Source organism: Calypte anna, chromosome 1, assembly GCF_003957555.1.
Source record: "Calypte anna isolate BGI_N300 chromosome 1, bCalAnn1_v1.p, whole genome shotgun sequence".
Taxonomy (NCBI): Eukaryota; Metazoa; Chordata; class Aves; order Apodiformes; family Trochilidae; genus Calypte; species Calypte anna.
The window spans coordinates 105,992,054-106,136,232 of NC_044244.1; the positions used below are offsets into that span (position 1 = coordinate 105,992,054).

General features: G+C 39.4%; 4 protein-coding genes across 14 annotated transcripts; all 4 read right to left on the reverse strand.

Moving 5' to 3' along the window:
- Positions 1 to 9,348: 9,348 nt before the first annotated feature.
- CFAP298 (cilia and flagella associated protein 298) lies at positions 9,349 to 19,862 on the reverse strand. Of its 4 annotated transcripts, none has more exons than XM_030469501.1 (8): positions 19,818 to 19,862; positions 19,447 to 19,611; positions 17,457 to 17,624; positions 15,650 to 15,717; positions 13,379 to 13,537; positions 12,519 to 12,650; positions 10,305 to 10,400; positions 9,349 to 10,220 (listed from the first exon to the last, which is right to left on the reverse strand). In XM_030469501.1, exons 2-8 carry the CDS (start codon positions 19,583 to 19,585, stop codon positions 10,110 to 10,112), a joined length of 873 nt encoding a protein of 290 aa, XP_030325361.1. In that variant the 5' UTR covers positions 19,586 to 19,611; positions 19,818 to 19,862; the 3' UTR covers positions 9,349 to 10,109. The 4 variants fall into 4 exon arrangements, with proteins under 4 accessions (XP_030325361.1, XP_030325360.1, XP_030325359.1 ...); XM_030469500.1 differs by having other exon boundaries at positions 19,447 to 19,612; positions 19,805 to 19,849; XM_030469499.1 differs by having other exon boundaries at positions 19,792 to 19,847.
- Positions 19,863 to 22,045: 2,183 nt separating this feature from the next.
- Positions 22,046 to 83,408, reverse strand: SYNJ1 (synaptojanin 1). Of its 3 annotated transcripts, XM_030469495.1 has the most exons (30): positions 83,362 to 83,408; positions 81,882 to 82,027; positions 71,263 to 71,349; positions 70,599 to 70,866; positions 67,457 to 67,682; positions 66,198 to 66,281; positions 65,342 to 65,403; positions 64,727 to 64,823; positions 63,273 to 63,442; positions 62,561 to 62,642; positions 59,771 to 59,923; positions 56,538 to 56,703; positions 50,669 to 50,860; positions 50,449 to 50,533; positions 49,078 to 49,218; positions 48,528 to 48,720; positions 47,066 to 47,224; positions 44,929 to 45,085; positions 44,378 to 44,495; positions 44,048 to 44,263; positions 43,152 to 43,230; positions 42,080 to 42,242; positions 39,398 to 39,604; positions 38,265 to 38,393; positions 37,630 to 37,668; positions 33,145 to 33,192; positions 31,634 to 31,704; positions 29,076 to 29,184; positions 27,544 to 27,767; positions 22,046 to 23,818 (listed from the first exon to the last, which is right to left on the reverse strand). In XM_030469495.1, the coding sequence occupies exons 2-30, from the start codon at positions 82,003 to 82,005 to the stop codon at positions 22,964 to 22,966; spliced, it is 4,704 nt and encodes a 1,567-aa protein (XP_030325355.1). In that variant the 5' UTR covers positions 82,006 to 82,027; positions 83,362 to 83,408; the 3' UTR covers positions 22,046 to 22,963. The 3 variants fall into 3 exon arrangements, with proteins under 3 accessions (XP_030325355.1, XP_030325356.1, XP_030325358.1); XM_030469496.1 differs by lacking the exon at positions 37,630 to 37,668; XM_030469498.1 differs by lacking the exons at positions 33,145 to 33,192; positions 37,630 to 37,668.
- A 7,866-nt stretch (positions 83,409 to 91,274) lies between these two features.
- Positions 91,275 to 116,191, reverse strand: PAXBP1 (PAX3 and PAX7 binding protein 1). Of its 3 annotated transcripts, none has more exons than XM_030448399.1 (18): positions 115,663 to 116,191; positions 113,415 to 113,543; positions 112,148 to 112,324; positions 110,789 to 110,884; positions 109,965 to 110,068; positions 108,952 to 109,172; positions 107,863 to 108,052; positions 103,179 to 103,302; positions 100,937 to 101,036; positions 100,357 to 100,472; positions 97,978 to 98,177; positions 95,884 to 96,028; positions 95,615 to 95,736; positions 94,792 to 94,868; positions 94,460 to 94,526; positions 92,803 to 92,949; positions 92,266 to 92,420; positions 91,275 to 92,019 (listed from the first exon to the last, which is right to left on the reverse strand). In XM_030448399.1, the coding sequence occupies exons 1-18, from the start codon at positions 116,123 to 116,125 to the stop codon at positions 91,902 to 91,904; spliced, it is 2,751 nt and encodes a 916-aa protein (XP_030304259.1). In that variant the 5' UTR covers positions 116,126 to 116,191; the 3' UTR covers positions 91,275 to 91,901. The 3 variants fall into 3 exon arrangements, 2 of the variants coding, with proteins under 2 accessions (XP_030304259.1, XP_030304249.1); XM_030448389.1 differs by having other exon boundaries at positions 110,663 to 110,884; XR_003987420.1 differs by lacking the exon at positions 94,792 to 94,868 and having other exon boundaries at positions 110,663 to 110,884.
- Positions 116,192 to 120,408: 4,217 nt separating this feature from the next.
- Positions 120,409 to 133,647, reverse strand: C1H21orf62 (chromosome 1 C21orf62 homolog). 4 transcript variants are annotated; one of them, XM_030469278.1, is made up of 3 exons: positions 133,478 to 133,647; positions 128,770 to 128,938; positions 120,409 to 122,527 (listed from the first exon to the last, which is right to left on the reverse strand). In XM_030469278.1, the coding sequence occupies exon 3, from the start codon at positions 122,458 to 122,460 to the stop codon at positions 121,786 to 121,788; it is 675 nt and encodes a 224-aa protein (XP_030325138.1). In that variant the 5' UTR covers positions 122,461 to 122,527; positions 128,770 to 128,938; positions 133,478 to 133,647; the 3' UTR covers positions 120,409 to 121,785. The 4 variants fall into 4 exon arrangements, with proteins under 4 accessions (XP_030325138.1, XP_030325137.1, XP_030325139.1 ...); XM_030469277.1 differs by having other exon boundaries at positions 120,409 to 122,530; XM_030469279.1 differs by lacking the exon at positions 128,770 to 128,938.
- Between the last annotated feature and the right edge of the window lie 10,532 nt (positions 133,648 to 144,179).

Genomic DNA, 144,179 nt, shown 5'->3' on the forward strand with positions numbered 1-144,179 from the left:
TGCTTTGTATTAAAGTGAAGATTACAAATTATTTTTCTGTCATCCTCACATATTTGCCTGTAAATGACTTAACAGACCTGATTGTCTCATGATTTTCCTCCCTGCCTGATGCCACAGGCTGCAGGCAGGCAGTAAAAGATGTCTTCAGTGCCAGAGGACAGCCTGCTTTTCAAGATAGAGCATTTAGAATCATAGAATCATAGAACTGGCTGGGTTGGAAAGGACCTCAGAGATCATTGAGTCCAACCCTTGAACCACCGTTGCGGTTGCTAGACCATGGCACTGAGTGCCACATCCAGTCTCTTTTTAAATATCTCCAGGGACGGAGAATCCACTACTTCCCTGGGCAGCCCATTCCAATGCCGGATCACTCTCTCCGTAAAGAAATTCTTTCTAATGTCCAACCTAAACCTCCCCTGGCACAACTTAGAACCATGCCCTCTTGTCTAATTGAAAGTCGTCTGGGAGAAGAGACCAACCCCCCCCCCCTGGCTACCCCCTCCTTTCAGGGGGTTGTAGAGTGTAGAGAGACATTGTCAACCAGGTGCCTTGAGTTGCCAGTGAGTGGGTGTGAGTCCACCTGTGCCTGGTTAGGACAGGCCCCTATTGGGCATGAGCAAGACCAGGGGGCCAATAAAGGTGGGACACACACCCACAGAGGGAAGCTCAGTTCACTCTGGTGCGAGGCATGGAAAGGCCAGCAGCTCGTTGAGCCTCTGGAGCAAGAAAGGCTCTTCCCACTACACTTCTACCCTGGAAGTGCTGTGTGGTGGCTGGAGTCCTGGAAGAGACCAGCAGCTCGTTGAGCTTCAGGGGCAAGAATGGCTCCTCCCGCTACAGTAGAGAGCGATGAGGTCTCCCCTGAGCCACTTCTTCTTTAGGCTGAACAGCCCCAGCTCCCTCAGCCTTCTTTCACAGCCTCTGGGAAGGTGCTTTGAAAAAAAAAACCAACAACAAAAGTGCTTAATAATGTATGGCTGTTTCAGTGTATCCCCAAGTGTGGTGGGAAAGCCCTACCAGGAGCACCAGCACCAGGAGTAACTTGGCAGGGCAGGGAAAGCAGATTTTGCTCCAGACCGGGAGGTTGGGCTTTGCTCAGAAGCTGTTCCCTTGGCTGAATTGTTTATAGTCTGGGTTGCTATTTTATTCTTTTTGCATAAACTTTCCAAGTCTAGCTGAGGAAAGCTATCTATTAGTGGTCCACCTTGTTCCCAAATGTTCACAGCAGTCTGAAATTTAGAATGAAAACAAACAAGGAAAAACAGACACTGAATTATTTCAGTCTTTCAGAAATTACACCCTCTGAAGAAAAAGCATCCAGCATAGAAGCCAGAAAATTAATGCGGAATATTTTTACCTGGCCCAAGCCCACACAAACTGTAATTTTTTTGAGAAACACAGTATATGCCCATATCAGAGAAGTGGTGGGTACAGCAAGCTGGGCTCATTTTAATAGCAAGTCTGCCTTACTGGAACAGAAGCAAAGGAATTGGATTTGGCTTATTATTAATGGGATGGGTAGGTTGAAGAAAGAAGAAGCAGAAATGCTGTACCAAGTATCTACTTCACTTCTAGGCTAAGGGCAGAAAGCAGGGTGCCCTAGGGCAGCAGCAATTCTATAGGGTGAGCATTTGGGGACAGCAGCAGGAAGAAATTTCAGCAGCAAAATCCCAGCAGCCACCCAGGAAAGCATCCTAAAAATAAAATACTGCGTAGGAGAGTTTGCAGGTTGTTTGGCCGTAACTATTAGGTTCACACTAGAGGCACAGCTGGAGAAATGTCCTTTGGATTTGTAAATTAGATGAATCAGCAGCAACACCCTGGCTTGCTGGAGGTGCAGTGCTGCTGTGACTGCTGCAACTCCCCACTCCTGCCTTCGAAATAACCCAGAGCTTCCCACCAGGAATCCCTGGGTGAGGTTGCAGGAAGCAGTAAATAATCCCTTCCAAAAGGATCACCTTCTGTCAGCAGCCACTCAGGTGCAGCGTGCCCCATGCTTGTGTGACAGGGCAGCCAAAAATCTCCAGTGTCACCCCAGCAATCTGCTTGTCATGGGGCTGGCTGGGTGCTGGTACCTGGGGCAGCAGGGGAGGAGGTGAGGGTGGGACTGGGGGCAAGCTGGGGAGAGGGCAGAGCCTGGAGGAACCTGGGGAACCAAACCCTGGGAAAGCAAACCCTGGGAAAGCAAAGCCACACATTTGTGAACAAGGAGCAGGGAGTCTTGGAGCCAGCCCAGTAAAACACCACTGAGGAGGCAGTGCTGTTACCCTCAGAGGAGGTGTGGGTTCAAGCACCAGGGAGCTGAATTCCAGCTTGGAAGCACAGAATTGACACAAAGACCTTGCCAAGTTCACAGCATGCAGAGCCCTGTGCCAGCACACTGTACTGCCTGAGCCTGTGCCCAAAATCCCCTGCCTGGTGGTGTGCCTCACCCCATGATTTCAGTAGTGCTGAAGGTGTTCCCTCTCTGCTGCCAAACGTCACTTTTAAAGAGGTGGAGAGAAAGTGGGGCTCCTGCCAGCCCCTCAGCATTGCTGCCCCAACAGACCCCTGGGTGGCTGCCCCACAGGGCTCAGCCTTGGTCCATGTGCTCTAAGACAGCAGCCAAGTCATCCAGGGATCTCCTGCAGCATTAGAGGACTGATATGTTTTATCACATTCTCATTTCTGTAAGAAAAAAAACCAACAACAAAAAAACCCCAAGAACAGCTGCAATATGTAGTTGGTCCAGTACTGTAGTAAAAACCTCCTTTTCCAGAAGTGTAGAAAATAGCAGGACTTGTGGCTTCCTGTGGAGAAAGAAACAAATCCCAGCTTGATGTTACTGTCAGCTCTGGTGACATCCTTGTTATGGGCTAGACAGGCAACAGACACTGAGGAATGTGTCTTCAAACTCACAGGGCACTTGAGAAATACACACCTGCATCAGTGACCATCCATTAACAATCCCTGTTGCAGAGTAATTATGGCTGCAGAGAATCCCTGGCATGCCTGGCAGTGGGGTAAGCACTGACCCAGCCCTATACAGCTCCTCAGAATCTTCCTAAAGACCATTGTGTTTTTAAGATCGTGCATTTCTAAGATCTGAACCCATGACTGTAATGCCAAGTGAAGCATTGTGCATCAGCTAAAGATCACAGCAATGGGAAGAGGGTAGATTTAGGTTAGACTTTAGAAGAATTCTTCACTATGAGGATGGTGAGACACTGGCACAGGTTACCCAAAGAAGTTGTGGCTGCCCCTTCCCTGGCAGTGTTCAGGGCCAGGATGGATGGGGCTGTGAACAATCTGGTGTAGTGGGAGGTGTCCCTGCCCATGCAGGGGGGCTGGAACCAAATGATCTTTAAGGCCTCTTGCAGCCCAAATCATTCTCTGGTTCTTCATGCAGTTGAGTCAATCAGACAGGGGGAAAAGATCCTTTGAAAACTTTGATAGGTCCAGTCACAATGGAGCTGTTTGTTGTTTGTTTCTCTTCTGAAAAATCAAGACTCTGAGTAACCTGATCTAGTTTTGAAGCTGGATCTAGTTCAGAATTTATCCCTACTCTGAGTGCATGGTAGGAGCAGATACCCTAAGATGTCCTCCCTAGCTAAATTATTTTATGAGCCTGTGAGCAGCTCTAACCACAGCTAGAAGCCAGCCTTTAGAGCTAGGACCACACAACTCTCCAACCTTTCAGTGCAAGTCCAGCACCCTGCTGATCCATCTGCAGCAAAAATTGAAAACAGGGTTTCCAAAGATATGCCTCATAAGGGAAGAGGTGAAATGTCCTTTGCTGAGTGAGGCAGCAGGGTGTTGCTGAGGGAGGGAGAGGCAGGAAGAAAAACTGCTGCGAACTGAGGACTGTGACCACTGGGGACAGCTATGGGTCGAATCCTTGAGCTGCAGGAGCTGTGGGTGAGACACAAAGCAGAGGTGGTGTGAAATCCCACACTGCTTACATGGTGGTGACCCCAGACCCTTACATGCTGACAGGAGTGGCAACTGTCTGCTGATTATCGGGGCAAAAAAATCCCCACACAACACTTCTAAGCTGCGACACTGTTAGTATTGTCTGTATTACTCAGCTGCTCTCACAAACACAACCCTTGGAACAAAACAATAATTACTTTTTAAAATTTTTTTTAATTCCTTGAGGAAGTGCCAGATTTCCTCTTTTTGCTATAAATTCCTCATTCTCAGCATGACCCCAGCTGTAGCTGCTGTACAGCCCATACTCACCAGATCAGGGGATGTGGGGACACACACAACAGGCGGGTGTGGGTGAGGGACAGTTGTGCCCCCAGCACATGCAGGCACTCAGGGCTTGGTGGCAAGGAAAAGACAGCCCATGGGTGCCCAGGGCCACCGCCACCCTGCTACCCAGTGCCCTGAGGTGGTGGGTGAGGATGGGAACAAGTGGAGGAAAGGCACAAGCTCATGCTCTTGGTCACTCTCAGCTCACTGGCAGCAAGAAGGAAGGCGGATGGAAAGTGACTCAGAAAGTCTCTGGCAGCTGTGAAATCCTCCTGTCTGCTGGCAGAGAGGCTTTGCTGCCCATGCTGATGGGTGTCCTCCACTTTCTGCCCCCACAACTCCAGACTTTTCTTTGCATGCTCCTAAGGCTGTCAGTGCTGAGCAGGAAAATGAGCTGCCAAAAGATGTGGGTCCAGCTCCCAGCAGGCACTGGGCCCCCACCACTGGCACAAAATCAGGAACCGGGTGGTCACTGCCCCACTGGGGTCACCTCTCCAGCAAGGGCCCCTCAGTTCAAGAAGGATATTGAGGTCCTCAAACAGGTCCAAAGGAGGGCAACCAAGCTGGTGAAGGGACTCGAACACAGACCCTATGAGGAGAGGCTGAGGGAGCTGGGGCTGTTCAGCCTGAAGAAGAGGAGGCTCAGGGGAGACCTCATTGCTCTCTACAACTCCCTGAAAGGAGGATGGAGCCAGGCGGGGGTTGGTCTCTTTTCCCAGGCAACTCTCAGTAAGACAAGAGGACATGGTCTTAAATTGTGCCGGGGGAAGTTCAGATTGGATATTAGAAAGAATTTTTTCATGGAAAGGGTGATCAGACATTGGAACGGGCTGCCTGGGGAGGTGGTGGACTCTTCGTCCCTGGAGACATTTAAAAAGCGACTCGATATGGCACTCAGTGCCATGGTCTAGTGACTGTGGCGGTAGTTGATCAAGGGTTGGACTCGATGATCTCTGAGGTCCCTTCCAACCCAGCCTATTCTATGATTCTATGATTCTATGAAGGGCAGTGCCCCACAGACACACACCCCATCCCACAGCCATGCAGACAGCCTTCCACTCCTGGCAGCTGCAAAACCCACAACTGACCACGAGGGCTTGTGGGGTGGAGGAGAGGGAAGATAATCAGGAAACGTCACAAGGGTATTTTTAAACACACTGCATGTATTAGGCTCACCCTGCTCTGAGACCCTCCAGTACAACACCCAAACTCCAGCTCCCTGGTGGCTTTTGCCTGTGACTCTCACACAGTAAAACTAAACTGGAGGAAACATTTACAGAGCCAGGAGAACTCACAGTTGCTGGCATGGGGCAGGCCTGGAGAAGTGGTGGCATCCCAGGGCAGAGCAGCACCCATGAACACAGCCAATATCCAGGGAGGATAAAGTAGTGAAGAAGTCGTGTCCACACAGGCCCAAGTGCCTTGCTTCCTCTCATGCTCCTGTTCAAGGAAAACTCAGTAATATGTTAAGGACTTCAATGGCATTAGCAGCTCTCACAGCACATAATACAAATTTCCATTAATCAGGCTGATGGTATGGCCACAAAATAAACATTTTAGTCATGTTCTGCTGTGTGTGCCCTTTGATAGAGAACTGGGCACATCTGCTATCAAACTTCCAGAAATAAACAGATTAGAAAAAAAGATGAAACACTCTCACACATTTGTAAACCTTCACGTGGCATATCCAATCTCATAATTCTCAAATTCTTTAGAGTATACATATAAATATCAGTAAACTTTGCTTTGTTCCTGTACTCTTTCATCTTTCTCCAGCAAGTTCATACACTTTCAGCCAGGACAAATGAAACCAAACCAGCAGATCCACAGATGCTCTTATGAGAACTCAGAAGAGCATTGATCCAGTGGATTTTTTTTCTCAGCTAAAGAAAACGGGCAGTTACAGCAGAGGACAGCAGTCAAAGGTATGTAGAATAAAATGGAGTTTCTTCTGTGTTAATTACTTCCTATGGCTGATTTTTCCTCATTTTTTTAGGGCGGAAATAACAGTATTAAAAGCTCCAGAATCAAAGGTCCTGTTCAAACACGCCCCTTGGAGTTCTCCATATAATGGTAGTTTAAAAGTCTCCTTTTTCACCAAAACAATAACTCTTGACAAGTCTTGGAAATACAATAAAGCTTCTTGAGCTCCTTTGACTCACCTGCCAGCTGCAGAGAGCACTCTGCTGGAAGGAAGCAGTCAGCAACGTGTGACAGTTTCCTCATGGAAAACTCATGGAAAAAGTTTTGGTAGTGGATGTGCAGCGGGGTTGAATGAGCAGTGTTCAGGGAGCAGAGGTATTTTGCTGCTTACGTTCTTTTCGTTTTGCCTCCTCTGCTCTGGAATACTTTCCTGGTATCAAGGACATTAAACCAAATGGCCAAAAGCCAACAATGACTTCAGTTATTTGCAGGACTGGGAGCTCACAGAACAAACTCCTCAAACTCCTCGGAATAATACTAATCTAAGATGAAAGGGCTGTTTGTAAGAGGGATTGAGTTGGATATTTTCAAGCATTCATTATAACTGATGCAAAACATCTGGGAAGCTTCCTGCCAAGGCCACTAATCTCAATGCAGTCATGACTAAACTAAAGTAACTAAGAAAAGCTACTTTTAAAAGATGAGGAGCAGGCAAATAAGTCCTGAGGTGCATAAATGCCAATAAGCAGATGCTGCAAGGTAAGGTTACATTGCAACTCTGGATCCTAGAGGGGATCCCCCCTGGGGTGCCCTACAGTCAGTCTGTCTTTCAGGAACCTCCTTCCCAGGTTGGCAGGAAAAAACCAAACCCCACGGCACAGCTGGTTGTCCTCAGCCAGCTTCTTACACAGAAAAGACAAGATTTGTGGGAGTGGGAAGTGTTGTCACAAGCAGCAGAGGAATCAAAATGATCCCTGGAGGAATTTAGTTTGGGAGCTGCCAGGTTATTACTCCCTCCTAGATACAAAATGTGCCAAGGCTGCCAAGCAACTCACTTCAGAAGCTTATAAACAGGACTTCATTTTTTTTCCTGGCTGCCTAAAGGATGTTAATATTTTAAAACAGTGCTGAAAAAGAGAGAGAAAAAAAATGTGCAACATCCCTGTCATTGATCTATAAACAGTAATTTAATTTTTTTAAAGGATATATATATATGTACATATATATATATATATATATTTGCTTAAACAAAATAGCTACTTTTCTGAAGCTGTTGTGAAATCTGGGCCCTGAGACAGCACTTGCACACATCCCTGTGAAACCCACTAAGAAGAACATCACAAGAGAGAGGGGAGAGGAGTGAGAAGTCCCCTTAAAAGCCACAGTAAAACCTCCAGCAACCAGGGCCTTTTAGAACCAGTAGGACTGGTCAGGAGCTGGAGCTAGGTGACCAACAGCCTTTATAATAAACAAATTAATTTAATGATTTTACAATGATTTCACTAAGTGCTGCCAACCCCAGCTATGCAATGATTGCAATGATGCCAGTGATGTTAAGAAATTAGTTATTTCCAGATTTTCTTCACCCTTTGATGACATTGAAGGAACATACTAGAAAAAAAGCCTTCACCCCTGGGGAATGGTGAAAACTCCAGAGGTGTACAAGACACTGATTTTCATCTGACAAAGTGTTCTTTTAAAACATACTCTATTTTTTTGCCACATGGAAATAATTTCAATTAGTTTTTAAATATAAAAAATATGGAATTTTTGTAACTTAAAAAGTTCCAACATACTGACTTTTTAATTAAAAACAATCAAAAAAAAACCCCCAAAATTTAAAGCAAAATTGATATTTAAGAAAAATCACCAGACACCAATCTTCCCTAGAAGTCAATGAATCAGTGACTTAGTAAAACCACCATTAATGGTGAATGGCATCAGCTCTTTTTTCTGTATTCAATCTTCCAGCTGCAACTTCAACAAACACTTCAGTTTAACTTGATCAGCTTCTCTTCAACTATCTCAACACTTTAAAAAAATCCTGATTTTTTTCATTGCACTGGAAAAAAACAGATGACACAAAGAAATAGATTTAAGCCAGCACTGTTAAGATCTGTGGACCTGGACAACCACGGGCAGGTATTTTTAGCAGATGGTCAATGACCAGAGAATTTCCTTCCATCTTGTTGCACTGGCAGGTCTGGCAAGGCAGGAAGCTTCTGGTTAATCATATCTCAGACGTTTGTGTTTTCAAGTGTCTCTGCCACTAAGCCCTCCTGGCACGAGAATTAGGGCATGAATAAGGCAAAAAAATCTATCAGTGAAAAACGTCAAATGCAGATTTAACTTCAGACAGCAAACACAACCCCATATGACTTCCAGAGCTACTGAGCAGCCCTACCCCCACAGTACCAGAAAGTGACCCCTTGAAAAAAATTTTTACATTAAAATCTGACCTGAGCTATGTGCTGATCAGCAAGTGCCTTTCTCAAGACCAATGGGGTTTGTGAATGTGTATAGTTTGGCTCAGGTGGAAAGGAAGCAGATGTGCAGAGGGACAATTTTCGTATCCTGAAGAAACTGCAAACTAGAAATCCAGTGTCCTTAGCTGGCTTGCTAGTTCTACACTGCACTGAAGAGTTGGGTTTCCTCAGCTCCCCGCAGCCCCAGGCACAACTGCTTGGGGTGTGAATGAAGACAATTTAGGTGCTGTCTGTGAGAGCCCACACCAGGTCACCTTTTTTCTAACACCCAGTTGCTCCTCACAGAAAATTTTCAAGCCCCCAGGCTTTCCACTGCTCAGTGACCTGACAAGGATGCACATCTGCCTCCAGAGAAAAGCAATTCGTTTAAGGACACAGAAATCTAAACATGGAAAACTTGAGCAACTTGTTGCTAAACATTAATTATCTATCCAGATAATTATAGAGATCTGATTATGCATCAGCCAGCCAACATCCCAAACCAGAATCCTCATTAAAATCAGACACATTTGCTTCAAATCTACCAGCACTTTCTTTGTTTCTAAGTCTTGAACCCAAAACTGACTGATGATAAGTTTTAGAAATGTTAACAGGATCCTAAACATAAAGCATAAGGTGAAAACACTGCCTGATAAATTTCCTGATTTATGATTATAAAATCATGATCTGTTAGAAACTAAGCACTTTCAGTCCAGCAGAAATATTTCCATGTTAAAGATCTTGCTTTATTAAATTTGGTGTTACTGCAACCAATCTACTTACAAGAGATACTTGCTTTTGTAAACAGATTTGTGCTAATCTCTTTATAAAAGCATCAAGGCTAACAGATTGTTAAACTGACCAAGAATGGTTTTCAGTGTCAAAGAACACTAAACAAAAAGAATTAAAATTAAGCTTTTTAGAGTTATTTTTTTTTATACAAAAATACTTTCTTTAAACAGTTGTTAAGAGGTTGATTAATTTGAAAGTGATATTTCAAAACAAGCTATGTTGAAATGCAAACAAGCACATAAAAAACACTTTCACTGCATTAGCCTAGAAAAAATGGTTTCTTATTTTGTAAGTTACCTTCTACACAATGTACCCTCTAAAAGAAATAAAAGAATCAGGAAGAAAGTATAAAGACCACTCAAAACGATACCAAACATTCTAGTGCATATTTACTGGCTATATTATCTACAAAATAGCTCAACGTTTCAATATTTAAATTAATGTTTCTAATATTCAAGTTACAAGTTTCTAATATAATGACAGACTTCAACAGGATTGACTCTGCTCCTTGCAGAGATGAATGCTGCTACAGCCACACAGAAGTGTAAATTTTTTATTGAAAAACTAAGGCTGAAAGGGGCATCTGCTACGGAAGTGGAAACTTCAGCTTTTGTCAGCAGAATCTACAGCACACAACTCTTCATTGCAAATAAATGTATCAACCAAACAGCTTCAAGAGGTGTTTGCAGAGCTTCACCTTGGCCCCCACTTGATGTCTTTTACACCATGAAATTGCCTTTTCAAAGCCTGGTTGTCTGCCCACTCAGCATTTAGAAATGAGTCGTCATCATCCTCTTCTAGTTTCTGTAAAAAGAAGAGACAGCTTAAGGTGGCAGCAAAGAGTGTCACTTGTGGTCAGCTCACGTACAGTAAAAAGGACACTGTTACCTTAAGTTCCTCCTGCTTTCTGTAGTAATGCAGCATCATCTGTTTTTGTTCTTCATGACTAATCAGAGGTTCACGTCCTGGAGCTCCTTCTCCTTTCTGAAAGGGAAATAATAAATTTTATTTATGATGGCATTTGCGTTACAAAAGAGAAGCTGCTATGCAAAGACAGCAAAATCTTTCTTCAGACAAAAGAATTTTTCAAATTTCATAAAGCCCCTAAGGACAGGAAAATACATGTTGAGGAGCTTCCGCTGCATTCAAGTGAGAATTAGTTTTTTGTCTCAGTTATCTGAACCATGCTGTCAATTTTGTGGATGTCAATGGAAGCTACAAACAGAACTGAAACTATTTTACCCAAACTTCTGCTCTGAAAGACATAATAAATCTCTGCTTTAAGGCTGTTCTAGACCTCTCAGGATAGGCCCATCCATCTCTAGCTCTCTTGCTAATGCCAATTCAAGAGGACACACGACTTTTTAAAGCAGGGAAGGAAGGCAGTTACAAAACATTATAAATAAATTTTATTTGTTACATTTTTTTTCCCTAGGCAATTGTCCTCATGGAATAAATGATGCTCACAGCAGAAAACAGATGATGACAGCTACTATCAACAATAATAAAGAGAAGAGTTTGAATGGAAATGGTTCCTCTCTGGAACAAAAAGGGTCTGAAGTGGTTTAATTGAGCTCTCCAACCAAAGAATGCAGGTGTCCTTTGTCAGATAGAAAACCACTGTACTTCTTCGCATCCTATGAAGAAGTCCATCAGCTAATTAAATACTAAGACTTTCCTAGAAACCTGCCCTTCAATTCCTGTTGTCACAATTTTTCATTCACCCTGACAGAAAAGAGAAAGCAATTACAGTCTTCTAAATAACAAACACATAGATCATTTGACTTATCTTTTGAGTCTATTACAGACACCTGCAGATAATAATATCTGCCATAACCATTAACACTTTGTGTGGCACAGAAGTTATCACTGATATGGAAATGAAATACAGATCAAGAATAACTCTGAGCTATGCTAAGCACTCTGATAAATATGACATTCAGAAAAACACCCTTTGAATCTGATTATATATATGTATGTATATATATATATACACACAGATACACAAACACATGAACAGCGTGAGCATCTTCTGACAAAGCTCTGAAAATGAACTGGAACACCCTTGAGTGTGGCATTCTCACACAAGATGAGCACAACTGTGCTGTTGGTACAAAATAATTTTGTCCAAAAACCAATGATCAGTCCCAGGAGCTTGGTGCTAATTCTGATATTGCAAGAACATGACCATTGTCTCAGACACCAACATACATTTAATGATGGGCTTTTGCCAGTCTATAAGCTGCAGAGATCTTTCCCTCATTTTAGATCATTACTTCAGAGAATGACTCAGACTTTTGTTCAGAAGGCCTCATCTGCTTCAAACACATCTGATGACTGTAAAGTCTCATTTCTGTAAAAAAAGTTCAGCTGGGAACTTTAGGTGAGCTGACGCTGACAGCACAACTGGGTGGTGCAGATCCAGCAGCTTGTAGTACTCAGCAAATTCTCACTGAACACTTTGGGACAGTGTAAGTTCAGGCTCTTCCACCAGCTGTGTCCACTCAAAAAGGAGGCATGTGCACATTTTCAAGGCAACTGAGAGAGTCTGAGGACCTGCCATCAAGAAACTGGGGACATCAGAGACTTGAAACTACTGAGTTACAGACAGCATCTTCAGATGCAGAACAGAATGAAACAGGGATGGGATGAGAGGTATCCATACCACATGTGCACAAAACTTGAAAACTGCTTTTTAAAGGAGAGAATATGGTGAGAAAAACACCCACAAGTATAATTAGAAAAAACAGGCAGATTGAAAGTCTGGGTCTGTTCAGTGCTCTGCACTGAGCTGCAATCAAAAGCCAAGTTGAGGTTTTGTAAACTTTTCAGTTTATATTTAATCTATTTTTAAATACCTCTCTGCTGTACTTTAGAGAAGTGCAATAGATCAAGTAACAGCAACTACAGCATTTAACTGTCAGGCAGAAGAATTACTAAAGAAAAACTTAGAATATAATAACTTAAAATCTTAAAATAGGGCAGGTTTAAGACACGCAAGCTGGAACAAGGCTAATCCATAAAGTTTATGGATTTTCTTCCACAGAGAATTAGACAGACAAAGGTGAATAACTTTTAAAAAAACCTCCCAGTGATACTTACTTTTTGTATCTTGACAATGATGGTTGTTTTCTCATTTTTGCCTACATAGTCAGAGAGCAACTTTGTTTCTTTCAATTCCTTTCCTGCCCACCATAATTGTGCTTGTGATTCTTTTATAACTGCATGTCCAGCCTGCGAAGAAAAAAGAAAAAAAGTGAAGTGTTGGGAGGTGTTGTTTTCTGCTTTTTTTCAAAACCAGAAAAAAATTCTGGAATTCTTACCAAAAAGGCCAGCATAATTCACCTGATATTACACTGCTGCTTCATTTTTCTCCTCATAACAATCTACAGCACTTTCATGCATATTACATTCAATTTCGATTTAATATAAACACTCTGGGCAGTAATTCCTCACCACTAGCATCAGAGAGAAGTGACAAACTATTTAGAAATGGGTCCAAAACTGAACGTAAACTCAACTTTGTATGTAACACTAGAAATAACCTTGAAATAAACTTCTTTCATCTTATTTCTAGTTAAACTGTCAGTGTGCTTCTGGCACCAAGTCAAGTTCTTTAAGGTAATCCAGATACATTGTGAGCACATTAATTAATTACTTCTAAGTTGGTATAAACTTCTCTGCATAGCTTAAGACCACTACTACACCCACCAACCACTGAATTGTCATCAGTGCCAGTGACAGTGTCACAGAAGATCCTTACTGTCAAAAACCTTGTTATTGTTTTACATGCCTTTTGGAGGCTGGTGAGTTCTGTTAAAAATATAAATAATCAAGACATCAGATAAAAATATTAAACAAAATTCGTCATGCAAATGAAAACAATCTTCACTGATAAAATGGAGAACAGTATACACGTTTAACCCAGGAACTACATATAATCCAAATACATTACTGCATACATGTGTTCCTGACAAGTCTTCTTTATCTTCAAACTCCATCCTAACTGGATCATGTGGAGGCAATCCCATTGGATACACAATCATCACAGCCCCCCGGAGCTGGTCCAATGCATCTTTCACCGTCTCCATATTAACACACACATTGGCCTGAACTTGTTTCTGAAACACAGGTAGGGATCATTGGCAATTAAAAACAAGCATGCAGAAAGGGTCTGCTTTGTGGTCAGTTCAAAGGTTCAACAGGGGGATATCTGAACAAAGCTAACTGGCTGCACAAAGATACAAGGAATGCAGGGAATGCAGATTTTCTCAGTTGAATATTGACTTCTGATATATGACTACAGTCCTTCCTCCCTCCACTTAGTTTGCTTCTACTTGGGGAGGGAGGCAAGGGAGAAGAGAGATCTTCACTAAGCTGTGCAGGAGGCATTTAGCCACAGATGGCTGTGGGATACAGGGATTCAAACCAGTATGTGTGACCACAGAAACTGGATGGGGAGTTGTTTTGGTTTTTTTTTTTCCAAGTACTTGTGATTCATGAACAAGATTCAAAACAGTAGAATTCAAGTGAGAGCTAGTGCAAGGGCCTAAAAGTTGAGGAAAAATATACAGCACATTTGAGCAGAAGAGTCAAACTTTGGCATATTGCACAGCTAATGCAGAGATCTTCAAGATTAAATACATGAGATCATTCCAAATCCTACTGCAACAAATAGAGGAAAAACAAGACACATCTGAAGAGAAGAAAATTTTGCTTATGGATTTAACTGTTCCAATATTTTAAGTAACAAGGCTTATAAAAAAGTGAGTAAGTGAATGTTGCCTCCTTGTGGACATTCTTAATCTAGTTAAGTTTCTTTAACTAGGCTAGTACAATCAGTGTCTCAACTGCAGATGATCAACTTTTTTTTTTTTTTTAAGTATTTCTTTATTTTCATCATTGTAAGTGACGAACCTAACAAATCACTAACTATCCTTAATTTCACTTACAAGTGAATGGCAGTCATTTTTGAAGTAAGCCACTATTCACTGTGACAATTTTGCAACTTTTAATTGCAAATGACAACATGATATTTAGTTGGAAGCTTCACCCAGGAAGACATGCAAAGTAGAGACCAGATCTGCAGATATTTTTTAATGGAGAGGTAAAACTACATATTATTAATATGCTCCCTTTTTATAAAAAGTCTATGAGATGCAATCCAATAATAAAAAAAAAAAAGCCCACCTGGAAAAAGTCTTTATAGTCCAGAAGATTAAATCCGAAACATCTCTCATTTTGAGTAGATTTTGCTATGACTCAGAAAAAGTTTGGCTGAAATCCTGACTCAGTTCAGGAAAGGTTTGATGCAACACAGTGCACTGGAAGCACTGCCAGGTGACAGGGCAGCTTCTGTGCTTGCCTCTACAAGGCCTTTGGAAACACTGACCTGCTCATCTAAATCACTGGTATGACACTGTTATCAGCAAGGAAACAGTCAAGAAGGCTGATTTAAGTGCACAGGCTTCACAAAAAAAATCAGTAACATTATCTATTTGCTTAACTGGTTTAAAGCTATTTTAAAGTTCCACACAACTCTAGGAGCGGAGAGAAGAAAAGTGCTTGCAGATGTTCATGAAAAAAGCAATCTGATAATAAGTATTACTGAATTTGTGTTTCAAAGTCATGTGAGAGCTGAGACACAATAAAGAGCATCTACAGATTTGGTGAAGCAAAGTTGAATAGTTGAGACCACAGTCCCATCAATACATAGCCTTGTGCTTGTCTTTAAACACAGACTCATTGGGACTGACCATGAGTCTGAGTGCTTGCAAAGCCCAGGCCTAATTTAAGAGATTAGAACAAAATTTTCCAATTAATTATACATAAAACTAGGAATACTATATTAATGAGCAAAAGGTATTTTATTCCAGGAACACCACAGAATGCAGTTAATTTTTCACCAGAAAAGACAACAAGCATTTGCCTAAGGAACGCAGCAACAGCAAATTAAGAGTGTGTGGATAAAATTAAATGCTATTTAATCATTCAATGTGGTCTCGGTTGCCAGCATTCACTTGGAGTTTAATATCTCATTCCTTAACTTGTTGAACCAGCTTGCCAAAAGCCATTAAGAAAATCATTAACAGAAATGTCAGTTTTTATTAGACTATTCACATCACTTCATGGTATCACTCAAAAATTGTTAGCCAAGATTTTTCTTAAACTGCCCGTTACCCAGAAGCTACTAACAAAGTTCCACATTCCACATGCTACTCCAGAAAACTTACCCTAGAGATTAATGCCTTGGCTTCCTCTATTGTCTTCTTTATAACTTGCTGCATTTTTTCATTTGGAGCTAAAAATAGAAGACACATATTTAACAGTCTACACCTCCTATAAAAATACCCAGCAAACAAACTGTGCAGGTTATTCTCTACCCTAATCAAATTAAACACTGTTAAACCACAAAGCAAGAGTTGCAATTTATTTACCATTTTGACAGTTCATTGCCATATTTCCTACCTATTTAAGAAACAAAACAGGATTTCTCCTGGGAGAGACAAAATGACTGGTATCTGGACCTTCATTTGGGACAAAAGTACCGAGTAGAAAGCAACAGCTATAATTTCATACTCACCACAACCAAAACCAGGGATCTCTTTCCCATGCCATACCTGGGACTATTGTGGGCTGTGCTGACAGATGTGCATACAAGAGACAAGAACTTGTTTTTTCCAATCCAAATTTCAGCCTAACATCAAAAATAGCTTTGCAAATACAGTGTGCATTTTATATTATAGTTACATATTTTAATTGTTATAAAAAGATTCCCCTTAAAAGCAAAAATACAGTTAAATCATACTCATTTGCAGCTGAACATTGAAATACATTTGATGGTATTTAGTTTGGCACATATTTGCATGTTGGTCCATATTACAACTTTGTTAATATTACAAAGCTATCCTCCCACTAACAAATAAATGCCAGAGGACAAACACAAGTGGTGTTGTCCTCATCCTAAAGCTGCTTGCAAATTTTTACTGAAAGGCCTGACAATGCTTATAACCATGCCAAAAAGACAGGCTTTGTCTGCCCACATACAAGACACCCGGCTAATTCTGAAAACACAGTTGGAAGGGGAAGCATTTAGCTGTAACATAAACTGTTCATCAAGGTCAGCAAGGACTTAAATTTGATTGGGCAATGTGTTGTGTCAGAAGAATTACCTTTCCCAAAATCAGACACTTGGAGTAAGCAAGCTGTTTGTGTATGACAAGACAACCCTATTCAAAGATTTCTCCTTAACTGAGCTGCCCTGAAACCAACATCTAAAGGCCTGCTGCCCTGACAGACAAGGGCTGTTGTGGTGTCAGGAGTACAGGGACAGACAACATGACAACAATCTTCATCTCTTCCTTGCAATCAGTCCTCCTGCGTTTGTAAAGTGGATCTTGACACACGTACCAAGTGCCAAGGTAAAACAACTTGGCAGGGGTAGCAGAAAGAAAAACTAACAGGAGTGAGTTCAGTTAAGTCTCAGTTACAGTGAATGACAAAAAAGGAGAAATATTAGAAAAACAATTTGTGAACGTACCTTGGAGCCTCAGAAGAAATACAGTACACAAGGATACAGTTACAAATGAGATTAAATTAAAGTGAAACAGTCAAGGTTGCTTCTGATAATTCTTTACTTATCATTGGAGTTTACTTCCTAGTGCCATAGCTACGAAGTTAAACAGTATATGTGCTGAACAAATATATTACCATTTAGGCTTTTAAATCACCATTACACTAGGTCTTAATCCAAACCAAGTGACTTTTGTATGTAACCGATAACTTAGCTGATCTTCTGTGAAAAGAGGCTCTTAAAACAGTTACTACTTAACAAATCTATGACTGCCTTTAATATAGTTTATTTACAGAACATTTGGCCTGAAATATGTATACTAAGTAACTACTTGTTTTTTTTTTTTTTATTTCTTCCAGGCCAGTGAGGTAAAAGTGAAAGGTCAAGAATTATAGTTCACATTTGTCATTACATTATAGATTAACCAGGCCCGCAGGGAAAGAAACAAACATTTACACTTGATTTACCATGTCCATTTCTTCGCCCCATTACATCCTTCTTGAAGACACTTCCACCACTGGGTACACACTTTTCTGCCCACTCATCCTTTAACTTCAGTTCTTCAATTTGCTCATCTGTCAGTCCTTGCATGTTATAAGGCAAAGAAGTGCCATGCTCTGCCAGCTCCTCCATCTCTTCACATTTTTTAGGAAATGAGATGAAAAATATGCATTATTGACCACATACATTCACAAAGCCTTTCACATTATGTACATGCAGGCAAATCTTACTCCTAGCCTTTAGTTTTTAAAGAGCTTGGTATATGGAATAAATAATCAGGTATGTGTATACATACACACACACATATATATATATATCCTGTAATTACAGTTCATACATTTCATACATACATCAAACAATGCAACAAATTACACCTCCAGGGACACAAACCTAGATGATATTTGCTCGTGAAGATCTTTTTCTTTTTGGTAGTACCTTGGTCCGCATTAGCTGACTATATATTAATTTTTCTAAGTAGTTTTGGAAAAGCAAGTTTTTGTTGTTTTGGTTTGGGTTTTTTTTCCAAAATGGAAAAACATTTTCTTGTTATGAAGTAATTAATTTCTTTGCAGTTGAGAAAATACATAATTAAACCATAGTTTTGTCCATACTGCATCTGATCCAAAGGATCAGATTCATACCCAGTATGAAATAAAAATCTCTACAGCAATTTATGTCTCATCAAAAAGCAACAATTCAGCATAATTCTAGCTGAGTCAAGAGAGAGGTTTAAGTGCTGGTTACAATGCAGTCTGACAGTGAGAACAGTGCGTGGATGCAGTTTCCTAACCGTGTTATCTAGCTACAGCATCTGATCCACAGCCTGCAAGCTACACGCACTAATCTCCCCCAGAACAACTTATCCAGCTGTCAGCCCACTTCATAGCATCCTTTCCTTGAAGGACCTCCAGCCTCTTTACCATCACCATATTAATTAAAGCATCTCCATCTCACAACAGACACAGTTCCCCAGTGGCCAGAAATGGCAGCTGGGTTCCTGTGGCAGGGTATATAGACACATATAAAACAACCATAAAGGCTAAGACTAAATTAGCAAGGACTGTGTAGCAACAGCAGCAGATTCATAAAAAGAGTGAGGGCTGAAATATTGTAACCATGGTGTTGGTTTCATTTCAAATTAGCCTCATACACTACACATACTTGGGGCTGGAGCACATCAGGCATAGATGGGTGTCACCCTTCAGGTCAGTCTCATGTGAAGGGAATTTCATGCCCTTCCCGAGTGATAAGTAATGCAAACCAAAACGTCCTCAGCAGAGGACAAACAGTAAATATTTTTCAAAAGCAGACTCTTGAACTGAGTTAAAGCACATCCAGTGCCACTCCATCACATGGCAAGTGCATGCCTCACACCATACATGCATTAGGTAGCACAAGCTGCTGGTCACAAAACATTATTTAGCCATTATGGGCCAGGACATGCTGCAGTTAGGTCATGCAGCAGATGAGTTAATTTACAACCTTGTACATCAGAAAGCTCAGAGCTGTATGGTCACAAAAAAAAATAAGGACTACTAAAATAACAGAAAGTAGCAATTGACACATGCTTCAGCAACTTGGGTGGGAATTCACTGCTCTTTTAAACTCAGGGGAGGATATGAGGCCTTGGTATTAACTTCTATCAGCGTAGAACTGCTACAGGGTGGTGACTGCCAAACCACCTCCTAGTGCCGCCCCTCATCTCCCAGCCTATGAGCCCGCAGGGCATAAACCCTCAGGCAGAAGGCTGAGCAGAGCTCCCGCCCAGGGCTGCCGGGCTCTGGAAGCAGCCCGTCCCCCCGCCTCAGAGTTCCACACCCGCAGGAGGCGCGGCCAGGCCCGGGCAGGAGTCCCAGCCCGCTCCAGTACACGGGGAGAAGCCGGGGCCCGTGGCTGCCGGGGCGAGAGGCTGGCTGGCGGGGAGGCCGGCTGGGGGGGAGCCCGGCGGGACGGTACCTGAGCAGAGGCGCTGCACTTTCAGCCTCCCATTGTAGATGCGGGCGACCAGAGGAGCCAGGTCGGCGAGGCGATGGCTGACAGACACCTCCAGCAGGAACTGGCTCTCGTCACCGCGCTTCACGTGCAGCCGCACCATGGCGGGGCCAGAACCGGGGCCGGGCTCTGTGAGGTGAGGGGGGGCCGTTAGGGCCGTTAGGGCCGCTTCCCGTCCCCTCTTCCCCCCGCAGCAACCGCTCCGCGTCCCTGGATACCGGCGGCGAGAAGGGTAAAGCTGCGCCCGGTGCTTGCTGTCCCACCCCTGAGGGCGCGGCGCGACACCGCCCGCCCTCCCCACGCACCCACCCCAGAGCCCAGCGGAGCAACCGTGCCTCCCACCCGGCGCCGGTCCTGCCCTCCGGACCCACAGCGCTTCCGCTTCCGGCTCTCCCGCTGCCGACACGGGAGAAGCTTAAAGGGCCCGAAGCGCTTCCAGTAAAGGAGGGACCCGAGAAGGTAGCTGAGGTACAAAGAGAGAAGAAGCTGAAATGTCTTAAGGGAAGGTACGTTTATTTCATGAATACACCACCGCCTTCCACAGGGTAGGTGAGGAATGCCGTACGCCCCCGGGCTTCACTGCCGCAGCGCTGGGGAGGGAACAGCCGTCGAACAGTGGCGGGCGGGCCCCAGGCGAGTGGGTCGGCACAAGAAGCAGAGCCATTTACCACAGGGAACACAGAACTCGTGAAAACGTGTTGAGCGGTTCTAATTTTAATTCTTAGTATTCTCAGAACTTCTGCGAGTAGTTACGTCCGTTAATACACGATACAGCGGTAAGCTATGTATATACACACACACACACGCACACACACTATTTTTTCGGAGCATTTCTTGTGATCTTTGCGGTACTTTGCTGTCAGTCTCCGTAATCCTATAAAGTGTAGAGGTGCTCTATACCACGTACATTTTAGACAGTAGTTTCTGATCACTGTATTTAAATATTGAACAAAGAACTATCACGTAACTCCCACTAGCAAAAAGTGTCCCCCCAAATTGTTTTGCTAATGTAGGAATATACCAAAACACCAATCACACAGATGTTTATAGCAACAGTTTAAAACAAGGTAATTCACATACTGAAGCACAAAGAGTATAGTACCACTGCTGTTTAAAATGTACAAGTACTGTTTAATGACCTGAATGGAAAAAAAGCACAATATAAAACTCACTACTGTCACTCCTCTAACTGCAGCTCATGGGTAACCATACACTGTTTAAAGGAAGAGTGGATTACTTTATAAATAATGTCTTGATAGCATTTGAATATTTAAAAAAGTACTGTCATCGTGTATTTTGCTACTATAAATATAATGCTAGTATGTTGTGTTTCAGTCCCTGGCTTTGCAGAACCAGTACAGTTTGTTTGCAAGTAAGCCAATGCATGTAGGCATGGATTTGCAGTCCCCCAAAGGATGACAACACTGTGACATGTTCAGCTTTGGATGAAAGTATGCAGCTGCCTATATGAGTCACATCCTAAGACACTGCAAATTGTGAGAATTGCAGGGTTTTATAGCATATATAAGTGGAGCTAAGGATATCAGTTATTTTAAATTGCCTCAGGATAAACAAAGTACTGTATTTTATGTAATGTCATGTGAACTTTAGAAAATTATAAAAGCACAGAGTTGCGTTTTTATAGCATAATACATCTAATAGCAACTTAGCCTTCGCTAGCCTCAAAGCAGCACTGCACAGAGGAAATCAGTGTTAGGGGTTGGAAGGGACCTCTTGAGAGATCATCAAGTCCAATCCTCCTGCCAGGACAGGACCACCTAGCGTAGGTCACATAGGAACACACCCAGGAGGGTTTTGAATGTTTCCAGAGAAAGAGACTCCACAACCTCTCTGGGCAGCCTGTTCTGTCCAGGCTTTTTTTTATGTTTACATGGAACATCCTGTGCTCCAGCTTGCATCCATTACCCTTTGTCCTGGCATTGGTCATCAATGAGAAGAGCCTGGCTCTATCCTCTTGACACTTTTCCTTTGCATATTTGTGAATATTAATGAGGTCACCCCTCAGTTTCCTCTTCTCCAAGCTAAAGAGATCCAGCTCCCTCAGCCTTTCCTCAGAAGAGAGATGTTCTACTCTCTTAATATTTTTTGTGGCTCTGTGCTGGACTCTCTTAAGCAGTTGCCTGACCTCCTGGAGCTGGGGGGTCCAGAACTGGACTCACTATTCCAGATGTGGCCTTGCCAGGCCAGAGTAGAGGGGGAGGAGAACCTCTCTCGACCACCACCCCAGGATGCCATTGGCCTTCTTGGCCATGAGAGCACATTGTGGGCTCATGGTCATCCATCCCTATGTCTACTAGAACTCCCAGGTCCCTTTCCTCTGTGCTGCTCTCTACAGCATGGATGGTCAGTGTCTCTGGACAAGGAAGACTCAATCCTTCTTTTTAAATGCCAGAGTGACAGAATGATATTATTCAGCTTAGAGAATTGATGTTCTCCCCTTTGCTTTGAAAGTCAGATTTTACAAATGCAACAATATGTCTAGTAGATGGGGAGGATGCTGAATGGACAACTCAGTCATGCAAGAAGCCTTTCTTCTTCTCTGATGTTGGAACATGGCTGCTGATTCCCTCACTCAGGTCTTTCTAAAGGACAAGAAAGCTCTCCTAACGTGCAAAAGAGGAGAGTGGGACAATCAAACTCCAATATGTTGTCTGCAACTGGTGAAGACTGCTTTGTGTATCAAAACACAAGGGGAATTTAGTTCCAGAGGTTGGGGGGTAACTTCTTTCTATCAGTTCTTTACAATTTGTGGAAAAAAAAGTATCTTTAAACGAGTGATGAATGAATGGATGATATGGAAGAATTATACTGAAGTGATGCTAGTGAGTGTATGTCACAGTAAGATTTGATAACTGAAATGTACTGACGCAGTCAAGTATCGAATATATTAATATGCAGAGTTTTGTTTGCATTTTGAAATTAAACTATTTTTTTGTGCCTCAGATTCAAATATAAGCCTTACAAATATCCATAGCCTCTGTTATAAATTAAACAACTTCTAAACTTGTCAACATTCAAATCTCAATAAACTTTGGCAGCTCTTTGGTAAATACTTATAAATATCAATTAACAAAACAGTAAAAAGGGAGAGGTGAGTCTACCAGCAGGGAGCCTCTTTTTTTTGAAATTCCACAAAGGGGAATAGAAACCAAAGAGCTCCCTGTGCAAAAAATATTTCCAAGATTGGTATATTTTAATGAGATTAGTAGCTCATCCTTCTTTTCTCTGTCTATTCAAACACTATTACATTTGGATTCTAATACATTTCAGACAATTTTTTTGTGCTCTACCATATATACATATTCAAAATTTATACACAGACAATAGTGGCTGCTTACGAGTAGAATTACATTTCAGTGCTTTAGACAGTTACATTATTGCACACAGAATAATCTCAAATGCCCAATTACTCTACTGGATAAATGTAGCAACAAATATAAATTCTTATATTTTTGAACATCTATCTTTCTGTAACATCTTGTGTTGGTGACACCTTAGGTGCCAAAGAAGTGAAAGGATCTGCAGGGGATCTGTTGCTGGTTATTCTTGATGGGATAGGAGGTGCAGGTGCTCTTTGTGCTGGCATTGTATAGAAGCAATCAGTAGAACTTCTGTTCCAGTCATTGTCAAAATTAAAATCTGAACTCAGAAAAGTATTTTGTTCAGTGCCCAGCAAATCTGGAGATCCAGCTGAGTTCCTGGAACTGATTCGCTTAAAATCTGGAACACTTTTAGATGGCTTTAGCTTTACACTGAAATTATCCTCATCGTCATCAAACGTTACCCATCCTTTTGGCTGTACATTTTTTACCATGAGAGAATTACTTCGTGAGCAAAAAGTGTTTTCAGATGCATCAACAGGAAATACAGGCTTGCTTGTATTACAGCTGGGGGTATTTAGAGGAGGGAAAGGACTGCAAGCAGCACGTCCTTCTAGGAAGTGTGAAGTTATTTCAGACTGTTGTGTTTCCACTCTAAATGGGTTTCCAGCATTAGGAGTTCTTTCGGTGAATGGATTTGTGCAATTCAATCTAGAAATAAATGGATTTGGAGAGCTGCGCTTATGTTCCTGGGATGAGTTAAAGGTTGGAATGGGAGGCATTGATGGCATGCAATTTACAGTGTTCAAAGGATCAGCATTTTGTTGTGTTGCTAAAGGCAACTGTATGAACTCCTTTTGGTTTGAAGTCGGAACAGGTGATGTTCGAGCAGACGTCTGCATCTTTGACACAAGCAGCTTAAATGACAAATCTTCAAAAGGGTCACTGTTAAACTGTGTTTCAAGTTTAGTGCCATATATTCCATTTGTTTTAATCTGGAAAGAAAACAAGGTGCTTAGTAATCATGTGGCTATCTGTTTCAAGATTATTACTAACTCCCCCTTTCTCACTCTTCTATGAGAAGAAAAGAAGCTGCTGGGCTTAAACTTCTTCAATACAATTTGGTTGTAACTTGTACAATGCACTTGTAGTAGAATGATTGCCCCTTTTTCGGAAAACAATAACCCTTAGCCTCTCATCTGAAGAAAAGCCTACTAGTTCTTAAAACACAGTTTCCCCCCTCATTGGTTGATGCAACTTGAATCCATTTCATGCAGGTCAGTAACCTAGCCAAAAGCACTAGTGGGCACTGTAGCAGAAAATCCCCAAGAAACTTGGGGAATTATGCTGTATTCTAAACAGCTGATAACCCAGCACAGATAGGAAAAAAAAAACCCTCTAGATTTCCTTGTTTGAGAGTTTATGACACTAATGATACAAGCATTATTTAAGCATCACAATGAAAGGAAAAATTAGTGTGATTAGTATATGCACTTTAAACATTTCTATGTAGGCATATGCATCTGTAGGCATCTTCAGAGCTTCTTGACAAGTGAAGCTACAATCCTCTGTTTTTAATATTTTGAAATGGCAAGTTATCATTGTTTAGAATAATGCCAAATGGGGAAGACAGGGGTTTATCTGCAGAACTTCCTAATCTTTTAAAAACAAGATATACCTGTTTTTATTAACTTCTTCAAACAGCAATGCAATTTTTACATGTTATAGCAACTGTCCAAAGAGGTAGAATATCTACAATTTGTTCAAGTCATCACACGGACAGAACATAGTTTGGAGCCTCTCCATATTAAACTAAAGCAAAGAACTAAGCTTAAGTTAAAATAGCTTCTGAAAATGCAAATTTCAAAAACATATTTGTCATTTTAACACATCTCTCTAATATACCCCCAATAGTTTGGATATCTAGCATGAAAATTGTTTGTTTTTTGAAACTAGGGTGCTAGCTAAAGCTGTCCACTGAAATGTGATAGCATTCTAGCATAACTGCATTTTTTAAACATCTTGGGTTTTCTGCATTTATTGAGAATAGTTTGAAGCATGTCTTAGGATATATCCCAGGCAGCTATGAAAAATTAGCCCACACGCTTTAGAGACTCTCAGGAATAATAAGAATATTGTAAGTTTTTTGCAATGTATTCATCATAGCAGTTTCTTTAAAACAAGCAGTTGTAGCTGGTACTGGTTGGTAGGAGAAAAGAAGTATGCTGGCAACAATGGATTTACTCTGATGATTTTTTTTACAATAAGTGTCTGCTATGTGCATCCCTGGCATTACTACATGAGAGACATTCTAAAAGAGATGAGTAGTTCAGTATTGGTATTTTTGGAATTAGATGATCTTTAAGGCCCCTTCCAACTGAAATAATTCTATGATTTTATGATTTCTGTATGTATATAGCAAGGGTTTTGGAAAATAATATTAAACCAAAGGCATCAAGTAACTGAGGGAGAAATGTAAAAAGATGAACTGTAGAAAGCATGTAAATAAAAGGCAGCTTGGCATGAACTGGTTAGGTCCTGTATTCATTAAGCAAATAATTAAAGAGTACAAGATCCCAAAGAAACTATGAATCCCAATTTTTCTCTATGGCAAGTAAAATTTTGGTCTGAGTAATTAAGGAACCAAATGCTTCTAAGCTGTAACAAACAGCATATTTTACCCTTAGGTAACAGTAAGTTTTCTGTTCTTGAGAAACATGAACTATGGGTTTTATTTTGAAAAAACTTTGGGAGTGAAATTGCATCAGAATTTACTTGTGTTCAACTTGTGTTCAACTCCCATAACTATTTTTTCCAAATAGACCAAGACCAGGAGATTCAGCAGTGACTAAGCAACATATGTGAGGTTCCAATCGTTTCATAAAAGATGATGAGGTAAACTATTTGCTGTGGTGCCAATAAATACAGTTAACACTATCAATTGTAATTGCATTATGAAAGGAAAAAGGAAACTATGGTATAACAGTCAATTCATTAATGTGGACAGGTGATCTTTAACGTGGATGAGACTGCAGATGTATGAAAACAAGATTCATACATCTTTTCTGCTTGAATAGATGGAGACCACATACAAGATTGGTAAATAGTCAGATACCTGTTACCCTGATGGTTGCTCCTGCTTGTGAAAGAGAAACAGACACCAAAGGAAAGAAAATTAGGAAGAAATTCAAGTAACAAAGCAACCTCATGTTAATACTTTCAGTTTTCACAAAGCTGTTTTTGGAAACATGAATACAAACCAAACTATTACACATTATACTAAAATTTCAAGTTTCTGTTGTATTCTTTGGTAAGGCTTACAAGCTCTACCATTAAGAATCAAGTAAATTCTAATATCATTTCCATATAGACATTCATTGTGCAGCTCATTGGGTTATTTTTTGAAGACTGACCATAAGAATTTGACTACTGATGGTCTAATTATATTAATCTCTAAATATGAAAAGCACTGTAACTCTCACTTTGGGAACTGTGTTGTTGTAATCATTCATCTACAGTAATAGTGTTTCAAACTGAAAAAAAAATACTAATTTAGTAAAAAAATAAAAACTCTTTTAATTTACAATAAATACTTCTCTTTTTTAAAGTATTGCTTGTCAATCTAGAGTCCCAAGCATATACAGTATACCAGTAACTTAACAGTCAGAGAAAGGTTCAACAGATAGAAAGAAAGAGCATTTAGTGATTTTTCAATTAGAATTCAAAATCACCTCACTGAGGACTAAATTTGGCCACATCACAATATAGGTATTAACTAACTGCTTAGTGAAAATGGGCTTCACATGCAGAGATAAAGTAAAATCTAAAATACTGATGAAAACCTAGGTAGTCGTAAATATCCACAGCTGAGCTTATATTTAAAAAAAAACACCAGAAAACAAAACCAGAAACTTACTGTCTATAAGAAGTGGACATAAACCAATCTTTAATAAGCCTTAATAAACCAGACTTTAATAAATATTTGCTTTGCAGTGTATTATCTGCCTTAGCACCTGATACTGTAAAACTAACTGCACTGACATTTAGTCAAGAAGTTTAGCTGTATGTATATATGTGACACGGAAAACTTACTGCATTTTTAAAGCAGTTTAAAGCTTTTCCTAGACAAAGGATTTTTTTTTAAATAATAGCACTCTAAATGGTACCGTAGAACACAGTATGTATGTTACTGTATTAGTTTTCCAGATTATTTTATTTTTCTATATTTTTATTGGCACTGGTGAATGGGGAGAAATGTGTCTTTTTTGTCCAGCGGTATTGTCAACCTTCAATGAATTATCATCCACTTAAAGCACCACATCATGTGACCTATAAAGCTTACTTTATGATCAAAACCTGTGTTAACTAGTTACTTATACAGTGTAAGTCATATGTATGTCATTATAAAACTAAATTTTACTATTTTTCCATACAAAGTTGTCAACATAATTTTGAGAAAGACCTGGCTGTAAATTTTAAGTCTGTCATACAAAATTTTAAGTTAAATCTTTAGTATTTGAGATGTTAATTATTCACAGACAACACATAAGCAATTAACTATTATTCTACTAGAGCCTGATGATCTTGGAAGTCAACCTTTTGACCTTATTTTTTTGGTTGCTTGCTGGCTTGCTTTAAAAGTTCTCACAAATCTACAGCATTCAGTACAAGCAGTGTTAATAATGAAGAAAACATATATACAGAATCTTTTTTTACATACTTGCTGCTGTGGAGGAGGGGATTCAGAAGGCAAACTGTGAGATGATCGGCTACGAGGAGGCGGTTGTGGAGGCTCCAGACTTTGTGGGGGGGCACTTGTCTGAGATGGTTGTGATGATGTAGGTATCAGAGGCTCCTGCATCTTTAGCACAGGTTGTGGCTGAGTGGTGGGCTGAGCAGATCCAGCAGCCTGAGGCTTTAGTGGTTCAGGAAGCAATGGTGAGCCTGTAAGTATATTTGCAGTGTTTTTCATTGTAAAGAATTGTAATAGAAATCCTAAGAATGGCATGAATGAGTACATGTGGCTGTGGAAGGACCAGAGAGAACTGCAGACAAAAGGGTTGAAAGAAGAGCAGGTGTTCACAGCAACTAGGTTAGAAGTCATCAAAAGCTCAGCATATCTCCATTAAAAATTATCATTATAATTATGAATAGAGAATCAGAAACCATTTCATTCATAAATGTACTTCAGTTGTATTTAAAAGTATTTTTAAGTCATTATTATAAAATGTGTATTTTGATGTTGTGCTGGTTTTGGCTGGATAGAGGTAATTGTCTTTGTTGTAGCTAATATGGGGCTGTGGGATATGTGCTGAAAGCAGTGTTGGTAACACAGGGATGTTTTTGTGATGGCTGAGCAGTGAAGGCCTCTCCTTCCCCTGACACCACCCCAGCAGTGAGTAGGCTGGGGATGAACAAGGAGCTGGGAAGGGACACAGCCAGAACAGCTGACCCTAATTGACCAGAGGAATATTCTATACCATATCATGTCATGCTTAGCATATAAAGCTGGGGAAAGAAGGAGGAGGAAGGAGTGGATGGTTCAGAGTTATTAGGTTTGTCATCCCAAGTAACTGATAGGCATGACAGAGCCCATCATTCCGGGAGATGACTGAACACCTGCCTGCTGATGGGAAGTAGCAAACAAATTCCTTGTTCTGCTTTGCTTGTGCACAGTTTTTTCTTTACCTGTTACTGGATTACCTATGTAAGACCCTGGGTCTTATCTCAAGCCTTAAGTTTTCTCACTTTTACTCTTGCTCATCCCACAGGGGGACAGTGAACGAGTGGCTGTGTGGGACTTAGTTGCCAGCTGGGGTTAAACCATGACAGGTATTAATACAATTTAAAAGCCCTGTAACTTTCAGTTTGGGAAGTGGCTTTGAAAGTCAAACATAAACACTATTCCCAATATTATAACTAAAGTGCAGAGAATGTTTCAGAACACATGATAGGACACACCAGTGTGCTCAGACCAAAACAGATATCTGATCAGAGTTTTCCTTCAAAGCATAAAATACATGGGACTAGTTCTTATGAGACTGATCCTGTTAACTGGTAAAATTTACAATTAAATTTACATTTTACAGTGCTTGTGGCTGATTAACAGAAACTGACAAATGTTACTGCATTTGAGAATCTTATTTTCTAGTGAAAAATGAAGACCTCTATTGAAAACAAAGCATTCAATCCAGAGACAGTACTTCTTAACTGAATAGTGACATTTATATTTAACTTCTAAAGTAAACTTACCTCTTGGAGGTTCAGCTGGCTTGGTCTGGGTTTCAGGTGCTGGTCTTCCTCCAGAGGGACGGACATGGCTTTGTGGTGCACTAATAACTCCAGCTCGAGGTGGAATAGTCTGGCATAATAATTGGTTTAAAAAAAGAAGTAAGGTATTTTAGTTCTACTTTGGATCTGTAGTAATCTACTGCTAAATGATTCAGAATAATTAGGACTCTGATAAATAAATTCTTTTATAACAGTTGCTGAACTAACTTTTTAAGCACATGTAAAAGTAAAGAATATATTCTCAAAGCATGAGGGATCAATTCAAATAAAAGGATTTTTGTAAGCATTTTCAGCTTCACATAATTACTAATAGAACAATGTTAGAAACACTTATTATTTTGTTAGTATAAATAATAAAGTTAATTTTAACTATGTCTGTGAATTGTTGTAAACAACAAAACCACCAACAACAACTACTTTATTTGGACATCTAGTAAAGAAACACTGATAAACCACCACCAGTGCAGATTGTAGCCATCATCAGTCTCTTTAGACTGTAATTATAGCCTGGCATTTGCAAACAGAACCTACAGTCAGTTTTATATAGTGAAAGTCCTAGATTTGCATAAAAGACCGTAGTTAATTCTTTCCTCTGAAACTTAATTTACTAACTGTAAGGCAGTTACTCCTGTTCCTCAACAAACAATATTAATGAAACACATTCTGACTCATGTGAAGGCTGGAGTCATCCCAATTTGGAATAGGACTGACCATGCTGGGGACAAAATTGCTCTCATCAAATAATTTTAAAAGTCTACATCAGTATTTAAGAGAAATAGGAAACTATTCCACATTACAACTGACGCCAAGTGTATTACAAACACCACAACTGAAAGCTGAATTTAAAACATAAAACATTAGAATAAAAATGCAAAAGTTCAGGGAAAAAAAGATCATGTGGTAAGATAGTTTGTAAGATTTTTTTCTTTAAATTTTTCATACTGTGTATATTCTGACAAAGTCTTTGTAACAGTGGACACTCTAGAAATGGTTTGGGGGAAGGAAAGGGGGAAGGCAAAGGGGGAAGGCAAAGGGGGAAGGCAAAGGGGGAAGGCAAAGGGGGAAGGCAAAGGGGGAAGGCAAAGGGGGAAGGCAAAGGGGGAAGGCAAAGGGGGAAGGCAAAGGGGGAAGGCAAAGGGGGAAGGCAAAGGGGGAAGGCAAAGGGGGAAGGCAAAGGGGGAAGGCAAAGGGGGAAGGCAAAGGGGGAAGGCAAAGGGGGAAGGCAAAGGGGGAAGGCAAAGGGGGAAGGCAAAGGATGAGGACTAAGCAGGAGTAGGGCAGCTGCTGTGGCCACTGTCCCTGGTCCTGAAAATGAATCATTGCCCAAAAACAACTGAAGGGAAAAAAAAGCATCAGCATCAGTTACAAGAATCAAGTGCTGAGCTAAGGCTTGAAAAGCCAAGCAATCTCAGGGAGATGTTTTTTTCATACCTTCTAATAATTTTTATTTTGGTTGGTTTGTTGTGTTTGGGTTTTGGTTATGTTTGCTTGTTAGTTTGCTGAGGTGTTTTAAGAAGAAAATCTCAAGGTCTGCAAAAGAAGAGCTGCAGTCAGCTCTGTCTGGTCAGAGTATTCTGGCAACTGCAGTGTTGGGGTCCTTGGACAAGTAGTTGTAACTGTGTAGAATGGGGGGCAAGAAGTTCTAATTGTAATCCCTCCTGGGTGTTGAGAAACACAGCCTTATTCACATGAACAAAAATTCTTGCACTCATGGCAAGTCCAAGATACTGGTGGACTCTCTCTTGTGCACACCCCATTAAAAAAATTTAATTACTTTAATCCAGAAATGGCATTCCTGTTGTGGCTCTGGATTACAAAAGTAGTGAGGCATATGGTGATAAATTAATACATTACTTCCCATGTATACAGGAAGTATACGGTTCTCTTTATCTGAGTTTTTAAAGAGGGCACTTTACATTTCTGGGAAAATAACAAAAAAGTGCAAAGATCAAGAGCTGTTCATTGTTATTTCAGTAGTACCTTTCAACAGTAGTTTTCACTGCTTTCAATATTGCATGAGAGTACAATAGAAATGGCAATATCAGTAAGGTACAATGCCTTTGAGCTCTACGAGAACTCAAATAACCCTGCACAGCTGGCAGAGTTCTCTGGTTTCTTTCTCATGTGAAAGGCAGAAAAGGACTCTGAAACCTTTCATAAAACATTTATATGGATTTAACTAAAACTTTTTGAGTTTACTGCGTCTTAACAGCTTCTTCACACTCTCTCATTAGCAACAGCTGGCTTTCACTTTACCTCAAAGAAAGATACAGCATTAAAGAAAAGCCTATGAAGTGACTATGTATAGAGTGCAAAACAATGAAGTCATGTCCAGCACATGTATTCTGGTGTTTTTAGTCAACAGAGAAGAATTGCTGAGGGATTTAACTCATATAAACTATAAAATGACCAGTCAATTTTGCAGATTTCTTACAGCTGTTATGACTTACAAAAATCCACAATCAGTGTAATGAACTGTAGAAATTTGGAGGAAAATTGTTTTAAGATGGAATACCTACCGGTCTGGTTGTACCATATCCAGCAGTTCCTGTGCTTGAAATTCCTGTGGAAGGTGGAGGCTGATTACGAACTAGAACAGATATTAGAGATGAGTGACTTAGAACATATTTAAATTCAACTTTTTTCTGTATCATAATTAGTACAAAGCATGTATCTGTATTACCTAGGTTATCTTTTCTTTGTGTTCCAGGACTTTTTTGTGCTTTGAAGCATGGAAAAAAATTTAATTATCTATGTTAGGTAAGGTATGAACAGGTATTACACAGCAATGGTACGTTATCACTAATTAAAGTGGAAGCAGAAAGACATTAGTGATTTTTTTACAAGTTGTTACATACTAAAGCCTACCCATCAGCTAAGCTGTTACTCTAGCACACTCATATCCCGTGACACAGGTAAAGTAATTTGGCCCATCTAATTACAAATTAAGTCAAATCATCTCTTACTTGTTGCAAGCTAAAGATGCCCACTTGCACAGGTACCCTGTGTTCTCAATTGTGCTAGAAGTTGTTTTCTTTTGCAGTATAGTCTGCAAATGTTCCAACAGCAGTCTTCAGAACAAAAAGAACTTACGTAACATGCTGATTCAAAAAATCATATGATCAGAAGAGTACTTCTGTAACTAGACATGGTTACAGCAATCTACAGGGTCTACAAAGTTCCTGAACCTACTCTGTTTATCGGGTAAATTTATTACAGCACCAACCTCAACATTTACATGCTGATGCTAATTACAACCCTGTATGAAACATTCAAGTTGTGAAGTGCAAGATAGAAAAAATTACCTTTACCTCAGACAAGGGCACAATTTCTAACAGGCAAAGAGGTTTAGGACTCTGGCTTGTGTTTCTGTTGCCTATTTCCCAGGAAGGTAAAATCACCATGTCAGTTACAGTAACTGGAAGGAATACTCTGTGGTACATAAGACACTTAAGTTTATCAAATTGGCTTCCAGTTGTCAGGCAACCCTACTTTCTTAGAACTGGTTAGAATTGGTTTCTGGGTACAGTTCTAAGTAATGCAATTCATACCCTGAACAACCTGGTGCCAGTTTACCCTATTCTGAGCAGAAGGCTAGGCTAGATAACCACCAGAGGTCCCCTCTAACCTGAATTATTCTGTACCTAGAGTGATTTTGCCAATTTATAAAAATGAACCAATGCAGTTCTTTATGAAAAACAAGGCTTCCTAGTTTCCTAGTTTAGTTACAGGTACAGTATTTACTCTAGCAATCAATCAGCCACAGCTTCCTCTAAGAGTCAGTCTTGAAAGCATTCTTCTTGATTAGTGCAGTCGTAAGTTTTCACTTCATTTTTCATTTCTTGAACAGTTCACACTATCCTTGAAAAACAGGATGCAACTTGGCTGTCTGAAAGCTATGTTATAGAAAAGAAAGATCCTACACAGTAAATACCTTAATGAAACCACCTTTAAGTATCACAAGGGCAATAACATGACTCAGGTATTAAATTAGAAATCCATTTCTAGAATACAAAAATTGTTATGTTACCTTCTACTTCTCTCCTAGCTACCCCAGGACTGGGAGGAGCTCCAAGACCTTTTCAGAGAAAGAAGAGAAGCTGTACATTGCATAAGAAAAGCAGTAGATTGAGAAAGTAAAACCAGCAAGAACACTGCCACAAGACAGCTTTACATAACTTCAAAACAGCCTAGGTAGATTGTAGTCACTTGTAGGAGTTAACTGTAGCAGCATAGGGAAATGGGATTGGTACAAATAAGAGATCAGCAAGTACAATCACATTTAAAAACATGCTATTACTTCAATTTTACATGACAGTTGAAGGAGAATTTCATTTCTTCAGATTCACTCTCCACAAACTTTTGTAAATTCAGAGTGATATTACATGTCAGTCTTGAAACTCTTCTAAAGCAGAGCACATACCTATACTCAAACAGTTGAAAATAAACAGGTACATCAGTTATACCTTGCAACATTGTTTGCTTCCTGTAATTTAGAAAAAAACCATGTAGTATATTTCTGCCAAGATTACAATAAGAAATTTTATGGAAGAAATAAGTTTTCCACTTTATATAATGCATCCTACAGAACTGTATCATCAAGTTATCTCCAAGCAGCACACTATTTGAGAAAGGTTTTTTAAGTGCTGCCCAGAAGAAGATGCCAATGATTTTCAATCATGCAGAACCATGCTGAATTATTTTATTTCTGCAATTTGATCAAGCATCTACTGGGTCCATAAAATTCTATGGTAAAGACATGGCAGGACATAGAGAGTATGCAAGGAGAAATCCTTAAGGCATGCGCATAGGAAAAAAGTAACTAATGTCTGGCAACTCTGGAATGGCTCAAGTACAGAGGAAGGAAAGGGGGCCAGTGTTCAAGAAGCCTACCTTAAAAGCAACTTTTGCCTTAGCGATGACACAGCCTCATGCTTTCTCATCATGTGCCAATGTGTGGTATCTGCTCAGGAGCTCTCTATGATCTGGAAAGAGTGCTGTGAATTTTGTCAGATATGGGTGGAGGTGTCACTCAGAGTAGGAAGAGTGAAGGTTGCAGATGAGGCTGCTATGTGATTATCTCCAGAGATGTAAGATCTCTGGTTTTGCTGAACATCTGGTTAAGTTGTGGTGAACACTATCATATGTTGCATATTTTGGGTGAGATCCAGGCCCTGGCAATTAACATTAGGTTTCCACCATAAGTTTCAAACAGTGAGCTTCTCTGCAAGAGAAGCAACACCAAGGAGGGATGAACTGAGTGTTTGTCAGGGGTGAAAACAGGAAGAGATCACTGCCTGAGAACATTTGGTTGCTTTCAGGTACTAGCTCTGCCCTTCTCCCATGTTACTCAGAGGAACCCTGCAGGAGAAAATAAAGTGGTAACCCACAGGCTATGAGAAGCCTACCTGTTAACAGGAGGAAAAGGGAGGTGGAGAGCAGCCCAACAGAGTAGAAGGACACTTCTTTGAACCCTCTGTTGTGACAGAGATGTAGGGCTAATATCTGGGAGTATTAATGGAAATGGACACAATAAAACCTCTCCAAGAGCAGGGAACTAGCCTGTTCATTTCACAGATCATATGCACTTTTCTCTCCCAAAGCTCTCATCAGTCCGATGAGAATAAGTACTTTGAATAAGTATTTTCAGGGTGCTCTTGTTAAACAAATCTTGTTTTATCCAAGATGATTCATCTTTATGGAGAAGGAAGGCATAGAACCTCTTTGACCATAGCACATTGGCATTTTCCTATGTCAGTGCACCATACAAGGGAAGACTTCTGTGTATGGGAATTTTGAAAGGTTTTGCAAATGTGAAAATATTTACTAAATGGGAGAGAAAGGGCATAAAGGTCAAATACCCCAAATTTCACATACTATTAATACTTTTCAACAGTGATAAAGCAAAATTATGGTGCTTTGATGTTATCACACTTGGCATCATAGGAAGATTTTAGTGTCAAGGATAGTGCAAAAAGGAACATCTGAACCTGAAACACATTTTAAAATATATTTTAAATCTATTACTTTCATCTGTATGTAGCCTGAAAACTCTATTACAGTTTAAAATAGTATTTTGCAAGTAATAAGATATCACATATTTGCTTTCAATAGTATTTAAGGAAGGAGGTTGGCTTTATACAGAAACAATCTGTGACATATGCCCTGACATCTTTTAGACAGAACTGTATGTTTTGGGAAGACTACATTTACACATTAGCTTAATGGAAAATAAAGCAGCCTCAACTTCTCATTAAGTAAAATGTGAATATGCACACATGTGCATATGTGTCTGTGTGTGTGTGTATATATTTACATATAAAATATAGGCCATTAGCATACATTTGAACAATGCATTTACTGTTTTAGCATTAAGGCTTATTTCCTCAATTACTAAACATTCCTTCTTCATCAAGAAAGGGAAAGTGCTCTTCCTCATGTTCAAAAAAACAAAGAGCTTTTTCAAAATGTAAACAGTGCAACACATTGATTTAAACTGTAAACAAGTGAGCTTATAAAATCCTCAGTGGAAATGTTCATAGCAGGCAAAAATTCTACACTTTGCAAAAAGCCTGCAATGAGTACATAGCCTTGTTGTCTTGAATTCCAAGTTGTAAAATGATGTGAACTATGACCAAACTCTATAAAAACTTAGATGCCCAAATCGTGATCCCATTTTCAAAGCATTCTGTGAGAGGCATGAGACAAAATGCTATGGGCAATCAGAAAAAAAGCTTAAAACACATAAGCCAAAAAAAGAGAAAAAAGTAACACTTAAAATACACAACATTTTAAAGACAAGATCACTACCAATTTGCATGTACTACACAGATATAAAAACAAAGTTTTAAACACTGATACAGTACAAAGGGATATTTTCACAGTGCTTTAGGAACCTTAATTCTAGGTAAGAGAAACAGATGCCATAGTAGCATAGTAACACCCCATGACATTTTTAGTGCTTCCAGTCCTGTGCTAGCTTGCTCAGAGCTAAGCTCAGGTGCTGCTGAAAAGCAAAGCATTATGGCTTATAAATGTATGCCTTGAGTGGAAAATTAAGAGAACAGAAAAAGTGAGATGAGCTTTGAGTCAGAATAATATATGAAAATATATAATATATGAAAAAATACACTACAGTTTCTTTTAAAAGACTGCATAAAAAGCAAGTTTTATGCAGTTATAATAGGGAAAAAAGGGCTAATCTTTTCATAATTGAGACAAATTAGGATAACAGGACTGTGTCAGTGTATATTAAACTGTATAGGACTGAAGTAGTACCATGAATTGAATTTCATATGTGGTGTGTTATGTATAAACTGGCTGTTTTCTAAAACTTAAGTATTTTAACTAATTCAAAATATTATTCCTTTGGTATAATAACTTCATCCCACTGTATCTAAGAGTCACGCACAACTTTGCTTGGCATCAGAATAAGCTAGCTGATACTTATATACTGTTTCAATTAGTTAACCTTTTTTTTTGAGATTGTTCAATACTTTAGAATTATTTTCTAAAAAAACCCCTCTTTCCTACTGAGAGGCAGTGTCTGAAAAGCCATGAAGAAATCTTTCAGAGGAGCTAACACTATTGTCACTCTATCCCATGTATCAGTGAACTGATTTAAGTCCAAGCAGAGCAGCTCAATTATGAAACGTGTGACAAAGAAGGGCAAAGATTAGTTTAAACACGAAACACTTCTGAGAATATGTAAGTCATTATTACATGCAAAACCAGATCAAACTGGAAAAAACCTTCAACTATCCTGAAAGGTTGCTAAGACCCTGAGCATTATCAAAAGGGAAAGAATAAGGGGAGAAATATTTCAGGATTTTTTTACTTTGCAAAGACCTATAAGCTCTTGAGTTTCTTCAAAGTAACTGAACAAATACCTTTGGTAAGTTTATGTTTCTGAATGTTATTTCCAAGAACTATGGAGGATGTTTCATATCCCTAAGGGCTTAGGAGCATATTTGAGACTTGGAAATGAAAAATAACCACCCTTATGTCAATGTTTGGCTTAAAGATGAATATAGCTCAGTGATTTGGAGCTCTCTGTTACCTAGTGATCATCCAGAGAAAACTAGGCCAGACCAGCAGTAGTTTTAACTTACAACTAATTAATGGATAATTACTGCAAGTGTCTACAATCATAACCCATTTTACAACAATCCTTGTAATGGACTGTGAGGAAAAAGCTAACTAACCTTTTCACAGCTAAAGATGAGTTTCAGCTTTCACAGAAAAGTTTGCTGGGTATATTTTGACTGGGACAAAGTAATAAAAACCTGGAACAATTCTAACCTCTGTGACTCGATCACCTTCTGTGGAAATATTTTTTCACTAAGAAGTCAAATTTAATTCAGAGGGGGATTCAAACCTTGAGAAAGAAATTGCATTGATATTTAAGAATTACCCATTTTATGCCTGCGGATATCATCATATTAAGCATTGTCACAACAGATCACCACAGTAGCTTTGCTATGTATTCATATTTGAAAACAATTAAAATCATTACCTCCAAATTCTTTTCTAGCAGGTGCAGGACTCCTACCGCCTTACAGTATTTAAGAAATGAATGCAGCAATAATGAAAAATATCAGTACAGTAAGAGGGAAGAAAAAGAATGAGAAAGTTAAAAATGACAAGGATCAGTTTGTTACTATGTTGCCTCTATGCTTCTGAACATCCAGTTTCTCTTAGCACTCAATTGTTTACATTTTCAGATGATCCAGATGAACTCAACATTAAAAACCTAGACATGATAAAATGCATACATACTGATGCCAAAATTAAAGGGATATAAATCAATGGATGCACAAGATTATTTATCTTCTATTTTTAAAATGAAGATGCTATAAAAATGTTGAATAAACACTGCTGTAAGGAAGCTCACATTTTTAGACAGTGAAAATAAATCTATAAAATTTTAAAACTTAATCTATAAGCAAAGGCAGTAATACTTTAATGGTACTGAAAAATGCTGCCTTTTCCCATCCTGTTGTTGCTATTACATTTTAGTGAAAAGTTTCTGTGTTTCATTCATTCCCAAACCAAGGGTATAGTATCTAGTTTGGGTGTGGACTTTCTAAGTTCCTCTCACAGACTTGAAACAAAATATTCTTGACAACCTGATCTATGTCATCACATTACCTGATGGTGGGGGTGGCCTCTGTGGTGGAGCAGGGCGTGCAGGAGGAGCAACGGGGCGAGGTGGTGGAGGACGCTTAGGCTCCAAGCTCTGGGAAGGCTCTTTCTGCTGGGTACCAAGTTGAAATTCAGCTGAAGAACATGACAGAAAACAGTGCAAAAATTAATCACTTGTACATTCTAATAACAATAAAGCTTTTCTCGTGGCAAGTTATTTTCACAGAGTGAACAGTTAGTCCCCAGCCCTGGAAACAAATGACACAGACATTTTTGAGAGAGGGAAAACATTTTTTGTGAGAGGAATAACCAATTATGGAAAGAAGCAGATTTCCTAAACCAAGATTTTTGTCTCATGCTTTATGCTCTTCATGGCATCCTGAACATTGTTACAAACTGCAGAGCTCCAAATTTTTATTTTGATCCTGTCATTTTTATTTTGATCCAGAGTACGAAGTGCTCTGGAAAAAAAAGCTACACAGGGAATTCTGAAGGCATTTTAGGAATCTTTATAAAGTTACTCCGAATTGCACTGAAATAAACTGTTCTAGAAGCCATTGCAAACACTGATTATAAATGTCCACTTTGTCACTAAAACAAAGTTGTGTTTAAACAGAAGATTTCATATTATACATCCAAGTTAGAAGTCAACTAATTACAATTTACATAGTATAGCTGATCCAGCATTAATTGAAATGGTTTGTATTTGAAAAGTGTGACTAAAGTGAACTGGAATTACAGTAACAAACTGCAGCAGCATTTCTGAAGAGAGGTTTTAAACCAATCAACTTAGAAAGCCTATTAATCATGTAGCTTTTTGAGAGGTCTCTTTCATGATGAAATGCTGAAGAATTAGAGCAAGTTCTGTAGTTTGCAGCAGTGTAGATCACCATACAGTGTACTAAATAAGATTCAGGAAACAAAGCTCTTCCACTGCTCAGTAGGAAGATTGAGATACAAAGATAAGGTGATTTCCCAAGGTAAATTATCTATAAAGCATTAGACATTAAGAAGAAAAGCGTTTAATATTAATCTCTATTAAAAAAAAAAAAAAAAAAGCTCTATTAAAAATAATCTAATAAGACAGTATTCTGCCAGCTGGTACAGTATCAGAGGCAGTCAGGTAAAGCAGTACTCACTGTGTGTGGAAACAGGTGGTCCAGGAGTTTTTGTTGGTGCTCGGCTTGGTCTCACTGGGAGTGCAGGCCCATCCGACAGTGTAGGGGATTGGCAGGGACTGGAACGTGGTGAAGAGCTTGGGGAGGTTCCAACACCAGAACCTGAAGTTGGCTGTAGGTGCTGAGGAAGGATTTCTTCTACTTCAGCACTGTAGTCATCAATGTCTCCTAAATAACAAATCCCGTTGCAAAGGGGGAAAAGGAAAAGGAAAAAAAGAGAAAGAGAAAGAGAAAAAGAGAAAGAGAGAAAAAGAGAAAGAGAAAAGAGAGAAAGAGAAAAGAGAGAAAGAGAAAAGAGAGAAAGAGAAAAGAGAAAAGAGAAAAAGAGAAAAGAGAGAAAGAGAGAAAGAGAAAAAGAAAGAAACAGAAAGAAGAAAGAGAAAGAGAAAGAGAAAGAGAAGAAAGAGAGAGAAGAGAAAGAGAAGAGGAAGAGAAAAAAGAGAAAGAGGGAAAAAAGAGAGAAAGGAGAAAGAGAAAGGAGAAAGAGAAAGGAGAAAGAGAAAGAAAGAGAAAGGAGAAAGAGAAAAGAGAAAAAAAAAAGAAAGCAAAAAAAAATTTAAAAAGAAAAGAGAAAACAAAAAAAATTTAAAAAGAAAGGAAAAAAGAAAAGGAAAGAAGAGGGGAAAAAAATGAAAAAAGGCATGTATATTATTTTATTTAAAGTATTGTATTTTTAAAAAGTTATTTTTAAAAGTATAGACATTTTAAATTGGTTCTGGCCACAGGATTTTCTGCAAAAAGCCCTCATGCTCCAAGGAATTAATTCAACAACCAAAGTATGATTTTTGCATCATAAAATCACACATGAAAAATATATATGTATTCAAACCAGCAGAAAATGCTCCAAATTTACATTATAGGTATATATTACAGGTAATTATACTAGTGTGGCAACTGCTTAATCTAAGAAACAATTAGCTTTACAAAGAAGATCTTTGCAAAAATTATTTCTCTAGTTTGCCAAAGGTGACCAGCTTCACTTAGCATCCTTCAGAAGGCTGGGCAGAAAATTTCAGTATATATGCTATTTGTAATACCTTCTGTTTGAAAATATGGAATGATGTTTAATAAAAAAAGTTCAATATGGATGTGATCTTGAAAAGTAAGCTGTCAATTTAGAATATTTTATGTTGATATTCAGAATATCTAAAGTAGGCAATTAGTCATCACACTCCAATAAGACAGTAGTAAGCTTTTCTTCCATAATTTCTAGGATACTCTCTCTTCCTGACTGACACACTATGCTCTACAGAAGTTACAGCTTCAGCTCTCTACTGCTCAGCAGTAACAGAGTAACCAGGCTGCTAATTAGATATTAGCTCTTGATTTAGAAGTCTTGTGGGATTTGAGATGTCATATTTTAATAGAATCATACCTTGTCATGTAGGACTTAACAAAAGGTCTTGTGTCTTATCTGTATTAGAAAATAGCTGAACTATCTTATGACACTAAGATTAACACCAATTGAAGCTTTTCATACTTGTTTCCCATATCTGCACCTTTACCAAAACACTTCTTTCCTTTATGAAATACCTGCACAAACAATCTTTAGTATATTCCTTCCAGGATATATAGCTGCCATCACTTTTCTTGAAACTTTTGCAACATGATGTCACTAAGGAGCTTTGATAGAAATTCAAAGCAAATGAGCTACTCAAAAGTAGATCAATACAGACACAATTACTACACCTAGAAAGTATATCTGTTTGAGAAATTACAAAAACTTGATCATGGAAAATACATAAGAAAATGCAAGGTACACAGAAAGTGTCAGCAGGTAAGGTGTGTGTTGTTTTGCTTTTGTGTTTTGTTTTTTTGGGTTTTTTTGTTTGGTTGTTTTTTGCTGTTGTTCAAAAAACTGCTTTTACTTATGAAGGATATAATATATTTTAATATCGAGAAGACAGTGAAGTAGATCTTTTTTAGAAACTAATAGATTAAAAAAACCAATCAGCTGTGACAAAGTACATAGATGAGAAATATGCAGAAAGGTAAAGAAAACCTAATATGTACAATTGCTGCAAAAAGTGATATTCAGCAGCTTCAGGATTCCACTAGGAAAGTAGGAAACAAAAAGATAAAAAATCCTTCTGGGAAAAAACAAACTACAAAAACCAGGGAACCAGAAAACAATCAGTGCTGAAGATCAGCCTGTTTCAGTGAGCATTCTAAAGGTTTCCTTACCCAACTTATATTTGCCTGCCTTTCAAAGGCTCCCCAGGTGTCTTCTTGGGGGTGTACCAATGCTTAGCATGGGAGCTCATTAGTCCTGTTCATCTACTGTATTAATCTGCATAATGTATTGGCAAAAAAATGCCTCTGAAGATGTCTATATCCTGCTTACTGGGTTTCTCCATGAGCAGTAAAAGTTGCCAGAAGGAAGTGACCCTGAGTGGGTAAGTCACAGCATAAAGTGAGAAAAATAAAGAGAAGGTCAGCAAATGATTAAAGCCTAGAGATACAGTGCAAACTGACACTGCTCAACGAGTCATCAAGATACTGTTGGAAATAATGGAGCTCTTGATTAACCGGTTGAGATGGGCATAAGCATGTTAATTTAACATATTTATATATACATTAGATTATCCCTGTTATTTAGGACTGTAACTGTTTCAAAACTAGGAGTACTTCTTTGTAACAAACCTTCCATATCATAGTCTGCAGTAACCTCAGCATCTTCACAAAGCAAAGTGGAGCTTGTTGATGAAGGCAGCCCAATATTAATCTTCTCTAGATTCATTTCATCTTCCAAACTTCTGATCCAATCTGGATTTTTCAAGCTTATGTTTATAGTCCTCCCTAGCAGCTGAATTGCCAAGCAGGTATGCACAAAAGAGAAATTGGTAAGACTACGAACATTACAATTCAGCATAAAAAAAAAATAATTAGAAAAAATCACTAAAAACAGCACAAAGAAGTCTCTAATAATTTCTTGGACTAAACAATGACAGTGACACATGAAAAAATAATTATGCTTTTCATTTCATTTAGGCAATCAAGTGGATTTACGTAGTTTAAATGGTTATTGCAACTTTTTAACATCTTCTAAAGATAAAAATAACAACTTGTCTCATAAGGTTTTCCTTTTCAGTTAATAAGAAAGTTTCTGGTTTCTTTATTCTGACAGAAACACTACTCTTTGTAAACAAAACCAAACTTACTCATAAACTACCTTAGTAAAGTCATTTTAAGACACTGAAAATATCAGGCCTTTGATCTGCATGACACTGAACCCTGGTTCTGCATGAACTGTCAGTGGAACTCTCAGCTGATGCAAGGATCTGTGCAAACATCACATTATAGAATCTAAGTCATAACAGGAACAGATCAGTAAAAATTTTAACATGAAACTTAAAATTTTTACAAAGATTAAATACTACAGAAATCAATGAGAGCTGAAATGGACATTTTAAAGACACTTCAGGACAGGAGTTAATTTTAAATAACTGCCAGCTATAGTCATGATCAGCTGGTTCATACGACAAGCTCAAGTAAAAACTCTGCTTTTAAACCATTAGAAAACCCCAAGAATTAAAAATCCCTCAAGTAATGAAGGTGTCCCTCAATCTGAGATCTTCATCTCTCTAACAGTCCTTTTCTCCTAAAAATAAAAAGTTCAGTGCTTCTCTCAGCTGGCTTTTGAAACTCAAAGTAATGCTTTTTCAAAAGTTGTATTTTTTCTTGCTATACAGAAATTCAGTAGTTTTTACCTTACCTCAGTACCATTCAAATTTATAACATTCAAAGCTGAGCTTCCTTCCAAAAATGTTACCCACATCTTGTCTTCCACAAACCTGCAAAATTCATTAGAAACAATAACTAAAATATTTTTTCCTACCTACTAACTTTTGAAGCCTCTTATCCTAAAGTTTTTTCAATGTTTCACTTGATGGAGAAGAGTTATTTTTTAAAGTTCATTAAAATATACATAATTATGTATGTAAAGCTAATAAGCTTTAACTGAATGCATCCTTGCAACAAAACCAAAAACAAACAAACAAAAAAAGGCAAAAGAGAACAGGGTCAATATCAATGACCAAAAGCACTGTCGTCTTAACATGTGCTACTGTGATTTCAGCTACACATTCAATAGTAATAATGTGGCTGCAGGTTAGGTATTTCTATTAGGTGTTCCACATGATATTAAGATATGGACTTGGGACTGCATTCCTAGTCTTCTGAAAAAAAGCCAAAACAAAACAAAGCAACCCCCCCAAATAAACCCAAACAAAGTATCACAACACTTATGGTTTAATTAGAAAAACGCAGCACTCCAGCATTCTTTTACAACTATGAACCTAATTTTAGAATACCAAAGTTAAATTACATACTTAAAATTACATAAATTTTAACTCTGACTGATTTCTGACAAAGTCAGTATGATACTCTTACCTCAAAAATAAAGACTATCTGAAAAATTAAGTCTGAAAACAGAGACACATACAGGTGTATAAAACTAATTCTCAACTGTAAAGACATTAAAGTTAAAATCTAAATGTTAAAAATTAAGGAGATCATAACTGAAATGCCCACTAAGAAAGCAACTTTATTCAGGAAATAGGAGGGAACAGTGAAGAGGAACAGTGATTGAAAGTAAAAAGTCTTTTTAACCTTATAAGTGTAACTTCACCATAGCTTGCAAATTTCTGGAGAAGATCATCAATCAAGTTATCATCAAAATAGTTTTCTTCTGCTGAAGAACCCCTGATGGAGACCATTACAGTACCATCAGGTGGTCCTTGCGTTGCAATCACTTCCTTATAAACCTTCTGTCTCTCTTCTGCTTCAATTTCAAATATGTCTATGTCAATCAGTGCAACCACAGGCCTTGGAAAAACATACACAAGAAACACCTGTAAGCAGAGTATCTGAGCAACAAAATATACAACATGGATATCAAATCTTCAATTATTAGGAGTTAATGCATAAAATAAACCAGACCTATGATCAGATGTTTTCAGTTCAGCTCTTCCGTAGTGCAACAAAGTACCAGGAGTCCATGTATAAGGGACATCTCTGTCATTGTGAAAACTAGCATTCAGAAGATCCAGGTCTTCAGCTACATTGAGTATTCATGAAAACAGAAACGGGGAAAAACACAGTGACTGCAAGAATATGCTTTTTAAATAAACTAGTTCATAGAATCTTTCAGGTTGGCAAAGACCCTTGGGATCGAGTCCAACCATCATCCCTGTTCTGCAAAATTCTCCCCTAAACCAGTTGTAAACTAGTTGTAAAAAGCGAAAAAAGTAAACCAAACCCAAGTGTATTACTGAAAAAAAACAGAAGTTCCTTTTGAAGCACTAAAATATCAGTAACTGGTATCTGATTCTTGATTCTCCTGTTCAGCATCACTGTACTCATTGCAGACACTGTGTCTGATACAAAGTCAGGGACAGAACCTCAGAATCCCTGGCACTGTGAATGTCACCAAATGGATGCTATAAACCAGTTAAAAGAATATTTTAAATGATACAAAGAAGCACACAAACCTGATCGGTCAAAAGGCCATTTTCTTCTTCTCCAAAGAATACGATCTGTCCATGCTGGTGTGCGACATTTTTCACTGGTATCATAGTCATCAGAAAACAGATCGTATTTGTATGTAGGAGCAAAATTTATTTTCCCTTCCAAAAATCCCCTAAAAATCTGTAAGAAACAAAGCAGTTATGTGTCATGCCAGAAGTCAGAAACAGATGGGAAACAGCTTGAAACTAATCAGAATTCTCTTTTCTAACACTGAAAACCTGTATATATATATCTCAAGAAACCCCCAGTAATTTGATAATATGTATCCTTCTCCAAATGCTATCTGCTAAAAACATTCCACATTTGCCACTAACTAGTGACCCAGACAGGTCATTATTAAACATGTCAACACTTATATCTTTAAGCCCAGGCTCACAAGCAACCTCCTGTTACTCCAGTGTCATTCAGAACTTAAGGTCATCAGAACATAGATACTGTCCACTGCACTTTAATTAGTTGGTTCGTTGTTCGTGTGTCAGCAGAAGTTGGAAATTAAGGTTAATATTTTATGTGCCTATGTGAGCAGGCAAAGCATTCCCCCAAATTGACACATGATGCCCCAATAATAAGGGGGAAAAAAGAAAAAAGATAAGACCTGCAAGTCTAGAGAGAATATTACCCTTCTTCTCCAGTGAATAGGAAAAGAAAATAAAAGAAAAAGAGATACTATGAGAAATCATTTGTTGAGAGTACATGTAGCATTTAGAGATACAGAAAGGAATAAAACATCCATTAGGTACATTGCAACACGAACAGATACAGCCAGCTGATACAAGGCAGTAGATTAGTCTAGTTTGAACTAGATACAAGCTACAACACTTTAGATTACTAGCTCCAGTCTTGAGTTCAGTCTTGGATGGGCAGTTTTATTTCACATTGATCTGCAAAATATAAATTTAACTTAGATCTTATAGGCAAGTCTGCATCAAATGACAGATAAGCCTTCTTTTTTTGCTGGAAATATAAAATGAAACCCAGCCAATTTAAAAATCAGTCAGAAGGCCAATGTCAGAATGTCAGAAGATCTGCAACTTTTGAGACAATTTATTGATTTCTTTGCCTTTAGTAATTATTTCTTAACCTACTTATATGAAGAAATTTGCTATGTAAATGCCATTCCCAAACAGCATATACAGCAGTTAACAACTGTGGAGCTGTCCCTGCTGCCCACTCAGGTGCTTCCAAATAATGGAATATTATACCAGCAGTGCAATACTACCCTTTCTTCCCAGGAAGGAACACTATTCTGAGTCTTTTTCATATTCTGGTATTTTCCATAGATCTTTAATATCACTTTCCAGCTTTACAACTGCTTTAATGTCCCCAAGACCTCTATTTCTCTCTCTCTCTCTCTTTTTTTTTTTTTTTCTCCAAATTCCCAGTTTCTTGTCACATTGCTTGTGATCACAGTGCTGGCAAGCAGACAAAACTAACAACAGAGGATTGTCTCTTATTTTACCATCTAGAGCATAAAGCTGAAAAGAAAGAAAATACACACTTTCACACAAAATTTGATTCATTGCGAATAGTCTTTAATTACTATGTGCTTCCTCCCAAGAAATCCTAAAAATCTAACATCTGAAGCTTTCTTCAGACTTCATTGTTCTATGCTTTTTCTTTGTAAGTAAAAAAGGCTACCATTCAGATTATTTTTTCCCACAGAATGGCAGTAACAGCATAAGACCTATTACTGCAGCAATTTAAAGTAAAAAAGAACATTAAAATCTATAAATACATTTTTTAATAATTGCACCTGATAAAAAAAAATATTTTAAGAAGTAAACTCCAACACAAAGTTCTAAAAAGATGACAGAGTTTCTTTTCTTTCTCAGGAAAGAAAGAAAAACCTTACTGCTATCACTAGTCACTGTATTTGCATCACTGCCTCCTCTGTGAGTGACTGAATCAGTCACTACAACTAGGTTACTAAATGTCCCACCCTTCTAAATGTCCCACTATATGTCCCACCCTTCCATACCAGTAACTGGACAAAAGTGGTAAGTGAAACATGCTGAGGATATGGTTTTATAGAAGTGCCACAGAAAATTGCTAAAGCCAAAATGAAGAATATTTGAAAGTGTGGTAACATTTTTAAGATACCTGTCCAGAATTTTTCTGATTGATAAGTTGGTCTCCTGCTATAAGGGCATCCCAGTTCTGTTGTCGTATTAGCTCCTTAACCTCCTCATTTGGAATATCTATTCGATAATTAAAGTCACCACACCAAAAGATATAGTCATGGGAAAAGAGCATCCTTCCCTGTAAAACAGAAGCATGTTGTGAAATTAAAAACAACCAAGTGACAAATTTATTAGTATCAGGTGCAGTTCAGTTTTTAACTGTAAAATATGCATCTTTGCTAGCTGATGAAGACAACTGAAGTACATGCTGATACTTGGTGTTCATATGGTGTTCGTCATTAGAACAACAAAGCCAGCTGTATGGTATTCACACATATAAAGGATCAAAGTAGTAACATTTCTTACATAGTTTGCATTTCTAAAGAAACGTGAATCATCTGAATTGGAATCTCAAATTCTGCATGTTTCTACTTCTGTTTTAGAAGTCTGCTCTATGATGGCTGCTGCCTGTGTCATGAAGAGGTTGCAAGGAGAACAAAACACATTACCCTGGAATCTTGTGGCACAATATCTTGACACACTGCAAATTGAGGGCTCTGTTGTTCAGATTTAATTGTAGACTTTTTAGTTACATAGAATTTTCATGAGGGTGAGAGCAACAGAAGGGCTCTTAGTTTAAACAAAGCCTAGGTTTTAAAGTGAAAATGTTTAGTTCCCTCTTTGATTTGATTTTACCATTGCTCTTTAGTAAATCAAATCAGATACACTGGCAGATCAAAACAACAGCATTTAGGAAACTGCTTCTGGGGACCATAATAATACAGTACTTTCTAGAAAAAATTAAACATGACCAAGGGGCAAAACTTCTAAATTAGAAACCCCTGTAAAATAACACAGACTCCTGCATAGTACTGCAGAATTTAACAAAGGACAGTTTGACAACAAAATAGAAGGCAGTTTGAAGCATTTTGTTTCATTAATAAAATTATCATATATTTGCTTGGTGTTTGTGATCCTTCATGAGAATATGGTACAGAACTGTACAATTCACTTGACAAAAATGAGTAAACAAGAAGTTAAAATGACTTAGTAAAAATCATTCTTGTGTACTGAACAATTGTTGTTTCCCACTTATTTTTTCTCATAGCTGATTAACTCCAGTGCCTACAGAAGTTCTACTCCATGACAGGAATCTATAAAGGTCTCTTCCTTGTGCTAAATCCTTGATGCCTAATGCAAGTGAATTCATGCTTAATGAGCTCCATCAGTTATTGCACATGAAAGGTCTATTCTTTCCTCAGTCATCTATTTTAATAAAAATTGTGGCAACTTAATTATCTCTGAGACCTCTAGCCCAAGGAAATTTGATTTCCACAAGAATCTGAGGAGGGGGAAAAATACTGATAACAGCTTTTGGATGACAGTGTTGAAACTCAGAGTTTTAACTGCTTACTCATTATGGAATTGGAACAGTTACTTACCATTGGAAAACTGAGCTTTCGAGCTATTTCCACGAAGTCTTCATTTCTCTCTTTAACTTGTGACTGCCCTGCAGCAAAATGACTGCAGACAAAGCAAAGGCTGGAGGTATGAAACAACATCCGAATTGCTACAGCACCTTTATTGCCAGTGGCTCCTCCCATGCCGGTCTTTACAGTATCAACAGCAACATCCCTGAAAGAGTTACACAACTATTAAGCCTTCAAATATAATGGCACAGAAGTTAAAAGCTTTAAATACATCTGAGTATGACTGTCTAATGGTAAGAGAACGATTACACAGTGTTCTTTCAGCAGTAAGGCCACTTTTTTTTTTTTTTTAAAATGCCCAAAACTATTGAGCAGGTAACAATGTCACATTCCTGCTTTTCAAGCTTTCTGGGCAATTGATCGGGCATTTAAGAGCAAAGAGGGAAGAATTTAACCATCTAGTTCCCCAGAAGATGAAGAGCCACATACACTAGTATGTGAGCTTGCAATACAAAGCAAACTGAAAGTGACCCAAGTTGGGCACAGCTGGGTGTTCACTGACCTGATAAAAGGAGCGTGCTGGGGCCTGATGAACACAAAAAGGCAGACACCCACCAACTGCTCAGAAGCCAGCAGCACGTACTTGTTGTCTCTTGATATAGTCTTCTGCAGTTCAGCAGCCCAGAGCTTCTGGTTGGTTGTGCTAGCAGGTAGATTAAAAAATGTCAGTTTTAAAATTAATCAAATTAAGCTGGCACCTAAACTGTTGATCTAATTGAATAAACTTCGTACAATAACTTGAAATAAAATCTTGGGGTAGTAAGCCAAAGCCATGTTGTGAATAGTGCTTAGATGCCTCCTGGCAGACACATAGGACATTATCATTTCAAATTCAGATTCATAAAATGCTGCCTCACTTTTCTCAACACCACAACATTAGGAGCCAGGATTACCTTTCCTGTATTTCAGAGGCTAGGCTAGAGCAGCAAAACCTAAGAATTTTTTTAAGGAGTTACCTCCTATCCTATAGCTCAATCAGCACCAGGAAAGAGATGTCCATGGTCAGAGATAAAGAAGAATGTTCCTTGGAGACCTAATAGACTATGGTTTTCAGAGCTAGTGTTCAATATAAATGAAAAATAACAGACCTAGAAACAGCATTAACTAGACACTGTTAAATCAGGATGTGAGAAACTGCCACTTTGTTCTCAAGACAAAATCCTCTGTGGCTAGAAGTGTCATAGGCTTTACATGCTTCTCCCAATGAGTTAAAGCTTTCTAAATGCCAGAAAATATGCAAAACAATCAGACAAAACAATGGAAAAAGTGAATATGATCCTAGTACTACACATAAAGACTTCAACACTTGTATTAGCCACCATGAACAAAAATGTATGTTCATAACCCCCTATGATAGGAGTGAAAAATCCAGACTCCAACGGAGTATATAAGTGTAATATATGGAATGACAGTATGGAAGGAATGCTTGCTTTATACAGATCAAAATTTCACTATATACAGGAATACCAACAATACATGCTTTTGGAAAGAATTCCACAGGACTTGCTGTTCCCAGCAGCAGGAAAGTGCAGAGACTGTAGAACACCAGTAGCATTGGGAGGTAAATTCCTTCAATGTGTTAAATGAAGGAAAATGTTGAGGGGCTGGTGAAGATGCAATCAAAAATATGGTCAAATACTGACAGTTTGGATCCTTGAACTGACATTATACATGATCTAAGTGATCACAGCTTTCCTAGGGAACGCTGAGATGAAGTCTGTAATCCTGGCACAGAAACTGGCAGGGAGAACTGGAATACAGTCAAAAATTAATCCAGGCTAGTCCCAAGCATTACAAAAGAGGAGAAAAAAAATAGACGCAACATTTTACTCAAAAAAAGTGATTATTAACTAAACCATTCACAATGATTTACCTGGCATTCACAATGTTTCCTGCATTTAATTCCACCATTTCTTCAAATCCAATGGCAAATATGTCAACAGGCTTGCTTTTGCGATCTGCATTTAAATATTAAAAAAGCTATTTGTTGTTTGTAATTTAGGATAAGAACCAAGACATCAGATATCTATGTTTATGATCTAATTATGAAAATCGGAGGTTGTGAGCAAAGATTGACAGAATACAAATTTTACCTTGGAATTCATGAATACCAGCTAACTTTGGTGCATCCAGAAGCCAGTCAGTCAGAGTCTGATTTCTAAAGGCAATACTTCGAAATTGCTTCCCCCCGTTGACATTCCATGTCCCAACACAGACTCTAATTTTTTTCGGTTTTGCATACTTATAGAAGTTTTCACACATACTCTTTAGCACTTTTACAGATGCTGGAAAAAAAATTGAAAAGACATTATTTTTACTTAGAAAGTTTCTTCAGGAAACTTGGTGATAAGATTTTTCCTTTTAAAAAAGAGCAACAAGTCCATGCTCAGGCATACAGAAAGCTTTTCACAAGGGAAAGCACATCTGCAGATGTACTACTTGTCTGAATAGGCTGCTGGCTGAATGAAATACAGTAGTAATTTGTTCAAAGTAACATATGAATACATAAAAAAAATATATGAAAGAAACATAATTTCTATGTTTTACAAATACATGTCATTCTTTCCTTGTATAATTATCTATGGAAACCACTGTATTTCATACATGCCAACACAGATATTTACCTCATTTTCACAGATTATGTATATGAAAATCAGTCTCCATTACAAAACCAACTTCCAGATATGTTAATTTCAAGTAGTGTAAAATGACCAATATACTACATTTACTAAATAGCTTAGGTATATTATTTCACTGTATTAAAGTATATCCATTTAAGCCACAAATCTGAATTATTTTTTATGTCAGTTGAATTCCTAAAATTCGGCTTCAGTGAGGAAAGTAGGCTTGAGTTCAAAACAGTTAAGCTCATTTCTTTATTCCACCAGCCTTTCTCTGTGCTTTGTTTCTACCTGCCAGATGGGAAAGCAATGACCCATCTGTAAAGGGCATTGCAAGAAACAAACAAACAAGATTATTCAGTGGTCAGACACCAGAGTTACAGAGATTTTACAAGTCCCTTCATGAATCAGCTGCATAATATGCTCATATGGATACAGTTCCTAATGGAAATTAACAGATCTGAAAACTTTTAAGAAATAAGCTTTTTTTCTTTCAACTCAGTGGAGTAAAGATTGCAGAAGGCATATACAGTATTGTTTGCATTGCACTTTACCTAAGTGATATTAATATAGCTATTTTGAATATTCGCATGGTTATGAGACTGTGAGAATCATATAAACAATATTAGATGGAATTCTTGCCTTCACCGTGTGCTGCCTTGCAACATGGTCAGCAACTGGGCACAATATTTTCATTCAGTTCCCCAAAACAGGATGGTTAGTGAGCTGCTATTGTATTTTTAATTATTCTTTTTAAGTTTACCACCTTTAAATTTGCTACAGAATCTTAGCTACCCAATTAAAAGAAAACTCAGGAATTTTCTATCCCTCATGATTTTGAAACAAACAGAAAACATTAGAAGAAAGTATTTGCTCTCTGCAAAGACTTTCACTCCTGAATAAATTATATATCCATACGTGGTATAATCTCACATACAAAACAGTGAGCTAACCAGTATCTCCTTGGGGTAAGGAGTATATTTGCTTGTATCTCCACAAGCAAATAATGCTTGAGATAATGCTTTCCTTATAATCCAGGTAAACAAAAGTCAAGAAAAGAGCAGGGAGACAACAGAATACTTTACACCTTCAGGTGAGGGCCAAACACTGAGTCTACTTCTAAATCTATCCACACACTAACAATCAAGTCAAGAAGTCCACCAAATGCCAGAAAAGCCTCTGAGGGTCAAGGACAGAAGCTACCCAAGCACCTGACCACTGAAGAGAAACCCATCCAAAAAACGTAGCCACGATACACAGATCACCTGAAGAATTACCTCAACCTGAGGTAACCCAAATAGCATCACAACAGCTTTGAAGATCTGTACAGATCAGCCTTCTGAGCAAGTTTAAAAGTAGAGATTGGACTCCTATTTTCTCCACTTCAGATTTTTTATTTTGCAAATTTAGCAATTTTGAGCTTGATTTTAAATAGTTACCCCGAGTAACTAGTATTTGCTTTCAAGAAAGCAATTGTCTGGTTTTGCCTATTTATCTCCTGACATTGTCACGAGCCCCTGATGTGAAAAATCTTACCAGGACAGAACTTTAGAAGTGAACTGCAATATCCTTATTACAAACGGAAATTCATACCTTTAAACTAGCAAGATTTCTAAATTGTAGAATGATCCTCTTTATAAATTTGAATTAATAAAAAAATATATATTAATTTTTCATGGTTTTCAAACTGAGTAATTCAAGTGTTTTTCAGAGCTCCTGAGTCTCCTACACACATGATTTTCCTACACATTTCTAGATTTTTTCAACAAAACCGTGTCTCACTCTACAACGTTAAAAATCTCATCAAATACGTTATCAGTTATCTTACAGCAGAAATATCTTAAATGCTGTATTAGGCAGGTAGATATTTGGAAATCAGTTCTACAAATATTAATTTCAAATTCATAGTGAGATATTCTGTGCAGCAGAACTTTACTGAAATATTTGGCTACAACAGCCAAACTACTGTAGATACATTTCTGTATATGCAGTAAGTATCCAAATGAATACCAGACAAATGAAACCCACTGGGAAATGTTACCTTAGGAAGTAAAAAGTAGTTGATATGTATGGCTGTTAATGAGTAATATGCAAGGCTAATATTCCCTAGATGGTAACACCATAAATGAGAATGTGGTTCTTTATTCCAATAAACAGTTTTTAACGCTGACAAAATGCCAATAAATCTGGTAATTTCAGGTGTGTATTATCTGTGACTCAGATTTCATTAATACTTGGTAAAAAAAAAAGTAGATAAAGAAAATCTCTAATAGAAAAAAAGCAAAGCTAAGATAAATGTAAGGGGAGAAAACATTTTAAGCTCAAAAATACAGATCACAGTTCAAGTGGTTTTCCAAGGGAGGGGGGAGAAAAAAAGCAGCTTTAAAAACTTCAGATATATTTGAACAATAATCTAGCCAACAAGGCATCCTCAAGCCTTTCTTCTGAAAATCCTTCCCTGACAATCTTCTGCATCCAGGACTGGTAGCTACCACCTGCACAATTTTAGTATTCTCTTAAAATGGGAAACCTGACTGAACAATTATTAGGAGCTTCCTGGTTTCTTTCCCTCCTCTCTCCCTTCATCTTCCCAGGTACTAAGAACACACTTTTCTCCTCTCATTCAGAAAATAAGCATCTTCTCTGTTTTCAAATAATCTACTTTCAAGAGTTAGCACAATGAACCCCATTAAGGCAATAGCTCAGAATTTGATGTTCAAATTTTTTTCAACAAATAGTAAAATCTGAGCATATGAGCATTAGGAATACTTTATTTTAAATAAGTTTCTGGGAACAAGGAGATCATGAAGCATTGTCCAGCTCACATGTATTCACAGCTCTGCCTTGAGAATCTATAATTAGATCTCCCCTAATGGATCAGCTTCGTGCATATAGCTTAAGTTACAACAAAGAGTGAAATCTCCAAAAAGAGCTAGAAATGTTTTAAAATGTAGTTCAAAGGCATTATGTATTGTTTGTTGCTAACTTACAATTAGAGAAACTAGGAGTATTCAAAAGCTTCTTGCATCTCAGAGATCTTTCATGTCCTTTTCCACTGTCTAGCTTATCTCTACTCATTCTTACTATGTGTTGCTTTGTCTTCACAGTACTCAATCCTCCAAAGCCAACCTTTTGTATTTTAATACCAACATCAGAAGATACTACCACAATTCCTCAAAGTACAAGACTATGAATTAATTCTGAAGTTCCCTTCCCAGGGCCTCTCTTCATCAAGGGTTTTACAAAATAGATGCTCTAACATTTTTGTTTTGCATCACATGCAGACGTAACTATCTCATTGGTTTTGATTTTACTTCTTACTGTTCTGTAAAACATGGGTGTCAGCACATTGTTTCAGGCTATTTCAGTACAACGCTGACCTTTGCTGGGAGACAGGTACAAGATCAGTCCATCTCATGCAAGAACACCAGAAATGGCAAATAAGATGAAGCTACAAATTACACTGAAGACTTTTTACCTCTTATCCCAAACAAAACATTTCGACAAAACAAAAATACAAAGGCTCCCTGAATTAATATTTAAAAAACAAAACTCAAATTCCTCTACAAGAATTGGCAAAAATAAAACCCAAAGAATTTCTTGCCCCTCTTCATGACTCACATCAAGCACAAAGGCAACATTTTTCACCCCTTATATTTTCCCTTTTTTGGACTGAAGAGCTTTTCTTGGATTAAAGAATTTTGGAGCACAGGAATGCCAGATCCAAACATTACCAGGAAAATGTGAGCCCACAACCAGATATGCAAACAGACACAAGAAAAAAGCCAGAGAAGGTACTCGGATATTTACAACTTAATTTACTATACTATACCTGATTGTAATGATTGCTCTGAAACTACGGATGCAATAAGAAGGAAACAAGAAAAAAATTAGTTAAATAAGTAACTGGCTTTTTAAATTTTCCAGCACTGTGTGAAAGAGCATGCTGTAATAAGGCAATTTATTACACAAAACCTTTTGTGTCGTTTAAAGCACATCTTTTGTGTTGCAAAATCTACAAATTTCCTCAACAGTATTAAAAAGTATCTTTTCTTGCTATATTAACAATATTTTTACATATGATGAAGTATCTCTCTATTTAGCTCATCTAGCAGCAAATGCAAAGATATTATGAGCACTGAAGAGGCAGTCATTTCTCAGCTGATGGGAGCTGCAAATATTGAAAGGATAGCTTGCATCCACAGAGAAAGTGAGAGAAAAAAAATTAACAGCAACTTTCAGCTAATTCTGAGGCGAGACAGATTTAGCAGGTTTCAGATACAGGAAATGTTACAATACCATGAAACCACTTGGTAAAGAAATGAGAAGAAAACTGTCTCTCAAGTTTCACAGAGGAAATACATAAATACACACAAGACGAAGACAACAACTGGGCAAGTTGCTTTTTTTTTCTTGTGCCACAGATTTGCACTGGAGCTTTGGCACTCCCAGCACTACATGTGGCTGACTTACTATTTCCCTGCCCATCAAACCTGCAGAAAGATGGGACATGACTGCAGCCCTAGGAACCATGCAGGCTACACCTCTGTCAGAGGATGCAGGATGCTGTGGTTCCACTCTGTTCCAGTTAGGTGAACGCAAGTCCCACATGGCTAATTCTGCATAAGCAGATTTTCTTATTGAAATCTCTCTTATTTCGATGTATTAACTGATTTTGTGATTCACCCAAAGCCTGACAAGCTTTTGTGGTGAACAAGTTCCTGGGAAAGATGACTTCTCACAAAAAAAAACCCAAAACATTTTGCGATGGAAAATAATTAATCAGAATTTTTTTGATAGCTCCTTTTATCTCAAATTACCAAATCCCCTCATTTTTTTTTCACAGAAACCAAACTAAAGATAAATAGCAAAATTCTTATGGCTAAGAATAAATTATTTCTATCAAGTTTTAACACCATGGTGGGAATTTCTTCACTAACAAGACAGATTGAAGAAGACATTTAGAAAGGAATAAAAACCTAGAGAGTTTTAATAAATTAGGATCTCCCCCCCAGTTCAGCATGCAACTGTCATGATTAACACTTGCTTTAAATGGATCTGAAGCACTGAACAGAACATATCTAACATGCACCTAGTGTAAAGTTCTGACAAACACGCTCCATAAATATTTAACTATTACACTGCCAGACATCAACACAGTATTAACAGTAAAGAAATTACTGCAGCACGTTAGTTTGGTAATATTAGTAAAGCAGAAGTAACTTTCATTTTTTAATAAGCCAACAGAATATAAAATAGCATTTATACTTTCCAATATTACTTTGAAAACAGATTACACCAAATAGTTAACAGACAGATTAAAATCCTGAAAGACACATACCGCGTAAACTGCTGGTGGTTAAGAGAGCCCGTGCTTTATCTGCTAAATCACTATTTAGGGTATTTCCCAATAATAAAACATCAATGGCCTCCTGCTTGGAGCTATCAAAAAAGTTATTTTGAATCGTTCTGGTCACAGAACGAGCACCATCCTTCAGCTTTCCAGCCTGTTAGGGAGGAATACGTATAAAATATTTTATGTTGGACATTGCTGACAAAAACATTGCTAATATTCAGAAACATATTTGTACACTGCATTAATGAGTTCAAAATCTAAGGCAATTTCCTTCCTTAAGTGCTAAATAAAGTCTTCTGAGCCTACTGTTGTACTATGTGTGCTTTTTTTCCAAATGTTAAACAAAACAGTAATACCTTCAAAGCATATCTAACATTCAGGTTATTCCAGCTGAAATTATTTAAATTAAAACAAAATACTGCAGTAAAGGGAATATTTTTTCCCCTAAATCTTCAAAAATTAAACTGAAACAGTGCCATCGTTAGACCATGATATGGAATTTTGGGCTTTTCCCCAAATAGTGAGAGACAACCAAGCACTTGAGTACAAATGTCACGACACAGGAATATGTATGTATATGCACATGTGAGCATATTAGTTCAGAATTCACATTCTGAAATACCCATGTTAAAAAAAAGAGATAGATTCAACTTATTAAAACCTTTTAAACTTTTTAAAATAACATGCAAGTCTCATGCAGTATCCCAGAAGGAACATACACGCTCATTTATAGCTACATAGACATGAAGATGCTCCATTGCACACACTGCATAGAAGTGGCAGGATTGAACAGTGCTCCAAAAGAACAGTGTCCAACTGCCTAAACTAAACAAGAACATCCAAGAGATGTACTGCTACTGCAGATATTCTCTGTAGGTCAGCAGACACCTAGAGGATAATGTAATTAACATGTCATGCAGTCTCATACTTGATTCAAACCCCTCAGTGTTCATCTGTGCACACAGCACTGACACTGATTTCACAGGCACAAAGACATTTTATTGATTACAGGGTTTATTGTGTCTTAGACATTTATGTGTATTTTGCCTGTGAGGATAAAAATGCCATATTACATCTATATGAAATAAAGACTGTAATCCATCAAGGATGCTGCACAATATTGTTTCATTGTAAAAAAGACTCAAAGTTTACAGCTTGCATTGTTCATTAAGGTCTTTGAAATGCACAGAAAGAAAAGGCAAAAGTTTAAAAAAATCTGAAAAACAACCCATCACTCATGTCTATCAATTGTACAGGACAACAAGAATGAAAGTACTCTTGTGTCAAGGGCAAGTAGTAGTAAATTCACACCATGATTTTTGGAACACAATGTGGATGAGGTGTTGGGGAGCATACTATTACATCAGCTGCTCCTTTTCTGTCAGACAATGTGTAACTTATTACATCATAAAAAATTCCACACTCACCATTCACATACCAGGCAATTAATTGAAAGGAACCCAGAGAAAGCAAAAGGAAAAGCAGGTAAGGAGTTAGATGTAACAAGTATTATAATACTTTAAAAAGGACTGGTTTTCAGTATAGAAATATACTTTAATATGTTTAAGGCTAAAATATATCTTTTCTTCTATCCTAGATTTCCATATTTTTACTTCTAAGTTCTCAAACTCTAAAGAATCAAACTGATGGTGAAGAAATGGAAGCATTTCAAACATCAAAGTTTTCATTTGAGAAATGAGAATAAGAATTGCAACTTCTGAAAGTTTTAAAAAGTAAATTAAAAAAATATGATCAGAGTACTGAAGAAGATATTGAGTAGTGACCTGGCCAAGTTTCCCTGATAGAATGGCAAGTATTGTATGGCTTCAAAAGTATCAAAGATCCTCTTTGAACACACAGACTTCTGTAAGGGACACTGTGTTTGACTTATGAGATGTGGTACTCATTAACAGTTACACTCATTAACAGTTACCAGTGCCAAGATGTCTGGGACAACAATTGTCTATTCTGTATTTGTACAAATACATCAGAGTAAATGTATTCTGTATTTTACAGATTAAAAATGGAAGTAAATGAATTTTACATAGTAAAAAAAAAAAATCTAAGTAGCCTAATTAATTTATTAATTTAGGAACAGAAACAAGTAAAGTTGAATGAGAAAGTCAGGAGAAGGGCAGACACCCCATAAAATACTTACTGTAGTTTTCCTGATGGTTTGGGTGACACTTTTCTAAGAAAATAAAACTGAACATCTTTCACCAAATTCTACTCTATACTAAAACACAAGCAATTCCCAAAAGAAAAAATCTCCTTTGCAACGGTTAAGGGTAGAATAAGCAAGAAGTCTGTTTTACTAACAATGCCTGAGGGCAGAGAAGGACCTTGGTATGGTTTGAATGGTAAAGTAAAACAGTTGACAATGGGTATATTTATGGTATATAATATCAGCTGCGAAGCAGTGCATTCTTGAATAGAAAGAACAATATGGAAAGAAATACTTGATGGAACTAAAGGCAAAAAATGCTATGGTTCAACATTTGTTTGTCTTGACTGGTATCACTTTACAAGAGAGAGAATTATAGGAACAGGAAAAGCAACACTGTGAGAAGAAAACTAAAAGGACAGCATTAGAAAATCTGAACAACTCAGGCATCAGAAACAAAACAAGTCAAAGAGAAACGAAGCATTACACTGTCATGTAGTATGGGATTGTCAGCACTACATTAGAAAGCAAGGTAGAAACAGATCTGGTTGGTTATTTTTTTTCCATAAGTGCAGAACTAAAAAGAAATAGCTGGAGGAGCATGCAAACAAAAATGCCTGTTTTAACACTGTTAATAAACATTAAAACCAAACAACAACATCCAGAAAAAAACATTTTAAAAAGGAAAGAGATAATGTGAATGAAACTGAAAAAAACAGGAGGCAGGGGTACATTGAGAAAATGTAAGTATTTGAGAAAAAAGAAAGCTGATTTGAAAATACATTTTTCTGAAGTATGATCTAAAGACATAAAACTTCTGAGCCCACTTTCCTACAGAATGGTGTTATCTGGGAGGCATGGCTGAGAAAGGATATACTGAAACAATATCTGCTCATAACCAACCCTTTTTTGTTAGTTTTTTTGGTTGGCTGGGGTTCTTTTGATTACAACAGAAACATATTTTAAAAAGGAAATTCTCATAGCTGTTATACCGACACAATTTTTTAAAACCTACCATGAATACTGCTAAATTTTTAAATAAAATATACTTTACCTTAGCTTTTCCTTCAAGGGCTCCTGTTCCAGCATAAATTTTACTGACAGAATCACCATTCACAGACCACATGGATCGGAAAACTTCCTGAAAGCGAGTAACCAGCTGAGGCTTCTCAGCTAATCCTAACACCTCCAGTTGTTTTGTTAGCATCTGCAACAGATGGAGACAGCATTTGCAAAAGAAAAATCTTTACATGTATATATTAAAAGGCACGTCATTTTTTTCCAGTAAATATGCATAAAAAAAAATCTTTGGCTTATATGTATCTTTCTGAACAAACTGGCACCTGTTTGAAAGGCTGCATCATACATGGAATTTTAGCATCAACATTTTTTCTTTTAAAGATAGGTAGTAATGCAGGAAAATAATTACATGTATGATTTGTAAGTATTTTTCTCCAAAAACTCACCAGTTACAAAGTAAGCTATTTTTGGCTCTCCAGTCTTTCTACTTACATAGTTTAGAATTAGAACAGCTCATGTTCTTCCCAAAAAAAGTGTAATACCAAACATACTGACATCTGTTATCAAATGCAGCAGCAACAGAGCTCTGTGATCAGTGAAACAGCAACGGTTCTGCCATTCACCCATTTTACATGCAATACACTGCAATCTTTACCCTTATAATCAATATACAATTAATTAATTTTCCATGATGCACTGACTGCATTAAATGCATTTAAACTGTATACATATAATACGTATAAAGGCATTATTTCACATTTAAACACATTACTTAAATGTGGTATTATGCTCATGGATGTAAAATGGAACATTATATCTGATTTATGTAATCATGATTATTTTTAACAAGTCAAGTTAGCTTCTAGTGTTGGAGGCTACTGACATAATAATTAAAATAAATATAAAAATTGAAAACTAAACAAAAAAGATATTTTCATGAGCTTTTAAATATCTTTTGATGTGGCCAATGGCAGTAATCTAAATGGCAGGGATCTAAAATAAGGAAGATAAAATTACATAAAGAATGGGCAGGTATAAACAGAAGTTTAAGAAGGAAAACTTGCACACAAAATTAAGTCAAAATAAACAAGAAAAGAAGCTTCAGGAATTGAATGCTTCATCATGTAATTTTAGGTGGTCATCCAGAGCTCAGTACTTGTTACATGAAGTATCTATCATGTTGAAAAGTAAGAATTTAAATACCTCATTTAAATAGAATGCTAAAATTAAGTAAGCAGCTCATGAGGATTTACCATTTCCCTTCTTTTTAATTGGTATTATACTTTTAGCTCTCATGTAGCTGAAATCATAATTCATATCTCACCTAGGAAAAATTTGGTCTAAATGGTCTAAAATTGGTCTAAAAAAATTATAATATTTAGTTAAGTTCATAGAAGAATAAGAAAGAAAAAAATAGAGCTGCAATCCTAAGTTTGCCATGTAAGTACTACACCCATTTAGAATGTATTAAGCTTTGTTCTTATGCCATAGAAAATTACTGCATTATCAGTAAAAAAAAAAAAAAAGGCAATATTTCTCATGTCTCATTTAAGATAACTAAATTTCTTACTTCAAGTTTGCATTTCTACTTAGAGTAGAACCATGAAACTCCCACAAACAGAGTTAGGACCAGGGAAGACTTCATGTGTCTCCCATGACAAAGTCAAACAATAATACAACACTGAGACTTTCAAAGCGTGCTGCTACCCTCTCCACACAGTAAGAGTAAGAATTATTTTTCTTAATTTTAACACCTAAAAGTTATGACCCCCTATGGCACGTGCAGAGCTGAAACAATGGAGTAAAAAGATCTCTCAAACTGTGTTGTATCTGCTACTGTATGTTCTCATGCTGTATTGTTAAGAGAAACTTTTCAGTGTTTGCATGAGATCATATAGTTCAGAATTCCATTTGACTAAAACACCCATAGCAACAGTGTTCACTTGGTAAACGCAGCAAGGCACTACATATTCCAGTCAGAGACATTTTCTCTACAGCAAATGGATTTTACAGTTTTCACAGAAATTCCTCCTATAGACACTAAACCAAAGGTATTTTAATTAAATAAAATTCAGAAAACAAATAAATAATCTGTGTAGTTAGTCTGATGTTACAGCACCCATATTTGTTTTAAATATTCTAAGGACTTTATCTTTAGGAATTGAACTTAATTTTATTAAGATGAGACAAAAGTCAAAAGTTTTTAAGCGCTTCTCTTTCAGCCCTATCAATATTATTTTACCTCATCGATTCCTATCAGGTTAATGCGTTCAAGATCTACTGTGAAAGCCTGCAGGCTAGAATCTTGCTTCAATAGAAAGCCAGGATGCTGAAGCACAGCCCTGCAGGAGGCAAGCCCACAGCTGATTTCCAGCTAATCAGTTTGAGTCTGGCCAAAGCCATAACCATGATACTGTCCCATGAAGAATTCACAGCACATGCTGTGAAAATATGAACATGAAGCACTGGCAGAAGCTCCAGTGGATGCTGAGGAAATAAATCTAATAGAGTACCTGTGAATGCAAGAGTTTTTGTCAAGGACCAAACACTACTATCTCTTCAGAATTGCAAGCCTGAACCTTAACAGTCGTAAGAAACTGATGCCTAAAAAAGAATTCATGTTTTTCACAATGCTGCATGAGTATTGTTTAATTACAACTACCACACAACTATTTCTGTTACTACTACGATCTGGTTATAAATCAAACTGCCATCTATGAAACATTTTAATTCATCTCTCTCAGCAAAAGTGATGATACTTTTACAGGCTAATTCCTACAGAAGCATCAGAAGCAGCTGAATAACTGGACACTGTTTTTCCTACCTCCAAGCCAAAGAAAGCCTGCACACTGTTTGTTCTATCCAGACAGTCCAAGCAGTTTGTTCTGACAGTACCACTTTGAGATCTGTGCCAAGAACAATGAGAGACAGAGAGAAAACAACTGAAATAACTCATTTAACACACATATCATCAATAAAGACAGGGACATCCAGATCTGAACCAGAATAGTAAATCAGGGGATTGTCAGTGCACTGTTACTTTCATCGCAAGTATGTTTATAAATATATCAGCAATAGAGGGTTAGCTACAATAATAATAGCAATGAATTTTGCAGAAGTGTTCCTTACAGAAGGCTACTTAATTTTCTGCATATAACATGAGTCTTTTTTCTTTAGTTTTTCTCAATTCTCAGCAGCTTGCTCTGTTATTAATTAAAAGGAGGAATGGTGTGTAAGGGGCAAGAGCAGGAATGTTGCCTATTTCTAGCCCTGCTCCACTTTTTCTGCTAAGTCATGCCCCAGCAATGTTTCAGGGACATGTTTCATTAAGATTTTTAAGGGATATTCAGAACACAATAAAAATTCAGTTGAGTAAAAGAAGTGACATATTTCAGTTGCTAAGCATCACCCCCAGATAAAACAAAACCACAGTCATGATAGTTAACAAGGTTTTTTTATATTCTAGCTAAGGGGTGAAAAACAAACCTCAACCATAATTTAATTTGAAGAAATTTACAGAAATTATATACACAAACCTTTTAACTTCCTTTCCATCAAAATAAAAAAATCCACACTCTAGGAATTTCTGGACTTGAGGTTTAAGCACACTGTGTAGTTTTTCTGCCTTTCCACCTTTAACCATTTGGTGATAGTCAAAGTTCACCATTTTGATATCAGCTGAGTGCTCAGATGCTTTCAAATGGCTCTGACATTGTAAAAAGAGAAGAAATAAGTACAAATATACCAATACATAAACATACAGCAGTATAAGGTAAATAAATGGCTACAAATATTTTAAAGCTGTTTCATTAATTATCTGGCTTGTTACATGCTTTCTCTTAGGTAAAATGAAACCATTTTTATCACTATTGTTCAACAAATTACTGAGAACTGTTTTTTTTTTTTTTTCAGAAAGTCAATTTTCTCCTTGCTATTCTAGGGGTTACCAAGACAGTTTACAGCCCCTTCTACTGCTAAAATGCTTATGTTTGCAAAGAGATGTTTTAGTGGAAACCCCTTTCACTAACAGTCATCATTTTAGGTATACCTCCCAGCAGCAACAGGGACTGAGTAAACACTCCATAAACTACTACTGGAAAAAACAGACAAATTATGTAGGTTGCTCTGGAGGGTGGTTTGAGCAAAACTTCCCATGAAAAGTTCCATAAAAAATCTTGGAAGTGCTCACACAATCTTCGTTGGCAAAGCTATTATCTGCATTGAGCACTGATGTGCATCTGGGAGGCTCTATTGTCTCCTACCAGGATAGCTGGATACAGAAAAGATAATAGAGAATGGCCTAAGATAGTCAACCATTAAAATAGAGAGGGAAAAGGGAAAGGGAAATAACAGATGGCTATTGACATGTTCTCTGGCTTCAGACAGAATTTCTCAAATTGTCAGTATTTATGGACCACAATGTGACACTTATTTTTAACCTATGTAGAGGGAATTCATTAAAATAGTCACTTATGGTTGACATCTGAACAAACATTTCTATTTAATTGTGAAGCAGTTTTTATGTTTAAACTCATAAATTAACTTGTGATTTAAAAAAATATTAAGAAATATATCCAGGAACATCAAGACAAAGATTTTTAAAAGTAACATCAGAGTTACGATTTACCACAAATTATCATTTATTTTTTCACCAATTTCATTGTGCAAAAAAGAAATTTTCTTTTAAATAACCACTAATAAGCATGAAATATGAAAATAACTGAAAATCTCTTAACATTATGTTGCTGTTATAATTTTTCAGTAAAGTAACCAATCTGAACATAATCAAACACTAACTGTATATAAAGCTCTTAAAAAAATTCAATTCACATTACATATTAAGCAGTACTTTTATGATAAAAAAATCTTTAACCACAAGTGGTAGTTGCTCCAGAGCATATCTGTTAAATATTTCCAAGGGTATTTATAAACTTCACTCCAAGCTGGTAAATTCCAAGGATACACACTGTGTGAGAACTTGCATACTTACCTGGAAAGCTTTGCTGAGCATGTGCTCCCCTTCTTTTGCCCCAAGTAAATTTACAATAATTTGCTTGCCATATAAATTTTTAAGAGTTTGGAAATGCCTGTTAACAGAAGCAAAATTCCACACTCATCTTTTGGCATGCAGAAAATTAACATGAACACCTACAACACTGACTGAGCTACCGTAAAAATGCACTGGGTGCCCTAAGAACTGCCACAAGCATTTTACTATGCCATGCCCAAACAAATCAATATAACTCAATAGAAGCATGCAGCCACTGATTGCTATTTAATTAGGATAACAGCATCCATTTAACAGCATACATTTAGTTAAAACCACAAAGCTATGAAGCTGAAGTGTCATGGCAGGAATAAAATCAAAATATAAATTTCAACATAAACATGCTCTAATTTTTCTTCAGGCTTTGCAAGACAGAACTCCAAGGCACAAGCAATCCTGTAGAAGTTTGAAAAAGATGCCTAGGCAGCTCAGTGCTTTGCTGAATCACACATTCACATAGAGAAAGTCTCCTATTTGGAATAATGTATCCCATTCTCCTATTGCACCACTAATCAGAGGTTTGTAGTGTATTAACAAAAATTGAAAACATTTCTTCACCTGTCAAAAGCTGGTGCATTGGCCTCAAAACCCCTGGACATTCTGACACGATGGGATCCCACCTATGACATGAAGATTATGATAAATTATTTGTCTTTACACACATGACTAACCATTCTTCAAAGACCTCTTTTGATCTTAAATATGGCATAAAAAATAATTTTCCTTTCTAAATGAAATCTCCAGAATGTATTCTGCTTGCTGTGGTGTGCATTCTTTTTATAGAGTTTTCTTAAATTCCTCTTCTCTAAAAACACTTTAAAACATTAATACAGTCATAATTAGTCATATAATCTAATTCTTGATTTGAGTAGGAGTGTAAAAGTTTCAGCAGTTTTATTACTAAATGTAATGTATATGTTCATTATGTCTATGTCTTATATGTCTAGTGTAAAGAACCTTGAGTCACTCTGAGGCATCAGCTTTTTCCACTTTTCCTTGCAAAAACTATCAGAGGATTAGCTGCTGTCACAATTCCTCTTTAAAGAAAATTGGGATGAAATCATATTACAGTAACCCTTGATCCATATTGACTCTTAAAAAGACTTATCCTCAAGAACAATTCAGAAGAAAACTGTCTCTTTGGGTGCACTGTTTTAAAACAGCAAGTTAAATTAAAACAGGAAAATGCAAAGCTTAAAAGAGAAAACATCTAAGAAGGCATTCAAATCTTGTGCAAAATAGGATTCAGAGACCTGAGAGAAACAGGCTTGGGTAATTAAACAACTGCAGCAACTTCCAAAGGATAACATCATCCTGACAGGTACATACACAGAAAAACCTACATGCTGCTGTAAGATGTTTAAAAAGACATAAGTATGAAATATCTGTATAAATAAATCTGTCTCCTACGTACCTGCAGGCCTGGCTGTTCCCAAAATAATGGAACAGATCCTCGAATCTGTATGAAAGATGACACAGAGTCATCTAAATATATCACCTGTCAAGAAAAGAAAAACATAGGTTAATGTAGGTTGATAGGTACTACAGAGCGTGAGGTTTTAGGTTTCTTAACCTTAGCTAAACTTAGAGTAAATAAAATGTATTTACATATAACATATTCCACACAAGAAGCTAAAATACTGTGTGCCCTAGACTTCTCTGTCTGTCTTCAAACAATCTGTAAAAGAAGTTCTAACCCTCTCATGCTTCCTTGCAGAATCACAGTTAAGAAAACACAGCAGGCTTTTATTATTTCAGCCTGAGTGACTTTTGTGCTAAAAGTATCTTCTTGTAAAAAACTTGCTAAGACCTTCCTGTAGGAACAATTTTAATGTACACCGATGCAGCCTATTCAGGGCACTTGAACCCAAAATACAATGGTCTGTTAAGTATACAGAAAAGGAAACTTCAAGTGGAATGATATTTCACAGTCATTTAGTGACATTGGCCTGCAAAGAAACTTGGACAGAGAAACTATAGCAACAGTCTGACTAAATTTCTGAAACTGGATGTGTACAAACAGAACCCTTCCTGGAAAAAATCCTACTGAATACCTAGGCTTTTTAGTGTGAGTCAAACAAGAATACCTGCTCACATCAATACAGTTACAGAAACATCTTGGTTACTAGGTTATCATCATTAAGTGAGCAAAGAAAGATTTAATAATTTCTTGCATTTCTGTACAGTAAGGGCAATGATGCAATCAAATTCAGTGGAATTACACTGACTCTAAAAACCACCTTTCAGAGGAGCTGTGTTAAGAAACCATAGGAATGCTTTTCTTTTTTCTGAACCACCAGTACCATGTATTTGCAAAAAAATTTCTTGTCCTTATTTCTAAGGTTCTGACTTTACCATTAGCTTAGGCCAAAAGAAGCACATGCTCACCTACAGCTGAGGAGGATAAAAGTAAGTACAGCCACCTACAACAGTTCAGCTGGTGGATAACAGCTTCTTAAGCTATTGAAACTCAGACCCATGCGTGCTCTTACGCTAAGCTACGCTAAAAACCAAGATCATCAAATTATGTAACCTGCTTAGAATCCATATTTAGCAGCAAAGGAACTATTCCAATATCTCTTGTGATCTGTTGATTTAGAGCAAAAAACCTATACACACGCAGGTTTATCTTGAGTTTATCAGCCAAACAATGTGCACTGTATCATGGCATACCTGTTCTGTTTCAACAAAATTAGCAACGTGACCATCATCGTTTGTTCCCCGGACGTTAAATCTGGTGCCAGCCCGTTCACAGCTTAGTCGTGAAATGAGACAAGCCTTTGCCTGCTTGTGAGCTGCATAAATTGTCCTTATCTCCACTCCCCCACACATGAGACGTAACAACCAGTCATCACAGTTCACACCATAGTGCTTCAGATGTAAATGCAGTGACTGGTTCCTATCAGGAGAAAAAAATTAAAAAAAATAACTAAGATTAAATAAAACACAGCTAAAAAAGAACTTGTGACAACTACTAAACCAGCTACTAACTTCTTATACTTTATGCCCGCTACTACAAATAACAAAATGAAAATATGCCTGTCATAGTTTTATGACACAACTCAAACATACTTGAAATAACAAAGTTACAACAGCTTACACATTTGCACAATAAGAATATGGGGTGAAGCCATGAATCTTAATGACTTCTAAAAAATCACCCTTATAGCCTCTGCTCTTCACCCAGCAAAAAAACAACTCTGAGCTTGTTTATATTTCTTTTGAGAAGCCAAAGATTACAGACTCTGGGAAACACAAGCTAGAGTTCCAATTATGGGCTTACTTTTTGTGATGGATAAAGCACTACTCAATTTCACAACACCACAAGTTAAAAAAAATTCTAGTCAACATACATTGATTATTTGTATTATACAATACCACTATTCATCCCTTGCCTACACAAGCCTCCAGGAATACACATGAATTTCAGGAATAAATGTTGGTACATTATATACTGAATATACTGTTTTCATACCAACTACTGCTCAAAGGAAAGACTGAGCCACAGTTTGGATGTACCTTTGTATTAAGTAGTACCAATCAACACTGCAGGAAGTAAGTAAAGAATAAAGTCTGGCTTTTGAGAGGTTTTTGTTTGTTTGTTTTACCTCACTTTAGTGGGGCTTGGCTTTTGGTCTTATTTGGAAACATTCCCTTGTATAAACAAGACGTGAATTTTTCTGCATAGCAAAGAAAAGCAAACCATAGTAAGATGGGTGGTTTTGCCACTGTCCAGAAAATTCTATCAGCATTGCAAATAGCATACTTGGTATAAAGGTTGAAGCTATTAATTTTCATTTCAGCCTTTTCATTTCAAATTTCCAATGAAATAAGTAAATAAATGAATAATCTGCAACTTATCAAACACCTCAGATGAATCATCAATGAAGATCTAATTACTGTATTCAAATATGCATTCACTTTACAGAAAAGTATGCATATGTATTAAAATAGGAGATGAAGAAAGCAACTTTCTTCCTCTGGGAAATCTGAGACTTAAACTTTTTAATAGAAGAAGCCCAAGAAAGCTTAATAAAGTGCATGAGCAGAATACTTTCTTTCTATATTTACTTTCAGTGTTTACATTTCTAGATTTTGAAATCTGCAGCATTCCACCTACCTCCTGCAAGGATTGAATCTTACTGAAAAAAAAAAGCCAGGTAACTTAGGAAGTTTTATAACAGGGGTCAAAATCAGACAAGCTTATTTGGACAGGGTTGACTGGCATCATCATTTTTCCTTGAAATACTGACTTCTTAACAAAGAGCCCAGTCATCATCCAGATGTAGAAGCAAACAGCTATATTCCTATAACTTCTGTCAACCTACATCAAGGTAGGTGTGTTTCTGAAGATTAGATCTTATTTTCTGTCTTAATACCCAGATTTTGGGTTTTATAGCAACCTGATCATATTCTTCTGTCTGACCAAAACAGCAGCAGAGTCGAGTAGCACTGGCACAAATGCCAAAGTTATTTTGGTGTCACATATGCTGGAGGGAAGAGGAGTGATGATGTAGCTTTTCACCTCTTTGAACAGAATACTGCCAAGTTTTTGGGACCCTTCTAAGTTTCATGGCCACATACACCATTTTCAACAAAGGCTGAAAATATGTCAGGAGAATTTCTTACATTACAGTATGCATTACTTGAGCTGCTTGTTGACAGAAATAACAGTATCCTTTCATGAAGAATTATCTGTATGAAAACCTATACTTTATTAAAAAATATTATTAGAAAGGATGAGTTCAGCAGCCAAGCAGTGTGCACTGTAGCATAGCCTACATATCTGTTTCAATAAAATAAACAGCATGACAATTATCTGTGTAATAAAACCTATAAAGCCCTTTCCTATGTTGGAACCTTCTTGGAAATAATATATAAGCACCACTTATAAAAGCACCACAACATTTCAATATCCAGAATGTTCATCCAGATTAACATTTTCTTTAAAGCTCCATTACTACACTCATTTTAAAAAGCAGACTCACTTGATGAAGAATTAAGAGGCACCAAAGCTGAAACACAACATCACAACTATTCAGATCAAAGTATATCATAAGCAGTGAAAACCTGTATCTTCCAGTTAAGAAACTACAAGTAGCCATAGAAGAATTGTAATCATTGTATCATTAATAACATGCTTATGTTCTTAAGAGTTCATATAATGCTATTCTATCTCAAACATTTGCTGGACAAAGGTGTACATTTACTGTGTCCAGTTCTGGGCCCCTCAGTTCAGGAAGGAGATTGAGGTGCTGGAGCAGGTCCAGAGAAGAGCAAGGAGGCTGTGAAGGGATCCAGCACAAGTCCTGTGAGGAAGGGCTGAGGGAGCTGGGGCTGTTCAGCCTGGAGAAGAGGATGCTCAGGGAGACCTCATCACTCTCTACAACTCCCTGAAAGGAGGGGGTAGCCAGGGGGGGTCGGTCTCTTTTCCCAGGCAGCCATCAGTAAGACAAGAGGGCAATGGACTTAAGCTCTGCCGGGGGAGGTTTAGGTTGGATATTAGGGAGAAATTCTTCACAGAGAGGGTGATCAGGCATCGGAATGGGCTGCCCAGGGAGGTGGTGGATTCTTCATCCCTGGAGATATTTAAAAAGAGACTGGATGTGGCACTCAGTGCCATGGTCTGGTAACTGCAGCGGCAGTGGATCAAGGGTTGGACTTGATGATCTCTGAGGTCCCTTCCAACCCAGCCGATTCTATGATTCTATGATTTAGGAGCTGATAAAAACAAGGGTAAAAACTTGCCACAGATTAGTTTATACAGGCACGCATTATCCTGTAAGATGCCTCATAAAAGACTTCACAAACTCACCAGAAAAACCTATTGTCAGTGGTGTGCTCCTGCATGCTGCGGTGTGCATTGAGACTGAGATCTAAACTGACACCAGTGGCAGACCACGCAAAATAAAAGTTTCCCGAGTTCAAAACTTTGCGCACTTCTGAAATCCGATCCTCGTCTGTTGAGTCGATTCGTAACGATACAAATTCAGTGGAAGTGACCCGAAAAACCTCAGAGTCTTGGATTTTTCCCACAGACATGCATCCTGTTACTAGAACCAGATAATGTAGCAACGTGTCTCCTGTAAAACAAGAGGAGGCACGGGTAAGGGAATCAATCTTAGTGATGTTGATGTATTTACACACTTAAATGCACACAATCTGATCTCAGTTTCTCTGGAAAAAGTACAAAAACAACCAACATTAAGAACTGGTTCTCAAGTTCTACAGAAGAAAAGGAAATGCAAGCAGGAGAAACTAAGCTCCAAATAACAGGAATTGTGAAATCGGAAGTTATTTTTGTCCACTCCCTCATTTCTGGGAGTACTCCAAACTTGCAAGTTACTCTACAAAGACAGAAAATACAAAGCAAAAAGAGCCTAGTTTCTGTTGCAAAGATCCTGTGCTGTGGTGTTCTACAAAAGGAGCACATTTTTCTTTCCCAAATGAAAAACTGAGTTTTTGCATATTTTACTCACCAAGGTTTAATCTTAATACACCCAAGAGGCCATATGCATCCATTACTTTAGAGTAGGTATTCTTGATTGTGTCTTTTTCTGCAGAAGCTACAGAAAGAAAACAAAATTTTATTATGTAAAAAACTATATACTATGGCAGGGAGAATGAGTCCACTCCAAATGGAAAATCCAAGAGATTATGAAAGTAGCATTTATATGAAAGTTCTGGAAAGAAATACAAATGTACAAATATATGGCATTTTGTAAAGGAAAACGAGGATTTGATTTTATGACAAAGCCTGACCACAGTATGTTTTTAGGCAACAAAAAAAAGGACTTGCAAAAGCTTCAAGTGATTTTAAAGAATGTTGGCATTTTTAACATCATCATCTCCTAATATAAGAAGCATCTAAAACACAGTCAGAAAATGAGTTCCATGTAGAATGCTCTCTCTCATGTAGCATGCCATGCTTTTTTCCAGGAAAAAAATATCCTCTTTCTCCAAGAACACAACAGTGATGCAGCAGTATTCTTTCAAGATAAGTAAACAAGATTATCTTAAGTCTATTTTAGATATATTCCAAGGAAATCAAAACTCTTGTAGGTTCACAAGATAAGAGTATTTAAAAGCCACGTCCTAGATTAGGAAAACACAATTTCCATAGAAATTTCTGAAAAATAAATTTGTAGTACTTTAGAATAAATTAAAGTATATCTACCATTATTCACCTGGCAGTTAATGCTCCCAGTGTAAATTATTTTAAAACTTCAATCAGCACTTTAAAAACAGGCTCACAAGCTTGACTGCAGAGTCAGGTGACAGGGACGCTGCAGAGCAAAAACTGGATTCCACCTCTCCTACATTTTTGCTCATGACTGGGACTGCATCTGAAGTACAAAACCCAACAATACCAACAGTGCCACTGGATCCACAGGGACTGACGTTTCTGGATCACCAAAGATCAGCACCTTGTCCCTCCTCAGAAATTATCTGCTAATTAATTTTTACTTTGACACTTAAAAATTAGATTTTGACATAAAGAAAAGCATAAATCAAAATGCCTACTGACCTAGGAAACTACTGTGCTCTCTCTTACATAAGCTATACTTTCTCTACAATTGATGTTGTTAATCTTTCTAATGAGTATTCCCTAAGCTTAGCATAGCCCTGCCTAGACACAAGCCTATATCTTCTGTTCAAATATCTTCCATTTGAGCTCTATTATTAAATTGGATCAGAAACTCCAATAGAGATTAAACAATTATTTAACCTCAACCTGAAATCTAAGTTCATTTAGTGTTTTATTAAGTGTATCCTAAAAATTCTTATTTAATTTGTTGCAATTATACACTGTATTCCTGCAATCTATATGCTGAAGGTAGGAGGGTTATAGCAGCATGATTATTTTCAAAGCCCTCATCCATAACAAGTGCTAAGGCTTGCAGGTGGCCTAAACACATTTTTTACAGGCAGTGATTTTATCAATACCACCAAAATATGCTTTTCTTGACCACGTCACCATCAGCAGGAAAGCACAACTTCTAAACTTCAAGATCTCTTTCTTTCAAGAATCTTTCATCAATCTGTTTCTATCTCAGCAAGAATTTAATGATGTCAAAGTACTCTTCTAAACGCAGCTTTTGGTAACCAGAGAACTGCCACATTCTTCCACATTTCAAATTATTAACAAAAGATGAGGTTTTATTCCAAACTTTTTGCAGGATTAAAGGTGCCTCTCAGCATTTAATGACATTTCAGAACAATGGCTTCTCAGGCTTCTATGGATTTATTCTCCTTTTCTGTTGCATAGAACACCCATTATCCTTGCTAAGCCTTAATAAATAAATAAATGCCTGATGTAAATTAAAGTCCCAAGGATTTGGCAAACTCGGATCAACAAAAAAGGCTGCTGCTAAAAAAGCAGCAAAAGGTTGCAAAAAACAGAACAGGAATAGAAAATTTTATATGGCTAGTCAATTATTATTTTGTTAACAAAGCACCAACACCAACCAAAATCATTTAATGCCATGCTTTTCTGTTACATTAGATCTCACACAGCATGAACTCTGAGCAAAACTTTCTAATAGTGAGTATTTTTATCAAACACAGCCATCACCTCTCTTATCATGTTCTTGGTTTGGTTTTAAGACATTCATATGGGAAAATGACAAACACTGCATACCTCAGAAGGTTTACTTCATCTATACTGGCACATCTTCACCTACCCAGGTTTCAGGCACTGCCTCCACTGAACCCAAGTCTAGGCACATGGTGCATTTAACAGGTCCTGCAACAGGCAGCCACGATGCAGCAGAGCTACCAGCAACACACTCCTACCTCCCTCCCACAAGGCACATCATGCCTACTATGAGTTACAACTTCATAATGTAAATTCACATGGCAGATTCCCTTTCATCAAGAGAGCCCATCTGAACCTCTAGCAGGCACTGCTTGCAAAATCTGAAAGAACTCTTGAGATTTGGTGATGCCTGATATTAGCCAATACAGATGGATGAAAAATTAATATCACATAAACCCTTTCCTTAATAAACTAATCTAAAAAGAAAGCAGCCACGAGGTAGCACCAACAGCTGAACAGGGAGCACCTCCACAGCACTGCACTGCTACCTCTTCCTTACCACACTACACAGGGATGTTTTGGATGTTTTTGATGGTTGACTGCAGCAGTGCTCAGGTTGCTCCCAGGGTAATGCACAAGAAGGGACTTCCCACCATCACCAGTGCTACACTATTAAGGAAAAGCACTTGAGTTTTCTCAAGAAACCAAGATGAAATCAGGAACAAGACACAGACACACCGAAGTCCTTTCCATTTTCTTCAGTTTGAACTATTGGAACATCGTGGGGCCCAACATGTCCCTGGAAGCCAGGACACTGGTAGTAACATGGGCTTCCCCAGGGAGGCAGAGCAGCCTGGGGGCAGCCCCAGCCCAGGACACCAGGCATCTCCATGGGGATGGGCTGAAGCCAGGCCAGGATGTCAACCTGTGGGCAAGGGTCAGGCCTGGTAACCAGGCAACCAGGGCCAGATACTGTCTCAGGATGACCAGGCAGGCCATGGAGACAGGGAGAGGCCAAGGCTGGGTGAGCACATCAGCCCAGCTCAGCAGGGCCCACGTCCAGGCTGGGCAGGGCTGTGGAGAGCTTTAGACCAGAACTTTGCTGTAGCATTGCTGGGGCAGGGACTGGTAGCCCTGAGGGGACTGAAATGGGGTCCTGGGCTGTGGGCAGGATAAGGGAAGTCTCACAGCTCTGGGCAGGGACAAGCAGTAACACTATGAAATCATGCAAATGGTTATAGAGCTGCTTTAGCCCAAAAGTTCTTTTAGCTCTCAAACATTTAAAAGAATTTCCTAAACCATCATACCCCCTCCGGTGCTAGCCACAGATGCCTTTCATTTATGGGTGCTAAAAAAAAACAACAAAACCCCAAACACTCAGACCAGAGTTCAATCTTTGCACAGGCATTTCCCATTTCTGAAAAAAACAAAATTAAACTTGTAGGTTTTCACATCGCTCTGTACCAAACAGTGTGAATAACAATGTAGTGCTCTGGAACCATCCAGATTCTCCCCATAAGTTTCATACTTAACTCTTCCTTCTTCACCAAAGCTGCAACTTCATGAAGACCTATGCTTTCTCACTTAGTTCAACATGCAAAGTCATTAGATACAGCTGGATATAAAAGAGCCACTGAAGCTAAAAAAATACACTGCTAAGATTCCATGACTGTACTGTCTTATATTTAGCATATGAAAAGCCAACTTTCAGTTTCCTCTATGAACAGCTGAAATTACCAGCTGGGTGAACTGCAGTTTAGAGGTTAAACCACAGGAAGGCTAAGGTAATCCTGATAGAAGGAGAGACCATTTCCAAGAGCATTTCCTCATTTCCTCTGTAACATTCTCAATGAATGAGAACATCTCTTCCCAGAATGGCAGGTTGGCCTATAGCCATGAGAGCCCTTTTGACTTTGATTTATGACCTCCATATCTTAAAAAAATGCAGCTAATATAAATATGCACTCGTAAAAATGTAGAGACCAACAAATTGAATCAATTTTTAGGGAGAAGTAGGTTTTCCATTTATTAATCTTGAAATGCATAGAAGTAAGCAAACAAAGTTAAGGCTGTCTGAAAAAAATTTAAAACACAAAGAAACACATTTAAAACACTTAGAAACACAAAGATAAGCAACTTTGAAAGACAGAAATTACCTGCTGGAATGACAACTTTCACCCCTACTACTGGACTTAAGAGACTTCAAAGTACACATAAAGAAGGATTACAAACAGGAGACAATGCAAGCATACATGTCTGTGTATAAAGGTGGACACAAAACATTATGAAACAGTATTTCTATTATTATTTTGTGTCAATACAGTTATTAAGGAGAAAGGAAATTAAAAGTAGCTTCTGCTTGACCCATTTCATTAACTAGATTGAACTTGATTAATTACTGAAACAGAAACGAAGGTTTGCTATTTAGCAGTAAAAAACAAAACCCAAACAAAAATCAACAACAAAAAGTACCCATAAAAAGCACACACTTAAAAAGGTTTTCATGTTTTTCAGGTCAAGTTGAAAACATCCTTGCAGAAAGCCATTAAGCTTCATTTGCAGTACCAAGAGAAAAATAATAAGAACAAAAGAAAAATAAACCAATCTTTATTGATAATTATTGGGTATTGGTATTTTTACATGTTAACATCTCATTTGTTCCATTATGAACTTCATAAAGACACTTACATGTTACCGTAGCCAACACATATATTAAGACTATGGGGAGGAACCCTCAGTAAATTTGCAACAATGAAAAAACAAGAAAACAAACCCAAACATCTCTAGATTTAAGCAATGATATTTGAATTCTACAAGCCAGAAAAAAACCCAAACCCTACACTCTTTAGAACAACAACAAAATAACTGTAACAGATGAGCAAGTAAAATTGCCTTGGTTGCTTTAGCATTATTTATCAATATTATGCAAAGTTACTTCAGAAAATGTATCATTTCAACTAACACCACTGATGAGGGGAAAAAAACCTAAGAAATAAAAGTGTGATAACAAAGATGACCTATGTAACAAGATACAAGCACTTCCCTTCCATCACATCTAGACTTTCTGACCCAGTCACATGTTCTAATTGAAAACAAAACTTTATAGCTCAAATAATCTGCAGTTTTTCTTCCAATAGTGAATACTTTGGTTAAATATAGTTATTTTACATGAAATCCAACTGTTGCAATTTTTCTTGTGCATGTTGATTCACAAAATTACAAAATTTTCAGTTTAAATTTGCACTAGCAAGTGAAAGAGCTACCAAATTATCTGGACTGTAAACATACTAATTAGATTTTCTAAGTTATGTCTGAGTAACTCCAGAAATATGCAAACTAGGCTTGTTACAGACATTTAATTATCAAGAGCTATCATTCGCTGGATGTCCAGTAGGATACAACTATGACTTTTACTAGCAAGTGTTCTACCATGGAAATTAAAACTTCCTGAATTGAAAAGGGAACATTATAATGAAGAGAATTATTTTTTACCAGTGAAATCCCTCACTAAAATCATCAAATGTGAAAAACACATAGGGTAGTTTGGACTATTGCTGTGAAGCAAGTCTACCTTACAAAGCAAAAGGCCTCTAGAATCTGTTTTAACTAACATTTTTAATGTTTCCAGTACTGTGGACCAAATTCTTGCCGATCCACTATGCCATTCAAAGAGGTCACAATCCTCCCAGAAGAGGGTTACTGCCTCTACTGACCTTCTGGGAAAACTCCTACTGTACCTTCTTGTACTTTTCAAAGTGTGCTCAGCTAGCATATGTGGTCTTTGTTAAACCATGTGATTTTGTTGGAAATGCCTGGAAAGCAACAAGCAGAACATCTTCCCAGAATGTTTTAAAGCAAATTGAATTCAATAGAATCTAAAGAAAGATACCTGATGACATGAGGACAGGTTACAGCTTCTTCTACTAGCATAGCTGCCCTTGGTGTCCACTACAGCTGTCACTTCCTTCTAGCTTCTTAAGTGTTTTAAGATACTGTTTAATGAGAAGGTGTAGTCTGGAAGATGACACTTAGTCAAAACAGTAATAAGGACAGGAAGGTTAAATTGTTGCTTGCCTTTGAATGCTAGCCCCTTCACATTGGCCTCATATAAATATAATACTGCATTAGAAAAACATTCAAAAATTGTTCCTACCACAGCCTGTATTGGACCTTTCCCCTCTGACATACTGTTTCCAGATAACACATTACTGCCTGAAGAATTTTGATTCTTATTATTAAACCTTTATATATGTATATAAAAAAGGAAACTATTTATTTCAAGGTTCCTTTATGGGATCCTGTCATGACCAATGGAATGTAGTTGTTTATTTTTAAACATTCTCCTTTCCTAATTAATGTGATGTGGTTCCACTCCAAACTCCATGTAATAAACAAAACCAGGGGAGAGGGAGGAGGATAGAGAATCACACGATGGCAGTTTATTACTGGTGGCAGCAAATGCCAAAGTAAAAAAGAAAAACTGTGATCATATATAATGCTACACTTCTTAATAACTGCATACATACAACAGATACTCATCAAATGTATCCAACAGCATATTTCTTTCCTGGGTGTCTAAGTTTCCTCAAGCACCATATAAACTTAAAATCTCATGCAAAATTATTATTTCCCATCTGCTACTGTGAGTAGAGAGTAGCATATCTGCCTTTTCCCCCAGCCCCCAAAAATGCAGTGTGGAAGAATTTTCTTTTTAAAAAGAACTGGAATGTGACTGGGTGACAAAGCAGCATTGCTAAACATGACTATGAACACCAGGATGCCTGCTGCACACAGGTTATTGCAGTTCTTACTTTATCTAGCTCTACAGAAAGCTCGGGATGTGCAGAGTGCCTCCTCTTTACACCTGCTGTAACCATAAGACTGAAGAAGACCATAACCAGCTTTACCATAAAACTGAAGTCAAAATGCATGAAGCTCTTGCTCTTTCCGCTCAGGGCCCAGCATTTTCCCAGACGATAGAACATTCTCCTTTACTCATCACAAGCAACATGAGTAAAGACAGCTTCCCACTTGCTTCTTTATGACTCACCAGAGAGGAACAGAGAGAGAAAAACCTCCAGCTCAGTCATTGAAATATTTACAGGTAAGGTACCTCATTAAATAGTCCTATTTCAAAGAATAAATCTACTGTCTATTTTATATGTAAAAAAAAAAAAAAAAAAAAAAAAAAAATCAATCTACAACATCCTCCCACTAAGTTCTAAACAAAGCAGTTTCACTGCTGACATTTAAATCAAGTGTTCTTACATGGCCTTGAGAAGAAAGATGGTAGGATCCCCTCAACATCTTGGGCTAATCCAATACTAGGACTGAGTCAATAAAAGAGGTATTAAACATATAGAGGCAGCCAAAGCATTTCTTAGATGTTTTGGTCACAGAACATGTCACTAGCGGTACACAGAATACTTCCAGCAGAAGAGTGGCTTGGGCTGCTTTCCACATTACGACAGAACGGTTACACAACTGTCATATCTGTACTTTCCCTTTGACCCTCTTCCCTTCTTCCACCTTACTTTGTCAACTTGAATAAAGGATTCAGTGTGCATACAGTACACACTGAAAAAAAACCACACAACATATAAGCTATACAGCATTTCATGTAGAGGCCTAACTAAACCCTCGGAATCATCTTGCAGTGCTTCATTGAATATAAAGGGGATGAGGGGCTATACCATAACCCTTCCCTCAGCAAAGTAACAGCTGCACATCCTTTAAGGTCACATTTAAAGGATCAGCAACCTTTCATGCCCTTCTCCTAGCCCATTTCAAATCCAAATTTCTATATATGGATACCCTAGAAGATGCAGTTCAGTAAGGCTCTCAAAACTGAACCACGTGAATCACTTTCCATGTAACATGTATTTTACCATGTCATGCCTGCATTATACATTCAACATACATGTAAGAACTATGATCAGCTATAAGGCTGAACAACTTGTTTTGTCATCAGTATTTATTAAAATCTTTTGAGTAACACCTAACTGTTCGAGATCAGTACTGTCAATTTTTGTAGCACCATCAGCTAAAAATGTGAATTTTTCATACTTTAAAGTGATGTTGTTCTGAATTTAAATTGATATATACTCGATCCAATTTTTTTCTGTCTATTCACATGGACTTTTACAAACATCTGGGAAATCTTCTCCAAGGGCCAGGCTTTCATTATCTTTGGCCTTTAGATTTGTACTGATATCTAGAAGTTTGTAAGGTTACAGACTAAAATCTTCTGACTGGTTTCTGGCATGACTAGAGAGATGGAGAAGTAGTACTTTATGAATATTCCCTGAGCACTAATAATTTTACTCCTTTAAATACATATTAGGAGGAATAGATAGCAGAAGTGAACAAGCAGAAAAAAGTGAAAAAAGATATGAAAAAAACCAAAAAGTCCTGAGCTAGGGAACTCCAGCACTTTTTTCTGCTGTCAGTTCTAAAATCTCAACCAGTACAAAATAATCATGTTTCAGTACCTAAAGAGTTTAGGTGAAAGGAGGGAATTAAAGCTATAGTTAAATATGCATTGGGAAAACATTCCCATTTACCAGATAGAAAAAGAGTAAACAAGTTAGTGGTTAAGGTCACTGAAAACAATATTCAGAGCAACTACTTCTAGCAAACTATGAATGTTTACTATTTTGTAGCCTGCCAATAAGAATACCACGGACAAACATTTACAGATCAATAATATGCTTTTACTAAGTATAGAACCAGAGAAGAGAGACTTTCAGACATCCTCTGTTCGATAATAACATAAAACATAGAATAGGGCAGGAACTTTGATATGGTTTTTAATTTTTAGAAAAAATAATTTCATCCAGGTGACTGCAGTATATCCCAGCACAAAAAGCAACTAACTTACTGTCCTTTTTGAGTATAACTTTCAGAAGTCACTTTTTATACATTGTTCCTGAAGTAGCTTAAGCAGTAATAGCAAACACATGGTAAAATAAAATGTTACACAAATCTTCAAAGCATTTTTTCCTGTTTTATGGATTTCACTAAACCAGTTCACTAGCTCTGTGACTGGACACTTATTCTCAACCCAATCCATGTGACACAATGCCTTTCAAATATTGCTAGCAAAATAAATGAGATTACTTAAATACATAGTAAGAAGAAACGAGCAAAAAAAAAAAAACCAAACATTCTCAAAAATATGAGAAAAGCAAACAGTTTTTCAGATGGATCATCATACAATTACAGCTACAATGTCAATCATACTGGCATGTCCCATTATTAGGCCTCTAACAGTTAATGACAGCTTTTTCTAATTGCACATTAAAGATGTGCATGTATATGTATGCATAAAGTGCATACACACATATCTTTATGTGCATAAAGATATGTATGCCAGAGAACACTTGCTCATACAGTCTAACCTGTACAGATGACTCTATGGCCTTATTTTTAGGTACCTCACACAGGACACATGGGCAGTCAGGTGCCTCAGAAAGAGGCCGTGCCACTGCCAAGAGCACACTCAGGTGTAAGAGAGCCAATTGCAAATACAGCAGAAAGGAAACGTATCTCAAACCTTGAAAACTGCATTTCCCACTGAGTCTTGTTAAGAGAACACAACCCCCTCTCAGCCTACTCCACAGTCACAAAGCCAGAGCATCCTCCTAGAAGGTAGGCTTTTGTGTCCACTCAGGCTTCAGACAGTGATTCAAACCTCCTGTTCCCTGATCGGATGCTTAGAATAGCGAGGCTAGAAAACCACCGACAGGCATCAGAATGAATTAATCAAAAAGCTATTGACAACAAAAAAATTACTTCATGGTATGAAACCTTCCTATAAAAGAGTCAAAACCAAGCTTAGAAACTGTGCAAACAGGCACTCAGGCTTTCTGAAGAATACAAACCAAACTACATTTTAAAACCCTATCTATAGATTTTCCAGATCTGTTCTGCACTTCACTTCTCATTTTAGTGCCCTCCTTCAACTACGACTTAAAAGCAAAAAGGGGGGAGGGGAAATTTAATGTATTTATCACTTGATCACTGAAAACACAAAAATAACACCTTGCTCCAAATATTACTTATTTTATTACAAGACAAACCAATACAGAGTCTCAAGACAGGTTAAAAATACAGGGACAAAAGCTAAAAACAAAAAAGCTATTAAAAACATAATACAAAATTGATTAAAAACTAAAATGATAGCATGTAAAAAATATAGTATTTTTTATTATGAAATACAACACAGAGAATTAGCTTTTCAATGAGTTATCATGAATTCAAAAGGAGAAGGTTGCGCAGAATGAAAAAAATAAACAGTTGTTGGAAGCTATTAGAAAGAAAACACTATACATGAAAATATAGATGCATGACAAAATATAATTAAATGTGTAAAATTCTTTTTCAACAGATGGAAGGCATGAAAATGTCTTTGTTTTGTTTTTTTCATTTAAATCAGAAGCCTCTCCATTAGCAAATAAGAAAACAGAATAGTTACTTCTTTATATTCCATAAGCAGCTTACACAATGTCAAGTTTGCCAACTTTTTTACATTGTAGTTATCAAAACATATCGACTTACAGAGGACAGCCACGGCTCCGGATTCAAACATGAGACATTCTTCTCTGTTTCTGGTTTCCACTATCACACTGAATGGAAGTGGATCCAGCTTGTGATAGACACGGTATCCTTTACTGAAAGCCATTTTGCCTCGATCAGAGGCGGTCCTGTCCAACACAAGATGATGTTAGTGAAACCTTCTTGTGCATCCATTTACATTCTACAAAGCAGGTCTGACTTGCATTCTTTCTGTGCATGTTTTAACAAAAACAAACTGAAAAAAAAAACCACCAAAAACCACAAAACAAAAACAAAAAACCACCCCACATTCTTCCTACCTCAGGAGACTCATTTTATCTCATGTTTCAAAACAAACCTAGAGACTATCTAAAGACAACATAACAATGTTTCAAAAGCACAACTGCGCAGAGAAACATGTTTCAAAATAAAGGATTTATTTAAAAGCTTCGCAAAGGCAATGAGAATTTATTTCATAAGACTTTAAAAAAAAGGTAAAAATACACAGGAATGGCATGTATCTTAATCATAAACTAATGCCAAATGCAGAGGACTAGAAGCCTGGGCAGGCTTCAATGTTTACATGTATTTTACTGATTCTGACCTTGTACAAAGAAACAGTATATTTGAAACACTAAAGCTGTTAAAACGTTTTAAAAGATCACACATACAAAAAACCCTGTTAACCTGTTTAGTGTTTCTTTTCTAAATGAAAGCAGCTTTTTGTTCGGATTTAAACCCTCCCCTGCAGCGGCTTGACGACTGAAACATTGCAGTATTGTACCAGTGAAACTGCCTACGAGACACACAGGTTAGACCTTCTTTTAAATCGATAAAGAAGGGGAAAAAAAAATAAATATATATATATATATAAACAAACGCGAGAGCAGCCAGTTTGAAAAGCTTAAGCTCAGGAAACACGCAGCAAGAGAAGATGCTTCTTGACAGCAAGGAGCGGGGTTTCCTTTAGCTCCCTGTCCATAACCTCTAGGACGGACACAGACTCAACGCCGCCAGCCCGGAACATGCCGGCTCCCGCCCTCCAGTGCAGCCCCTGAGGGCGCAGCATCGCCCGGGGTCCGACCCTTCCCCCGGAGCCCCTCTCCCTCGCCGGAGGGAAGGAAGGAAGGAAACCACCACACAGCCGCCAGTTCCCCACCGCCCAGCCCAAGGGGCAGCCGCGGAGCCGGCACCGGGCCAGCAGATCCCCGCTCCGATACCACCTGCCGCCCGCGGCAGGCTCGCACCGCTTCCCGCCACAGCCCGGTACCGCCGGTACCCGCGACAGCACTGACAGAGCCTCCATCTTGTCTGGCGCCAGCGGCGCCCCCGCGGCCCGAGCTCCGCAACGGCGACAGCCGGGCTGGCTCTGCCGCGCACTGACAGGCACCGAGCGCCGGCCGGCGGTGCCCCCTCCTCTGCCGCCGCCACCGTCGCCCCCCTCCCCATCCCCCGGCCGCAGCAGTACCAGCGCCTCCCTCACCGGCCGCGCCACCTGCCCCCGCCGCCGACGGCCGCCCGCTCCGCTCCGTGCCGCGGCAGCCGGCGGGACCTCACTTCCGCCCCGGCCCCGCCATCCCTTCCGCATTGCGCCTCCCGCCGCCGGAAGTCGGGCGGAGGGGGTGGCCGCGGTGCGAGGGGTTGGTGAGGGAAGGAGAGTGAGGGTGGCGGGAGGGGGGCTAGGGCGGCCGTTGAGGCGGTTGCTGGGGCGCGAGGGCAGCCGTTAAGGCGTTTGCCGACCCCCCCGGGAGCCGTTGTTCGGCGGGACGGGCGGCAGCGGCGCTGGGCTGGGCGGAGAGGGCTTGCTGGAGCCGGGTTCTTGTGAGTTCCCCCACCCCCCACCCCCCCATCGGCCCTGTGAGGGGGTAGGTTAAGCCAGGGCACCGGGTGTTGGGCAATCGCTGCTGTGAGGGTCGGGGTTCAGCCTGAGGAAACGCTGTCCTCTGAGGGAAAAGTAGCAAGAGAGGCCTTGGGAGAAGTTCTCCTGTGGCGTTGTCTGATGGCGCTGCTGGATTGCAAGCTTCGGAGTCGAAAAACGTGCTATGGATGCACGGCGAGGCTGTGTTAAAACACAGCCCCAGTGGCAGCTGTGGTTTTTTTGCAGGTGCAGCTGGAACGAAAATCTTAGGGGTGGGCACACGAGCAGCCTCCCAGACTGAAAGCCCTTGCTGCGCAAAATGTGCTATAGGCATACAGACTGTCAGTGCAGCGTTGGGTGGGAGCAGTGAATCAGGCTGAAGCCTGGCAGCCTTCAGAAGTTTTAGGGACAGACTGTAAGTGCCTCTTTGGAAATTTCCATCTAGCCTGTGCAGGCTGTAAGTGGAGGAGGAGTACCACTTCACAGGAGCTTCACTGTATTGTGTTAGTGAGACATTGCAAGCTACTGAGGAGATGACAAGGCAGGTTAGAGAGCTGCATGCTAAAATAAAGAGCAAAATGGGCTTTGCTGCGGTTCAGATAACACTGGGGCCAGTGTTATATATCTCCGTCCGTGGAGATATTTAAAAAGAGACTGGATGTGGCACTCAGTGCCATGGTCTAGCAACTGCAACAGTGGTTCAAGGGTTGGACTCGATGATCTCTGAGGTCCCTTCCAACCCAGCCAATTCTATGATTCTATGGTGGTTTGAGTGGAGAGCAGAAGTAGAAAAAATTAGCCCTCCCCCCACAAAAAAAACCCCACCAACCAAAATTTTAAATACTGTGGAGAAGCTCTTTTCACTGAGACTCTAATTTGAACTAAAGAATATTCATGAGGGCAAATGTGAGAGGTATAGCTACTTCCTGAGACAACAGCTGGACCCCCGTTGAGTTTAGATTGTAGTTTTGCTTCCTGCTGCCTTCTCAGTCAGGATAATTCCCATTGCAAAGGGTAAAAAATAAAAAGAGAAATACCCAATCAGTTTCTTGTAAACATTATATTGAAACATTAAAAGTTATTTTTTATATATATTCCCTGAATAGCTTTGGTCTAAAAATGAAATGGTTAAAAATGGTTAAAAAAATGGTTAAAAAATGAAACAATGACAATGTGGTTGCTGTGGAAACAAAGCAAGTGTGTCCTGGTTTTATCTGTAAGTAAAGGTCACCAATAGGGACAACAATTCAAAGGTCTCACCACTTACAGTAAAGAATTTGTTTCTTATACCTAATCTAAGCCTACCCTCTACCACTTTAAAACTGTTGCCCCTTGACCTGTCATTACAGGCCTTGGTAAAAAGTATCTTTCTTGTAACCTTTCTCCAGGCTGAACAACCCCAACTCTCTCTCTGTCTTTCCTCACAGGAGAGCTGCTCCTGCCTTCCCAAAGGGAAGCCCCCTTTTTTTTGTGGCAGGGACACCTCACACAAGACCAGGTGGCTCCAAGCCTCACCCAACCTGCCCTTGAACACTGCCAGGGAGGGGGCAGCCACAGCTTCCCTGGGCAACCTGTGCCAGGGTCTCACCACCCTCACAGGAAAGAATTTCTTCCTAATGTCTAACCTGAATCTCCCATCTTCCAATTTAATGCGTATCATATCACCATATGCCCTTTTAAAAAGTCCCTCCCTATCTTTGCTGAAGACACCTTCAGGTACTGGAAGGCTGCTATAATTTATAAGTTAATGGCGAATGAGAATGAATCTTGGAGTCTAACAAATGGCCAGTGTAATATACCACATAATATAGCAAAGCATATTAAAAAAAAAAAATTATTGTTCAGCTGTGTGCAGTAAAACACCTTTATAATTTTTCCTCAGCTGCCAACCAAATTTCAGAATCTCACCAGCCTTAAATATATGGAAATTTTGAGCCCTACCACTGTGCCTGGAGCTCAAGGAGAAAGGAGGTAGAGGAGTCAGGAAATGAAGAAGTGAAATTGAGCCTGGGATAAAGAGGTCTGAGTGTGGGAACATGTGTTGATTTTTTTTTCTCAGTATCCAAATCTATTTTAATTGGCAATAAACTTAATTAATTCCCCAAGACATGTCTGTTTCCCATGATGATAATTAAGTGATCTCTCCATCTTTATCTTGACACATGAGCTATTCTATGCTATTTTCTCACCCTGTCCTTATGAGAGAGTGTTTGGGTGGGTGTCTGGCTACAGTCCAAGGTCGACTCACCACAGTTTCACTGGTCTGCAGATTAAAGCCTATTTAAAAGTTTTTTTGCTATCTGAAAGCAGAGTTGGCTCCAAGGCTTCTTAGCAACTGAGGAACCTTCATCTTTGGTATCAGAAAAGTGATGAAGCCCAGGACCATGCAACATCTGCCACAGGGAAGATGGAAGTAAGGGCCGAATTAGGATGCTGGAAAGATGAATGTTTCTGGACTTGCAGTTACTGCAGCAAAACTGGGAGGAGTGCAAAACCCAGCAATGGCAGGAAACGGGAAGAGGGTGAGCGTCAGCAGCAGCAGCTGCTTCACACACCCTACCTCTCCCCTTGGCAGCAGCAGCAGACCAGGGCTGCCAGGCTCTGGCATGGGCACTGTTATTTTATGCATTCCACTAAGTGTCCAAACCACCATTTTCTCAGGGCATCTTGTTATGCTGTACCTTGCTAAATTGGCACATTAACTGCAAATAAATTAAAGTTTTATAATTGTATTTAGTTTGCATATTCTTCCCAGCACTTATCATAGACCTTACTCCTGCAAATTCCTACTATTCATTAAATCTTCAAAGCTGAATTTGCTCTTCCCACCACCTGTTTGCAGACACAGGTTCTCTGAACTGCTAGTTCCTACACAGTAATCATGTGTACACAGTAATTTTAGTATCTTCAGTTCAATTAATGCCTTATCCTGATGGAAGCTTTTGGGTAAAAAAGCAATATGTAATTTAAATGCAGTAAAATTATTTTAGGCCACATGTCCCCAGCCTGTGTGATACCCATAGTCAAGCAACCTACATCCCACTTAATGTTTTCTACTATATAGGTGTCATGTAAGTCAGTAAGCAGACAATATTCAAGAGGTCATAAGACATCTAGGCTATGTAAATTTGGGATTAAGCATCTAAGAAACATACTACACCAAATCTTGGAGATACATCTATGTATCCAGCCACTCCAGGTCTCTGCTCTGTGAAAACATTCAACTATCCACATAAAGTACAGAAGTAATCTAAGTTCAGCCAGTGCAACAGTTCACGTATTTGAACAAAACCATATGCTTAAGTCATTGGCTGGATAAGACCCTTAAATTGCAGGCCCTTTTATTCTAAGTTTGTCTCAATGTAATTATTTTACCCCCATTCATTTATTTCTGCATATTTAGGGCAAGAGTTTTAGTTACACAGTGAAACTAAGTACTCTTGAAGAAATAATCCTACTTTTCATGGTGCAGACAGAGTAATTCAACCCAAAAATTTAAGGCTACCAAAGCTTGATGTTTGGAGTACCACATACAGGGCAAAAACTCGAATCTGATCCATACTCTTGCTTGCACATAGATTTCTCAAAAAAACTGCAGCCATGCTTCCTCCTTGCAACAATAATTTTTTATTGTCTCCTCAGAGTTCTCTTTTCTGTACACATTGCTACTAACTCTTGCAGGAACTGTTTGCTTGTGGCATCACAGGTAAAGCCTAATGGTCAGCTCCCAAGTATTATTATTTCCTTTCAGAGAACTGATCACAGGACATTTAATTTTTACTGGTCAACTAATAAACCTAAGATGACTGGGATACTGTTTTTAAGCACCACCATGCAGAAGAGGATGGATCAGCCTGTTAAAAGAAACCTTACCAAGTAATTCTGCCAAAGCTGTATACTACATCAAAACTGCAGGTTCATATCCCTTCCCCTGGTATTTATATTTAGGGTTCTTCCAAAAAGAATTTTTTTATTTTCTGTAGAGTACCTTATGGAGAACTGAAAGCAGAACCACTGATTAGCAAACTTAGGCAGAAAATTAGATTTATATGAACAGAGAAGAAAGGAGAACCACATGATGCCCTTGTATCTGCACAACTTTCCCTCAAAAAGCAGTAAAAGACAAGGTTTTCCTTTTGCTATTGACCTTTAGGGTAAAAGTGATTCTGTAATAAATGTAAGTATGTAACTATGTAAGTAAATAATTAAATTAAATAACTCTAATAGTTCTGTAATACATCATCTTGTTCATAAAAATGTCAAATGACTGACAATTTTACATGCAATTTTCTCTTAAGTGTTCTACATGTTTGCTTTCCTAAACAATGCTAACTACTGAAATATCATTAGACTTTGTCAAGTCTAGAGTTCTGAGCAGAAATAAAGTTGCCACATCACTTAATGTGTCACAACCTTCTCACATGGGATTTCATCATATCAGCCTCTTAACATGTCATAATTATTTGTTAACTTCGATTGTGAACAGTGAGGCAAACTGTGAAAGAATAATGCTCAAGCAGTGGTCCTCAGGTTATACCTCAACTAAGCAGCGGTTCTGTAACATTGTTTACAGGTTGTTACATGCAGTATGACTACTCTGCTACTACCATTTACTTTTCCTCAAGAAATGAGATACAGCTTGAGTGGCAGAAGTGGTTATTTTGTTTATAGCGAAGATTGGGTAACATTATTTACATCAACTGCCTTTACAAATCTAACCATAGGAAAGCCCCCACATTTCCCCAAATGAGGTTCTATTACTTATCACCCAAAAATATACTTTGCTGCAAGCATCTTCATATTACTGTTTTCCAAATGTGACATTGTCTGGGGATAGGAATGCAAAACTCCCCAAGTGTCCAAGGGCTTAGACACCAGAGCCACACAGTGTTGTTGCAGAGGGAGGACAGGCTAAGTGTAGTTGGTCTTCCACAGCACTTAATTAGGAAAATGACCACAACCTATCTTGAAAAAAGATTCTCTGCAGCCATAACGAGATTACCAAGATGTTTTCTTGATCCCCTAATGTCCTAATAGCAATCTGAACTGGAATAAAATGCCAGTATTTATAATGTCTTGAGCTTTGCTGCTCCATTCATCTGGAGCTCTATTAGCAGTCTGCACACCTATTGAAACTGCAGTTACAATCCTGCATTCTGTAGTTGTTCTGTAGTTGTACATGTGTGGGTATAGATATACACACACAGGCAGAAGGAAAGCAAAGTTTGAGATGAGAGCTGATGACTTGAGCCTATAGCTTTTATTTCCTTTTTTTTCCCCTGAGTTACAGCCAGGGAGAGAGTGAGGGAATGACTCATCCCACATTATTTGCAGAGAGGAAGTAGAGAGCATGATTACACATAGATTTCAAAAACAAATTCACTTGCTGTTGTTTTATTAGCTCAGCACAACACCACTGCCACAGGGAGAGCTTCAGCAGAGCAAAGCTGAAGGCTTCCAGATGGATTACTGTTGACTGCCCCTTGTAAATCATCTTTTTTGGCAGAGGCACCTGGCACCAGACAATAGTTAACTCCACCCCTTTTCCTGCACTCTAGTATCATTAGCCCCAGTGTTCCAAGAATTTCATAACTGAAAATCCAAACTGTGACACCAAATACTTTATTTTCAAGTCTTAAAACCTCTGAAACTGCCACCTTGCGGATTCTGTATTAGATGGCAGTCAAAATTCCAGGTGATAGAAAAAAATAGTGAAAAGCTTTGGCATTTGAAGTTGTTACTAGGAGATTCGGAACAAATCTGTCAGTATGCAGTGTGCATTATTAATACTACATTAATGTATTCAGAGAGGGCAGCCTTCTAGATTTTTCATCTCTTTCAGTAAATTCAGAGGGAATGCTGTTGTCTAAAATATCCAAATATATATCCATAGATATATATGGATATCTAAAATATCCAAACAGAAACACAGTACATTTTCACCCTGACAGTAATATTAGCTATTTACATTCATTTGCAAACAGTAACACTAACCATCCAGCTGGACAACCAACCCCATTTAGCAGCACAGGTCTTCAAACTGCCCAAGCATATTTTATCCTGTCCCCTCCAGTATTTATAGTCACAGGTGTAAAGGTATACTGCAGGTATTCTGAATACCAGCAGTAGCTTGGCTGTTGAGGACTTTATCCTAAAGCCAGGAAGTTAACCCTCACTACAGGTTTATACTCCAGTGGCTGGACTAGAAAGGGCAGTCAAACTACACTGTGCAAAAGCTGTTTTAACTACATCCTCATCCCTGGAGATCCTGCAACTAGGAGGCAGGTATGTGCTAAGATACTGAAAAGTCACTGTACAGTCTTGCTCCTCCTTGTAAACAAACAAAGCCCCAAAACAATCAAACAACAAAAAAATCTCATTTTGAGTAATTTTGATTACCCCCTCCCTTCTCCTTCCCTCAACCAAATAGTCTACAACTTTAAATCTGGTCATTAAGTAACCTGAGTAGCACGAATTAATTCTATCCTCTCCAGTCTAATAAAAGCTAAGATCAGCAAAATTTTAACACAGAAAACGTCAAATCAGTCACTATTAAACCACGCATCTGTGAGTACAGTAGTATTTTGAAATATCTTTACTCTTCACGTAAGGCCTATGAAATCCCATGTTTATCCTATTGCTTTTCAAAGTAAAGAGGTTTGTTCATTCCAAAAATCCATCTTGCAAGGATTTTTTCTTTCTGACATACTGCAATAGTCAGCCAGTACATGTATCATTTCCTTTACCACCTTCCTGAAGGAATAAATCTTACCAAGTTGCACTGCAACAGCTCCTTGACAGATGAGTTTATTGAAATAATTTTAAAAAGCAGGTATTTCTGATAATAATCCATCAATCCCAACAGTTCAGAAAAGCAGCTGTTCAGTGTCCAAATGAAGTGTGCATGTTACAAATTGTACATTTTTAATACTCATTTATACCACATGACATGAGCATAAAATACAATGATTTCTGTTATTCAGAATTCCAATTTATCGCTTCAGTTCCCCCAAATAGTAGGGCACACCTGGGAATAGCTCATAATCCAAGGCCGTTAGAGCTGTTCCCACTCCATACCTCGAACTCCAAGACCAAGTTCCTAGTGCTCTGATATTGATCATCAGATTTCTGAAGTGTTTTCTTTTTTATTTACATTTAAATGTTTTTTGCAAGACTATTCTTAGATGGCATTTAGTGGGAAGTGCAACATTTGAATATTTACTATAATATAAATACTTCAAATCATAGGATATTAGATTTTCTTCACCTTCATTTTGCCTGACATCATTAGCCACACCAATCAGAAGGAACAGGCTTCATGTATGAGGTTACAAAAAACCAAACCAAAACAGAAAAACAAAAACCTAAGACAACCAACCAATATGACAATGACTAGATTTCCAGAGTTCATGGGTGAATTATTAATTCTACAAAATAGAAGGTATTTGGGGCTTAGAAAGTGTTACCATGTATACTTGCTCAATAATCACAAACTCTCATTTTATTTCTGTACATTAAAAAAATAAAAGCACTGATTTGGGTTTCCTTTTTTATTTGTTTCTAAGAACAGTCTTAAGAGTTCCATACTCTGAACACAAATCATCTCCCAGCTATTCCCATTTCAGTGCAGCAGAGCTGCTTTTTTAAGGTCAGATTTCATTTGGAAGTGCCTACTCTTAAGCTCAAATGATTTTCACATATCTGAATGTTTTGCCAATCCTTTGGACCAACAATGAGAATTTTATTCTCAGTATTTTTTGCCGAATGAAAATCTTATTCCAACAGATTTCTATATCCAGTGTGAAAGCAATATGGTGGTATAAATATATGCACACATTGTATTACATACAATATATTATACACATTCCAGTTAACCATGGAACAGCTAATAGGATGACTACTAATCATGGGTACAAAGTATTTTTGTAAACAAGATTTCAAGAAATTTTAAGGAAAATCTTACTTCTGGAAAGATGACAATCTTGGGATTCCATTTTTGTTTTCAAAGAAGTCAATTTTTATTTTTTTTTTAAGGAGGCTGTATATAAGAATGCACTTTGTATTAAAACAAAGATCAATACTTTACAGTTTAAGAAACTTTACATATGTACATAAATTACACATCAGGAATGGTTTTAAAGCTCAGAGTGTGTTGTCAGAAAAATCTATTTTCCTTCTATTAAAATCTTCAGCTCTTTTACATTGTGATCATTGGCGACTGTCACAGCATGATCTAGTGCTCGGATACTTGCTAGAAGCTTGATGATCTGCTTTATGTGCTCCCTAAAAAAGGTGAAGGAGAAGTCAATACAGAAATGGAACACTCATGTACAGGTACTAATATTTAATCAGTTGTTTTTATTCAGACACTTTAAAAATCTTTCCATCTGCCCTGCTTTAAGATTTTTATTCGAATTCAAGGAGGTTTCAAAATACATGCAACGGTATAGAGACAGTTACCCATGTCTGCACACATCAGCAAAAGAACACAGAGCACACAAATTGCAACTGCATTAACTCAAAAGTTACCTGGCATTTCTTTTCTCTACATCAGAGCAACCAATGCTGTTCCTATATATTGTATCAGCCAGATGAACAAGGTATCTACAGAAGTTTTCCAGCTGAGAAATTGTTTTGTCGCCTTTGAGATTAGCGAACCACTGTTTAGGAAAGCAAGCTATTACCTAGACATAAAAGGAAAAAGAAAGTTAAATACAAAGTAACGAAAGTTTAAATGCTGCCTAACACCGTTTTTTAAGTCTGCCAGGTAAAACTTGCAATGACAAGGCCCAACTGAGCAAACCAGAGACAAACCTACCAGAAATGTAATTAAAAATTCAAGCAGTGTAACACTGAAACCTACACTATACCTAAACCATCTCAAGGTATGAGCCAGAGAAGGTTCCTTCTTTAGTTTGAGTATTTAAAAAAATAACCTGTTTTTCACTGATATTAAAACATCAAAGCAAAGATTTCACATGGTAACCTCAAGTTTTAACTACATTTTGCCTTCAGTTGAAACTGCTGAGATACAAATGACTTTCAATAATGTTTTCTTTTACTTACACTTTGAGCTTTCTTAATGCTGTCCTCTCCATACTCAGAGTTTTGAAAAGCCATAAGAATGTATCTATTTAGCAGGCCATCTATTGACAGTTCTTGAAGAGTTTTGTTTGAAAGGATTCCATACCACTGGAGAAAGTTTCCTAATAACTGAAAATATAACATAGGGAAAATAAGCATTTAAAAACGTACGGAAATCAGAAAGTTGATCACTCTAGATCCTCTTCAAATATGACAGCATGGCCTAGGTAGGCAGTGGAAATTTGCTTTCTGTTAGCTTCAAAACTATTCATAATAACCAGCCTACAGTGCAACAAATTCTCACAAAACAACCACCACCTCAACTTTGCTCATGTTTTGGACACAAAAATCAGAAAAAAGGAATTTAACAAGTTTGAAGGTATCTTGTTCTCAAAATCTGCTGTCAATGTCAAGCCTGCCATATAGGGGCAATTTCACAGCCCCTTGCCAATGAAATCCCCAGCTATGATGTTAACATATCTTCATTTCCACAGCATAGTGACACAAAAGACACAAGAAATGCCATGGGGGAGTGCTGGCTAAGCCACCTGTACAGCTGTTGTTCCCCGCTGGCCTGTGGCCCGTGGAGAATTGTTGCCAGCCTTGTACAAACATATGCAACCAGCAGCTTACTCTTGAGGCAGATCATCAGGGAACAGTAAAGGAATGTCTGCAGCTTCTATTTCTGCTCCCCTGTGATGCTATAACTGACTTGCTAGCACAAGAGAGATGTATTTTTAATGCTTCCCTAAAATAAACCAGTGGTAACAGCACGTATTCTTCTGAACTGCCCAGGCTCCAATAGATAGTAGCAGAGGCAGGTGATTTTACTCTTAAAGGAGACACAAGTGCTAAATAAACTATCCACTTCACTTTAACAACAGCATTTTAACAAATGAGCTTGGTGCATTTTTTTTTCCTCTAAACTGCATTTAAAAAGTTGAATTTTATTTTGAAGCAAAAGAATTTAGTGCCAAATATTTTAGGTAAATGAAGAGATTGCAAAGCTATTCAGAATACAGTCTCCCTCACTGCTGCAAAATAAATGGAAAATTCCAGAAAATAGTTCTTTCTGTGTGACCACAGAGATCAGTAGGTCAGCAAATGTGCACCTCATACTTCTCTGATTCGTGGAAGTTAATTTACTTTGCAGCTTTTTACTGGAAATAAACTACAACAGCCATAGCTTCTTAAAGAACTTTGGCAAATTCCCTATTGCACATTCTACACAGACTTTTTATTTCACACTCTTTATCAATTCAACTAAGATTACAAATGCTCTTACACTTTACAAATACCAGGAAGCTTTCCAAAAAAGGCCAAACTATTTTCATGAAGATTCTCACACACTATATATAGAAAGAAATCAAACCAAGCTCTCTCATTCCCACACCAGTGAAATAAAAGCAGCATATTTTACCTTGACAAGCACAATGACACTAAAAAAATCTGGAGTATGCTAAATTCAAAAAGTACAAATTAAAATGATAATGCTTTTATCTTTTGAAGAGTGCACAGTGCTAAGAATCCTAAAGTTCTTTCAAAGCAATTTTCATCTACCATTTTCCAGAAACGTGAAGAGGATTTTACTGCTGCACTGTCTAGACCAAAGATTTACCAGATGTATTTACTGACTTACCTTAACAGAGGACCAAAACTGACGTTGGAAAAACAAATATGGACCAGAGTTCTTGTTTTCTAAGATGCTGGAAAGTAAGAGATTTCTTTAATGAGCAACCAAGACCACCTCTGTCTGGAGTTTGCTGGCTTCCTCCTTCCCACATACAGTTCATATTTCTAGAAATATTCCCTTCCATCCTGCTTGGCTTTGCTAAATCCTCACAGCATGATAATTTAAGGTCTCCTGCATCCAGACAGTGAACCATACTGGGAAAAAAACCCTGTTAACTACAGACAGAAGACATCGACTTGCTAATAAAGGTCTAACACCATAGTTGAAAGTGAACTTACTTTTTTGGATATAAGGGCATGAATACATCATCATCTAGTGTTCTCCTCATTCTTAGCAACAATGCCTTTAAAAGCATCTGAAATAGACAATTTCTCTTTCAAAAACTGTCCAAAGCACTGCTTAGTAGTTAACCACTCAGAAACTGATTTTTAAAGCAACAAAGAACATTTGTGACGCTAACAGTAAAAGCCATACATACTTAAGCACATACACAATTAAAATCTTAGAGAAGCCTATTAATAATTAACAGAGCTGAAATTTTACACTTTCAATAAAAACTGAAGTCAATTGAATTACTTTATGGTTAAAATTGGCTATGTAATTAGCTTCTGTGAAGTCAGAGCTATTGTAATTTTCAATCTTCTGCTGACTTAACCATACACACGCACTTTGGCCTCTCTCCCAGTATCTTAAGGGCAAGGCGTACACTGCATTAGCTACAGCACCTGAGCTCATGACATCAGTTTTTGCATTCATAAGCAAACAAATTAAATTTCAAGGCAATGCATTTGAAAAGGTTTACAAAGATCCAGACAAAGAAAGGTCTAGACTATTTGTATCTGACCTTAAAAGGAAAACTGCAGACCAGCAAGTTTTAGTACCTCTTTTTATTTCTAGCATCTATTTTTAGGGGACTTCACTGAGTTTCATCTCTCCATTCATCACTGTATTTGACTGTCCAGAACTAGGCTACAGAGCATCAAATAATCACAAAATTCTTTCTTGCTCCTCACTAAACATTCTGTGTTCTCCAATACTATGTATTAAAAATAGACAAAAATTCTGTAACTTATGCAAGATATTAAAGTAAAAACAACTTACTTGTGTGTTTTTGTTTTCTGCATTCACCACTGAAGGATATCCATCTACTAGTTTCTGTACAATTGCCACCATTCTAGATGTCTGTGTCGTAGAAAAAGGATCCCATATGCTTTCAGAAATTACTGCAAGAGATCAAATTATTCCACTTCACAGGTTAAAATACAGGTACTAAGACAGTCAATACAACAATTTAAAATCAGAAAGTACATTCAAGCATCGCCTTCCATGCACATATCACTTCTTCCACCATTTTCTTTTCGATACTATACCTGTTAATTTAGGAAGAATAACTCTCTCTACAATGGTAGGCAGCAACGAAATATCAGCATCATCTTTCACCTGCTCCTGTTCTTCACAGCCATAAAACAGCAATGATTCAAACCACAACATAGTCTCAAAATCTCGACACTTGCCCTAATAAAATAAGAATTGAGGTTAGATTTCCTAACAAGAGATTCAAAGTAATTTAAAAAAGGAAAAAAAAGCTATTATATATACAAGTTTGATGACACCCACAGAACAAAACTACTTTAAAACAGTCTACCAGGTGTGCTCAGCAGACAGCATAACCAGTAAACGAACAAAATACCATCTCAAAAATCTTGTTCTTTTTGTCCATGTGGTACCTATCTGCACTGGAAATAGTAATAATTTGAAAAAAACAATATATAGTGCCTCAAGACCACATAAGCATGGGCAAATTACCTCACCTGCTTTGGCTCTCTTACTTGTGAAGCAGTGATACTACTTCCTTCAGAAACAAAGGCACCCTGATTTCTAAGAAGTGAAGAACATGCTCTGCCTCTTTGCCTGGACACTTATTATCATGGCACCACAGATCAGCTTACTGTATATGGAGAACCCAACCCAACTAAAATCTGAGAGAAGATTGGGAACAAGGTCAATTTTCTATAAATCAGCCAAATTAACCAACTCACTCTACAACCACACAATCACTAGATCTAATAAAAGTGAAATTGGGGCAAGTAAGCCTGTTTTTTTGACAGCTGCTACCCTACAGATTTTAACTTCTAGTTACATCTGAGACAAATAAAAGCACACAGACTAGGGTAAAACAAATACACTGAATTATAAACTTATGCTTTGTGGATTAAAAGCTACTTTTTATGAATGCCCTGCAATTTTTCTATCTCAAGGAAACACTTGACAGTGCCAGTAACACAGAGTAGTGAAAATTATCAGATTTAGGAATTTTGTACCATGTCTGCAATTGACTTGGGCTTTGTCTTGTCAACCTGGCAACTCACAAAAACATAGAATGGAGGAAGAGAGGATGTACAATTTTACATTTCATTATACCTTTTGTAGATTCTTCCCTTTTACTCAAATGAAATACTTTGAAAGGTCTCTGAAGACTACTCATGCTTCCCTTCCTCTGCAATCAGAGCAGAGGCAACAAAAGATACCCTTTAAAAATATTGTCTAAGTAGCTAAAAACAAAACACTCCTGAAAAAAGGAGAGATTCAGTTATCTGAGAGATGGGCTGACACATCTGCAGACAGTGCTGTAGATGAACAAAGTTTTGCATGGGAAGAAGACTTATTAGCATTGTTTCCTTAAAAAAAATAACCAAAAAAACCCAAAACCAAACAACCCATTCCCCAATAAAAGCCAAAATAGCAGAGAAATATAAGTTCCTACCAGCACTGTGAAAATAAGAACCTGATCACAGCAGAAATACCTTACCAAGAGCTTTCACTGGCAGCAAGAAATGAATGGCAGACAAAACCTACCTGAACTGTTTGACCTGATGGCTACTAATGTCAGCACATATATATGCAGGCAGGACAGTGAACATGTGCCAGGGATACTTGGCTGCAATAATGCTGTCCTGCTTTTCCCATGTTCTCTATCTAATACCTGGGCAATGAGGAAGACTGGGAAACTGCCACAGTTCTACAGGGTATGAAAGTACAGATCAGAGAAAGAAATATGTACATTGTAGAGACAAAGGTTGCAATTCAATATAAAAGCAGACTTCTTAGCTCCACTTCTAAAGGAAACACATCTCCAGAATCACAATTGTCTCTTAAGCATTTTAAAACCTAAATGCATTACTTAAGAAGCTGTTTGACTTTTTGGTTTACAGCACCTACTCACTGAGAAGGTACTGACATGTGCTGAACTCCGGCCTGCTGGGAACACAGAGAACAGTAGTGCAGAAACTCTCCAGAAAACCTTCACCCAGAGAGGGGTGCCCATTTTAAACTTGATGCTTAGAGCACACATTTATGAGAGGCACACAAAGGTGCAATTTACAGCATTAAATTGTGACACTGCTGAAGTGTGAAAGAACCACTACACAGAAGCTTTCATAGAAGTTGCTTGCAGAAAACCTTACCTCCAAAGGAGTCCAGATAAGGAGCTGAAGTCTGATTAAAGGGTTAAACAACTTTGGTAAACAGAGACCAATATAAGCATCCTTATAAGAAGCAAAGTACTTTGAGCGCCAAGCTTCGAACTGTGACTTAATGCAATCAATTGAGTAAAAGCTCTCCAAAACATCTTCAAAAACTTTGCTGGATTCTTTCAATATACGATCTGGTGGGGGAGAAAGAGCAGTTAGTTAATCACCTATTCTCTGGAATACCTCTTCCAAGATGGATTTTGATGCTCACTGTCATAAGATAACTCCTATAAGCTAAAGCAAAACCTTTAAAAGTGCTGTTACTTCTGCCTCAAATATAAAAGCAATGAAAACAAGAGCTGTTTCATATAACAAGATAAACCATTTTATCACAGGTCTTGCTTCAAACATTTTACACAATGGTTTGCAGTTACCAGACATCAGACTGGTGATGTATTGGGCTGTACAAAGTATAGATCTAACTTCAAAGCTGGCCTTGCTCTGCATGGGATTTTTTAACAGTTATCTCCAGGCCTCCTCTAGTCCAAACTATTCTACAACTTTGCTCATCTAAGGGCAAGTACAGAAAAGCATCTCAGGTAAGTCAACTGAACCAGCACTTCATACACAGCAAATCCTGGCAGACATCATGCTAAACTGCTGAACATAACAGCTGTTAGCACTGGGCAACTACTGCAATCCCTTTGCATCTTCCATTTTACAGTATCGATATTCCATGGAGTCTAAAACTTTTTCTCTGTATATTATTTTTCCATCATGTTTTCTACTTCCCAGGGTCAGTTTCATTTTAAGCAGTAGTTTTTCTTGCTGCAGCCAGTTTTAAATGCTCAGTTACAGCAGTAACCTGTATACAACTAACATAACTAGTATATGCAGCAGGTAGGGACAGGACTGAGAACACAAGATTGACATATAAACACACTTTCACATTGGAACCAAGAAGAGATGCTGCAAATAACAGTAGCACCTCCACAGCATGTCTCCTGTCCCATACAGCTCGCTGCTGACTCTGTAACTAACAAGAGAGCTGCAAGTGATTAAAAAAGCTTCAGAAATACTGTGCTCACTCAGAAACTGATGAAACTAGAAATGGCTTTTGTACACAACAGTTAAAAGGAACAATTTAACAATGCTGAATTTTTAACTGTTTAATTTAGCAAACTTAATTATAGTACCTAAAAACCCTGAACAGTTGCTTTGTTTATCAAAAAGCTTTCCCTGTGTCCATAATTTTGATAGCCAGCAACCAAAGGCATGGAAAATGTTTGCACTTCTGAAGGATTCAACTGCTAGTTTAAACTGTTCATGCTTTAGGTCCCCACAACCACCTACAGCAATGATTTTTGCATTTTTATTACACTCTCCATGGGAAGTGGTTTGTTTATTTTAAACCTATCCTATCACTTCATTTCATGCATCCTAGCTCTCGTACTGTGAAAAGTCAACATTGCTCTCCTAGATGAAGAGTCTAAAACTGCTTAATCCCTCCTCTCATACAACACAAGACTGCTGCTCCTCTTCTCTACATTTCCTCTGATCACATCAAATGCTCTTTAATCAGAGAAAGATAACTGTACTCAGATTCAAGACAAGAACATTAACAGGATTACTACAGTGATGATCCACTTTCATCGCTACTGTTTCACAGTGACTGCTGGAATCGTTTGCCTTTTAACTGCTGCTGTAAAAGGTAAGTGTTTTATCAAACTACCCATACTTCCCCAAATCTCAGGTTTCTTGCAGTACTCCCAAGGCACTAGAGGCATTAGCTTAGCATACAACCCCACTATTGCTTAAGTGGCATTATGCATAATTTACTTTGAGTAAATCATCATAAAATTGCAGATGAATTTCAAATCCAGTCAGCACAAGATCTTTCTGCAGTGTTTGCATTTAACATTGTTTTTCTGTCATCTGCAAAGCTTGCCAAGCTGTAACAAGAGCCTACAAAACTTCTGTTGCTGCATCTCTAGATGCTTACAAAAAACTCCAGAAAATACCTCCTATCATGCAAAAAAAAAAAAAAAGCTTCTAAACCACTGAGGTTTTCATAATTTCACATGTAAAATGAAAAAATATTTCAAGAATCATAAACCAGTATCCACTGAAGGCACAAAAGCTTAGTACTTTCCAGCTAAAGAATGCTTAAATTAAATAAAGAGAATGTCACTAGGGATGGGGTACTTAGCTATCTGCAAGCTGCACATCAGGTTAGTGAAGGAGACTGTTTTGGTCACACTGATGATCCAGCAAGAAACACTTCCTAAACTTCCTCCAAAAATTGCATTTGGATTTTTTTTTTCTGCAAATTTTTTATGGTTTATTACATAAGACTTCAGTAGCTTTCCTAACCTCGCTCCAGGTTGAAGTTTGTAATATCCGTTGAAGTTTCCTCGTCATCGCTGGAAAGGCCTTCGAGGTGATCTGCCATCTTCCCAGTTTGCTCTCTTGCTTGTCTACGACGAGCTCTGAAAAAGATCAGCAATATAAACCAGCTATTACTCTTCTTCTCCTCCCATCCAATGAACAGCCGTGCCTAAGACATGCCTAAGCTTGATGCAACTTTCATTGCAAGCAAGTTTGGGTTAGAAAAAACTTTCCCTGGCACCATGTCAAACATTCCACTGTGTTGCTACTTCAAACAGCCGAAGGAAGAGAAACAAGCAGAGACCATACAGCTACATATTTGGTTTACTATGCTTTCTTTCAGATAGTTAAAATCAGCATCATGTAATGGTGCCTTGTTTTGTACACTTGCATGAGAAGTCAGGATATTTAAGAATACCCCTGGCTCAGCATACCAAACACTCAAGTGTTTTCTTCCTTTGCAGGAGAGGAACAAAAATTGCTGCTTACATTAGCATGTCAAGCAGTATCATTTTATGCTACAAGCAAGCAGGCTCCTAATGGACAAGTAATCTCAGTACTCTACCTTCTAGCCTCTCTTTCTGCAGTCCGACGCTTTACTTGTTCTTGATAGATCACTCTGTCTCGTCCAAAAGACTCAAGATTTGGTGCCATCAGTGCTTTATCTGTAAAATTACAACGATGAAAATTAAAATGGTTATCTATGATTATGTAAATGTATTGTAGGCAGCTTCATGAGAGCCTTTACCTATTTTAAAGTAAGTGCAATTTGAAGCAGAAAATTGAAGTTTTCAAAAAGATGCACCCAGAGGCCTGAATTTGCAAGTGTAGAGGTTAAAAGAGGAAGCCGTGGAGTCTGGAAAAATCTCCACTTAAATATTAAATAGTTTTCACCATACTTCACTCTTGCCCATCATAGCAGTGCCCAACTATATAAAAGTAAACAGTTTTAATAAAAATTGCTTAAATTGAATGTTCCAAGAAAAAACATGCTCCTTACATAAACATGTTCACCACGTACTGTTTGAAAAGGAACAAAAAGAAAGGCAGAGAAGAGCGACCACATCAGGGATATATGATATTTCAGATTTCTAGCTGTAGCAATTTCTATATTTATATGCTTCAGACAATCTGAAGGCTAAGACACATCAAAATCACAGGAAAAGAAATTACCTTTCCTCCTCTTTTTAAGCTGTGATTCATTATAGATGTTCCTGATTATAGAAAACAACACAGCTAACCAGTGAAGCTGAGCAGCAACCAGAAGACAGACCCAAGAGTTTTTCCAGTTCATCCTTTTTCAGGTGAATTTTTAAACTGGACTGAATGTTAGCAAGTGCTCAAATCCACACAAATATAAATAAAATTTAAACAAAAGCCTACAAAATTTCAGAAATAATTTTATATGTTCTAACTAAAGGTATTTACAAATCCATCCAACATTATTTGAAGCTGAGCTACTTGTCTTTACGAAGCAATGAAGCGAAAGTTGGCAGACAAACGTAAATCCACTCCTAGCTCCTTAGTCTCTGTATTGTTTATGTCTACAACACACATCAAATCAAATGCTGGCATCAGTTCCTAGTTTCTGTAATACTCTGAGGGACTGAACTGAACTACTCCTAGACAGTGAAATTCATTCTCAAGACTCTCAGATACCATGCAAGATGCTTCTTTACAACACAGCCTTGACAACGACAGCTATTCCCACCCCACCATTTAATTTCAGCCTAAAACAATTTCTAAGTTTCTTTTGAGAAAGATGTATCTAGTACATTAGGTTTCTAGTTCTCACAACAGCATTTTCACAACAAAACTGCAAGGCCTATGCATGATACCTGAGGCTCCAATCCCAAAGGGAACATATATGCTAACTACTATGTAAAGGGATGACTAACTGATGTCCTAACACTTTATCACACTCAGTAAGTTGTATCTAATGGTATTAATAAAATTTCATCTCTGGACACACCATGATAGAATAGGAAAGGGATTTTATTGTAGGATTTTAGGTCAGCAATAGGATAGACAAGAAAGCTATTTTTAAAAATGGGAAGCTCTCCAAAGCAGAAAGGTGACTACTGTTACTATAATATTTCATCCATCATTACATGTGCTGAATAAAACCTCCACCAAGGAACAAGTATCTTCATCCAGGTTAACATTTACACTTCTGCTGAAGTGCAATCACCACGAGAAAACTCCTCGGTGAGAATTCCCCATCCACACACTCACAGGAAGCAGGTATTTCAGCTGGCTAATTTTAAGCTGTATGTCACATAGGGTCAGTTTGTATTAATTTCTAACACGGGCACCAGTCTCTTCCTGTTCCTTAGCTCTAACAGTTAAGTGTCTGAAATGAAATACTTATGCTGCCTACAAAACAGAGCATTTGACAGAGAATGCTTCATAGCTCATAGCTTTGTACAGAGTTGACTGTAGATGTTACAGGAAATTTACAGCTTCAAGGAAATGGAAAAAAAAAAAAAAGAAAGTCCTTATGTAGGAGAAAAATCAGGATTCACAGGCTACCACTACTACCACTTTCACCATGCATACATTTTCAGTGCTAGGAGAGAGAAAATATAGTTAAGAGCAACAGAAAGGAGAGGTAAAGTCAGAGTTAAGAGTGGCTTTGAGTTTAAAGTAAAACAGATTAGAGAACTTTTACCTAAACTTGCTTCTACCTATCTCAAGAGTAAGAATAAACTAAGACGGTCATACTTCGAACATTTACATTTAAATTAAGCCATACTAAGTAAACAAGGTTGTTTAATGAATAATAAAAACCTTCAAGATGGACTGACTTGAATGGCTTGAAAACTCCGAAGATTCATCTTTAATATCATCTTGTCGTCTTTGGACAAGGCGGGAAGCTCGCTGTTTGTACAGCTGGTGCATTGCAGATTCAAGTTCATTAATCAGAGGCACCTGTAAAAATACAACACACTACGTAATATCAAATTCTTCAGGTGCCTAGCTTCTGGGGTACCATACTATTCCGAAGCATAATGCTGTCAATGTGCTTCTAGCAGCACAAACTCTTTCCCTTTACCCATTTGTATCATCTGGAACTGTTCCAATGTGAAGAATATGCATGCATTTAACAGTGCTGACAGCTTTCAAGTGGAGCAATAGCATTCTGAACCTAACTTGTGCTCACTGAATGAGCCTACATAGTAAGACAACCATTTTAGAGAGTGTAAAATGCTATTTCAAGTAGTCCTGTTTTCTCTACCAAGTGTGTTACGTGTTGTGCTGCAGGGCCTAGAGTTCTCAGACCTCAAAGTGTGTGCTGTGTCTTTAAACAAGAATGTAGTAGTATTCTACACTTAAATGAGAAAACATCCTGACTGCATACAGTGAAAAAACAAAGCATCTAACAAAGCATCTAAACAAGGAATCTAACCTCCTGAAGCCAGCAGCTATTGTTTTGTTGTAACTCTATTAGCATACACTGAAATATTATTACTGAAATGCAAAAAAACCCCCCAAAACACAGCAGCATAAGCCTGTTATGCCAACAGCTAGTTCATATCATTAAAATATTACTCTAGCCGATCATTAAAATTACACAATTTGAGTTATGTATTAAGTATAACCTTTGAATGACACAGAATTCAGCTGGATCTGACCTGCCACATATTTTTTATTTTTAAGGAGACTGAATTTCAGTAGTCACTATAACAAAGCCAGATGATGTTATAACAACTAGGGATTTCCTGACATTAAATAGCAGATTCACTGCCCACTTTTGCAAAAATTCGTTTCCTGGGACAAGTGAAAATTAGATGTAAATAAATATTCAAATGCAAACCAGAACTTTTCACAATGTTTAAATTTGGAAAGGCAAGTCCTTTTGGTATGTACACTTAAGCCATTCCTTACCTCCAACACATACATGCTTAGTCCAGTCTTCCAGAGTTCTAGCTCAAATATTTCATTGCTGCCTACCATCCAGGATTAAGTTTTTTTCAAAACAAAAGATAAAATCAGAAGTTGTTTCCTGATGTAATTTAGAACTTGACTCATCAGCTATTAAAGAATCTCCTCCAGTAACATCAGATTAAGATATTATGGCTACAGGGCCATTTCAGACATTGAAGAATGACACATACATCAGAGGAGATATTAAAAGGGAAGAAGCATTAGATCTTTATGGTATAAACTAGACTATGGGGATTAAAATGAAAGCAGCTATGCACCAACTCAAAATATGTACAACTTTTGTTTGGAGAAAATAGAGATAAATAGGAGAACAGAGTAGCCTGGTGCTGGAAGTGTATATTTGGAATTTAGGACAATTTTGAAAACAAACAATAACTGTTAAAAAAAATCCACTCAAAGTATTTCCCATTTAAAACAGGAGATTTAGAAACCGTTATTTTTCTAAATACTGTGATTGATGAGTGGCAATTTCGCTGGCTACTATAAAGTTACAGCCCTCAGTCACTGTGTTTAGTTTAGTCAATACCTTGCATTCACTGGTTTTTGTTTTTTCCCTTCCACGGTCAACAGTGCAAGAGAAAAACTGGAGAGCTCTCTGAATATTTAATGACAGATAATTTTAACCTACAGTCCCCCTTTCTGACACAGTGAATTTTGCCAATTTGCCTTTTCAGGTAAAATAACAGTTCATTTAACTGTGGTGTCAAAGATATGCCTGGAGCAATTCAATATTTCTGTATGCCTTACATATTCCTACATTCAAGATGAAATAACTTTGTTACCACTTTCTAGTCTTCTCAGAAAGCACAATTTTGACAGTAATTACTTGTGAAGGAAGTCATGCAAGCATCTTCTGCTCCATTGGTTTTCTCATTTACAGGGGAAAAAAAATCACAGAGAATTTGACATTTCTATTGCTTGTTTCTAAAATGTGCATAATAGCTGCCTCATTACAGTGTCTAGTGCATCTTACCAATGTGCAAAGTGTTTCTAACATTCAGAACCTATTCAAAACAGAATACAAACAAGATGGTTTTGCTTGGTTATGCATTGCAAAAGGTTACGCGTGGTGAATAGATGCAGAAATAAGATGCTAAGGGTAGGAAAATCTAATTTATGATGATGTTTTTTTGGGTCTCCAAAACTGAGTCAACAGGCATACAAGAAAACTCTGGGGGAACTGACTTTTTTTGGAGTGGACAAGTATATTGTGTACCCATTAGTGTTTCTTCAGCAAACCATTTTTAAATTCAGATTAGTACAAATGAGAATTTGACTCATAACTGTGACTAGTCCTAACAGAATGAAGAGAAAGAATAAATGCACCATATTGGAAAGGACAGGGAGGGACCTAGCTTTGTACACATTTAGGATATGTGTACTTCTATGTATGTGTATTGATATACACACATACATATACACAAGATATTGCTATTTAATATCCTTATGTCTATTATAATCATAACTACTTACATTACAAAAACACAAATACACTTTTAAATATGAAGTAGTCACAGCCAAAGTTTCTAAAAAAAAAAACTGGAGGTAATTAATCTCTACACTCAATAATAAGAATACTGTCCTGCTGCATTTCATTACTTCATTTGTATAAACAACAATACTGATTTTATTACTTTATTTTGTCCCCTCCTCCTGTCTCCTTTTTAGGTGTCCTGTGGGCTACTGGTTTTGAATTTGATAGCACTTTTGTCATGCTGAATTCCAAAACAGACTATCTGTCCAAAGAATGGTGGAATACATATATATAAAGCAAATGTTAAACTGACCACATCGCCTCCCAGTTTTGTAACTCATTGCTCAAGTTCTGCAGCAGCCACCAGCTGAAAAGACTAAAACTCTGTGAATGCCCTTAAGAAGCATGACACAAAAAAACCCACATCTTCAAAGTTCAATGGACTGGCATGGAAGGTGGGATACAGGATGGTGGGAAGGGGGAGGAAGGTGTCCCAGGTGTAGAATTCTTAAAATACTAAGTACCAGGAAAGCAAAGGTACATTGTAAGAAAGCAGCTTCAGAAAGCCCGTTTGATATATTGTCAGTACCAAATTTGCTGTAAAACAGCTGGAATCGATTTACTAGTCTAGTTAGACAGGTCAACAAACTTTCTACAAACTGAAACTGTTACACAATTGCTTAATGGTTTTCCTGGTTTATACAAAATAAGGGAGACTAAAAGGCTTGGTTTATACTCAAAATAAAAAGAACGTATTTGAACAAGACAGCATCGGCTATCAAAGAGAATCTCCAGACATGACTTACAGGTATAGCAAAAGAAATTTAACAACAGGTCTTCAGAAAGCAAATGCTGGATAGAGATGCAGGTATTTAGCTTGTATTCCAAAACACAAATTTCTCTCAGAGAAAGAACAAAAAAAATTATCTTTAAGTGGAAAATTAGGCATCTGGGCAACCAGCACTGACAGAGCTGCAAAGGAAAGTAACTTTACTACCCCCTCAATAGCTAATGCCAAGGTAGACTCAGGCATACTGCTTCTTCAGTGAACAGTATTTGCCGTAACTGATCAATGACCTGGGTGAAATAACTGGGCCACATTTCCTGCATTTGTTCACAACAAAGCTATTCTTCTCAACTAACAGGACTGAAGATATAACTCTTCCAATACTACTAATGCTGGACAATTGATGTCTGAACTAATTAGCAACCAGAATACTTTTAGATTCCTCCCCCACACCTAACAAGCTAGGTAAGCAGTGGCTTCAACTACTCAAGTAATTCCAACAGCTAATGTATTAAGAAGATACTGTATTATTGTATTCAGGTCAGAGGACAATGAAGATATAGGTAATGTACTAACAGTTGAATTTTACAGCTCCTCTTGCTATATATATATATATATATATGTATAAATGGATATATATATATTCAGGACACTCCTATATTTACAACAAAAATTGAAAAATAATGAATATCATAAGAAAGACTAAGTTTACAAAGTTAGACATCTACAAAAGTATCACATTACATGAAAGAAGTATATTTTTAAGTTTGGGTGTCTTCAGACAGCTGTGCTAGTTTTAAAGCTTTCCTCCTTCAGACACTGGAGCAATACAACAAGAATGTAAAACTGACTGGCAGGAGGCATTTATAACATGCAAAATACAAGTCTTTGTTACTGTGTTCATAAAGCATTCCACAAACTAGCAAGGTTGTAATTCAGCCCTTATTTTTCCTAACCTGATACCCAACAGAAGAAAAAAGCATCATCTGAGTAAAATTGAAATGCCATCAAAATCCTGAAGGCATATAATCTGTAAGTGGTTTTAGGCAATCTAAAGTCGTCAATCATCTCTTACAAGGTAAAAGAGGTTTCTGATAATCAGCTTAGCATGATGAAAAGTTATCTTTTGGACCCTCAAATAACCAAACCTTTAGAAGAATATGTTCTCAGGGGACTTTTTCGAAAGGGAGGGAGATGTGGTGTTTGGCATGTACTAAGAGTTCCTTTTTTTTTTTTTTTTTTTTTTTTTTTGAAAAAAAGATGAATGTTTTTGCATCCTTACCTTTTCACTGAAACACTCAAGCAAGTCTTGGACATACCCTCGCATTTCTTGCAAAAATTTATACTGTTCACCAATACCCCCAGAAGACCCTTCTAATATTTCAATTGCCTTGGTAGAGTCCTCTCGGCTTTGCTGATGTTTCTCATATTGCTGCCGGTTAGCTTTGTGCAGTTCTTTCATAGAGTCCAACCTGAAGGGCAACGGATAAATAGCAAATTTACATCCAAAAGTCTGTATATTTCAGACTACTGAGATATCAAACAGACAGTGCAAGTACCAAGTCTACATATGGGAAATACTGCAAAGAAATAGTCTCTAACTTGCATTTGTCACTTTCTCCCCTCTCTACATAAACAGCAAATGAATTTGCTAAACTATGCCGACTGTGCTGCACTGCCAACTTCCATGGATTTTTACAGGAGTTGACAGGATTTGGAATAGTGTAAGCCTGGCCCTAAGCTAAAACTGGGAAGTAAGGTTTTGGCTGAACTACAGCTTACACAAAGCAGCCTAATTCCTCTACTAACTTGATTCACTGTCAAAGGCTGTAAAACTACAAGGGACATACAAACCAATTTTGAAGACATGTAAAGTGCAAGTTGTTCATTACAAATGATTTCTCACCACAACCGGGCTGTTCATTCAGTAGCACCTTTTGCATATCTGATAAGCAGATTACAGTATTTAAAAGAAAAATCCTTGTATTAACTTGTAACCCTTGTACTAAAATTTAAATTCTTTATCTACTGAAGTGGAAAAATCTAATTCACAGTTTAAAAGAATGCAACTTGACAAGCTAAACACCTCACTGGCCTTTCAATCCTTGACTATAAGACTGTGCAGTGTCCAGAAGATGCAACTCAGACCTGTCTTCAACAAGATCAATGGCCTCATATTTAAAGCTTCATTCCAGAGAAGCAATCCCAGGAGATTTTCGAACAAAGTGTCAATGCCATCTTCACTTTGATTTTTTTTTTCCCCTCTTTTTTTTTTTTTTTTTTAAATGGTTGTGTCAGTCAGTACTTTTCCAGCGATGAAACAGAAAGCTATGGAACACGTCTTTAAGTCTAAAAAGATGGTCTGTCCTACCTGTCTTTAAGCTGTTTCTTTACCAAATCAATAGTAACAGGAGTCATCTCATTACTGGGAGTTTTGAAAGGAACTGTATTATCTGTTTTTTGAGACTTGGTTTCTGATGATCCATACGCAGCATAAGTGTATGGAATGCCATATGATGAGCCGTAAGACAGTGTCTGGTAAGTGTTCTGGTAGTACAGATTATTCACTTCAGCTGGCTGACTTGGTTGAACCTAATGGAAGAGGAAATGCAATTGTGCTATATTAAAGAAAGGAGAATCTTATTTTCTTCAACATCTCAAATGTTAAGAAGTGAAAAATATATGCAAGTATATTCAAAAAATGTATTTATCAAGAGGATTTAAGTGTAGAAAATCCAACAACTAAAAAATATCTTCAGAAGCAACTTCTTAATTGGACAAACTCTTAGTATCACTATGTTTCTAAACATTTATACTTATAACAAGTTATAAAAACAATTTTAACCAGCCTATAACTCCCACAATAACCAAGCGTTTGGGATAATATTAGATTTTGCTAAGGCTATTTAACAGCCATAAAGAATCATAAGAGGTTCTTCAAGTCAAGTGTGCTTTATTGTGATTTTGCTAATTTTTTTTTTAAATTTTGAAACCAACAACTATCATCTTGAACTGAGGGGCAACCTCGCTATGAATGGAGAGGAAACCTATGGTACAACCTGTTTCAAATTCCAGCTAGGTGCTGCAACAACAGATACAAAAACAACAAACACACACTATGAACATAGACCCTACAAACCAAACATGAACTCTCTGGTTTAGGCTGCAAATATATGATGGTTAACAGCACCATAATCAGTCTCTATCCAGGTGGAGAGACCACTGGATACTTAAAATCTAACCTCTCATTTCTCCTTGAAGAATATCGGAAGTTATGTACTGAACTTCTTGGATGAAATAGCTTTCTGCAAATTACTCAAGTTCACAGTATATTTAGCACACATATGCAGAAACAAACCAAAGAGATGACCACAAAACACATGCCTGAGGTATGTTGATTCCTTTCCGAATCTGTTCTTGCTCCCATCTACTGAGTTCTTCGTCTTGCTCCCCTGCCACTAGTGCTTCATCATCGCTTCCCTCAATTCCTTAACGTGAACAGCAAACATGCAACAGAAAGGAGAAGATCATGTATTCACAATAAAGGTCATGAGTTCAGAAACCCACGAGAGCATGTTTTGGTGGGAATGTCTCAGTGCATCCTTCTGTTGTCTTCACAAGGAATTAAAGACACTAGCCTGTGAATTATTTTCACAAAGTTGCCCTTAAAAAAATCCGATGAGTAAATTTGCAATTGACTGCAGGTAAAACTCTCTGATGTTGAAATCCTATATACCTTACTAATTCTCCTTTCCAAAAGAGTGGTATAGCATTTTAAAATAAAGAATTTAGGTTTTTCTTCTCACAACTACCTAATTCCTAAAAAAGAAAGTACAGGACAAACGTTAATTGATTCATATTCAAAGTTTCTAGCAGATTCAGTAGAGTTCCAAGCACAGGAACACAGCTTGTGCTCAGAATGGTTCACACAGCTTCTGTAACACAGTGCTTTTCCTTAGAAACAGAATACAACTTCAGATTCATGCCTGTTTAAAAAATGTTTCTTGTTTAAAATCGTGGAATGGGAAGATCTGCAGTGAAAACAGTGTGAATGTTTATCAGCTGTCCTAAAAATGCTTTACCTATTTCCTCAGCAATCTTTTGCCTTTGGGATTTTTCCTTCACTGTAAAAACTATCCTCCTCTTCTCGTCATCATCTTCATCATCACTGGCATCATTTTCATCTTCTCGAACAAGGCGGCCTTTACCTGGTTCACTGTCAACAGGGGTAAAGTCTCCAAGTTCACGAGCCATTTGACGCTTTTTTCTAGCAGCATGAATAAAAGCAGCATCTGGAATTTCTCCTAGAGACAGATGTTTGCACAATTAATCAAGAGCTGCAACAAAACAGGCTGTTTTTATTACTCATCTCTGCCACCCTAAAAAAAGTGTGAGAGTAAAAAAATCCACACAGAAACAGTTGCAGGCAATCTATAAGCTGTGCATGCAAATTTTCTGACCAGAAACCCTCAAAACTGGGATCTTTCAGAAAAATCTGGCTCTGCTTCCATCAGCTCACGTGTAGTAAGAGCAGGAGCCTTTTCCTATGGGTACCCATTTCCTATGGGGAATATTCCTAAAGAACAGGAAGCCCTTGACAGGAGTTGACTACTGCAAAGGAAGGCAGAAGACGAGCTTCTTGACTGTATCACTTCCTGTTCTGATATTGCTCCCAACTCTTTGTATTTTGAGCCATCAGCCACTTCACCAGATAATATCTCAGAGGACATCAAACCAGACAAAGCTAATATGAAAAAACTGTCAAATTGAGGACAAACAAGAAAAGCAGACCTAATTAAAAGATCTAAAATACCTAGCACAAAATTAATGCAACTAATATAAGTCCTATAAAGAATGATCTCCAAAAATATCTTTTTTTTGAAACATAAGTAATTTTTACCCCTACTTTGATTAGGCATGCACAAAAGGTTCAATTTCAGATTGTCTCTATAATTGACATGAGATACCCTATCCAAGCCAGCAGCAGCTCTAGAGATGCAATAATGTATTTATCACACAACTTCCCAATTACTCCTAAAAGGAAAAATCACTCAGCAGTTAACTAAGGAATTCTTTTTTCTCCTTGAAATATGACCAAGTCTGTGGACCCAGGACACCCGTCTTCTATGTGGGGAGCAGGTTACCACAAGTTAGCTAACAATTAGTAAACTAGTTTCAAAAATACAGACCAATTTCTTCAGCTTCAGGGCCTGACTATAACCTCATTAGACAAAATAATGTAGGCAAATATTTGAGATACCTGGCAGACATTTGAACTAAAGACAGAATTTTAACTGAAAGCAGTTAAAATTAATGTTAAATGACCTATTCCAAACCTAGATTTTCTTAGAGTTTGTCATCACTTTGAAAGGCAATTCCTGCTTTTCACATCAAGGTGAATTCTATAGTAAAACTTTTTCTCTCATAAGGCTTATAAAATTGAACAGCTTTGGAAAATTTATACTTCATGAATTATCAGGTGCTGGATATACTGTCAAATACCTTCGTCTGTTGTCAAGTTTGGCTAAAGTATTTGTTAACACATTAGACATATTACAATAACGAACCTGGGCGGAGAACATTCAGTGATGATAAAGCACTTGAAAAAGCCCCACCAGCTTTTGGTTTTTCTTCTTCCTTCTCACTTTCAACTTCCATTTCTTCTTCACCATGCTCACTGTTTGCAGTCCCATCTTCTTGAGCTATATCCTTAATCTGCCCTGTCTTTTCTAGTGGTGGTTCAACTGGTAAGACAACAAAGCCCATGTTTTACTCTTTTTATAAAGATCACTCGGAAGTATTTTCTAAGGTCTAACAAGCAAAAATAAAAATCAAATTAAAATGTTAAATAACAATTTTCATGTTGGAAATCTAGTAAAATAGGCCTTCTTAATGGTGACTAAGTCACTGACATCCACTCAACATAAAATTTGACAAAGCAGACATCTCAACAACCACTAAACATTCTACATATTGCCAAGTGTTTAGTGAGGAAACCAAATAATTAAGACCATTTCTGCAACCTTCACACAGCCTCTTAGATAGGTAATCAGAAAGCATTGCCTATGTTACACCAGATCTTTCCTCAAGAACAGTCTTGTTTCAAATGAAACCTTTCGCTTTCCTCTTGGGCTGGGTGCACATTACATTAGGTGGATAACATACAGATACAGGCAGCAGGTACAAGTATTATGTAAAAAAAATGTACTTTAAATCCAGCTATCCAAACTAAGCTGCACTTATCTGAGTTTTTACACTTCTGCATTTGTTTAGAGAGTCCAGGTTACTGACTCAGTAGTAGACATGAGGTCTTTGCACTACAACCAAACCAATTAGACTGCAAAACAGACAAACAGAAAATAAGCACACACCAGCCACAAGTAAAATGCTATTTTTTTTAAGGATCTTTGTGACAGAAGCAATAATTAAGATCTAGATTACCATACATCACCTGAACATCACCTGTCGGATAAACACCAGTCACATTTCTAAACTAATTTAACTCCTACCTAATTCAATGGGAAGTACCTCATCTGACATAAACAGAACTGAAATACAAAATTGAAAACAAAAAATACTACAGAGGTCTGCTGACAGCTGTATACATAGCTGAGAAGTTTCATCCTTCTACATTCATTTCCATGAGAGAGAATCAAAGAACTCTACCAGCTTCAGAATATAATTTGTAACCTTCAAATGAAGTTATTTAATGCATCCTTTACTTCAGTACTAAATGGTAAATCCTCTAAAGAGACTAACAATTCATCTTGAAAACAAGCAATGTATTTACAGTACTTAATCTATTACAAAAGTTATTGATAATTTTGCAGTTACCATCTGTTGGAGAATTGACCTCTGTTCTAACTTTTGACTTTTCAAGGTCTTCTTTGTATTCTTTCTTCAACTGTTTTACAATCTTTTTGCTGTAACTTGATTTCTTCACTTTAAAAACTTCTTCAGTTTCTTTAAAAGACAAGTTAGAAAACATTACATTAGGCCTGCTATGAAATATACTTACCTATTAAATCTCTTGATTTTGTACCTAGAACGTAATAAATGCCACTAACAACACAATGTGAAGTTACATTTGCACTGCAGCACCAAAACCAGTCCCATATCCTTTCAAGCCTACCTCATCTGCTTGTGGTAATTTTCAAGTTTATTCATCCTGCTCATAGAACAGTCACAGAAAAGAAATGCGGTTGCACAGAAGTGCACACACACATACCTGGCTTTTATGTGGCTTCAGTAATTTAAAAAACCAAACCCCTCCTCCCCCAGAATTGAACAAAAATCTACTGATCCTTCACTGTGACCATGAATTTCAAAGACAACATGAAGCTCCAACATTTCATGTGAACAGTCTTTTCACAGCCACTCATATCCACAAGTAAGAGAATAGCTGGGTTTGATTGTGTTACCATTTCAAATGCCTGCAGTACTTCAACCTACCATAGTACGTAATAAGTCAAAGAACTGAATGGCACAGAAAATAACCCAGTCTGATATAGGAAATCCACAAGTGTTTGGGTTTTTCTAATAAAGTATATACATTCCATGTTTCCAGCATTTCTTTCAAGATTTCAAATCACTAGTGTTAGAATCCAAGTTAAAGTGATTACAACAGAATAAATTCTGTGAAAATTCAATGTACATACTCTCTCCTGCTTAAAAAGCATAGCACAGTAACAAGCTACCAATTTTATTCACTATTAAGTTCTGGGATGCCATGGAACTCTGAAGTGTGTTTTAATACATATTTAATATTTTTTAATAAATAATAACTATAATCCACAATCAGATTATCTCAGTGTGAATGGACCAATTCATGAGTGCAGCAGCTGCTGGAATTTATCAGTTATTAGCTGAAGGCCTGTACAAACAAAACTGTGCTATTTAAACTGCTCAACCACTTTTTCCACTATTCATGAAGGTTAATCTCATAAACCTTGTGAACTGCTAGATTAACCAGCTCTGCAACAAACAGTGGCTTCGCATGGAGTTTGCTTGGTCAACAGGCAGTCCAACATGATCTGTGAACATCAGCCACACCAGGTGAAAACAAACTCGCTACGAAGCCGCAGGAGAGATGCCCCTCAGCCAGCACCGATGGTTCTGGTGGAAGGCAGGGGGAGCTTTACAGGCACCGAACCCTGACACCTGCTGCCGCACAAACCCGTCAGGCTGAAGCCTGTGCCCTGACCGGAAAACCACAGAATCACAGAACTGTCAGCGTTGGAGGGGACCTTGAGAGATCATTTAGTCCACCTGTCCCACTAAAGCAGGATCACCTAGAGCACATTACACGGACTGCATCCAGGTGGGGTTTGAACATCTCCAGAGAAGGGGACTCCACAACCTTCCTGGTCAGCCTGTTCCAATGCCTTGTCGCCCTCAGAGAAGTTTTTTTCTTATTTTTAAATGGAACTTCCCATGCTCCAGCTTGTGCTCGCTGCCCCTCATCCTGCCACTGGAAACTACTGAGAAAAGTCCAGCTTCATCACCCTTCCACCACCTACCCTGTAGATAACTGTAGACATTGATAAGGTTTCCCCTCAACCTTCTCTTCCCCAGGCTAAAGAGTCCCAGCTCTCTCTTCCTTTCCTCATAAGAGCTCCCACCTGCAGTGAGTGCAACACGGGTCCAACAGCATTGCAGAGGCAACGCAAAACCAGGGGCAATCCACCTCGTTCAGCTGGAGCTGAACTCACGGGACACCGCATAGCTGCTGGACTCACGCCGGTCCCGCAGGAACCGGTCGGGCCCGGGGTCGAAGACGGCTGCCGGCGGGACGCTCCCCGTCCGTGCAGCCCCCGGCCCCCTGGCCCCAGCGCCTTCCCTCTTACGCGACTCCTCATCAACGCGAATGAATTAAAAAAAAATAATAAATAAAGGGTCCCGGCTCTTCTGGGGGAGGTCAGGTGTGCAGCCGGCAAGCGGAGGCCCGGCGCAGACTGAACAGCTCCGGATCCCTTCCTCTCGTGTAAGCAGCGAGCCGAACGCCGCGCAGCCCCGCTTCCCAGGGGCGGGCAGCCCAGCCCGGCCCCCCCACTTCCCGCCGTCGCCCCTTCCCCCGCCTCACCCTCCTCCTCGTCCTGGAAGCTAAGCAGGCTGGCCCTCGGCACCTCTTTGTTCTCCCGCGGCCGCTTCTTCTCCTTAGGGCGCCCGGTTCCCGGCAACCCGTTGCCTTGCTGAGGGGCGGGCTGCGGTGGCGGCGGTGGGGGCAGGAAGGCGGGCGCCGGCAAAGCCCCCAGGCCTGCCCTGTCGCCTCCCATCAAGCCCAGCCCCAAACCGAGAGCCGCGCCGTAGCCCGCGGCGCAAGCGAAGGCCGCGGGGCTGCCGGGCAGGGCGAGGGGCACGCAACCGGGGGGAAGCGGCAGGAGCCCGGAGCCCGCCGTCAACGCCACGGAGGCCTCGCCGGGCCCTTCCCCCCCCGTCTCGGCCGCCGGCGCCGGGTCTTGAGGCGGCTCCTCGTCGCGCTCTTCGTCCTCGTCTTCCGAGTCGTTCCGCTTACGCACGTTCACCCTCCGCGCCTTGCGGAACATCCCGCCGGGCACCGACCCCCCGCGCCGCTCCGCTCCGGCTCCAGGCCCGGCACCACCCGCTCCCGCCACCCCACGCCGCGGCCCAGGCCCGGCTCCCCGAGCATGATCGCCTCCGCGCCGCCGGCCACAGCGCCCCCTGCCGCCCGCCCGCCCCCCGCCGCTGCCCGCCCGCCAACGGCGAGTGGCCGCCCGACCATAGAGAGGCGGCGGAGGCGGAGAGTAGAGTGTACGCGGCGGGGGAGCATAGAGAGCAAGGGGTAGAGCGGACCGCCCGCCGCTCCTCCCCCCTTCCTTTCCCGGCGGCCGCCTCGGGCGCCATCTTGTGTGGAGAAAGCGGAGGGGGGAGAGGGTGTGCGCGTCACGTGGCGGTGCCGCGCGCTAGAAGGGCCCGGGGCCGGGAATGGGGGGGGGGAGGGGATTTGGAGCTGCGTCATTGCGGGACCAGGAGGTGTCCCCGGGACCCGGCGCTGTGGGGTTGCTTTCCACGACTCGTCAGGGGACCCCTGCAGTGCCCGGCCCCAGCCGTCTGCGGGGTGGGCAGTGCTCTCCTCAGAGGGGTCTCGCTCCCCAGCTCGGCGCGGCCTCTGCCGGGAAGACCCTGCACTCCCTGAGGAAATCCTGGCTTCTGTCTTGGAGGGGGGAGATGATTAGATGTGCTAAATAGTAACGTCTTTGGCAGGACTGGGTTTCACCTAGGCTGGGGGCATCCTCAGAAGTTGTCAAGCTGGGATTGAGGGGCCACTATGTTGAGTAAAAAACGTTGTGTTTTGGGTGGCAGATGCCAAAGACTGCTGGCCTTTTGAAAGACAGCCACTCGAAGTACAAGTGTTTGGAAGTGCAGGGTTATCTCAGCCTTACTGCCGTATCAGGAGGGCCAGACTTCCCTTCGTCTTTGCCAACCACCTTGGGCGTCTGCCCAGGAGATGCAAGGGGTCCTGGCTAAAATCCAACCTTTGCTGTGCAGCGAGGTTCTGTAGAAAGCAACACATTACTTCCGTGCAATTCTCAATCGCTATTGACTTCCCAAAGTCACACCAGAATTACCAGTAGGAAGGGAAACTGGATTCACAGCTTCTATCTCCATTTTTTTTTTTTTTTTTGGGTAGGAAAAAGAAATGGCCTCTGTTTCCACTGACCGACATATCCAATAATCATGGGCAAATACATACAGGTTGAACCTGAAGAGACCCATTGTGTATATAAATGTTCACTGCTATAAATGCACAATCAAATGTCATAGGGTGTTGTGTGTGGTTAAGTGTATTTTACACTGAGGTTTAAAACACAAATTTATCACTCTTTCAGCAGTGACACTTAAAGCTGTGTTCAGTTTACATGCAGACAAACCTTCACCAACAGAACTAATAAAGCTTACAGTGTATGTAGTGTTTTCCCATTCTGAAGAAATTCTGCAAGCCTCTAATGCAGTACTTTAAAAACTGAATAAATTCAGTATAAATGAATTCAGTATAAAACTGAAATTGAGAGAACTGGGGTTTTAGTATCTGCTGGAGAAGAACTGGGGGTTTCAAAAGATCACTGAAATATTTGTGCTGTGGATTCCTGCTGCACTTTTAACTGAGAGGAGGATTTTTTCCTGATTCCAGAAAAAAACCAACCTGCAGTGCTTACTTGGGCACATGAACGAAAGGTCTTTCACATCAGCCCTATTCAGAACACTATGGTGGCAAAAGTGACTGAAACTGTAATTTGAAGTGTTAGAAAGACCAATGGATTATTAGTCTCATGTGGTTTGTTTTGTTTTGTTTTGCTGCATACGTGGATACACGTGGATACACGTGCATACGTGGATACAGACTGGAGAGTTGGGCTGATTCCAACGGAATGAGGTTCAACAAGGCCAAGTGCTGGGTCCTGCACTTTGGCCACAACAACCCCATGGGGAGCTCCAGGCTGGGGACAGAGTGGCTGAGAGCAGCCAGGCAGAAAGGGACCTGGGAGTCTGGATTGACAGGAAGCTGAACATGAGCCAGCAGTGTGCCCAGGTGGCCAAGAAGGCCAATGGCATCCTGGCCTGTATCAGGAACAGCGTCGCCAGCAGGTCCAAGGAAGGGATTCTGCCCCTGTACTCAGCGCTGGTGAGGCCACACCTCGAGTACTGTGCCCAGTTCTGGGCCCCTCAGTTCAGGAAGGATATCGAGGTCCTGGAGCAGGTCCAAAGGAGGGCAACCAGGCTGGTGAAGGGACTCGAGCACAGACCCTATGAGGAGAGGCTGAGGGAGCTGGGGCTGTTCAGCCTGAAGAAGAGGCGGCTCAGGGGAGACCTCATCGCTCTCTACAACTCCCTGAAAGGAGGGTGTAGCCAGGTGGGGGTTGGGCTCTTTTGCCAGACGACTTTCAACAAGACAAGAGGGCATGGTCTTAAGTTGTGCCAGGGGAAATTTAGGTTAGATATTAGAAAGAATTTCTTTACGGAGAGAGTGATCCGGCATTGGAATGGGCTGCCCACTGAAGTAGTGGATTCTCCTTCCCTGGAGATATTTAAAAAGAGACTGGATGTGGCACTCAGTGCCATGGTCTAGCAACTGCAACAGTGGTTCAAGGGTTGGACTCGATGATCTCTGAGGTCCCTTCCAACCCAGCCAATTCTATGATTCTATGATATTGAACAGAGACTGCAACCAACCACCGCGGGCCTGTCGATGTGGAGGTACTGTGCTATTCAGCACATTTTTTACTAGGGGGCAGCAGAGCCTCAGTAAGTGAATTCACAATTTAAGTGACTTTCCCAGAGTGTACGGAGAGGGCTTCTAAGAATTAGAAATCAATATATTGGTGTGTGGCAGCTCTGGTTTTATTTTTTTTTTTCTTACGATACTATCTGGTGCAGGATTAGTGATTGCTCAGTTTGTAATGGCAAGGTTATTACTCCTGCACAGACAGCTAGAGCATGGGCTTTCTGGGGAGACAGTATGAATTATTTGTCATTCCAGGCATATAATATGCTCAGAACACACACACCCCACACTGCCAGTCGGTTAGCTGCAGCTCCTAACTATTCTGTAACCTGTGACACCATCGTGAGAGGTAACACCAAAAATACTCATGACTTGGGGAAAAGGCTTATGGTTTGCTGCCAAGATGCTGACAAAAGAAATAACATCATTATGACAGCTGATTTAATTGTTCTCTGTCTGAGTTAGATCAAGTTCGGACCCCAGCCTTCAGGCACCCATGTGCTTAAATCCATTAATTTTCAATTGCAAATAGGCCCCATTAATTCAATAGTTACCACATTGTTGATTTCATAGGGGAAGCAAAGGAAAGTATGCATGTATTTAAGTGCTCTGAAAAAATAAGTTTTGCATCCTGGCAAAACTGCTCCATTTCTGATTAGTTATAGAAAAAAAGTCTTCATTTAAAGTTGTTGAAACAAATTAATTGGTTACTCAGAGTCTTGCCAGCCATTCCCCTCAGTACATAATGTCACCCCAATTTCATGTAATCCTTTGCTGGTAATGCAAGACTGTTAGGACTTTTATTCCAAAGTTCTTATATTATATGGATATATCCTCAACTTAATTATATCTCATAGAGTGCAAATCCTGCAGACATAGGCAAGGAGCAGACTTCAGGCTATATAAATAGTGCCAGTGTATATTTTTCAAGGGATGAGAATCATTCTCCTGCGACGTGTCTGAAAATTTGCTATTTGTCCGCAAGAAGCCTCACCTCTCTTGTCAGACAAGACTCATTGGATTGAGTCTTTCTCCTTTCTCAGATCACAGAATCATTGGAGTTGGAGGGGACCTTTAGAGATCATCTAGTCCAACCCCCCCCTGCTAGAGCAGGATTTCCTAGGGCACATCACACAGGATTTTATCTAGGCAGGTTTTGTATGTCTGGACAAGGAGACTCCACATCATCTCTGGGCATCCTATTCCAGTGCTTTGTTTCCCTCACAGTCAAGTTTTTCCTCGTATTCAAATGGGCCTTCCTATGTTTCAGCTTGTGCCCATTGCCCCTTGTCCTGTCACTGGGCACCACTGGAGAGAGAGTCTGTCTCCATCTTCTTTACACTCACTCTTCACACAGAATCACAGAACTGCCATAGGTGGAAAAGACCTCTAAGATCACTGCATCCAACTGTCAACCCAGGAAAAAACCCAACATGATCCCAGTAAAGCATGTCCTGAAGTGCCTCATCTACATGTTTTTTAATACCTCTAGGGATGATGACTCCACCACCTCCCTGGGCAGCCAGTTGCAGCACCTGACTATTCTCTCAGTAAAGAAATTCTTCCTAATATCTAGTGTAAATCTCCCCTTGTGCAACTTCAGGCCGTTTCCTCTGGTCCTATCATTATTTACTTAAGACAAGAGGCCAACAGCTCTATTTATAGACAAAGACAAGGTCTTTTTTCAGTCTACTCCTCTCCAGGCTAAACAGTCCTAGCTCTCACAACCTTTCCTTGAAAAGACAGATGCTGTAGTCTCCCAGTCATCTTTGTTGCCCTCCACTGGACTCTCTCATGGCGAAGAACATGAGCAGAGCTTGTCATTATCACAGAAGATAAAGTAAATTTCCCCACATTTGGAGAAAATGCAGGCATTGGCACACCAAACCTGCAAGCAGCGGGACTTTCCCTGGGAAAAACCATCTCTGTGAGCACGGTGTCTCACCTGTCAGGCAGCCTCTTGCCCAGTGCCTTCCCATGGTGTGCGCCATGGCTTGACAGAGAATACAGCTTCCTGGGCACCCCCAGATACACTTGTGGTTGTGTGCTGAGGTGGGAGGCTGCCTGCATAGCCTCTCCCTGCTCTCAAAGCAGAAGGTTCACAGTTTTGATCAAGTACCAGAGGGCATCACTCCCAGTCTGAGTACCCTGTAACCATCTTGCACCCCTTGAACCTGACAGCAGTGGGCTGTAATAACAGAGAGACAGTAGGTGGAGGGAAGGGATTATTCCCCATGTCCTGGCACTGACTGCCAGACTGCATACAGAGTCCTGCATGCAGTTTTGGCCCTCTCAGAGCAAGAGAGATAGGGAATCAATGGATGTGGTCCAGTGGAGAGCCACCAAGATGGTCAGAGGGTGGCACATGTGAGTGTGAGAAAAGCGTGGGGGAACTGGGCTTGCTTAGCCTGGAGAAGGGAAGGCTGGGGATAATACACTAGAAAAATTTTTCCCATGAGGGCAGGCAGCCAGTGGAACATGTTGCCCAGTGAGGTTGTGCAGGCTCTGTCCTTGGGGGTTCTCAAGACCTGGCTACAGAAAACCCTGAGCTGCCTGGTCTGGTCCCAGAGCTGGCTCTGCTTGGGGCAAGCACGGTTGGACTGGAGACAGCCCAAGCTGCTGTCTGACTCTCTGGGACACACAGGTTCTTCTACGACTGGAGATGCAGAATTCTGTCCTTTTCTAAGGCATAGCATTAAAACAAAATTTATCTATGGGTTTCAATGCTTAGCGTACAGTATATAAAAAGAATTTGCAGCAATGCTTTCATAAATGGTTATTTCACATTTTCTTTGTTCTTTAATAATGCATTTACTGAATTAGTCTGATGAGTCAGTCTAACTTTAAACACCTCCTTGTGCTATCACAATCAGAACTGTCCATCCTGTAACAGTTCCTCCTGACCAAACTAAGCAGACTTAAAGTCTCATCTCTCATAGCAGTTTGCCTTGCCTCAATAACTCAGTAAATGAATGTTACAACATAGCTCTTGTTATCTGAGGTTGAGAAAACATCAGAGTACAGCAGGCTGGGAAAATGCTTTGTGATACTGGAGACATTTTCCACGCTGTATGACTTTAGCAAAGAATATCCATTGAAAAGCGAAGTATCCAGAAAAGAAATATATACAAGCATTTGACTGTCTTTGTTGTGTACTGCAAGTGAGTCTTCTATTTCATTGTTTCTGCTGCTGTAGATGGTTACACTCTGCTCTGGAAATCGTCCCTTCACCTTGTTTACCTGGAGCTTTCGAAGTCCCCAAATGGCCAAGTATTCTGTTGGGAGAGGAGCGGTGCCACAGAAGGACAGCTTCAAGTCCCACGCTCTTGTGAAGTTGAGGAGCATCTCCAGCACGGAGATGTCTGTGAACCAAATGGTCAGGTGGCTGTTGTAGGTAGTTTTTTCCAAGGTAGAGGGCAGCACCGTTTTGCAATTGCACATCAGGTTTGCCAGGCAGTAATCACAGTCACGGACGCCCGCCCAACAGCTGCAGTTGCGAATTGTGTTTTCCTTGGTGAAAATGAGCGTATGGTTCTTCCGACTTCTCACAAAACTGCCAGCCATGTGTATGCCAAGGAAGGCAGCCAAAAGGAGAGCCAGCCAAAAGGAGAAGGCAGAGAAGGCTGTTGGCTTCATTAGTACTGGTGCCAAGCTGCCAAATGTCTCCTTCTTTTACTGAGTGAATTATACCACTTGGCTTTACCTACTGAGGAAAAACAGTTTATTTATTATAATAATGATTACTCAGTGATTAATATTGCTTTGCATTTCCCACTCAGTATCTGTCTCATCTATTCAGAACCATATTGCAGTTTTGCAGTTTGTGCTGCATTAAAGGGGAAGTGCAGCTACACTGATTCAGAAGCACGAGTTGTGAGTCATGTTTGGCATTCTTCTTCCACTCTTCTGTTCTAAGTGTTTAAATCTGCTTATGGGACAGTTTGGACACCTTCTTCTCTACCCAGGCAGGTCCTCAGCCTGCCCACTGTGAAGGTAATGGCAAGACTCCTCCTGCTCATTTCTCCTTTCTGCTTTCTCTTCCCAGTAGATAGTGTTGACAAATAACCCTGTTCTGCACTTGCACCAAGTGCAAGGCAGTTTGAGAAAGGCTCATGACAAGAATTTTGTTTTACAAGTGAACTGCCAAGTAAGGGTTGTGATCACCTTCCCTTGAAACTGAGTGTGGGGTATACTGGGGGAGGGGAAGAGAAGAAGAAAGGCAGGGTAGTTAAGGTCAGAAGCACTGGTGGATGAAGCACCTTCAGAGCTATGTGGTATGCTATGCCAGCTCCAGTGTTAGCCTCTAAGTTTTGGGGACCAAGAACCTTCAGTCACTGTGACTCTGCACAGCAGCATAGGATAGATCACTACTGTGTTGGTTGCTCTGTCCCTCTTAGTTTACCCTGGCAAAGCAAAGTATCACCTCCACACATGCTTATCACAGTGGAGAAAGTTTCCATCCTAGCCATGTTCCTCCATCCATGGGAGTATATTTGGTGGGGACTTGTAAATTCTCAACTACTAGCCCTTTGGTTTTCAGAGCAGGGTTGGATCTTACTAGAAGCATCTGGATTTTTGTGGCATATTATAAGGTGATGGTACAAGCAGCAATGCAGAACGTAATTTCTCAACACAAGTTATAAGCTGTTGAAAAGTTTGTCTGATTTGATTGGAATTGTTTTGAGTCACTGAGAAACATTAGAGCCAAATTTTAACCAACAGTGGCGGGTCCTAGGGATCACAGCAGTAGATGGTCTTTAGCATGTGAAAAGACTGATCCATGTCCAGAATTCATATCTCCAGCACCTCAGAAAACATGGCATTACACCTACACTTTTGGAGAATCATACCAGATAAACAGGAAAATAATGTAATTTATAATAAAAACACAAACTAATTTTGTCTGTTATTCAATATGCCACCACTAGACACTGGATTCGTCTGCTATAAACTTCATGGTCATTTAACAAACAGTAAAAGGAAAGTGTCTAGGAGCACACTGAAGTTCTTTTAGTCATAAGCACTATTGTGTGCATGGTAGTTTACCAGGTATGTGGTTTCAGCCCTGTGCTGAAAATAGGTGGAGGCAAAGAAAATTATAGCAGTAAGTATCACATGTTGTTGTCTTATCTGAAATCTCTCCTGTGCACCTTCTAATGGCTGCAGCTTGAGATGGCAACTTGACTAGGTGGATCTTTGGTCTCACAAGATAGGGCTTTTCCTATAGAAGAACTACATAGCATAAATGTATGCAAACTGACTCAAATGTGATTTAAATCTTTATGTGCTCCCTGAATTTAGGATGTTGTTTCCTTAAATTAAGGAACACAGTCATTTTAATCCTTAAATATTTAATCCATGTTGTGGAACATACCAGAAATACCAGTCTAACTCAGCTAATGTTTAACTTCAAAGGTCAGACTCATACAAGCTGTAGTTGTTCTGGTATCATTACTGCTAGATTAATTTGGTCTCCAGTACCTAAGCATCTAATCATGCATCACAATGAAAATCCTATTACTAAACCTCCCCACTGTGCTTATTTTCTCAGCCCCTAAGCGTTGGCTACCAGTTGCGATAAATCAGAAATCTTTAATGTCACCTCTCTTTCTCCACTCAAAGAAATTATTTGGATGCATCTGTTTTGGAGGTAATATTTGCAAGAAGGATTCCAAGAAAATGTTAACAATATGGGTTTGAACTAAGCGAAAGACATTTTAATTGAAGACTCATCAGTTCTGCATTTCAAACTCGCACCTTCATCAGAAGGGTTGATACTTCTTTTTCCACATAGCATGTGAGGACTTAGTAGTCATAAAATATTAGAATAAAGTACTTTGATATGCCTCAGTAGTTACAACTCTTGATAAATTTTCATACTTTTTTTAGTTCCTGAAGTGGAGAACCTTTAGTTCTCTACTGTCTTGCATCCAACCAAAGAAAATTCTCTGTCAAGTTTAGCTTAGCTTATCACATTTGGACTCCATCTGTCAAAATCTAAACAAAATTCTAAATCTTGGCATTCCAGAAAATGTTATTTCCAGAAATATTTGCTGTCTTCTTCTGATCCCTGCAACACAGAAACAACCTTATCAATTCAGTTTCATTCTGTAGTTTCTGTGTGGCTTTGGTGAATGATATGCAAGCAGTGAAATAAATGTTGCAGGATGTCTGGCTGTGACGTTTCAAAGTCATCTGCAATGCACCTTTACTTCAGCGACCAATTATCTAAAAAAAAAAATTGTCTTCTATGGCTATTAATCAAATTGCTGTCTGCAAGAGTTAAGCCTTGGGAAAAGGTTTGCTTTAATTTTTAAAGGTGTGGGGAGTTGCTTTGCAAGGAAGAAGTGAGTTAAAGCGTAGATAAAACTTAACCACACTAGCTTGATGGCTTGGAGTTGTGTCTTTTTAATTATTGCTGCTGTCAAGGCAGTGGTAGAAGAGAGGGGATTGTGACTTAGCAAGAGGTTCTTTACACTGAAAGTGTGGGGGAGAGGTCTTGAGTTTGTTGTCTCTAGGAATGGCTCAAAAGTGTCTGAGTTTCAGTAAGGAAAATGAAGAGGAATGTGAAGCAAAAGTCACAGGCATGGCACCTGAGGGACAAGAGTTTGTCAGGGTAGAAGATGTGAGGAAAAGAAAGAGGCTCAAAGAAGAGCCTGGGTCTGAAAAGCAGGACCAAAGCCTGAATGTGTGCACCTGCAGGATGAAGCAAAAGGGTTGGGGTTTAATCTGAGCTTAATCATTGAGAGGACCAAAACAGAGAATTGTTAATTTTGTTTTGTTTTGTTTTGTTTTTAATTTAGTCTGTGGGTATAATGGTGAGCATGACAAAGAGTAAACCCTTTGTCTCTTGGAAAGTACTTTTGAAGTTGTAAAAGCTAACAGAGTTATTTTCAAAAATCTTCCTCCCTTGCAGAGATTCCTTGTATTTCAGATTGCTTGTAATGCAATTGTACCTTCACTAGGGCTCTTGGTGTTACACAAAAGATACACACATTTGTTGTAATACTGCCAATAAGCTGAAAGAAAATATGGGGTGATTCTCTTGCCTACTATGGATCTGTATTTTCTATAATTTCCAAATTTAGAAATAAAGATAGGATCTTCAGAAAACTGGAGAATTTGGGCTGTGGGATACATCTTCAAACCATGCTCTATCTCTGAGCATTACCCACTCCCCTACACAGAGATAGATTATCCATTGGGCTTACAAACATATTTCTAGATATAATGTATAGAAGCCCAAAGTATGCATCGTAGAAGCATCAGATCATGCTAAACATCAAGAATTTCCAATTTTCTAGGGAGAATTGTTGGGTATGCCACCTTCTGTTCCCTCATTTTTGCATCAACTTTAGCTGCATTTCTAATATAATCAATACATATTCAGAGATTAAGAAACAATCTCATTACATGCAGTTAGCATGCATGTATCAACCAGTTGTGCAGCCTTCTTTTTTAATTATAGCTGTAAGACAGCATTTGAGTGATAAAACAACCCAGTAGATTCAAGCTGTGTCTTGCCTTTCTATGCTGATACCAACTTTGGCAAAAGGAAGCTTATCATACATTTATAAAGAAAATATCTATGGGTGTCACTTTTACTTTAAAAAATCTGTAGCTATTTAAAGACTCGTCCACCGGACAGGATGGACTTTACAGCTTCTTTCCATAAACCATTTGACATTTCCTTGAATAGAATAGCATAGCAGGCATAGTAATACTGTAAAAACCATAGAAGTATTTTTCAGCTTTCCAGTTTTTATTAGAAGATTGCTGAACTCAAGAAATGAGAATGGTATTTTGAGTATGAACTTGGCAAATTATCTGAATGCTTTCCCTCACAGGTGGGTAATGAAAAGCTACCTGCTTTTATGTATCTGTTTTTGTACAAAAAATAACTCCTTTGGCTACAAAAGCTTAAACTGAGAAAGACCTGCTCTGCATTGCATTTCTATATAATTGTTCAATTCATCTGTTTTAGACAGTAATTTTTGTCCAGCCTCATAACCAATGCTCATCACCTGGAAGTGGCTGGAGTAGTAAAGGTATTAACACATTTTCATAGTAGAAATGATTGAACTTGTTCATTATCCAGTTGCAGTGAGCTGATTGATAAATACATTTTCATTAGAGCACAGAATGGCTCTGCAGCCTAAACATGGGATAGGAGTTTTGTGCTTTTACTGAAGATATGGTTTAAACTTTTGAGTAAAAGAATCTATAGAGCTCTACCAGAATCTAGACCTTGAGTTAATCCCCTTGTCCAATGAATCAAAGAAATAATTTTTCCAAACAGGTGGTGGTTTATTCTAACCTCATGGTTTCTTTTTGGTACCATTCCTTCTAACAACATCCCCAAAAAGCATGTTTCAAATGAGGCATAGGTAGGGTATAATAATATGTCCTTCACCCAGCTGCTCTGGTACCTTTTCTAAGTTGGTCTCATACAGTCAGCTAACAATTAAACAGTGTTTTGAAATTGTGCACTGTGATTGCAACATGCCCTTTTATCAGTTACTAGTCAGTTTTTTGTACAGCTGCAACCTTTAACAAATCCACCCTCTGCATAGGTAAACTGGAAGTAAAGCCTATTTTCCTTACATTTTTGTATAATTCAGTTTTGGACATACAATCAGAAGTGGAAAAAACAAGAGCTGAGTACAACTAGTAGATAAATAGATGCTGAATCATAGCCCCCACACTGCCTTGCTGCCCAGAGTAATGACCAGGTAAGCACTCATTGTTTGGGGTTGAAGTGAAAATTAAATCCCTGTATGAGAGTGACTCAGTGCCTTGAATAGTAATTAGACTGAATGTCTCTAGAGGTCTTTTCTTATGCCTGGTTAAGCAGACACCCAACATCACTGAGCAGTGGTAGGGGACCACTACTACCACATGGGAATTGCTGCCTGTTAATCCAGTTCTCCTCCAGACAGTTGACAGTGTTTCTCCAGGGGTTACCCTCCAATTACATCATTAAAACACCTCAGAAATCTTTTGAAGTGTGCATGAAATGCAGAAATCACCTCAGGAATAATTTTGAAGTTCTATGAATTCAAGTGATACCTTATTTATCAGAGGGCAAAGACTCAACGGTTAGAAAAAGGACTGATAGAAACTCTGAAGCTGCAGGGCCTTCCTGGGAAATGGGAAGGTGGAAGTAAGATATATTCAAGATCAAGAGATTCTTTGTCAGCGTGAAGATGCTGATCATCAAAACATTTGGTGATTAGTATCATCTTCTTGATTTTCATCTGGCATTTAAACTTTCTGAAGTCCAAAGCTATCATCTGAATTTCCTCACAGACTCCTTTTGAAAAGTTTTCCTTTACACTGAGGGAAAGATCTTGCATCAACCCAAGCTGGAGGACTTCTTGTTATAACCAGATCTGTCTAGCTGAATACTTCATGAACAGGGAAGCAAGGTCAGCTCTAAGCCCCAAGACCATCTCTGGAACAACTAAGTCCATAGTAAAGCATGTGTAGGAGTACACAGACACAGTACCTAAACCCTAGAGCACAGGCTCAGCAGATGTAGGTGAATGAGGAGGAAACCACAACGTCACTTTCATGATGGAACAAGGAGGTGGCTGTGGGTGAAGGAGGCTGCTGTATAGAGGAAGGGGAAAGGTGCTGATAAGAGGCTGGGAGGAGTAGAGGCAAGTGCAGCCCAGAGGTGGGATGGAGAAATTAAGGAGAAGAAAGGAGTAGAAAGCCTTCCTCAACAAAGGAGGAACCTCTGGAGCTTTTTTTTTTTTTTTTTTTTTTTCTGGCTTCACAAGCATGTCTTGACAGAAAATAAAAGAAACCATGTTTTTCTAGAAGAGTCATCCATTCTGCTTCTGCTTTAGCTCCTAACTTGTGTGGTTTATATCCAATCCAATATCTGTTATTCAGTAAATCCTTCTCTGTAAAGAGCAGAGAAAAAATAGATCCCAGCACCTGCCTTGGAGTCCCTTCCAGCCTTCATGGCTGGCACAGGAAGGGGGAAGGCAGCCACCTCTTTGCAGCTCAGGTCTCTGTGATAGGGAGGGTACATTCTCTCCTTATCAGCAATCAAAAAACCTGGTGACTTCAGAGAAAGCTTGATTCTGGTAGTAATAAACTGCTTCTGAAAAAAAAAATAATTTAAAGTGATCTAAAATGCATCAAGTTATTTATTCATTTTTGTCCTGAAGGGGAGGGGAAGGGCTTTCAAGAAAATCAGACTAGACATAGATAACCAGCAGAAACTTATTCCGGTTTGATTGCTCCAGCCATGCATGTTTTCAGAAGCGTAATCTTTTTTCCAGCATTGAACCCCCTGTTTTAATTCATGTTATCCCAGAAGTTTTTGTAGCACAAGATTGGATCCCTGCTCCTTTTTCTTGACAGGTTTTGAGAGCTAAAGTAGACTTGCAATGCATATTTAGTAATAGCATCAGTTCAGATTTCTGAATTTGCTTTTATCATTCCAGTAATTTATTTTTATTTTTTGTTTTTGCTAATTGCAGAGCTATGTTATTAAGAAAACTGCAAAATAGCAATAAAAAGCCTTTGACTGTTGTGAGAGAATGCTACTGTCTCAAGGAAAGTTAATCCTATTCAATGGAAGTCCCAAGCCTATACAATTAATTTCTTCACAGGGTGCTTTCTTCCATTCTCTATTCAGAAAAAAAACCTAATTAAAACCCCTCATTGATCACGTGTGTTAACATGTGCCTATGTGAAAGTGCTGTATTAAGCAAACAGGAGCTTAAATCCATATAATCTTGTGCAGCTTGAGTAATGTACACAGGATGAATACCAAGCCCACTCAATTTAGATCAAAATAGCATGAAAGGCTCGACAATGCCAAAAGCGTTTAGAACTACCAAGGCTGCCTCTTTCTTTTTCCTATTTACATGCAGGTGTGGGAGGGATGTGTAAAAAATACACATAGGATTTCAGAGGGAAGGTGGCAGGAAGGCAGCAAGGAGGTGGGTACAGCAGCTTAACTGGGCTGATCTCACCAGGCCTGATGCCACACAGAAGGGGAGGCAGGGGTAAGGGAAGCTCAGACAAGCTCCCATTACGCTAAGGAGCAAAGCATGCCCCAGGTCTTCATCTCTGTACTCTTTCAGTGATATTTAATACTGGTCTAGCCTGTAAAATGTTTGTTGAAAAAGGGGTTTTAAAGGCAACACAGGGCTACTTTTGGGTAGTTGTGCTGTTTTTGCATTGTGACTAACTGAAGGTTTTTAAAGTACAATTTCCATTTGGAAGAGTAAACTGAACTCTCCTCTTTTTTTTTTCTTCCTCAAAGATAAAGGCCTTATCACACCTTCTTGAAAAAAAACCCCCACAAACAAAACAACAACAAGAAGCAAAAAAGCAAACAAACAACAAAAATCCAACAGAACTTTTATTCTTAAATTTTAAGTGAAAAAAAAAACCTCTGGTTTTCAGAAGTATGCACATGAGAAAGGGTAAGGTGAGCTTTTAACATCTGCTGATCTAAGCAGGTGTTAAAATAGAAGATTAATTGAAAATATAAAGTCTTATGTAAAATGCAAAGAGTCAGTCCCTTAATAAGTCTGGTCTGAGTCTTCACTGCAGAGTAGCTATATTATCTGACCAGAAAGCCCTAGGGAGGCTCAGGCCTTGAGGAAAACAAAGTACTAGATTTGACTCATTTACTCTGTGGGAGTTTTAGGAGTTTTCTAAGTGGGCAGATGGCAGGGAGAGAGGTGTTCTGTCTTTTTTTAAAGAACTGTTTTGCTCAGAGTATTTTGTCTTTGCATACATGTCTCTTTGTTTTAACAATTACCATTAATTATTTAGTTAGTCCACAGATAAATGTAGGAAAATAACTTTGTGATAAAAGCTGATCTTCTACAGCCTTCCAGGCTGTAGAATGTGTGATCACATTTGTTGTCAATAATTGAAAACTGTATTTGCATTTGCTTGCACAGCAAAAGCTTGGGCTGCTGACATTAGGCTGAGCAGCAAGTGCTGTAACAATGGTGCCGTCAAATACAGTGGAATGAATTCCTTCCCAGCAATGATAAAACTGCAAGATCAAATAGGGAGTTGTGTTGCACTGAACTAGAATGAAACCCTTTAATTTTTTCCTGTATTGAGCAGTTTGGTATTCAGGTATATACAGACTATGGGACAGACAATTCATTTAAAAACAGTTCTGCAAGATTCTCAAGCCTGTCCATCCCATGTAAAACTTTTGTCCATGCTGGAGGCAAATGTTACAGTAGGGAAGGTTGTGACATGTAACTGCAGGGAGGCAGATTAATAGGAGAAAACTCAAGTGAAAGGAGGAAGGCTTGTTCTCCCAAAGAACTGGGAGTGGTGATACCTCCTTTTTTTCCCCTGATGAAGGTCACCCTCGGCAGGTCACAGACTGATTATTCCCAAATCTGGGAGAGTAGAAAAGATGCATGTCTAAGGCTTCATTTTCATGCCTGGCTTTACACCTGCAGTCTGTACTTTTCCTAAGTGCACTTTTCCAAAGGATTTGCTCTGCCAGAACAGACCTGGAGCTATTCCAACTCAGAGGTGTGCACAGTACATGCTGTCCGGGAAAGCTGACCCACACTCGTCTGGTTATTCACCTTTGAATTACACCAGGATAAGCATTTACATAAATGAAAATGAGAGGAGAATGGTATAAGGCTTTACAGATTTGAGAGGAGAGCACTGTTCTGCACAGCTTTATAAAGCAGCAGGTGATCAAACACACATTACTTGAGCACCACAGGTAGGATTTGTCTTTGTGCCTGTGCAACTGGCTTGAAATCAGTGGTATAAATCTGATCAAACGAATGGGAAAATCAGAATTGTATTTCTAGCAGTGTCTCCATCCTTCCTGCTAGTACTACCTCTGATCACAAGTCCCAGATTTCTATCCAGTGGTGTGAAGTCTAAGAGGGAAGGCATTATAGAAAAGTGAGTTTCTCCCTTTTGCTATCTAACCACACAGCTATTCCTGTCTGTTGACTGGTATTTCCCTGCAGTGCCTTCTTCAGCTTTCAAGTAATGGAAGCACCAGTAGTTTACACTCTTGGCCCAATGCTTATGAGAGAGCCCTGTACCAAAAAGGTATCAGGAACACAAAAGCGTGCCCTGGCTTTAAGTTAAAGAGAATTATTTGTTATACTAGGAAAAGACATTGCTCCATATCTTATATTAGTACTTTCCACAAACTTTCTTGTTCACTTCTTGAACCACCTAGCCTTTTGCCTTCCAACAGGCTAATTTCATTTTTGTAAAAGAGAAGCCTTAGCAAATAGAAATTCCTTCAGTACTGGTGCTGACTCTGAATGCATTGAATGTATATAAGCTACCATGTTAGGGAGCTTGTTCTTTCTGTGATTTAGTATGAGTACTAGAAAAAAAAGTGTGTGCAGATGCATAAAGCATAAGTTTGTATGCTCACAAGTGCCTAAGTGCATCACATTTTCATACAAGTAGTTTTGGAATTGTAAGGTGTGTGCAATCAAATCTCTGTTTATTCATCTGTCCTTGGAAAGGGACACTACTTAGGAAATCAGGTGTTCTGAGGGTTGGTGGTAGCACTGTCTGAAAACGGGAGTTATCCTTGGTGGCTCAAGCTGAGCACTGGAACACTGAGGTACTAAAATTAATTTTAAGACCACTTTGTACAATTCTCAGTTTTTTATGTCAAACTAACTACTCTCTTAAGACCAAGGGTACTTAAACTGAGTGAACTTTAGGAAAGAAAGCCTGACTGCAACTTTTTGGTGCTATTTCCCAGTTCTTTTTCTAATCTGCATTGTGCCAAAGTTCAAGTTAAGTATTACACTAAATTAAAGATTTGCCAAGCGCAAAATGTAAAACTTATTTCATGATAGAAAATAGTAGAAAAAGTATACTGCAACACTTTATTTCCTAAAAATAGGAAAACCTAAATTAAGAAAACTAATTTTCAGAACCTAAATTAAGAAAATAGACACGAGAGGAAAAAGCTGCATGCTAGAAAGCTGTTATGAAATGCTAATAGTCAACAAGTATCTGGAGACTGAAACTCTGGTTAGGACTGCCTAGTGCAGGGAATCTCAGCTCCTGTTCACTCTCTAGGATGTTGTCAATGCCATTGAGACTCTAGAGCCAGACAGCGACGGTGTGTCTACTTTATTTTTACCTTATTTTGTCACTGGTGTGATTTAGAAATTAAATGGCAGAATAAAACACAGTTTTCAGCTGCTCCTTCCTGATCCTCCTCTTCCAGTGCTCTTCTCAGGGCAGTTTTAACTAAAGAAAATGACTCAACTCCTGTCAGGTGGAATAAGTGCCGCCAACATTTCTTCTGCTTTTAAAGATTTGCCTAAAGAAGTATTTGCAAAATGGAGGAAAATTGTTCCACCATTCTGTGTGGTTATTATTCATAGAGCTATTAATTATTACCTAAGGCATACAGATACAGCGTGTGAACAGTTGCAACATACAAAAGACAAACTTTGCAGAGCCTGTTATTTCACTTCCATTACAAAACAACAAATCAGAAACAAAATACCTGCCAGGAACAGAGTTACTGGCAAGAAAATAATTGTGATAGAAGAGAAACAGCCTTGTTCATGAAAACACAAGCTATGAAACATTCCTCTGTTATTTAACCCCCCCATCTTTTAGAGACGAAAAAAAGACAGCGACTTACTCTTTTCTCCAGGTGCTGGCAGGTGGGTTTGTCACCACCCAGCTTCCCTCTTGGCTGAGCTTGCTGAGGCAGGGATGCTGGGCTGGGGCTGGGAGCAGGGTCAGCCTGCAGGGCAGGCAGCAGTGTCTCCTCTCCCACTCGCTGCTGCTCTTTTATGCTTTTGCAGGGCCGGCAGCTCACACCGTTCCCCTGACAACCGGGAGAGCAGTCTAAGGTCTACCCCGATCATTAACACCAGGGCAGGAGGATCCCTACCTGGCTTTCATTACCTTCTCTCCCACGCTGCCAGCCGTGCTCTGGTACACGAAGGGATTCCCTGGAATCGCTCAGGGGTGGCTGATGGTTCCCTGCCTCTCTCTGGGGTGTCACCGACCTGTGGGAGCTGCTGACCTCTGTTTGCAGGGGGATGGCCAGCTTGGGGTGCAAGAAGGGAGGCAGGACCTCTGGCATGCTGGCCTCTCTTCCTGACACCATCTGGGGAGCCCTGTGACCATCCCCATGGGGCATTTTCTGCTCTTCCCGCTTTCTGAGTGCCTTATGTGTAGATTTAAAACAGAAAAGCCCCAGGTGTGATTTGAAAGCCTACTCGCCCAACTAGAAGGAGCAACTGGAAATTTTCAGTCACAGCTTAGCAGAGGCACAACGTGGCTGTCAACCATGGCTCAGATGCTGTGGGTGCTTCTCCATGATCCAGCATGGAAAACAACATCTTTGTAGAGTGTTTTACAACACTGTTACCTACCAAATTCTAGAACCTCTCAGCTGTCCTGGTACTAACTAGCCTGAGTCACCAGCAGGAATTCAGTAGGAAGAATTCTAGGAAATTCAGTAGGAGCATCCTAAAAAATCCATGAGGCAACGTGCTCAGGGCACTTGTGATCACTGAAGGGTAAGAATTGTAGTGGTTCAAATAAAAATATACATGCTGAAAATATACAAGAGATTTCCCAAGTTCCTCTGGAAACTTCTGATGCTGTTACCTGAGTAAGGGCATTTGGCCAAAATCAGGAGTTAAAGTGTCATTTAGGCCCAATTCAAAGAAGTATTTTGTCATTTTATTGCCCCTGAAACCAATGGAAGTTAGAGACTAAAATGCTGCTATGATCCAAGTCCTACCTACTCATTTACAAAATGTATTGCAGATGCAAATGTAAAGGACAAAATCTAACCAGTTATTCTATAGATGTTTCAGGCAAATTGTCTGATCTGTAAATTTGGGATTTGTTACTGTACATTTTTTTCCCTGTAAGAGCTGGTGCATGAGAGACTTCAGTCCTCTCTCACCCTTTTCAGAATGGAAGGAGCAATATTTCCCTCTCTGCCCAGCAGAAGACTATCCGTATGCCTGAATTCTCAAGATGCCTATTCAGCTGCTGAAGAAGAGATGCTTTGGGGAACTGTATTTTGTAATAATTGTATGGCAAACTATCAGGCAAATAAGAGAAGTACATAGGATCTGTTCACTAGAGTACTTCTCTGCTGCTAATATTTTGAAATAAGAGTTTGCCTTGTATCACATGTGAGGTAGTGGTGATTTTGACTGTATGTACTTAGCAGGAAGTCTGCTATATTTCACAATAAACTCCTCTTGAAATGCATTTTCCCCTTCTTGGGTGCATCTGACAGGGTAAGACTTTTATTCCTTCTCTGCTCCAAACCATCCTTACCTTTACCTTAGGGCTAAAGTGCCTTTATTTCTCGTAAATTCAGTCTTTCTTTGAGTCCATCAAGTGTTCTCAAGTAATTTAAGAAAGGGTCTAGCTGGCAGCCAGCTCAATAACCCAGCCATGGAAACCGAGCAAACCTGGGTTTGACACCTGTATGCACCTCCACTCCAAGGATCTGCTACTCAAAGTTTTGGAGCAACTCTGAATGAACAGCCTCAAAAGAGAGCATTATTTGCCTTCATTATTCAACAGCATGAAACATGAGAAAAGGGTAAATCAATGAAGAATCTTCCCTTAACCAGACTGTGATATTTTCTTGCAAAATACTCTCTTCTGGCACAAGCAATATAGAAGAAAATGGTTGGTTGTTAAGTCTGGCTCATCCTTCTGTGATGCAGGGCTGAGCTGTCCCTGGGACAAATGGAGAATGTTTAAAGGTGAGTTACTGCTACCTTCTTGCTCTTCCACCTTGACATACCACATTTCTTTCTTACATTGCTGCTGCTATGTTGTGACACAAGGAAAGAAAGTTCCTTCCATTGATGTGCCTCACTGTGAAAATATAAGATGCTGCCTATGGTGAAAATATGTTTTATTGAAGGTTAGTAGATTTTCTCCATGCTTCTTCTTTGTTGCTTCCCTATGCACTAAAAAATGTATGTATTCTTCATGTTAACTGTGAAATACAATTACTTTTTTCTGTTTTGGTGATTTCAAAAGAAGTTTTGTATTAAAGTGCCCAAGAGTTTGATGTTCAAGAAAACCAGGATGAGGCCCACAGTCTTAAAAGTGATTTCATCTTGCTACTGAGAACTTGTGAACAATGTGTTTATTAGATATCACTTACATAAAGGCTGATGTTGTAACTTCACTTTATAGGTTGGAGGACTGGGAAGCTCTGGTCAGGACTCCTTTGTCTCTCACACACTGTCTCTCACACGTGATTTTTAACATTTTTAAAAAGTTTGCTTATCTTCTTAACACACAGCTATGCAGGCCATGAGACACAAAGCCAGCTATTGCATCTCCAGCTCTTCAGCCATTGCTGCTCAGGAGGGGACTGTCAGGCAGCTTCACAGAATTCCAGAGTCACTTAGCTGGAAGAGCCCTCAGGAGATCTCTGGTCCAACATGTTGCCTGGATCAGGGCCTTCTTTGTCATCACACCAGGCTCCTCAAAGCTTTCTATAGTTAGGTCTTGAAAACTTCCAAGAATGGAGCCTGCACAGCTCCTCTGTGGAGCCTGGTCCAATGTCTGAGATTTTTTCCCCCTTATATCAAGTTGCATCCTCCTATATTTCCCCCTGTCTGTTCTCCCATGATGCATCTCAGCAACAAGCCTAACTCTATCTTTTTGAGGATTTCCTGACACATATGAAGAGGTGGCCATTAGGTGCCCCCCACAGCCTTGTTTCCTCAAGGCTAAACAAGCCCCATTCCCTCTGCCTCTTCTCACAGAACAAGTGCTCCAGCCTTGACCATCCTGGTGGCTCTCTGCTGACCTTGCTCCAGTTTATTGATGTATTTCTTGTACAGCAAATCCCAGAACTACAAGAATTACTCCAGATGCAGTCTCATAAGTACCAAGCAAATGGAGAAAATCTCTTCTTGTGAATGATTTTGTGGCCATGCTTGTGTTCAAACAGCCCAGGGTGCTTACGGCTCTGTGCTGCTGAGCCATGAGAGCCCCAGGACATTTCCTGCAGAGCTGTCCCCAATCAGCCAATTCCCATCCCTTACAGCAACAGGCTGTTCTTCCCTGTTGCAAAATTTGGTAATTGTCCTGGTTGAATTTCTTGATGTTCCCATTGGCCTCTTTTTTGCAGCCCTGTTGGGGTCCCTCTGAGTGACAAACCTGCCCTTGAGCACACTGATCCTGCCAGTCTGGTTTATTTGGTATTGAGATATTCACCTCAGTCTTTGAGCTCAGCATGGTGTTTGTTTGCCTCTGGTTGCTGTATAGCTTCAGCTCTGGAAAAGTTAATTCTCAAACTAAAGCATTTGGGCAACATGGTGAAACAAACTGCTGGTAGCTTCAGGTCTATGCTAAAAATGCTGAGAATTTCTATGCAGTGAGATTTCAGTGCCTGCCTATAGCTACACGGGGAGGCAGCTGTCAAAGTCGGTGGTTTCCCTCAAGAGACCTTTTCTTACCAGCTGCTTATCCTAGCAGAGTGAGAGGGAAGTGGAGAGATGGTATCTGCAGGAGGCTCCGTGTAAGGTGCACGGCTGCCATCCTGTGGCATGCAGCCTGCCCATGGGCACCCACCAGGATCTGTTATTGTCCTGTTGTTATTATCTGAATTGGAAGTTGTTATTATCTGAATTGGAATAACATCTTCTTAGCCCAGCTAACATTGCACTGTTATTTATGCAAGCTGCTGCACAAACCGGCTCTGCCGTGACAGAGCACAGAGAAAAACCAGGACCCAGGATCAGAGCTCCCAACACGACTCAGTGGCATGAAGGAGAAATGGGGAGGCTCTGACATTTAAATGGCAGCACCTTTTCCTGCGTGTCTGCCTGGAGTATAATCCTTGTCCTCAAGCTTTTCCTGCCCACACAGGAGAAAACTTTCACTCCTGCAACTAAGTCTGTGAACTATGTAAAAACTGAGCCCCTCACCCCCCCTTTCAAGAGTTCATTTTCTGAAGAGTGAGGTCCTACTTCAGTTGTACCTTTCCACTCCACAGAACCTGCCCATCTGCAGATAGTTTAGCTGACTCTCCTGGACACATAAAAATTCACTAAAGAAATATGGAAAAACAGTGCCTGAAGATGTCTGAAGGCTTGTATACTCCATTTACCTAGGCCATGAAACAATTTCAGATCATCTTATTAAAATCTCCACTTAAAGAGCTCCAAGTGTCTTCCCATTTAACTTATTTCAGAACTTTAATCAAACTTAGCATTAGAAAGTTTTCCTGAGTATATAGTCTGCAGATAAAGTAAACAGCTTTTATCCCTCTAACTCCTAATGGACCATGTATTTAAAAAAATAAATTTTCCAATGGCCTTTCTGAATTTTTTTGTTTTCTAGAACAAAAAGCTCTCTCCCCTGGGTTCCTCAGCTGAATTCCTAGGCTTGACTTTGCCAAAATGATGTCTGAAATCCAGCCCAACCTTTAGCCCTTCTTCAACCTTTTTCCCTCAGACTCCCTGCACCTAGCAGGGGCACTGCAGCAGAAGCACGCCTTCTTTTCTACCTGTGGGTAGCTCTGCTCAGCTGGGGGGCTACCATGAGCAAACACCAGTCCCCCTAGTACCATAGTCCATTAAACAGCAATTTTTTCTTGTCTTTGTTGGTAAAACTCTCCTGATTTTGCAATATACCAGATACTCCCATCTCTGTCATTTCAGCTCTCACAACACTGCAGAATCAGGCTCTAAAGCTGATGGGTTCAGAGCCCAGCTCAGGAACAGGTATCACCCTGCCTGGGTTCAGTTCTGTTTTGCAGATTCAGTAGCCAAGTAAGCCAAGTGGCTTTTGTCCATCTGTGCTCCTGCTCCTGTCCACCATCTCTCAGTACGTCCTTGCAAGGAGTGGTAACATGTTCCTATCTCTGTGTGAAGTGGACTGCTACAAAAGCACTTGCAAATGATGACTTATCTCATCACCTTTTGTCATTTGGATGGGGCTTTGAGCAACCAGGTCTAGTGGGAGGTGTCCCTGCCCATGGCAGGGGGACTGTAACTAAATGATCTTTAAGGAGTCTTCTAAGTCAAGTCATTCCCTGATTCTATGATTGGTCTTGGAAGGAAAAAAAAAAACCAAACACCTGTTGGCTCTTCTGTGTATGTGCATATGTGTGCATTTATATAGTTTCTTGAATTGAGAAATTATTCCAAGTTTCAGCTTACCTCCAGGGGGAATGTGAATTCTTGAGATTGGGGTGTCTTTTCCCTTCGTCCTATGCTTTCTTCTCCTGTCAATGTCAAGAGAAATCCTACAATGCATCAGGAATACCGCAGCTTTCAGTCAATAGAAATAGGAAGCAATTCTACAAGAGGCTGAGCAGTAGTGAGGTTTTATGGAACAAAGCATTCATCTGACAGTATGAAACAGTATAATATCACACATACTGACAGAGAGAAATAATAAACATGTATGTTATGTATATTAATTTAAAATAATATTTTAATAATAAAATGTTAATTAAAAAAAAAATAATTTAAATTTAAAATAAAAAAGAAAACAAAACACAGACGTGAGAGCAAAGCTGAGGGAGGGGAAAGCCATCAGAAATTACGGCTGAAGGAAAGCCCCTGGCTAGTCTGCCCTGTCCGTGCGTCTGTCCGTGTGTGTGACGGGTCTGGTACCAGTACCCAGCAGCCGGCACCAGGGGGAGGTGTTGCCCCTCCTGCTGGCGGCCGCCATAACAAGCGCCGGCCCGGCTGCCTCCACCCCCCGGGGCCGGCAGGGGGCGCAAGCAGCTTTGACGGCGGAATCGCCGCGCCAGGAGGGCAGGGACAGAGGCGCGCCCCTGGCTCGCGCGCTGCCCACCCCGCGTAGGGCGAACGCCGCCTGGCGGCCTGGCGGGGCCGGGGCGGGGGATGTGGGGGCCGCCCCGTCCCTTCCCCGGGAGCTGCGGCAGGAGTGGGGCAGAGGTGACACCTCCAGCAACATAACCATGGCCTTGGGACACGCTGTGGGGAGGAAGGTAGGAGGGGGAGTGGTAGGAGGGTGATGTTGAAACGATTTTTTTCCTGGCCAAAAGGAAAGGAAGCTGAACATGAGCCAGCAGTGTGCCCAGGTGGCCAAGAAGGCCAATGGCATCCTGGCCTGTATCAGGAACAGTGTGGCCAGCAGGTCCAGGGAAGGGATTCTGCCCCTGTACTCAGCCCTGGTGAGGCCACAGCTTGAGTCCTGTGTCCAGTTCTGGGCCCCTCAGTTCAGGAAGGAGATTGAGGTGCTGGAGTGGGTCCAGAGAAGAGCAAGGAGGCTGTGAAGGGATCCAGCACAAGTCCTGTGAGGAAGGGCTGAGGGAGCTGGGGGTGTTCAGCCTGGAGAAGAGGAGGCTCAGGGCAGACCTCATCACTCTCTACAACTCCCTGAAAGGAGGGGGTAGCCAGGTGGGGGTCAGTCTCTTCTCCCAGGCAGCCACCAGTAAGACAAGAGGGCATGGACTTAAGCTCTGCCAGGGGAGGTTTAGGTTGGATATTAGGGAGAAATTCTTTACAGAGAGGGTGATCAGACATTGGAATGGGTTGCCCAGGGAGGTGATGGATTCTCCATCCCTGAAGGTTTTTAAGAAGAGACTGAATGTGGCACTCAGTGCCATGGTCTGGCAACCACAGTGGCAGTGGATCAAGGGTTGGACTTGGTGATCTCAGAGGCCCTTTCCAGCCTGGATGATTCTGTGATTATGTGAAAAGTCAGCTGCCTGGCTGGTATTGATCAGGTTGCGTTACAGATTTCATCTCTCCCCCACTCTGAGAAATTTGCGGTAAATGTGGGACAACAGTGTTGCTGGATCATTTGCAATGCAGAAACTCCTTTCCTCTCACCTGCCCTGCACCATGCAGCTTCCAGGCAGCAGGAAGACACCCCCAGTGTCCCCCCCCAACACACCCCTTCCCATCCCTCTGTAGCACAGCACAAACTCAGCTTCCCCCTTCCATCCCAGCCCCCTGGCCAGGAGGGGACACAGATGGCTGGGGAGAAACCAGATCTGGTTGGGCCTTTCCTCATTCTGGCTGTGCTTGGGGTTTTCCTTCAGGCCTTGCAGCCATCCCGAGATACCTTTGAGTTCCAGCCCAGGTAGGGCTGGGGCACGGCTCTTTATCATAAATTGGAAGGCTCTGGAGGGGCTCATGGGGAGTGGCCACTGTTGAAAATGGGTGCTCAGAGAGCCCTGGGCTACTGCCGGCCTCTCTTGGGACAGATCTTTGCTGGAGCCTCCCTGGACATCAAGGAATCAGAGCATGACCAAGGAGAAACAGGACATAAGCACCAGATGTAACCACTGCTGATGCATTCCTGGGAGTTTTGGATTCAGGCTACCAAGCTTCTGATGCCTGTGGCTGTCCCAGGTTGCCTTGCCTGGGATTAGATGTGGCTATTTTGATTTAAATGCTGCGGGGCATTCTTGAGCAATGCACCTCTTCAGGTTCCCCTGACATGCCTGCAGCTGAGGGCCTGGGCCCTCAGAGAAACTCTCTGCTCCAAACTACCTGTGCTGTGCATTGTGTTGGCCATTGGACTGCGCTGTAGCTTTCCCTCCTTTCTCCTGTTTTTTACCCCAAGGAACAGGGAGGTTTGTGAACCTGGGAAATCCTTACGTATTAGGCCCGGGCAAGGGTAGTTTTGTATGGGAGGGACCAAGGGAGTCCTGTTGCCTGCTTTCCTGCCTGAGCCTTTGGAATCACTCTCCTAAAAGCCTGGATCAGGGAAGAGGCTGTCTTAGTTTGTATGCTTGAAAGTAACAGGAAATTAAAAGTAGGACTTACATTACAGATGCAAAGGAAGAGTCTTACAAACAAAGCAGAAGGGGCTTATGACTCAGTGAGAATCAAGAAGTTGGCTTAAGCAAGAGCAAGATATTCCTGGCTGCATTTTGGTGATATGATCATGGGAAAATTCATGACTCCTCAGAGGCAGCAATGCTAGCAGTAAGCAACTAGTTTTCATTGCCATTAAAATCCCTTCCAAAAAAATCTGATCAAAAATTTAATTAAAGACCAAAAATGTCACTCTTATATACGCTTATCTTCCAGTTTTTCTGAAGCCATCTCTGCTCATCCTTTATTTCTCAGTTTTCCTCAAGTGCCCCAAGTTCACCTCTATAGTAATAGATCTCATTACTGATGCTCTGAGTTTCCTTTTAGTACATTTCTGTGTTTGAAGTGGAACACTGAAAACAATTGTATCTCTACTGATGAATAGTGTCTAATAATTTTTAAATGTTGATGCAGTATGCTTGCACCAACTATCCTACAGGATTTCTGTAGTGTGTCCTTCCCTTTGTGTCACACCTTTAGCTCATTACCCAAGGTAGGAATGGCATTTAAATAGAGCATTTTTTTTTTCTTGCTGAGCAGAAGTGCCTCTTGTTTCCTGTGTAAAATAACTCTACATAGGATCCTCCAGATTAATTGCCATTCCCATGTTCACTGACCATCACAAAACAAGGTGAGAAGGGTTGCTCCTTACACAAAACAAGGAAAGAAGCCTTACTGTAGTGAGACAGGACCAGGTGCCCTGAGTTATTGATGAGTGGGTGTGGGTTCACCTGTGTCTGGCCCCCCTCCTGAGCATGTGCAGGAGCAGGGGGCCAATAAGAGAGCAGCTGACACCCACGGAGAGAGCTCTCACTCTTCAGTGAGGAAAGAAGCCCACAGCTCGAGGAGCCCCAGGAGCAGGCAAGAAGGGGTAGATCCTGGAGCCCCAGGAACAGCCCTAGGACATCGTCCAGGAATGGGCTAAGCCCCGAGGCCTCAGGATCAGCCCTAGGAGCAAGAAGGGCTCTTCCCGCAACATCTGGTGGAGAATGCGGGCAGCCTGCAGAAAACCTAGCTGGCGCAGAAACTGCAAGAACATTCTCCCAGTAAGGTATGTTCAACAAGCTCTCTGGACAGGAAACCCCAGAGCAGAGGGGAAAATCCCATGAGGAAGGGTTAAATCCCGAGGCCCATGAGGAAAGAAACCCCGGAACAGAGGGAAACCAAGCCAGAAGAGCAGATACAGGAGGGAGAATAATAACTAGAAGAACAACTTGCAGAGACTCTGTGAAAAGTGCCTGGTGCAACTTGCAGAGACTTCGTGAAATATGCCTAGGCTAAGCCCTTGAGCAGAGGGAAATCCCATGAGGAAGGGTTAAATCCCGAGGCCCATGAGGAAAGAAACCCCGGAACAGAGGGCAAGTGCCTGGGACAATTTGCAGAGACTTTGTGAAGAGTGCTCAGACAGCTTGCGGAGACTTTGCCAGAAAGGGGCTGACATCGAGCGAATATATGGGTATGCTTAATTCCCCTTAAAGAAGGTTGAAAGAAAGAAGGTTGAGAATTCTCCCCAAAATACGTGTAAGGGTTGAGAATTCTCCCTAAAAATATATGTAAAATAAGTTATATGTTATATGTAAGTTATATGTTTAAATCTTGTAAGTTATATTTTTGTGTAAAAATCCTCTAACCTCTCGGCGCCTCCTCGATGCTCTTAGTTGAGTGTCCCGCGGGGCCCGAAGAAAAATCCTGTAAAAATCCTGTATGTCTAAATCCTGTAAGTGTATTCTTGTGTATAAAAAATCGTGCTATGTAAATATGTAAATGTCTATGTAAATGTCTGTGTAAAAAAAAAAAAAAAAAAAAAGGGGGGGGGGGAAATGTAGTGAGACAGGACCAGGTGCCCTGAGTTATTGATGAGTGGGTGTGGGTTCACCTGTGTCTGGCCTCCCTCCTGAGCATGTGCAGGAGCAGGGGGCCAATAAGAGAGCAGCTGACACCCACGGAGAGAGCTCTCACTCTTCAGTGAGGAAAGAAGCCCACAGCTCGAGGAGCCCCAGGAGCAGGCAAGAAAGGGTAGATCCCGAGGCCACAGGAACAGCCCTAGGACATCGTCCAGGAATGGGCTAAACCCCGAGGCCTCAGGATCAGCCCTAGGAGCAAGAAGGGCTCCTCCCGCAACACCTTACAGTAGAGCTTTTAATATCCCAGTCCTACTGAACAATTTGTTCAAATGTCACTGATGGTTCTGTATCAGATGGGGCAAATGGGGCTGAATGAACTAGTACCAGTGTCACGGTTTAACACTGGCCCGGCAATTAAACCGAATAACAGACGCTCTCTATTAATCTCTCTCTCCTTGATAAATAAAGGAGAGAGAATAAGGGAGAGAGACTTATGGGTTGGAAACTAAACCACACAACTTTAATGAAACAGTAATGATAAATAGGAAAAATTACTAAATATATACAAATATACAGGAAAATGGATACCACATTCCTCCCCCCTTTCCCCCAATAACTCTCACATCACCACCGAGGCTGCAGGGCAGCCCTGGGAAAGCCCAGGCTGGACTCCTGGAGTCAGCAGCAGTCG

What these genes read in the sequence shown, in the direction of transcription:
- PAXBP1 (XM_030448389.1), bottom strand. Translation starts at nt 116,125, where the DNA reads ATGTTCCGCAAGGCGCGGAGGGTGAACGTGCGTAAGCGGAACGACTCG. An exon ending in CTTCCAGGACGAGGAGGAGG is followed by an intron (nt 113,544 to 115,662) that starts GTGAGGCGGGGG and finishes TGTCTTTTAAAG; the next exon opens with AAACTGAAGAAGTTTTTAAA. An exon ending in GTAGAGAAAAGAAATGCCAG is followed by an intron (nt 92,020 to 92,265) that starts GTAACTTTTGAG and finishes CACCTTTTTTAG; the next exon opens with GGAGCACATAAAGCAGATCA.
- C1H21orf62 (XM_030469279.1), bottom strand. Translation starts at nt 122,460, where the DNA reads ATGAAGCCAACAGCCTTCTCTGCCTTCTCCTTTTGGCTGGCTCTCCTT.
- SYNJ1 (XM_030469495.1), bottom strand. Translation starts at nt 82,005, where the DNA reads ATGGCTTTCAGTAAAGGATACCGTGTCTATCACAAGCTGGATCCACTT. An exon ending in ATTTTGTTGAAACAGAACAG is followed by an intron (nt 66,282 to 67,456) that starts GTATGCCATGAT and finishes TTTTCTTGACAG; the next exon opens with GTGATATATTTAGATGACTC. An exon ending in GCCAGCTGAACCTCCAAGAG is followed by an intron (nt 27,768 to 29,075) that starts GTAAGTTTACTT and finishes ATATACTTACAG; the next exon opens with GCTCACCATTGCTTCCTGAA.
- CFAP298 (XM_030469501.1), bottom strand. Translation starts at nt 19,585, where the DNA reads ATGGTGCGGCTGCACGTGAAGCGCGGTGACGAGAGCCAGTTCCTGCTG. An exon ending in GGGGCGAAGAAATGGACATG is followed by an intron (nt 15,718 to 17,456) that starts GTAAATCAAGTG and finishes TTCTATTTTTAG; the next exon opens with CTCCAAATGAAAAAATGCAG. An exon ending in TCATTGTCAAGATACAAAAA is followed by an intron (nt 10,401 to 12,518) that starts GTAAGTATCACT and finishes TTTCCCTTTCAG; the next exon opens with AAAGGAGAAGGAGCTCCAGG.